Source organism: Peromyscus maniculatus, chromosome 19, assembly GCF_049852395.1.
Source record: "Peromyscus maniculatus bairdii isolate BWxNUB_F1_BW_parent chromosome 19, HU_Pman_BW_mat_3.1, whole genome shotgun sequence".
Taxonomy (NCBI): domain Eukaryota; kingdom Metazoa; phylum Chordata; class Mammalia; order Rodentia; family Cricetidae; genus Peromyscus; species Peromyscus maniculatus.
The window spans coordinates 44,433,043-44,577,221 of NC_134870.1; the positions used below are offsets into that span (position 1 = coordinate 44,433,043).

At 43.9% G+C, this 144,179-nt stretch overlaps 1 protein-coding gene across 2 annotated transcripts; it reads left to right on the top strand.

Moving 5' to 3' along the window:
- Positions 1–2,343: 2,343 nt before the first annotated feature.
- Prdm6 (PR/SET domain 6) lies at positions 2,344–107,479 on the top strand. Of its 2 annotated transcripts, XM_076555251.1 has the most exons (9): positions 2,344–2,484; positions 2,993–3,635; positions 12,155–12,462; positions 74,144–74,271; positions 77,706–77,830; positions 89,427–89,769; positions 98,977–99,153; positions 102,987–103,162; positions 105,779–107,479. In XM_076555251.1, the coding sequence occupies exons 2-8, from the start codon at positions 3,008–3,010 to the stop codon at positions 103,132–103,134; spliced, it is 1,857 nt and encodes a 618-aa protein (XP_076411366.1). In that variant the 5' UTR covers positions 2,344–2,484; positions 2,993–3,007; the 3' UTR covers positions 103,135–103,162; positions 105,779–107,479. The 2 variants fall into 2 exon arrangements, with proteins under 2 accessions (XP_076411366.1, XP_006987550.3); XM_006987488.4 differs by lacking the exon at positions 102,987–103,162 and having other exon boundaries at positions 105,779–107,474.
- The last annotated feature ends 36,700 nt before the right edge of the window (positions 107,480–144,179 follow it).

Here is a 144,179-nt window from a genome sequence, read left to right on the forward strand (position 1 = left end):
CCCCCCACCCTCTCTAGCCCCGGTGTGAGTAGCCTTCCAAGCACCTGCTGCAACTACCATCTCAAAAATCTTGTTATTTTCTAGGGAAGGAAGAGGCTTGTCATTCTTTGGCACTTCCATTTCTGAGCACCCAACTCTAGGAAACAGCTTGCTTTGGTCAGTGTCCCGGCAGTGTCCAGACTTCCATTCCCAGAGCTCCCTGCTCCTCACAGAGACCTGAGAAAGGTCCAGGTCTCTCCGCAGTGAACTAGGGGAATGTGAGAAAGAGAGTTTGCTCCGTCTCCCGGGGTCCTATCAGCCCCAGCCATTCTGGACGCAGATTAATAGAAAGGGGCCTGGAACTTCATCCTTTTCTCGGGAGAGCTGTCTGAAGTCTTCGAAGACTGCCTGGTTAGCCTCGGGGTCTACAACGCAGTGGGTTTTCCCTCGTGGTGCTTGCCTCAGACTTGGGTGCTATCAATCTATCCAAGAATGACGGATGACCTTGTCATAACGACGCCAGTCAAAACATTTTCGGTCCAACTCGGCTCCAACCAGAAGGGAGGCGTTCTGCCTGAGACCCGGACAAAGTCTAAACAGCGCGTTTCCCAGGCTCGGACAAAATGAGGGGTGGGAAGAGAAAACGAAAGGAGCAGAAATTAGGAAAGAATGGAGATTACTTGTTCGGGATGGAGACTGTTAGATAAATTGGGTTGTTTGCGGAAAGATAAATGCCATTCCCGCCCCCCTTTAAGGTGTGGACAGAAGCCTGGCCAGGAGAAAGCCCCGGAGTTGGCCAATTTCACACAGTCTGTCACTGTCCTCTGCCACTGAGTACTATGAATGCCAGAAAGCTAAGAGTTTGTGGCAAGTGCCTAAAGGGGTGGACGCCAGATCATGCGTGGTAGAGCTGCCGCGGCTCAAAGCTCTGGGAGATGGCGTGGTAGGATGGGCTGCGCTTGCATCCAGTACCACTAACGCTAGATTTGAATTAAAGAAGCTGGTATTTGACCTCCCAGGGCAGGCATAGGCAGATGTCGGGACAGCTGAAGCAGAGGGGTAACTCCATAGACACGGATAAGGCTCGAGGTGCCATCAAGGAGAGGTGGGAAATCCTGGAAGGCAAGCCTGGAATGGGGGTTCTTGGGCACTAGGTGCAGGCTCCGCTGCAGCTCCCTCTCTACTCCTGGCCAGGCTGGAGTCCTGCCGGGGCCGGATTGCCCTTTAGAGACCCTCGCTCCCAAGCCCTCCTGCTCAGGCTGCAGACAGAGGGCTTCAGGCCAGCGCACAGCGTGCCCCGTCTCACCCCCAACTTTTCTCTCCGGAGGATTTATGTTAGAGATTGCTTGGCGGGCGAGTCAACTCTGGCACCCAACAGAATTCCAGGAAAATCTGAACCGGGCTGAAAAGCAAACTCGTGCAGGAGACTGGGTCTAAAGCCCACCCCCCCCCCATCCCCTGCCGCTCCGGTGAGCGCTGCTTCCACAACAGACACCAGCCGACCCAGAGGTGCCTGTCTGGTTTGTGCGTTTCCAGCGCTTTCCGGCATCAGGGCACTGAGCCCGCACCTAGAAGATACATTGCGGACAGAAAAAGGACCACAAACAAGCCGGAGACCTCACGTCAAAAAAATAAATTTTAAAAAGTGTGTGTGTGTGTGTGTGTGTGTGTGTGTGTGTGTGTGTGTGTGTGTGTGTGTGTGTGTGTGTGTCAGAGCGGGCGTCGGTGCTGGAGAGGCGGAGACGCACCGGGGTGTCCGCGGGTCCAGCCCAGTTTGAACTTCCTTCTTCCCGCTCCGCTCCCCTCCATTCCCTTGGCCTGATCTCGCCTTCTCCTCTTCCTCCTGCCCTTCCCTCTCCCCTCCTCTCCTGCCTCTCCTTCCCTCTCCCTCCTCTCCTTTCCTCTCCCTCCTCTCCCCTCCTCTCCCTCCTCTCCTCTCCTTTCCTCTCCCTCCTCTCCTCTTCGCTCCTCTTCTTTCCTCACCCCTCTTCTCTGCTCTCCTCTTCCTTTCCTTTCTCTCTCTCCTCCCTCCCTCCCTCCCTCTCCCCCACTCCCTTCTTTCCTTCTGTCTCTCCATACACGCGCGCGGGTACACACACACACATAGACACACACACACACACGCACACGCACACGCACACACGAACGCACACACTTGTATTTGGTGCTGTCGTAAAACCCACGTGTCCAGCCAGGGGACTGCCAGAGCAGAGCCGAAGCGCCGAAGCGACCGAGCGCAGCTGCCCGAGGCGGCTCGGTCCCGAGTCCTCCAGCGCTCCCGCGCTCTCAGCGGAGCTGCTCTTGCGCCCTCCGCGGGCCTCGGCGGGCCTCGGCGTCTTTTGCTGGCATCCCGGGAGGGTTCCAGGCGGCGGGGTCTCTAAGACCCTCCACCTCCTCCGCCTTGGGGTCATGTAGCTCGCCCGGGGCTCCCACTCTCCGCTCGTGCATCGACACGGCCTCCGGAACGCAGGCACGCTAGCACTGGCCGCTGCTCTCGGTTCCCAGGTACGGCGGGGCTGGATTAGGGTGACGAGTCGTGGGCCCCTCGCACCGAAAGGTTGGAGGTCTGGGGCAGGGGGCGGGGGGCGAGACTGTCCCGCCTCCCGGCGCCTGGGGCCAGCGCGGCTCCAGCGCTGCGCCACTTCGCCTGGGGTTGGCTCCAAGGCGCTGGCTGAGGGCGGGGGCGACGTCCTGCCTTGGAGTTGTGCCGGAAAAGCGCCAGGTCTTGGGGGGTCCCAGTTTATCAGGGTAGGAGCCGGGTTCGCAGGCTGCGAGGCAGCGCCCGGTGCCCGCAGCCACCTCTGCGCCGCACCGCGGCTTGCGAGTAAACTTTGCGCCCGGGCGGAGTTGGGAAGCTGGGGCCGCGGCCGCGGGCGGTGCTGCCGGAGCCGTGTGGGACTCTCGTGCTCCACCCAGGTCCCCGCGGTCCTCCCGCACACCCCTCTAGTCCAGGCCAGGGTCTCTCTCGCTCACGCCGCGCTCCTCCCTGCTCTCCTCTGCTCCCCCTCCCCAGCTCGAGGCGTCGGACATGCTGAAGCCGGGGGACCCCGGTGGCTCGGCCTTCCTCAAAGTGGACCCAGCCTACCTGCAGCACTGGCAGCAACTCTTCCCGCACGGAGGCGGCGGCGGCCCGCTCAAAGGCAGCGGGACCGCGCTTCCCCTCGGCGCGCCCCAACCCCTGCAGCCGCCGCCGCCGCCGCCGCCTCCGCCTCCGCCGCCTCCCGAGCGCGCCGAGCCTCCTCCGGACGGCCTGCGGCCGCGGCCCGCCTCGCTCTCGTCCGTCTCGTCCACCCCGGCTCCCTCCTCCACCTCCGCCTCTTCTGCCTCCTCCTGTGCAGCCGCCGCCGCCGCCGCCGCTGCCGCCGCCGCGCTGGCGGGTCTCTCGGCCTTGCCGGTGGCGCAGATGCCGGTGTTCGCGCCCCTAGCTGCTGCTGCGGTGGCCGCGGAGCCGCTGCCCCCCAAGGACCTGTGCCTGGGCGCCTCCACGGGCCCTGGGCCCGCTAAGTGCGGTGGCGGCGGCGGTGGCGGCGGCGCGGGGGACAGCCGGGGCGTCCCGCGTTTCCGCTGCAGCGCCGAGGAGCTGGACTATTACCTGTACGGCCAGCAGCGCATGGAAATCATCCCGCTCAACCAGCACACCAGCGACCCCAACAACCGTACGTAGCCGCAGCCCAAGCTCGCCCGCTCTGCCCCGGCGAGGGCGACAGCAGGCAAGGGTGGAGGAGGCGGGTGGGGTCCCAGGAGAATGACACGGGTGAAGGGTGTGTGTGTGTGTGGGGGGGGGATCTTGGTCCAAGGCGCTGTCCCCCGCCACCCAGATCACTGTAGCAAAACTTTTCTGGCATCTGAGAAGGAACGGGTGCCCGGGTGTCACCTCGGGCTTCTGCCCCTCCGCTCTCTTCGGACCCTGCTTCACAGCCACAAGACTTTACCACCCCTGTGGCCCTCCGCCCTCCTGCCGCCCAGTGTTCCGGGACAGGCGGGTACTGGCCGCTGGCGGCCGGGATTGCAAGGGTGGACCCAGCCTGCCCTGATCGGGACGAGGGAGGGACTCTCCCGGTTTCCGAGGAAGCATGGACACCAGGGTTTGCTTCTCGGTCTTTATTCCAATCTTCGGAGTTAACGGTGGCAGTTCATTTTTGGGCCCCGTGAATGTCGAAGAGTTTTCTTTTCTTTTTCTTTTACTTTTCTGTTTTTTGTAGCAGTGGGTCAGTTTTTTTTCCTGCAGGTAGGTATTAAAAGTAAGCTACTATTTATTTAGAAGCTAAAGAAGGGGGGGGGCTCACTAAATGAGAAGAAAATTTCCGATGTCAGGACAGTGTCGTTCTTTGCGGATCCCGCCTTCTCCAGCAATCCTTGATCCTGCAAATGTTTGCAATCCATCTTGCTTTATTTGTTTAAACAGAAAAAAAAATTTAAGTTAATATTGATGGCAATTTCATTAAAAAAAAATTACCTCTTTTTTCAAGTAAGCGGTGGAGTGACTGGCTACATATCAGAACTTCCCAAGCTTTCTGTAGTCACAATTCCAAACGCTTGTCCTGAGCACAGTTGTATTCTGGTGTTTTGAAACAAAATCCTCGATGAAGGATCAAGAATGTGTTTTGATGTGCATCTGCACTCCTTGGTAATTTCAAAAGTTATGATAGATTAACTTCACCTAGGGTTTTGACATATGTGTTAACTTTCCGAAAACTTCCGACCGAACCGTAAAGCAACTGAGTGAGAGTCACATTGAGAGCAGCATATATCCATCGGTTTTCTTCAATCCATTCTTCATTTGGCTTCTGTATAAGAAAAGTAGATATTGACTATTTGCTTCTATTCTATTTTAATAAGTTGCCCCCTGCAGAATGCCTATCACACTATAAACTTCTTGACTTCTTACCAAAACAAAATAATATAATTAGAATAGTAATTTAAAGTTTCCTAGGCTGTTGTTTTTGATAAACAACAAACAAACAAACAAAACAATGGGTATTATTAGCCTCATAACTGGGGCTTATCACTCTTCTTGAAATAGTTATTGCGATGGAGACAGCAATTGCTAACCAAAGAAGCAATACTGTTTACCATTTCCTTTCTAGCGTCTCATGGTAAAATAGTGTTTTAAGACAGGAGATGCAATTCCATTTTTTTTTTTTTTTGGTGCTGCATTTAAAAAGACTCGTGTATTTTTGGGTTTCAGAACATTTTATAAAATTGCTTTGTCCTAATCGTGTTCAAAGATGTGTGTTTCCTCGTGAATTTCTTCCAGATGTTGTCTTACAACCAGTACTTTTTAAGTGTGAAATAGAAAACTTGGCAGTAGTTCTTACTGCTAAGCGAAATATAATCATTGTAGATTGGGAAGACCTTATCAAGCTTGCAGTTACTTCTCTATATGAAATCTGGGTTGGAAAAGATACTAACCCTGGCTTTGTGTTGTGCTATGTATGATTTTTACAACGCAGCAGTGAGATCTAACATGTTTTCACTAGAGAAAACACCCACCAATCAGAGAAAGGATCAGGACTGATTACTAATTGACATATGTGTATAAACCAGTTTGTTATCTAGATAGCTTCCCCCACCTTGTGTAAGAGAGAATGATTTGTGGTTTTATTTATTCCCATTTTGTTCATCGTCTGGTATCCTCTTTTGAGTCAAATGGAATTGATTCAGTGTTCAAAGTGTAGGAGACAAGACAGAAGCAAGTTAGACTGGTACACTTCACTTTGCTTGCTAATTAAAGGGACGGTTGGGAGAAAAACAGAAAGGGAACCGTAGCTCTGGGTAACGAGAAAACGGCCCCTGGTCGGGGGCAAGTAAACTTGGGACTCTTAAAGCCACACGCTGTGTGGTGTGTTTTAAAGATGAGCAGTGAATGGGTTTAATCTAACTAGGCGTTTCCAACAAACCCGAAATGCAAAGACTTAAAACTTGCCAGGGGCTTGGGGTGTTGGTATTTTGGTCCCTGAAAGGCTGAAAACAAAAGCTTCCTCTCATTTGTGTTCCGTGCAGGGAGGGGTGAGAAGAAGAGGCGGGGTGGGGGTGGGGGAGTGAAGGAAGTCATTTTAATTCCTCAGGTGTAGATTTCCTTAGCTTTCTTTCTTTTTTCTTCTGCCATTTCTCTCTAAAAATTTCGTGATCATTTAGCATAGCATCATTTTGTGACTTTGTGTTAAAAGAGTGTCAAGTCAGTTCTCGTTTTTTTCTTACTAGGCCAAAAAAAAAAAAATCTCTTCATTTCTTACCTTCCTTTTGCCTGTGATTAGTAACGCACACCACCACTGTTCAGCCACACCTTGAGACCCTGTTGGCATGTATGGCAGATGCCACAGCGAATAAACTTGTAGCTCTTTCCTGTCAGATTTTCAAACACACGGAACACAAATTAGCCCAAGTGAGCTCCTTCAGTAGGTTCCTATCATTGAACTGCCCGCAAGTGATTGAGGTACACTTTCCACCAAAGCTCTCAAGGCTCAGCCGCTGCCACTCCCTCCCTTAAAAGTCAAGGGCTGTGTCTTGCAATACACACACAGCCCTTTCTTGTTGCTGGGCTGCCTGATCCCTGGGGCTGCATCCCTGTGGCCTCTTCTCAAATTCTGGGTAGCTGATGTGTTTCCTGAGACCCCCGTCAGTACTCCTGGAGGATAGTGAGAGGTCGTTACTGGGCATGCCCGGAGTATGTGCACAGAGTCCTAGTCATCTCAGCAGAGTTAACTTTTCATAATCTTTTTTTTTGTGAAGACAGTTGGCTTCCTACTGAGAAGGAGGCTGGAAATGAACCTGTTCTGATGTCTAGGCATAGACTTGGGTCACCCTACACCTTCTCAGTGTTGGGGTGCTGCTCTCTGACCCTTCGAATTTAGAAAAGCACTGCCCGTGCAGGGAACCGTTTTGGGGGGACCATGGCCGTGGAAGCAGGGTTGCAGGCTTCATTGGTGGCAGTGCCACAATGAAGGGACTGAGAATTGGGAAGGATTGGTGTGTGGGGGGCTGCAGGAGGCTGTACGGTGTGTGTGTGTGTGTGTGTGTGTGTGTGTGTGTGTGTGTGTGTGTGTGTGTGTGTGTGTAGTGTGTGTGAAACTGGGGAGTGTCGTGGGTTCTGACTTTATCCTAATCTCTCCTCATTTCTTTGTTGGGGGGTACTTCTTGAGAACCTGCCAGCGGGATCTTAGTGCCAAGGAGACACACCCTCTGCTCCACTCCCGTCCAGCGAATCTGGTTGTTAACGACCAGCAAGCAATTTATTATAGATTTCAGACCTGGTCCCCAGGGGGGGAGGACTTCAGTGTTGGTGTGCCGGCTTTTTATATTGTTCTATTTTTCTTTTTCTCACGTGTTATGTGCAGGCCCAGCCCCACCTCGTAACACACATGATTTAGCTATTTTACATCATTCTTTATCCAGAGCCCTGAAACTGAACATAGAGCCATATATTAGATTGAGGTTAGAAGAGGTGGCGACTGTTTATTTAAGGTGATAAAATGGTCCATCAGCAGTAATCTCCATCGATATGTGCCACCAGGAGATGAAGGATGAGGGGACAAGCCACAATTAATTGCCCTATAGTTTTGTAGGAGAGAGTGGAGCCAGCCCAGACCCTCTTCGATCTCCTCTCGCAGCTCCTATTCATCATCTCCGCCTTGTATATGGCGGCCTCGCAGGGGCAGAGGGCGGCCAGGTTTATCTCTGTGCAATATTCTCTCACCCTCACACCCTGGCGCTCTCATTTAATTTATTAATACAGTCACCAGGAGACAAATAAAATCCACGTTTTCTCCCTCCCTCCCTCTTTCCCTCCCTCTTTGTCTCTTTCATTGGTCCCTGGGCCAAGGCGGCAGTCTAGGCTGAGAAAGCCCCGGGTTTCTGCGTGTTGCCGGCGGCCAGAATCCCCAGAGCATCCCTGTGAGCTGGGCTGCCACAATGGACTTTTCTTCCTGGTGGCTGCTTGGTTTCTGGTCCGCCTAGACTTGCTTTGGGGTGGGTGAGGATGACTGAGGCTAGGCGATTCTCTATTTTAAGGAGTCCATTGCAATGGGTGTCCATTACGGCTGGGTCTTCCGAATATATTGGCAGTCGCCACCCCTGGGAGCCCTTCGTAGCTAGAAGCTGGGTAAGGCTTTTAAACCGAATCCTTTGGAGGCAAAGACACCCAGTCTCGGCACACCGGAAAGCAGGGCGTGATGGAGCCCTGGGGAGCAACTCAGAGTGGCCCGCATGCCGGGCTGCCCTAGGACCCTCAGTTCACTTTACTCTCCCCTGGGAGCTTTGGACTCTGGGTTGCCAGAAGGTGGCACTCCCGGGACCGATCAATGCATCCCGGCCCCTCAGGGCTTGGCCTACTGGACTGAGGACTGCGACCCTGTCTGCTGCCGCCAAGAAGGATTTACAGCCTGAGCGAGACCTGCTCAGCAGGCTTCCAAGTTACTCTGTGGTTTGCTCAACAGAAGGCTGTGAGTGCAGGAGGGACTTTGCACAGTGAAAGCCTAGTGTGGAGGTACTCCTGGGCCAAGCTTTGTGGGTAGAGCCCTACCGGCACCCATACTTGTTTCTCAGATCTTCAGCAGACAGCAAAAAAAAAAAAAAAAAAAAAAAAAAAAAACAACAACAACCCTGAAGTGCTTTATATTTCACCGTTCCTAGAATTAGAAGTGAAATGTTAGAAAATAGATCCATTGCCTGTTTTGCTAGCAGGTTCATTTAAAGTGGTAAAAATAGTGCATGCACTTGAAAACAACAACAAAAACTGAGAGCATTCTCACCATAAGAAAGATGTGAAAAACAAGAGTGAAGGATCTCTCTCCACTCAAAAGGCCTGCTTTGGCCTTCTGAGGTCAGTAGGTGGGCAAGCCTGTAACCCACAGCCTCCCTCTTCCCTTGCTCATGGACCCTAGCCTAGGCAAATGGGCTCTAAGGGAGACCTAGATTGCTATAATTCTCTACTCTTGTGAATAATAATTGTAAACTTGTACAAAAATCCCTGGTTTTTAAAGGCCTGGAATGCGGTGTGGGGAGAGGTTTGAAGATCTAGCTGGCTTTTCCTTCAAACCTTTTTATGTGTGTGTTTGTGGCTCACTGGCTAGAAAATACTATGCGTGCCAACTTGTGACTATTTGTCAATCCTGAGAAAAAAGTTACTTGTTCAAAACTTCCCCAGGCTCCTCTGGGACTCTGAGACAGGTTAGATATAAATATTTTCAGTCCAAGAGAGATTTTGTGTGGTAAAAATGTTGGAGACTGTACATAACTTTATTTTGATGGCAATTGGTCAACTTTTCTGGGAGGAATATTTTTACATTTTTATTAAGACTCATATTAAGTGAACTAATTATCATGGACTTGACTTGGCTGCTTTTCAGTGAATTTAGGATATAGTCTTCTAGAATTGGGGGGGGGGGTGTCCCAGTTTTCCAATACTCTACAAAAAAATGCTACTTTTAAAGTATGCTGTAGAGAAAAATGAAACCTAACAAGTTGAAGTGGGATTGAGACATGAGTTATCTGCCATTCATTCCAAATACTATTGAAGTGTGCTTCTTGTCTGTGGGGTAGTGGCTGGAGTTAATTGCTTCTAATCTGTTTATTCACATAGATGACATGATGCTCCAGGTAGACAAGGGGGAAGTTGATAGAATTTTTGGCATAGGCTATTAAGCTGTGAGTAGTGAATTTTTTTTTTTTTTTTTTTTTTTTTTTTTTTTTTTTTTTTTTTTTTGGCTTCTCACTCTTAATTGAATGAACCAGAAAGGAATTATCAGTTAAGCATTTCCTGGGGGTGATTTATATTTATTTTCATGGGCACATTGCCTTTTTTATTGTCATTTTTTTAAAAGCTATTTTTTTTTGCTTAGGTGGTGAAAAGTCATTTTAACACGTCTGCCAAGTCAGACACATTAAAAATTATGGACAGTGGCTATGTATTTCCCTATTGTTATTATACTTTAGCTTCTTCAAGCTCAAGAGTGTGTGGAGAGAGAGAGAGAGAGAGAGAGAGAGAGAGAGAGAGAGAGAGAGAGAGAGAGACCTATCCCTGTAACTCTATAACTCAATCATGCCAGAGTTCTTTTCGTGGCCCCCAAATGGTTACATCAGTAAACTCTTTCAATTCTATTGATTGAGTCATGAGTTGGTATATAAAATTCTCCTGGCTTTCATTAGTCTTTCAGAATCTCTGCCTTTGAAGGCTTCAGGGTCAGGCTGACTGAGATGTGAATCTTTTTACTGTCTCTTTCTAGTTTCTTGGCCCTTCCTTGGTCCTATTTCTGTGCCCCTGAAATGTCTTGCTTTGTCTACAAAATGGGAATCGTGGTACTTAGATACTAGAGTGGCAGCTTGCTGCAAGGCAAAGGCAGGACACACAGAAGACATTCAGGGATGACATTTTTTTGTCATTTTTGTTTCTACAATATCTTGATTTTGTTGTTTGTTGTTCACAAGTGAAAGTTGGAGAGTCTGAGTGAAATACACGTGTTTCTGAATGGCTGACTTGTGAGTGAGTGGCAGTGTGCTCTCATCTGGGCCGTTGGGTCAAAAGTGGAGTCTTGAAGAGTCCTCACATTAGCCTGTGCTGCTGGCAGGGAGTGAGTGTCTTTGTGTTAAGGAAGGCATACCTGCAGAAACAAGATGTTGCTTCTTATAGAAGGCTTGAGGACAGCTGCTGAGAAGTTGCAGCCAGCAGGTCTCCTCACTCCTTGAGGAATCTTAGCTGGAGCAGAGTGGCCGCTTATTGAGGAGAGGACACAGCTGACTGGAACCACCTCCGGTGGGATAGGATGCTCACATATCCAACCACTGTTATCAAGCAGTTGGCATGCCAAGTGTTCTGGCTCCATTCTGGGTTGTGATTGAATGTTCCTTGTGGAAAATTCTTCACTGATTTGCTTTGTCACAAGTATCTGGGGGTGGTTGTGCAGTTTCAGCACAGATCTGGCACATTTGGAGTGATCTACAAGGGCTAGCTGCCATGAAGGCAAGGGGCAGATGCCAACAAGCCCCGAGGGCAATTTAGGTACCCTGATGCCTGGCTCTTACCATCTCCACCAGTACAGGAGTACCAAGTGCTTCGGGCAGTGCCACAGGGCTCAGCTGCAAGAGGACTCTGAGGGTCCCCCAGGGAGGCTGGACTCAGGAGGCAGAATTGCCCAGGCGGGGGTCCTCTGAGCAAGCTAGCCGCACCAGGGAGCAGACACAGCGGCTCCGCCAGGCCCATTAATAACCCTTAGGCTCTGCGATTCCGACAGCAGGATTGCTGAAAGCCTAGCTTCTTGTGTCTGCCTGGCCCTTTCCGCCCAGTTGGAATCAAACGACACTGGGTGCTCTGGAGAGGCACGCCTGGAGGGTAGGAATCCCCTTGCGAGCTGTCTGCCCTGGGCCAAGTTAGGAGCAGCTTCGGCAACAGCTTCACTTAATGAGACAATCACATTTAACTAGGGCCCAGTCTTCCAGCCTGCTCATTGAGTCATTATCCCGATCATTAAAGACCCTTTACCCTGATTCTTAAGCTTCCTATTTGGTTTGGCCTCTGGGGATAGCTTGCGCGTACAATCGCTACTGATACCCACACTCATGCCCCAGTTCCTACTTATCCTTGATGGCTGGAGTCCCTGGAGTGGGCGCTGGACAGAGACTGGGACCGTAACGGGGATTGGTGCTTGTGCTCAGGCGGTAGACTAGGAAGCTGCGGAGTCCAACGTTTGTACCTGTCACTCCCGCTTTGATAGCCCAAGAGCTGAACCAAACACTCAGGCGACTATCTGAGATAACCGGTTGGACAAGAGACAGACTTCTTGAGGATGCAAGGATAACCACACCCTGAAACGCTGGGGTAGGGAGAAGGCGCACGAGCCTGAGCCGGTGAGGGTTAGAGAGAGAAGCTGAAATGCAGGCAACCTGGGCCGGAAGCAAAAGGCGCGAGCGTTAGGAACCTGGAAAGCATACCCATCCAAACCCAACCCTGAAGCCTTGCGTTGAACCCAGCCGACAAAGTTGAGTGTTGCAAATTCCCAGGGTGTGGTGCGAGTTCGCTTCCGACCTCCTATGGTCTTAGAAGCCCTTCTGGTGTCCCCCTCCTCAACAGGTGGTTTACCTGCTGCAGTTTAGGGAGTTTACCCGAGGGTCGTCCTCCCACCCCTAGACAAAAGATCAGGTTAACACGCTCCTTTCCCTCCTTCTCCGGTGTCTCCCACAGGTTGCGACATGTGCGCGGACAACCGCAACGGGGAGTGTCCCATGCACGGGCCACTGCACTCGCTGCGCCGGCTTGTGGGCACCAGCAGCGCTGCGGCCGCGGCACCCCCGCCGGAGCTGCCCGAGTGGTTGCGGGACCTGCCGCGGGAGGTGTGCCTGTGCACGAGCACCGTGCCCGGCCTGGCGTACGGCATCTGTGCGGCGCAAAGGATCCAGCAGGGCACTTGGATTGGGCCCTTCCAGGGCGTGCTCCTGCCACCGGAGAAAGTGCAGACCGGCGCGGTGAGGAACACGCAGCACCTCTGGGAGGTAAGCTGACCTAAGCTGAACGCCTTGCCACGCAGCCTTGGCGGAAGCCCGCGGATGTATCGGGGGACTAAGTTCCCCTGTCCTGTGGAGGGCTGGCTTCTGAAGTTCTTGCAGTGGGGACGTTGGTAGAGCGTGGCTTGCCACAGGGCCTGGGGGCTGCAGAAGTCAGAGCCACCTTAACTCGCCTGAGAAGGATTAGCACCCCTCCCCCATCCCCATCTTGAAGATAAGAGGAAAACAGCCTAGGTGCAGGAAGAGTTACAATTGTAGCCAGGGGACCTTAATGCTAGGTTCCCCGCTCTTCTCACAGGTCTCTGTGCCTGGAGCAACAGAAGCCGAGGGGGGCAGTCAGGGTGATTTTCTCAGATGAAAACAAGTTTGTGGTGATAAGGTAAAGTGCTTGCCTGCCTCCTAAGACACCCCTGGGCTTGGTCCTCTGTGTCACTGTACTGGAAAGATGGTGAACACCTGTAATCCCAGCACTGGGGAGGTGCAGGTAAGAAAGTCAGAAGTTCAAGGTCACCCTAGCCTACACAGCAAGTTTGGGGCCAGTTCTAGGTCATCTAAAACTTTTTTTTTTTTTTTTTTTTTTTGGTAAATGTTGAATATGAGAGACCAAAAATACGTTCTAGAGCTTTGAAAGTACTCAAACCCCTTCATGAATTATATTATAAATCAAAACTTAAAAAAGTTTCTCTTCTGGAAAAGTAAAATTATACAACTTTCAACAAAGGAGATCATTAAAACATGAGAAAAGCACGTTTTGGTATAAGTTGATCCCAGCTATTATTTAGAAATACCATATCTGAAGAATTCTTATCAGAGCTTCCTGCTCGATTATTGAGGTCCACTCCTGAAAGAGGATTATAATTAGATCATCCTTTGACTGGTCTTAGCTTTCTCACCCCATGGAAAACTAGTTATGAAATACTAGATACTAGAGGCCATAACCGTAAAGGCTGTAAATCTGCAGCCAGGTGAACTGATGGAGGAGGAGCCACCAGAAAGGTAAGATTCTTAATTGTCAGGGCCTTATTGTTCATGTGGACTCTAGAGCTCCAGTATAGAGCTATTTCAGCAACGGCGTGCTTCCTGGTTACATATGGCTCAATGGCTTGCCAATGTGATCATTTTTTGTGGGGAGCTGTTCCAATTCACTACATAAAACTTACAACATTTAATAATCCACTTACATATTTACTGAGCTCCCTTTGGCCAGCTTCATATTGGGCCCTGGAGATAGGGCTGTGGCAAACAGAGTTACTGTCCAGAACCCTCACGTGACTACTGGGGTCAGGGGGCTGAGGCCTGTGTTTGCAAAGTCTCCCTTGATGGAGAATGACCACAGGAGCTTGCAGCCCAGCAGCCCAAGGTGAGGACAGGGCCGTCCATGAGCCGCCTGCGCTATAGTTATCCAGGGAGCTTCCAGTTCCCTTATCACTCACTCCTAAACAGTTGCTGGAAAGCAGTTGAACATGTCTGTCTCTCCGGATGGAATCCCTGAGCAAGGGGGGAAGGGTGGGCATATTTATGTCACCGAATGAGACTTTCCTTAAAAAGCAAAACAAAACAAAAGACACAAAAACAACAGTAAAAATTCAGAAATTCAACGTCTAAAAGAGGCAGGCGGAAGTGGCTTGGCAGGAAACCTTATGGAAGCAAAAGTTAGAGCCAGTGCTTAGCCGCTCTGACGGGCAGAGGGAATGAAAGCATCTGGTTCTTCCTAGTTGGTTTTTGTTGTTGTTCTTTTTGTTTCTCGATAATTCAGTTGTAACCTCCAGTGTGGTTTCAAGTTTAGAAAGTCCGTCCAGGAATCCACGCACTCTTCATGCTTCAGTGGCGTTATTAAGGCCTCTAATATCCCATTGTTAAAGGTCCACCGAAGCTTCCCAGGGAAACCCACAAAGTAGTTGTGTGTGTACAGATTTATTCTATCTGAAAATGTGAAAGCGATCTGATCCCGCCCTCTGAGGCTTGTCTATTTTTAGACTTTAGAGGACAAAGCCATAAATATGGAAAAAAGAATCCCATAGTTCATTTTTTTTTTTTCCTAGAAGGCTTTGAATGATTGCGATGTTGGCAAGAAGCCACTACACATACAGGCTTCAACAATACATAATAACATGAAAAACTACGGAACTTTTTTGTTACACTTTTGATTATTACATGATGAAGGAAAAACTCTGTCGTAATTATGACTGATTTTTTTTTGACACTTCCATAGATTTAAAGTGAGTTTCACCTTTTGTTTGGGGTATGTGAGTTGGATATATTAGGAAGATATATTAGTGCTTGGCATTAACCGACCTACTAGGTTTGTGCTTGAATGATCTATAGGCTCCTACTCCTAGTTCAGAACATAATTAATCTATTTTTTATCATCCCTCTCTAACAATAATTAGAATGACATACATTTGGGGGACTGGAGGGATATTGAAATTTCAACCATGTAAAACGTCTCCTGAGAGATGGTAAAAAATGTTTCTGACTGGGGTAATTTAGTGGCAGTGACTATTTGTGGTGACAGAACACTTTTTAAAATAGGGTATAGACTTTTATTAGTACGATTACTTTTAAGATATGAAGTATGAGTGGCTGGGAATGTAGGTCGGTTATCAGAGTGCTTATCCAGCATGTATCATAGCCTTGGTTTGATCCCCAGCACTGCGTAAAACTAGGCATTTTGTGGGAGATGGAGAAGGTTCAGGCATTCAAGGTCAGCCTCAGCTACATAGGAGTTTTGAGGACAGCCTAGGCTATTTGAGACCCTGTCTTAACAAAACAAAATAGTAAAAAAATGAATAAATTATGATTTAAAAATTTAAGCATCATGATTTATGAGACACAATTATTTGAATCAAATCACTTTCAATAATAGGAAATATTAAATTGCCCTTTAAATTTTAGACTCTAAATTTGCAATCTATCCCGAAAAAGTTTAATCATTGTTTATATCAGATAGAGTTCGTGATTGGGCTGCACTATAGATCTTCACAGGAAAGGCTTTGCAATAACATTTTAATGACTCACAAAATAGTTATTCCCTTAAATATTATTTTAGACATCTTCTTGGATATCTGGGTGACCTAAGTCAGATTTTGACATGAATCATGGTTCTTTCGTTTTAAAAGTCAGCTGTAATCATTATTCTTCTCAGTATTTTTTTGAGTCATTTGTTGAAGGAATGTTTTGGTATTCAGAGTTCAATTCTTAGGTCCTGCTAGCTCTTACCAGGCTTGCTTGTCTTCGTTTCAGTACAATAAATGGGTTGCTGATTTCCCTGTTACTGTTTCCAAGTGAATGGTGGGTTTTTGTTTCAGTTTACAGTTCATCGTATGGTTGGTTCTGCTTCCATACTTTATGGTGCACATGGAGGTTTATGATGCAAACAAATAGATTCACACTTAGTTGCTCCTTTTGATGATTCATAAAAAGCTTCATTCATAGAAGAACTTTCAGATGTATGATGTGCATTACCATGGAGAATTTGTAAGCATGCTGTCACTTTCTAGGTTAACCATTTTCATTATGTATATTTCCAATGATTCAAAATGCAGCAACTTAAAGACATTAAGCACCATTGCACACTTCAGCATGATTTGAGTCTTTAGGTATTTATGAGGAGAGATTTTCTTTTCTTCAGTTCTCCCCCACCCCCACTTCCCTCCGCTAATGATCTAAGGTTATTAACTTTTTTTTCCAGTTTAAAGAGATTAGCAATAAAAAAAAATAAAAACCCCAAATTACTCTTTTTTTTTCCAGTTGGCCAGTTTCTTTTAGGATTATAATTTTAATATGTTTTGAAAAATAACAACTTTAGATCCTTTAAAACAAAAACATTACAGCGAACACTAAGCAGCCCTTCAGTTACATACATTGATTCTCACAAGACCTGGACACAGGCTTTAGTTCTATTTAGATGTTCTGGGCAGAAATCTTTCTGACCATTCAGTGAAAACAGACTCTTTCTCAGCAGTGAGGGCTCAGAGATGGAAGTGAGATAACTTTATCCTAATGTGTTTTCTGATGAAGAAGTGAAAAGGCACATTTGATTCCAACATTTATGAAAACATTATCTTGGTTATTAATGTGTTCTCTTTTCCCTTGAGAGAAATTAATCTAGTTGTATATGGTTTCCTCTTTCTGCCTAACATCAGAATTTAATATGACTAGACCTGAGGAATGCACACAGTGTATACTTAAGATTCTGCTGGAATAAAATACAGAAGTTTAAAATAAAGTTACAATCTAAGATAAGCTAGAATTATACCTTTCAACTCAAGGTCTGTTTTGACAAGAAATCTTAGCAACAATGACAAAATAAATTGTACCCATTTTCAACTTAATTCCCCCCCCACCCTACCCCCCGCTAATTGAGATAATGTAGTGGTTCATTAGGATTACAGTCAAGGTGCTAGAGGGGAATTTAATTTTAAACAACCCGCCTCCCCCTTTGCTTGAGTAAGTCTGACGCTTTCATTTTCACTTCATGCTAGTGAAGGATTAGCTGTTTTTTCAGAAAACTCAAAAAAGATAGCGTAACCTGGGCTTTTTTGTGGTTTGATTTTGTGCCATAATATTTTAGACACAATAAGAGTTCTGCTTAAAGTAAACGGTCTAATTTTTAATCATTACCATTTAGCTTAAGTCAAAAAATATTAGTGAAAACCAATATTAAACATATATTTCATGCTGCTAAATGTTTATATTTCAAAACCATCATAGGTAATTGGTACCAGAAGGAAATGGATTGTTTTTATTTTTTTAACGTGCTGTGTATGTTTTTTATAAATGACTCTATCAGATATATACATATACACACATACATACATATATATTTAGGTGTGAAAAATAATTTTGAATCAATACTTTTATATTAAGTTAAAAATCACTTAAAATTGTTCAGTGATACTATTGTACCTGTAAATGCCATATTTTGTGTTACACACTGTCTCATATTGGCCCGATTCACAAGACACCATGGGAAGACAGGTTCTATAAATTTTGTGGCTGTCACGTTACAATGAAGTGAAAATCGTATTTTCAGCAATTTATCATTTAGTATACCACTCCACCTATCAATTTAGTTGTAAGTAAGTCAAGTTCACAAAATTCAACTAATTTCTTCCTTAAAAATAAACTACTGCTATGTCCTTGTTGTGTTTCCAATCATGCATCCTAACAGCTGGCATACCTCCCTGGTTTTGCCTCATTTGATTTGAAGATGTCTTTTATAGTGGTGCCCATTTGATAGAGTGAGAGAGTTTTGTAGTTTTACGTAAACTGTAAAACCATCTGCTGCCTCTTGGAATGGTTTCCAGCATTGTGTTAAGAAATCAAAGATGTAATACTTCATGTTGGCCCTGACAGAGTCTCTTTAAAGTCACAGCCCTTTAGGTTGAGGCCTCAGATTCTCCTTGATTTTCCAAATCCCTAAAAGACTGAGCTTAAAAAACAAAACTTTAAAAACCTATTTGGAAATCCTCGCATTGGCGAGGTTTCATCTAAACATGCATTTGACATGGTGTATGTGTTAGGAGTAAGTACCTTATAAAGCTGATGTATTCTGTGCATGCAGGACTATTTTTTTCATTTTATTTACTATTTGGAAATTGGCTTTTTTACTGACAGCATTTTGTCCATGGGAAGAAAAAATTCACAGGTATTTCTTGCCCCTAAACGGCATTATCTTCTTCTGTCACATATTATTTTTTATTTCTTTGCCTTAGTAGCAGAATGTAGAAAGTAAAATGGGAATCTTAGAGGTTGCTCTGAAGATGGAATCTGTCTTCCCCATCACACAGCATGCCAGCAGGTGATCTGATGGAAACATTCTCCTCAGAAACTGACAGGGATGCCAGCTCATTCCCCTGTGCAAATTACAGCAATTTTAATTGTTTGTGGAGAAGCAATGTTTCACCTTAGAGTCACAGACAGTGGTGGTGTGGTTTTGTGGGTTAGACACTTTCGATCCAGTGGGAAATCCTGCACCTTATTTAGCTGGGGAATTATTCTCGCAGTAGGGAGGTCCTCTTTTCTCCAGCAATGCCTGTGAGACGTTGGTGCCGTGCAGATGTTCCGAAGGCAGTTGTATATAAAATAGGAGCCTGCCTCTCTTTTGCTTTCTTTCTGTTTCAGAACCATATATGCTCCAAGATTTCATGCATTCAGACATTCCCTGTGTATTTACACAAGAAACACAGACTCTGGTGTAAGTACTTAGCAATAAAGCCGGAGAAGCCAGGTCCCCCGTATCCTTTTCCTGGTGAGCGTTTACCACCTCGCTCAGATAAGTTACAGAATTCCATTATCCAAATTGTTACACATGTGTGACAGAGGTTGACCTTTTGTCATGTCAGTCCTCTTTGTGCAGGCCCCAGGCTCCAGCCTAATGGCTCAAACCCTGATTTACTCACTGTAATAAGGGCAGGAGGTCAAGCTTGTCGGCTGCCTGTTCGTACTCTTCTCGGAGCCAGGCTGAAGGCTGTTAACACAAAGCTTTTCAAAGTGAATTTACAAGCAGCACCACTGACAGAGGCCAATCAGTGCACCATAAATGTCAGGTTAGTGAGACTGAGCAGTAAGTAAGGCACTGACAGTACACTATTGGCCGGAATCAATTGGCCAAGGATTAACCAAGACGAGTAATCTATGTGCGGAGGTCTTAGGGGAGAAGGGTGCTGAGTGTGCAGCCTGGCTTTCCAGGTGGACGCGGGAGATCCACCTGTTAGTGGGCGAGTGAGGATTGGGGCGGCAGACATTGACGTTAGCACAACCAGGAGCATCCTCACTGGCGGGATTCACTATTTGGGAGATTAGCGTGGGGTGGAGCCTCCAGACTCTGAGACTTGGTGGTTAAAAAAAAAAACAAAACCAAACTGACCCAGCCTTAGGCAGAAAGGAGAGAGAAACTGTCGTGATATGGGCTATCAGAGGTTCCCACTGTGTTACAGTTCCATTCGTTACAAGGTCATTCATTCAGATTCCAAAACTGTAATGGATTTCATAAATGCGCCGACATGAACACGCCCTGCTCATTTGCTCCTGGTGAGGCTCCTCCGGAGCCTGGAACTTTTGTGGAAGTCACTAATGAGTGATCACGGCTTGAGGGTCTGAATATCCATGAGATGTGGTTTCCCTACCAGACGGAATGTTTTTATCATTTTGTGTCCTGACAGCCCAGACAACAATTCATTGAGCTCTGAAGACATCAGCATTAAAATGGAGGAATCCATTAAAATGCCCTATGCAAGGATTTATAAATTAGGCGATTTCCTTGATTATTGCAATCATTTACAACATTGATTGTTCCAGTGTGGTATAGACAGATTTTAGCAATGATCATTGACAGCAAGCACATTGTCTGATATCTATAGCTGCTGATCACTAAAGTAGGTCACTGTGCCCCCCGCCCTGCTCTTCCTGCTCTCAAGGTCAGGCAGACTTGCTAGGAAGCTTCAATTATCTCCGGGAGAGACCCACCTAGGCTGCAAGAGGTAGAGCAGGTTGTTTTCAAGGTTACAGAGTTGTCCATTTATTAAATTATTTTCAAGACACCATCACAGTGTGTTGTTTAGCCTAACCTGACACTCACTCCTCCTACCTCAGCCTCCTGACTTCATACCATTAGTTTTAGATTTTAATCTGTTTTAGAGAGGGGATTGAAACCACCCATATGAATCAGATCAGCCGCCTGCGTCTTTGATATGATGCCCATTTCAAAGGAAATAATATTTGCAAATTGCAGCTGTAAAGTATTTGTTTGACTAAAGATCTGAACGTCAATAATGGGTTTTATTTGTTGGTCCTCAGACTTCTAATTATCCAATAGATATATCGTAGAGTTGCTGGGTTTTAGGTCAATTAATCCTGGAAGGTATAATAAAGATGTTGTTACAAAGTGTGAAATGCTCAAAATGCAGCAGATTTTTCTATACAAGCGTGCACACGAGTTCACTGGTGCTTAATCACTAACCACAAACCACAAGTTGCTTTTATTCGTGAAGTATCAGTGATGGGCAAGCCAAATGTGTCTATGGGGCTTCATCCAATGAAAGCTAGCTGTGTGGTTTCTGCTTAGTACGAAATAACCGACTTTAGGACATTTGCTTTTAATCATCATTTTTCTCTTTTGAAACATTAACACAAACCAAGGCTTGTAAAATAATAACTTCTGAAAAAAATATCTGACACTGCTGGACTTAGAAAAAAGGGAGGGAGGGGGGCTTGATTTTTTTTTTTGTCCTGATTGTGAATGCATAACATTTTTATGTCAGAGTAGTTCTTTATTTTAAAAGGAGCAATGTTACATTTCAAAGAGCTAAGGAAATTGGTGGCACTTTCTGTTTATTTGCCTGTTAAGTCAGAAGTTCATTTTCATTTCAGTCAGCTGGAAAACTCACTGCTTTTAACTTTGGTGAAAAGGCAACATTTTCACTGCAGTGCCTTGGCTTTATCTCCTTATTTTCACTTAAATAAAATTTCCCCCATAGCGTTTCTGGTTTCTGTCTAGTATTAAAAAAGCAATGTGACCTGCCCTGTCTCGGGTGAACTGTGAATGAGGCGCTCGGTGTTTTAAATGATTCTCTCAGGGCCCCCCATACTATTATTATTTAATAAACCATAATCTACAGTGTGCAACTGTGAAATGATGTCATGGGATTTAAGCTCATTTTATTAAAATGAACAGTGTTTTTTACTCTGTGATTATTTTAGATTAAAGCTGCCTCCAATAATGAAGTGTCTTCTTTAGAAACACCCAGTGTAATCTAATTCAGTAGAAACTTCTTAAGTGCTTCTTAATTGGAATCAAATTAAATGCAATCAAGGCAGGTTTTCAGCATCTTGTAAAGCACCAGAAGCTTTTTAGCCTGCTTGGGAACAGTAATGTTTATCACAAAGGGGCAGTGCTAAGTCTTCTGTCTATCCACAATGACAACAGAGGAGTAGGCAGCCCCCAAACCCTGTAGATTTTCATTTAGGATACAGTGTTTTTGGAACCTGGGATGTAAAATATATACACATAGATAGAAAGTGACCTAAAAACAATCACACTACTAAGGGAAGCATCAGCCCATTGTGATACAATGTTTCACTCCAGTGATCTACAAAAGGGAAAGGTCTCATTATTAAGTTTTAAGATAGTGTACATAGATTTTTCTATTAAAAGTAATTAATGCACATCATAAGAATTCAAATGATATAAAACCACAAACAGCAACGATGGCTTTCATCATGGCCTCTGAGGGAGGGCTAAGTATGAGAATACACATTTATTCTATGGAACCACTGTTTTAGAAAGGGATGTTTGCAGGATGGCCTTGATACCTCAAACAACGTTTTTACAGCAGCACACGAACAGGACTGTTCCCACCGGCTTCTCGGCAAATGGTTCAGTTGGGTTCTCAGTGAGCAGGTTTTGATTGTGGGTCTAGTCTCACGCTCCCATGGCTGTACCTTGTGAGAAAATTTAGTTAACAGTCTGCAGACCCGTTGATATTACAGAAATGCTTCTGAGGTTTAAATATGTTCTATAGCTCACGTCCTTAATAAAACCAGAGGCCCTTTCAAGGCGTCTGGGGAGACTGTAGTGGTCCTTCACGGAGGGGAGAGATCTATATCCAAAGGTATCAAGATGCTTTGAAATGCCTTTTTAAAATATGAGGAGTTGAATTTATACAGCTGTGTTAGGCCTGAGAGAGACCACTTAATCTCTCCCTGTGTGCTAATTAGAATAATAGCTTAGTGCTTTACAGAGAGGAGAAAATATGACTTTCATGCAACAATGCAGAATTTCTCTCACTTTCAGTTGTATTTTAGCAGTAAATTTCGTCTCTAGTACATTCTACATACATATAAAGTCGTTTGGGCCTGGTCAGGGAAAAAGGTCAGAGGATGGTACCTTTGAATAAAAATGGCTTTATGGAGCCATCACTTCATGTATTCATATACACCAATAAAGTTTTCTAAAGAATTTTATTATTTACCTGTGAAAACAAAAAAAAATCATATACACTAGACCACAATGTGCATCTTGGATTTAATTACTTATAACAAAATCAGGTTTAAATAATACTTCAATGCAATGTTCAAGCTTGCTCACAAGGTAAGCATTATGTACTGAAGAGATATAACACACAACGTAGACAATTTTTAAATTGCTAGATGGCGTTTGCTCTTTTTATTTCATATTTTTTACTTTTAAAATTAATGCATGTTATTATGCATATTTTGATGTGTCATGTGATGTTTTGATACATGTATACATTTGTCACGTTCAAATTAGGGTAGTATATCTATGACCTCCGACATTTATCATTTACTTCCAATGAAAATGCTCAATATGCTTCTAGTTGTTTTGGAGTATATAGTCCAATGAGATCATCTAAGCTATCCAGTTGTGAAACAGAACACTGGAACATATTGTTCCCACTTGTCTGTAAGTCAGTCCATCACGGACATCTCCCTATCCCACCCACCAAAGGAAAATGAGTTCATGTTTAGAACTCTGTTTCTACTAGAGGGTAATCAGGATGCAGATACTGGGAACATACAGAACACGTGTTCTGGACATACATAGTTTCAGGAACTCAGTGTCCTCCCAGCAATGAGCCAGCTTGAATATGAAATGCGGTGGGAACGGCTTAGTGACATCCGGATCACAAGGAAACCCCAAGGTGCAAAGGCTGCTTGGCCATGGACCTCAGGTCAGGGGCAATTCATTAGGTGGCTTGGCACTGGTATTGAGTTCTGAATACATCTCAATACCCAGCACACTGTTACTTGTCAATAAATATTAAATAACAGATCATCCCAGGGGCACATTGGCCACTGCCTATAAAAATATGCATGCCGCTGTGTATCAGTAAATACGGACCCAGCAGCAGCACATTGTACAGATCCCATCAGTGCTGACCATAGACAAAAACAATAACTCCAAGTGACAATCTGTAGCTAGAAATTTTGAATAAAAATTCTAAATGCCAAAGCACATTATAGAGAGCAAAAAGTTGGACTAAAATCAATATTTTTTCTAATATATATGTATCTCATAAATAATTTTGATTATAGTACTTGCAATCTTTACTTTGATGTGGTGATATATTGTGTACTCTAATAAAATTTACCTGAAGATCAGAGAAGCAGAGCAAGTCACAGCTACCTCCTGTTATCTCACCAACTCCTCAGCCTGAAAGAGCCTCTAGTTCCTGTCTCCACATGCCTTATATATCTTTCTCTGCCCAGCCATCACTTCCTGAGATTAAAGGCACGTGTGTTTCACAAGCAAAGACATGAGATCTCAAGTGCTGGGATTAAGGTGTGCGCTACCACTTCCTGACTCTGTTTCTCTCCTAGACTGTGAATCAATTCGCATGTAGTCCAGGGTGGCTTTGAACTCACAGAGATCCAGACAGATCTCTGCCTCCCGAGTGCTAAGATTCAAGGTGTGTGCCACCGCTTCTGGCCTCTATGTTTAATCTAATGGCTTGTTCTGTCCTCTGATCTTCAGGCAGCGTTTATTAAGGTACACAATAGATCACCAGACTTTGATGGTAAACCAAGCAGACAATCAAAGTATGTCTCAGCTGGGCCAGCAAGATGGCTCAGCAGTTTAAATCCCTTGCTACCAAGCCTGACCAGGCCATCTACGTTCTACCCCTGGGACCTACATGATGGAAGGAGAGAACCACCTCCTGGAAGTTTTCCTCTGACCACCATGCATGTGCCCCCCCCCCCCAGAGTCTAATTTAAAAACATCTCAAGTGGTCCAGCCTCCACCCTGACCCAGGAGCCCAGCTGCTTGCAGCACTATCTGTGTTCTGTGGGTTGGGTGTCCACTCCGAATCTCAGATCACTGGCTAACCTTTGGCAAAATTATTAGCAAACAAATACCAAGAAGAATAATCCAGCATACACTTGCCATCCTAGAACTTGGGAGGCAGAAGCAGGAGGATTGTCACAAATTCAACACCAGCCTGGTCTGCCTAGTAAATCCTGGGCCAGTCAGAGCTATGTAGCAAGATGCTGTCTCACGGGCGTCAATATAGGGGCTGGAGAGAGAACTCAGTCCACAGAGTGCTTGCTGCACAACTTGGGGGACCTCAGTTTGATTCTCCAGCACCCACGTAAAAAGCCGGATTTGGTGGTGCACACCTCTAATTCCAGTGCTGAGGAGGTGGATAGGAGGATTTGCGGGACAGGAGCTCACTGGCTGGCCAGCCTGGCCTCATCAGAGAGCCCCAGGTCTGTCTGAAAAGAATGAGACTTGAGCTTGACCTCTGGCCTTACACACACACACACCAAATAATAATAATAATAATAATAATAATAATAATAATAATAATAATAATGTGTGGAGCCAAGTGTGGTGACACACACCTATATTTCTAACACTCCCTGAGGCCGGAAGATTTTTTGAGTTCAAGACAAACCTGAGTTAGCTAGAAAGACCCTGTCTTTAAACCAATAAAAGAAACCACGTGTACTACGTATAGACTACTACACCATGCTTTTGAGCACTAGTTAAGGCGAGAAGTCTTATGTCAGGTGCATTTAAAACCTGGAGCTTCCAGTGACTTTAAGGTACGTCAGAACTTCTCAGACTCCTATCGCTAGAGCAGGGGTTCTCAAACTTCCCAATGCTGAGACTCTTTAACACAGCTCCCCATGGTTTTTGGTGACCCCCACCCCCCAACACAGACTTATCTTTGTTACTACTTCATAACGGCAATCTTGCTACGGCTATGAATTGTAATGTCAATATCTGATTTGCAGGAGGTCTGGTCATGTGCCTCCTGTGAAAGGGTCACTTAACCCCCAGAGAGGTCACGACCCCCAGATTGGGAACCAGTGCACTAGAGTCCAGCGACTCTAAGAATCTCCAGGAGCAGGGAGCCAAGCACCATTCAGTCTGGGGCACCAAACGTATGTGCCTCAGCAGCTCGGGATTAGGGGCCAGGGATTCGCTTTCCAAACAGGTGTTCTAGAACTGGGATTAAAAATCAAAATTCCAGGCTTGACCTTCCCATGCCTTGTGACTGCCGCCTTTCTTGCTTGCTTGCTCCTTGTCTCTGGTACTCTCACTCTCTCTCACCAGCCTTTTTTTCTCTGCTTTAATTTCATGTCTGGTCTGGTCCTATCCTGGGTACATTCTACACCCCCCCCTTCTTTATCCCTCCTACACTATGGCTACTCCACTTTGGATCATCTCATTCTCCCTCACCACCTGCTCCCACCCCCGATGTAGCAGGTAGGAGGAGAGTCAGAAGGAAAATGATAGATGGTAAAGATTACAGAACAATCTCATCGAAGCCAAATGACCTCCCTTGACCTGCATCTTTTCTGTGTTTTGAATCTCTCTATGGCTAGGCAGAAGGAAGCAGTGAGAAGGGTGGGTATCGTTACACCGTGCCGACTGCAGAGTGTAATTACCTCCTAAGTAATCCAGGTGTGCTGCGGGAGGAGGTGCCCACCAGAAGGCATTCAGTGTGTCCAGCTCTCTCTGGGTCTGATCTGTGTAGCATGTCCAGGACGCTGCCGTATACCCCCCAGTTCCCAGCAGTGGCCCATCCAGTTACACTGTCCTTTCTGCGTCTCCTGCCAGATTCTTCTAGGAAGTCCTGTATCATAGAGAGAGGCCATATGCTTCTTGCAATTTGCAGCCTGGAATTTTCTATATGCCAACTTTATCTACTGGTTGACTGTTGTTTCTCCCATCTTCCTCCTTGGCTTCCCATTGCTGCCCTGCTGAGAGGTATTCTAAGTCCACGGCCTGTTCTGACACCCAGAGAGCTCACTGGTCCTCATTATTTTGTTATTCATTCATTATGAAGGCTGTCTGACTCTATCCCCGCCCCCGCCTTTTTCTTTCCCTCTCCTCCCTTTCTTTCTTTTTTCTTTTTTGTTTGTTTTTTGAGAGAAGGTTTCTCTGTGTAGTTTTGGTGCCTGTCCTGGATCTCGCTCTGTAGACCAGGCTGGCCTCAGACTCACAGAGATCTGCCTGGCTCTGCTCCCGAGTGCTGGGATTAAAGGCGTGCGCCACCACCTCCCTTTCTTTGAAGCAGGGTCTCTCTATGTATTCCTGGCTGGCCTAGAACTCCATAGATAGACCATGCTGGCCTTGAACTCAGAGATCCCTCTGACTGTACCTCCCAGTGGTGGTATTAAAGCTGTGTTCCAGGATTGGAGAGATGGCTCAGGGGTTAGGAACACTGACTGCTCTTCCAGAGGACCCAGGTTCAATTCCCAGCACTCATATAGCAGCTCACAACTGTCTGTAACTCCAAGATCTGGCTCCCTCACATAGACAGACATGCAGGCAAAGCACCAATGCAAATAAAATAAAAATAAATGAATTACTAAAAAGAATGGAAAAGAAAGCCATGTTCTACCACACCTAGCCACTTATTCCACTTATATCCTTTATGCTCAAAAGCTTGTGGGACATCACCTCTTGTCCTGACGTTGTTTCAAATTGAGTTCACAAACTGCCCCTGCCTGAGAGCTTCTGAAATGCGCATCTCTTCATCTTTATTTTACAGTCCTTTCAGCCTATGAGTTCAAATTTCTGGAGTTAATGTAATGACTTTTTTTTTTTTTTGTCAGATATTTGTAACAGCAACAACAGAGTACTTAGCACTCAGCTCACTTAGTAACTGCTTTTGATCTGAAAGCAGTCCTGTGGGTTACCGTATTTGATCTAAAGCCATATGCCAGGCACTCTGCTAAGAGTCTCACAGGTATTCGTTTGTCATGCTAAGTTCAAACCCAAGGCTTTGTGCATGTTCATTAAGTTGTCCACTATGACGCTACATCCCCAGATCTACGAGGGTTGCCTTCATTGATCCTCAGAATAACCCAATGAGTTAAGGATGCCTGAGTCCTTTTTCAGATAATGAAATTTCCAGGCAAAGGCCAAGAAGTGAGATGCTTTGCTGAGGGTTAGATGGATCAAAGGGAGGATTTTTCCTTAGCCATAGCAGAGTCCTTGATATTGTTGCTTTTTGCTGCCTGCTGTCTATTCGCTGTCTGACTTAAACTCCCAAGAAGCTGTGGGGCCACCGTTTCTGCCACAGGCTTCACCATCTCACTGACCCTGATCTCTGGGTCTGAATATGATCTCTCCCTTCTTGGTAGAAAACTGCAGTGGTTTCTTAGATGCTGTCCATTCCAAATTTCATCGAGAACCCTCCCCTCACAAGGCCCATGGCATAGTTAGTAAACGTTGTGTTCCAGAATAATAGTCTCCAAATTATGTTCTCTGAATTACGTCTTATGAAGTGGTAGGAGAATGGGCAACTTCAGTAGGCAGTACGCAGGGGAGAACTTTCTGGGGCTCCCAGAGGAAGAAGAGCCAACTTCCTGCTACCATCGGCTGGGAAGGAGGGAGAGTATGATCTGGAGGTCACACGTGGGAAATCCAGGGAGAATGGGGACTGGGAGGAAGGAGGCTCCTGGACAGGGTTAGCTGTCAGTGGGCTCCATTGCCTTTGCAAAACTTACTCTGTTCCCTCACTTAGCTCTCTCATTTGAGCTAATTCAATAGCTCCTGCTCTTTCCCGGGGTCTTGCTGATTCCCACCGAATTGATCTTACCTAGTCATTCCTTCATGGAAAAAAATGTGGTCTCTTCTCGTTCTGGTCAGTTCATTTCACGTCTTTTACTTCTTAAGAGGCTCGCCTCTCAAGAATCTCACTCAGCATTCTTTTCTCCTCCACTATGGCCTTCACGATGTTGCGGTTCTGCTTTGTGGCCCTGCTAGTGCTTGTAGCCTCAGGTCCTTTGGTGAGCTCATGCTTGGCACAGACTTTTTACTTTCTAAATTTGCCTAGATTTAAAAGTAAGGTGGCAACCAAGGAGAGCTGTGATGTAAGAAGGAATACAGTCTTGTTGCTAGGCAGGACAACCAGTATGTTTAAAGCCAGGCGAGTTTGGAGGAGCACGGTGAGAGGTAAGGTTGAGGAAGCCAGGCTCTGAGCAGTTGGATGGCAAAGACTTTGCATTTCGTTTGGAGTGAAGTCGATTTTGAGTGGGGTGCTGACATGGGCTGACCTGTTTTCAAAAGACCACTTGGATGTGGGCTGGAGCATCTTTTTATTGGAGGGCCAGCATAGTTGCTGGTGGGAGACCTCAGCATAGCTTGTAGCTGGAGGAATAAATGAGGAGTTGCAAGTGTGTATGGCTGTTATTTACATCCACAAGACTCCTTGAGCTCCACAGAGGAGAGGGTCGGGGTAGAACTTTTATAAGCTGCAGAGGTTATGTCTAGTTCTGTAAGCCTTTGCGTGAGTCTGTAGGTTGAATGTGGGCCAATGGCTATGTAGGTAAGTGGATGCCTCCCAGGACAATCATGAAGTAGCTTTGCTTGTACCCCTGGCAGACCACGCACTGAGGCAGAGTGATCTCTGAATGATGCAGCCACTTCTAAATATGGTGGCACCTGAGGACCATAAAGTCATTATATGTTCTGGATGAGACCTATACCAAACCCTTTCCTAAAGGGAGGGAGACTTAATCTCTAACCTAAATGTTCTACCAAAAATCCCCCAATGAGCCAGCCTGGCCACACATGCATGTTCCAGTAGAGATGGACAGACACCTGCGCATGCTGGTCCCAGTTCTTACAATATTTCTTTTGTTATTTGTTTTTAATATTTATGTTAGTTATTTTATGATAATAAAGGTGAATCATTTATTAAAGGGAATTTGGAACATGTAGAAATGTACTTTAAAAAGAGAAATGAGCCATAATTAATCTGCTATAATTCTTTTTTATTGAAGTTAGTATTTTCTTTATAGATATAGATGAAAACATACTATTTATGTCTTAAAATCATAAAAAAATTTTCCTCATACTGAAAGTTCTTTGTGAACATAATTTTATTCTGCATATGCTAAATGTGGTTTACTTAATGTAATTCAACAAATAGTTGCACATTTACATCAGTCTCTCCCTTGTTCCCTATTTTCTCTCCTCTTATTAAAAAAAAAAATCCCTAATCATTTGACATAGTGAGTGTACTGAATCAGGCTTGCCAAAATATCTGCAGGAGAAAACACCCAGAGAAACCCCTTCACACTAATGGCATCAGGAACCACGGTGAACACTTATCCATCACCTTTCAGCTTACAAGGGATTTCACAACCGGCTCTGGGGGCTGGTTTGGGGGTGGTGCCCTCTGTTGCAGGGAGTGTTCTGACCTGCATGCGGGTGGGACTGAGATGGGGAAGCTGTGATCCAGAGAGGTTGTCTACTCAGCTTCTCCAGGCAGAGCAGTGTAGAGCTGGGCCGACTCTTTTGACCTGCATGCTGGGGTTGGGGGGAGCTTTCCATCTGTCCAAATGTTAGCCTGGAACTAAACGCCTCCACACAGTGATGAAATTCCTAACAAATGTTGTGACAACCCTGAACATACGGCCTTCATTTTTTTCAAATTGCTTGCATTTACAGTTAATTCAATTTGAATTGTAAGTCACCTCCATGTGAATGACTCATGTCCTTGTTATTATGTGCTCTGTTTTCCAAAATGCACATCATGGAAAGGCAAAATATGCACAGTCAAGGTAATACTGTACTGGTTTCAAGGCAAGACAGTGGTCCACATCTGGTGTTCTCGGGTCTGGAGGTATCAAAGAAAACAGAAATATCTTTATACAACACATTTGGATCACCGTTCACAGTGGTTATTGGAGAGGATAAATATACAACTCAAATTCAATTATGTACCACAAGTAAAAAAAATTATGATTTTTTTTCCTGTTACAGGACATTTGCTTTAGACTAGCTGAAAAATCCTACTCAAGTCCAGACCCTTTGGGTCCGGCAAGGACAGATAGGCTAACGGACAGATAGGCTAGGTTGTGCCGGTCACGGTAGAACTGAGGAAATGGTTTCACCAGCAAACAATTTTCACACTGTAAGAAAGTCTGGAGAGGAACAGTCAGGAAATGTCCAGACAACAGCCATATAAACAGATAATTGTTGAAATATTTGGATAATTTTGAGAATAAATGCAGGGTAAATTTTTGGACAGTTAAATCAGCTCTCCATAATAACTCTGTCTGCTAGCCAGTCATTTTCCCGGTTCTTCTTCATTTTTTTCACTTCTTTGGGGCTGGCGAATTCCTGTGTTCCGTCCCTCGAATAAATCAGCTCTTCAGCTACCAGGCTCTGCTGCAAACCTTGTCTTGCCGCCTGCCTTTATGCACACAACTGCGGACTGCCACCCTGCCTGCCAGGGAGCGCCGGAGCCCAGCAGAACTTGGGCTCTGATGTCTTTTCCCAGAAGGCTGCCATGGCCTCCCAGCAACCTAACAGTTCATTTAAATTTGGATCCCGGTCCAGAGCAACTCTCGAGTTATGCAATGGCAATTCTTAGAGCTCCTAGGAAGGGGCCTGGAGCCGGGGGTGGGGTGGGGGTGGGGGGGGAGTGGGGTGGAGAAGGCAAACACACCAGTATCCCAGCCGTCTCTGCTAGGGAGCACAGGGCTAATGTGGTCACAGCCAGGGCTGGCCTGCTGGAGAAAGGCGGTGGGTCATTTGAGGTACCTTTGGTATTTGGCCCTCCCCCCTCTCTCCCAGCTAAAGTGGGACAACCGTGGCTTCTGCATCTGAGGACTCTGTTTGGTGGCCTGGCCCTGATGGAAAATTTCATGTTTTTTAACTTAGGAGCACGGCAAGTGGGTGCCTGGAAAGTTAAAAGTGGCTGCTTTAGAAGCAGTAGATGGTAACCAGGAAGTAAGATGGACTTCTCTTCCACGACCCTCATTCCTCTCGTGGTTGGTCAGAGCCACAGATGGGCTTTTTCTGGCATTGGTATCCCTCTAGTGATGGGTATTCTACTTACTCCAGCTGAAGCTGAAGGAGTAAGGGGTTTCGTGAAAGACAGCTGTGCATCGCTTTGCAGAGGGATAAAGATGCCATCCCAGGCAGTGTTCCCTCTGCACGTGTGGTGACATCAGGCTGAGAGCCAGGTCAGAAAGGGTGGGGGTGTGTGAAGCGTTGATAGAGGCGGTTCCAGCTGCGGAGAGGCTCCTGGTGTGTGCTTTGATGGGCCATGAACTTAGTGATCCAACCTCTATTTGGCACATTTCTCTATGTGCCAGGTCTATGTGGGATGAAGGAAGAAGTCTGTATTAGAAAGATCTGGTCTGTGCCACGGAAATGCTTATACTTCGTGAAATTGTCAAATACTCAAAAGAGAGATTTATTATCTTAAATATGTCAAACATCTTCAGTGAGTATAATTGAATGCCTGAGGACGGGCGTGCAGGGATTAATAAGGAGGTGAATAAAGAGCCATTCGGGGGTAGAATCATTTCCAGCCTCTGGAAGTTAGTTTGCAATGTGGCGATTCCAGGTCAGTGAACATGACGGAGAAACCAACAGGAGAGATGGAATTCAAAGTCAGGTAAACAGCTAGTGCAAAAGGCAGAAGGATGACTGGGTAAATTGTCCTTAGAAGTTGACTAAGTTGGGGTTAGAGAGACAGCTCAGCAGGCAGAGGCACTGACCTTGCAAGCCAGGTGAGTTGAGTTCAGTCCCTGTAACCCATGACGGGAAGAGGGGACACAGATCTGTCCTCTGATCTCCATCGGTGTGAATCATGTACTAACTGCAAGGACTTGGAGAGCAAATGCCTTGGGCATGGGGTGTAGCCGTTTCCTGTGATGGTCTGAGCATAGCCAGGCTCTGAGTCTGAGTCTGACAGTGCTCCAAAGTGAAGCAGGCTGTATGAGGGACAGCATTTGTGCTGGAAGATATTCTGGGGCTTTTGTTTGCCCGCCCCCTCCCTTCCCCTTCCCCTCTCTTCCCTTTTTTTCCCTCCTTTATTTCTTCCTGTGGAGACTACAGTGGTACCATATAGTTAGTTATAAAGTCTTTCACGGGAGCAGAGAGGAACAGCATAGGTTTGTGCCAATACATACTTCTTGCTAGATTCAAGATCCAAGTTTCTCTCCCTTTATCTAGTCTAGCACTTCTCAACATGTGGGTTGCGATCCCCGAGGACCATCAGAAAACACAGATATTTACGTTACAATTCATAACAGTAGCAAAGATTACAAGTATGGAGCAGCAACGAAAATAATTTTGTGGTTGGGGGGGGTGGTCACCACCACATGAGGAACTGTATTAAAGGGTCACAGTACTCAGAAGGTTGAGAACGACTGCTCTAGTCCATCAGCAAAAGGCACTGGGCTGTGCACAGAGATAGAGGAAACAGAGACACTCAGAAGGATTCAACCTGTGTAGGAGCTCAGGATTGGATGATGGATGTTCACTCCAGAGAGAAGCCCTTGAGACAGAGAAAGAACTCAAGGGAAGGATGGAGGTACGAGCAGTGACGGCCAGGTGCCAGTCAAGACAGGTTTGGTCCTTCTTCCTGGAGACTGCCTTCAGCAGCATCATATACTACCGTGGTGACCAGAAGCTTCGGTACTGATGCCTGGCCCTGCCCCCTCTTGGAATTAGTGGAATGCATCTGCCCGTGGGGCTGGAGATTAGAGCCCAGGGCTTGGACTCCTAGGAAAGCTGTCTTTTTGGGTGGCCTCACAAGACATGCTTAAGACTCCAAGCTGATACTTCTAAACTTCCTTCTCTGATAATCTATAATTTTCTGTTTTTAGAACTATAATGTCAGCAATGTCAGACAGACCCATCTCAGAAGATCCACCCCTTTAAAACGAGCAGTAATGGTTCTTGTTTGGAAATTAAGCAACAGAAAGGAATTTGAGCAGGCAAGCTAAGAGGAGATATTGTAAATTCAAATACATCCATGGTTATGCTACCAAATTAAACCAAGTCAGTTTTTAAAATGGTTAAAAATTACATTTCAATTTATATCTCAGCATATTTTTTACTTAAAAAGTTTGAGTTTTCAAATGTCTTAAAATGTGTTCCCCGCCTCCTCACTATCTTTCAATGCTCTGCTATCCAGTAGATACTTTGTAGTTATTGGGCTGCTTTTTCATTTTATGATGTGTTTATTTATTTATCCCTAATTTGCTTTGTTCCAAAAAGATCTTGAGTATATCTTATAAAGTTGAAGTTTAGAGATGGGGAAATATTTTGAGAAGATGAAAATGGAAAACTTTAAAGAGAAACAAATGTGCATAATTTAAAACTATTCTTGATGCCGGAATGTGTTGCATCCAAATTGTGCTGTTTTGACCCAGTTACCTGCCAGGAAGGATGTCTGATGTTTGTTTGTACAATGGAACTGGAGTGACCATAATGGGATGTTTTGCCCCAACCTGTGGACCCCAGTCCCCACCCATGATATAGAGCCGACTAGTAGACAATGCTGAGTTTCTTTACTAAATTAAGGATTTATCCCCCCCCCAGCAAGTGATTAATGTTCTTTAACCACAGTTCAGAAAACACATAATTTTTTTTTTAATTTAACTTCTCTGTGTCAAATTTTTTTTTTAATCTTATTTATTTTTTATGTATACAACATTCTGTCACCATGTAACTTTGCTGGCCAGAAGAGGGCACCAGATCTCATTATAGATGGCTGTGAACCACCATGTGGGTGCTGGGAATTGAACTCAGGACCTCTGGAAGAACAGCCAGTGCTCTTAACCTCTGAGCCACCTCTCCAGCCCACATAATTTTTTTTTAATTCTCAAAGCTCACCACCTATAGAAAACCTCTCAAAGTCTGAATATTTTTCCTAAAAATTTTATGTATTTCTATTATGTTAAAATATTTTTTTCAGCCGGGCGTGGTGGCGCACGCCTTTAATCCCAGCACTCGGGAGGCAGAGCCAGGCGGATCTTTGTGAGTTCGAGGCCAGCCTGGACTACCAAGTGAGCTCCAGGAAAGGCGCAAAGCTACACAGAGAAACCCTGTCTCGAAAAAAAAAAAAAAAAAAAATATTTTTTTCTTAAAATTATTATCTATACTCATCCTGGTGTAATTAATAATTTTTTGCAGTCACCATATTTACTGTATTGTCTACCAAACATGTAAGTTGGAATTTGCTTACTATTTCCTTATTGCTAGACATTTAATAGCAAAGCTAGCAGTTATTAATTTTATGATTAGTGAGAGTTTTTGTACATGTTATTCAGCTTTTTGGAACTGTGGCTCAGACCTCTCTCTATTATGGATTATTTCCCTTACAGGGTTATTCAAAGTGTTTAGTTTATATAAATAGGTGTTTATTAGATATGGATTGTATTTTCCTTATGAAACTGTAGCATTTTTAAATTTCCACAGTAGTGGGTTTTGAAAAGCGGCTTTAGGGCCCTCCTGTTTTTCAAGCTAGAAACTGAATGTGTTGGGGTTGGGGTTCTGAGAATCAAGCCTTGGGTCTCACATAAGGGAAATATTCCTTCTGCCGCTGAGCTACCTTCGAGCTCTGAAAGCCGAGTTTCTTGGATTCACTGGGCAGTGGTCTCAAGTCACTGAAGATCTAACCCTCTTCTTTAAGGTTTTAAGAAATTTCAAACACCCCCAAAGCATGTAATCATGGCCACAGTATGCATGTGGAGGTCAGAGGACAACTTTTGGGAGTTGGTTCTATTGTTCCACCATGGGTTGCAGGGATTGAACTCAGGCTATTGGGCTTTTCGGGCAAGCACCCTTACCCAGTGAGTCACCTCACTTGCGTCCATGATTATTGGTTTTGGTGATAAGGTCTTGCTGTGTAGTGCATCCCAAGGATAGCTTGAAATTCAGGGTTGAGGCCAGGCTGGCCTCCACTCTCAACCCTTCCAAATGCTACAATTGCCGATATACACCACAATGTCCTGCCTTGTTGAAATATTTTGATGTAAATCCCAGTCAACATAATGATTTGCCTACAGGTATTTCAGTATTTATCTCTGATATGGATTTGAAAATATAAATAAAATCCCCCACATAATCACCTGAAAATATGAACAATCATTTATTAATACTCAATTTCAATGTGCCCTCATTTTTCCTCATATACTTTTTATAGTTTTTTTTTTTAAACCTTTTACAACTCTTTTAATGTGTGGCAGTTAATTGGGAGAATTTCCTTTTTCTTCCTTCTTTTTTTCTTTCTTTTTTTATAAGTACCCTTGATTCTCACCTGTTATCTATGGAAGCTGAGTCACCATGAATGTGGTTGGATGATGTACAGTTTAGAAAGCTTTACAGGGGATTCTGATGAGCAAAACAGCTTGGGAATTTCTACAGAGAGGAACAAAATTTGTGGCTGCTCATGTATCTGTAGTTCTAGGGCTCAAGTGGCAGAGGACTGAAGATTCTGAGTTTCAGGCCAGTTTGTGCTATGGTGTGAGATCCAGTCACAAACAAAATCAAACAGGCAAACTGAAAACACCTTTGGAATGATTTTTTTTAAGTCAATGAATAAACTTTTCTAAATATAATTATCTCTAGCTGTCTAATTACTCATTTTACAAGTGTGAGGCCTTTGTCCGTTGGGTTTTAGCGGTGTGTCTTTCCTCTTCTCTGGCTGACGGTGGAGATGAGCAGCTCCTGGCTTCGGGGTACCTTCACTTCCGTTCCTCATCCTTGGCTGCAGGCAATCTTCCTGCCTCCTGATGTGCCCTGTCTATTCCAGTCCCTCAGTTTGTTGTGTCATAGCTGTGACTCTTTGCAAACTTTTTTTCCCTGGTGACAGAAGATAATTGTTGTGGAAAACGAGAGCTATATGGAGAAGAAGAAAGAACCTGTAACGTCTGTTTTTCCCATATTCTTCTCCTATGGCAATACACTTTCTTAAAAACCAATTTAAAATCTTATAAGTTTTGTGACTTTTGAAAGGCAACATGCTGTAATTAAAAAAAAATGAATAAACACTTTAAGAGCTACCTGGTATCTTGAATATATATATATACAGTCTCATTTGGGGTATTTGACACACTTAAATATTTTCTATGCTATGAAATCCTTGCAGATTTTTTTTTACATATCCATAACTATTTCCTTGCTATATTTTTTATGACCCTGAGTTAAAGTACTTCACGTTTTAAAAGCTTTTAATTCAACCTCCTCAGCTTCAGCCTCTTTCTTGATGGCAGGACAAAGTGTTTGCTTCCCCGTCCCCTGTCTACACTGTGGTCTCCTTCTGTGGTAAACTGCTGGTGTGCTCTTCCTTTCTTACATTCGCTGTTTTTAGCAGAGTTCCTTATGTGGGCTTTGGAGGGCTATCATCCCTGGTGATTTCTTGTTTGTTCCTTTTGCCTCATGTTAGGGAAAAATGCCTTTGGAGGTCTACAAAGCTGCCTGTAGTCCATTTAGAACCCAGGGCTCTTATGAGAGGGATTAAAAATGCTCAGAATCATGTGACTGCCTGTTGAGGTATATATACACACATATATACCTCAACAGGCAGTTTTATATATATACCTCAACAGATACACACACACACACACACACACACATTTACTTTTAGATCATGCATTGTGGAAGAGGCAGCAAGGTATCCCGATCCTAGAAATGGCTGCATTCCACCAGAAGGTTTTACAATACATTCTAAACAAATTTGTCGGCTCTCTTTCAGATCTGTAGGGTCCAGGTGTGCACAAATGAGAGTTGTAGACTGACTGCTTCTTCTCGTCTGTGTTGTCGTCATCTCTTTCTGCATGTGTACCGCTCCTCCTGAACAGACATAGGAGTCTGTGCTCCTCCCCGCCAAGCTCCGGGAATGTTCGTAATGTGGGTCGCACTTGATGCAGAACCCTAGCTGTGCCCCCAGTGTCTTGCCTGGCTCTTGTGACTGCACTGGTGCAGCCTCATCTACCAGCTAGGAGTTGTGTGGCCTCTCATTCCAGGGAGACTAAACAAAGAATAATAACGGAGAAGCAAAGGACAGAGCTGAGATTGGAGCAGGAAAAAGGCACGCCGGAGTATTTGAACAGTTTTAGAAATATGAGAAATGCCTGGCTTGGAGTCGATTCTTTATTGCCTTTAAACAAGCTCAGGGCAAGAGGAGGAAGGCCAGAGAGGAGCAGATCTCTGCTTCATTTCCATCTGGTCCAGGGCAGGCTGGACCTTAGAGCAGTGGTTCGCAACCTGTGGGTTGCGACCCCCTTGAGGCAAATGATGCTTTTTATAGGGGTCACCTAAGACCATCCTGCATATCAGGCATTGACATTATGATTCATAACAGTGGCAACATTACAGTTATGAAGTAGCAATGAAGATAATTTTATGGTTGGGGGGTGGTCACCACAACATGAGGAACTGTATTAAAGGGTCGTGCGCGGCATTAGGAAGGGTGAGAACCACTGCCCTAGAGACTGCCTGCTAGGCTGAGCGGCTGGTCTTCCGTGGAAGGTGAGCTGAACATGTCTTTGCGTTTCGCTGTGGCTACCCTGCAGTAGAGCAACCACACCAGAAGTCAGTGTTTATGTCGCCGGACAGGAAAAGCCAATCTGGTGATTTTCTAAATAATTATTTCGGCATAGATGGCCAGCAGGATAACCCGGACTCCGATGGAAAGGATTTTCTCTTAAGCTGTTCACTTTAGCCGCTCACACGGGCAGAATGAACGTGGCCAAATTTCAGTTTACTCTTGTGCTGTTTAGACACACTTCATATGGTGCTTCGTTTTAAAAGACCTCCAAGTATTTTTATTGAACAGACACAGGAAGTTTGGTTCTCCAGGCCACAGCGAAAATCTCACTGCTCCATGGTTAACTGGTCTGATCCAAATTTGCTCTTTCAAACATCAGCCCAGCTTGGAGCTGGTGTTCGGCAGGGGGATTCTGGTCTTCCAGAGCTGTGGCATAACACTGCTCTCATTTTAGGGGCAGGGAATAAGGATTAACATGGTTCTTCCTGGGAGCAAAGTAGACAAGCTGGCCAGCAGTGAAAATCAAACATTGCTGCATCCAGAAATTTATGGTTAAGACCAGAAATACTTGGAAAGTAGGCTAATTCTGTCACTTGTTAATTTATTGGCCCGTGTAAGGTGTTTTACTTTAGAAGACTCAGCCACGGCCTGTGGAGAGCATGGTCTGCAAACCCTGCACTTTTCCTCTATATAAGATAAAGATGCATTGTAGAGTTTTCTGAAAGTGAGGAAGCAGAGCGAATAAAAACAGGTTCATGATGGTGCAACTAGGTTTGGGAAAATTTTATACTTACTCTCTATTTATGCTCTGTATACCCTAAAGCTTTGATGCCAGACAGTCTAAGGAAACTGGGTGTGGGTGACTTATAAAACTTAATACTGCATCTTGTTTACAACCTCCCAGTACCCTTTGGAAGCTGTATTCACACACACACACACACACACACACACACACACACACACACACACACAGGAACACGCACATTCCCTATAGGATAGTGGTTCAGCGACTCCTTAGCCATGAGTTCCTTTTCTGCAGTTAACCCACTTGGTCTCCTAGCACAGTTTAAGTCTTGGTGACTCAGAGTCTTATTTGTTTTGTTGCCTCATTTAAATTGCGATGTCATAAATCACTCCATTTTTTAATCATTTGAGTAGCAAACACCCCAAAGCATTAAAGTTAAACAATGTTAATGGGGATTTACTCTGGGTGCCATTGTTTTAATATGACAAATGGCCATGCATCAGGCTGCGTAGCACAGTTTATTTATGCAGACGTAATTAGGCCTTTGAAATGAAATATACAGTGAACCAGTTGCCAGAAATGCAAAGTTGGCTTGACACGGCCCCTCCTCCTTCCATCTTGACTCCCGTGGGCCTGATCAGTTAAAGGCGGGCTGCAAGCTAGGTGACTATTCTTAGTGTTTGGGGAAAAAGTTACCCAACACTTGGAATAATTTTTTTTGGCCTGTTTTGTGATTTCTCTGGGATAGATTTGAAAGGTAGGGAAAAAAAGAATCCCTGATGTCAGACATGTGAAGAAGATGTAGTTTCACAAAGTGGCCTCCCTAAAGAGAAAGACTTTGGTGTCCTGAAAGATGCTGAGTCCACTGTGTGGGCTCTGGAGAGGAAATGCATTGTGTCCTTTCTCAAAGATCTTGAAAAGAAGCCAGGACCCCTGGTCATGGCCAGTACTGTTTGGGACGAGCATTTTCTCTGCACTCAGCTAGCTATGAAAAATGATCTCCTGCTAGTTCAGTGGTTCTCAACCTTCCAAATGCTTCGACCTGTAATACAGTTCCTTGGGTTGTGGTAAACCCCAATCATAAAATCATTGCTGTTGCTACTTCATAACTATGATTTTGCTACTGTTATGAATTGTAATGTGAATATCTGATATGCAGATGGTCTTAGGTGACCCCTATGAAAGTGTCATTTGACCCCCAAGGGGTCCTGACCCACAGGTTGAGAACCACTGTGCTAGGTACTGCCACCTTATCCCTAAGCTCAGATGTAGTTTGTTTTCTGTGTGCACCTGTGCTTGTGTGCACGCATGCGCACAGAGGATAACCCCAGTGTCGTCTCTCAGGTGTTACCCATCACTTTTTTTTCCCTTTTACTAAAAACAGGTATTTTTCGTCCAACAGATTCCGATCCAGCTTCCCCTCCCTTTGCTCCGCTCAGCCTCTCCTCACCTCCCCTCCCTCCCGCATCCATCCCATTTTTTTGCCTCTCATTAAAAAACAAAAAGGCATCTAGGAGAAAATCATAAAATAAAATGTAATGAGATGAAACAAACACTGACGAGTCAGAACGGGACAGAATAAATGAAACAGGAGGAAAAGAGCCGAAGAACAGGTGCAAGAAACAGACAGACACAGAGGCCCACTTGCTCACACACTCATGAAGTCCACAAAAACACAAAACCGGAAGCCATTTTTAATATATATGTATATATATATGCAAAACGTGTAGGTAAAATAAATAAGGTAAAAGTTTAAAAAAAAGTTCTGATGTATTATAAGACGAAGAACATGCCAAGATGCCATTGAGTTTGTTTTCTGTTGGCATCTACCGATGTGCATGTGGCCTGCTCTTGAGAGTAGTTTATTTCCCCAGTGAGATTCCCTTGAGGAAACCTAAGTTTCCATTTGCAATGGTTATCAATTGGAGATCTCCACCATTTTTTCTTTGAGACAGGGTCTCTCACTGGCCTGAAGCTTGCCAAATAGGCTAGTCTAGTAGATGGCCAGCAAACCCCAAGGATTTTCCATCTCTTCTTCTCCAGGGCTGGGATTCTAGGTGTGTACTGCTATGCCCAGCTTTTTTTTTTCATTATTATTTATTATTTATCTATTTTTAACATGTGTTCTAGTGATTGAACTCAAGTCTTGATGTTTTCAAGGCAAGCACTTAACCAGCTGAGCCTTTTTAGTGCTCTTTAAGATGCCCCATTGGATTCTACCTTGATGAATTCTTTTATTCCTCTGTTTAAGCAAAATATAGCTTCCTGGCAACAGGTGACACATTCCTGTGTTTTCTTAGAATGTAAGAAATGAGAACAATCTTCAGAAGAATATTCTTACCCAATAGCAAGGACACCCAAAGATTTTATAACTGTTGTTATCTTTGTTTCCAAGGAGGAAACATAGACATTCTCTTGATCCTAGCTCCTGGAATTGTTAACATAAATAGAATGTGTTTTACATTGTGCTAACAACTCCTTAATAATTTGGGGGTTAGAAATAAGTTGTTAGTTAGTTAGATAATTAGTTAGATAGTTAGCTAGCTAGCTAGAGACAGGGTCTAATTATGTAGTCAGACTGGCCTGGAACTCATTATGTAGCTCAGGCTGGTTTGAAGCTACAGCAACCCTCCTGCCTCAGACTCACCAATGTTGGGATTACATGGTGATGGTTGGTAGGACTCACCCTGCTTCTGTAGGGTAAGGGTTTGTTGTCTCCATTGTTTGGGGGCAGATAAGTTAGCAGTAAATCCAATGGGGGACCCTGGCTTCAAAGTTTAGGCAGAGATAACCACCCCCTGCTCCCAACACTTTGTTTCTTAGGTCCCTGCTCACTGACAGGTGAGAAAGAGAAAGAAGGGGAACAGTAGGCCAAGGATAGTTCTCATTTCTTCTTGGAACTGTTCTTTGGGGAGGTAATGGACCAATTCTCCAAACGCTGGGGTCGGGCGTACAAAGGAAGAAAACGTTGATGTGCCTTGTCAAGCCACGTATGAATTCAGAACTAGCTACATAGGCTGTCGTTAGCAAGTACACACCTGAATTCCGGATTCAGTGATCATGTCCTGAAGTACCCATTACATCTGTAAGGCCATCCTCAAGCCAGTGAATGAAAGGGTAGGTGTGGCACCTTGCATTACACACAAGCAGAAGTTTGGGGACATCAGATGACAGTCACTATGTCGTTTTTCCAAGTATCCAGCGACCTGTCAGTCCTATACACAGAGAGCCTTCCTGGGGAAAAAGCTCTGTGGGGTGATGTGATGATGAGCAGAACTCTCTCAGTGACCACGTAGGCTGAGTTACAGCGACACCAATTCATGTGACCTGGAGCAGGTCACTTGGAACTTTCCTTAACTTCTTTTTCCCATTGAAGAATGGAGGACACCAAGGCTACTTCATTCTCTAACAATTAAGTGAAACCAAATTATAAACTCAATATCACACTGCCTGTCATATAATAGGACCTTGACTGTATTGAAAAAGCCCGAGAGCATGAAGTTCTATCCCACTTAGCAATAAGCAAGGGAAAACCAGAAAATCCAGTTCTTCGTCCCCAAATCCACTCTCCTCTCTTTGTCCCTCTCTCCACAGCGGTTATTTCTGACACATTAAAATTTTAACTAATCAATTAATCTATTTGTTTATTGTGTGTATGTGTGCGGGTGCCCGCATGCCAAGGCACATCTGTGGAAGTCAGAGGACAACTTCCACCAACGTGGAATCTGGGAAAACCAAACTCACACCACCAGGCGTGATGGCAATGCTTTTACCAGCTGAGCTGTTTTGCTGGCCAGTCCTGACCTATCTTGGAGAAGCAGGAAATTCTCAGGGATGGGGAATAGTTTTCTCCTCATGCTCCTTTTCTTCCTCTTTCCGCCTTCTCCTCCTTCTCTTCTTCTTCTTCATGTAGCCCTGGCTGGCCTGGAGCTTGCTGTGTTGACTAGCTTGGCCTCGAACTCACAGAGATCCACCTGCCTCTGCCTCCCAAGTGCTGAGATGAAAGGTGTGTGCCGCTCATGTCTGTCTCGTTCATTTATTTATGCATGCAAAAAAGCGTGTATTACTTTTGACTAAAACCAGGCAGAGAGGGATCTGTGTTTGTGATAACTTTATTTAAAGTCTATTCAATTAAAGATTTTTATAGTATTAAGAAATTTAAAGGTTATATTTGAGTCAAATAACAGCCCATCAGAGGTGTTAACTCTGAGGAGTTTGTCTAAGAAATTGACACGGGTACAGTTGTGCATTTATTCTAAATAGCACACGACATTGTCACCACCACACTGTTTTCATTATGGTAAACACTACTGTTATCACTTAACATTGGTGACTTTCACCACAGGTCAGGTGGGCTCTATGTACTCACCTTCGCCTAGAGCCGCCCTTTTGAGGGCAATTTGGTTATTCCTCTTAAATATGTTTTTAAAACTGGGTTCCCAACAGGATGTATTTGCTATGCAGCCATGATACACTATATTCATAAACTTGAGTATCTGTCTCGGTAAATTGAGTAAACTCAACTTGAGGTGCAAGGTTGTGATTAACTCGTATGAACTGTAGATGTAATTCTGAACGGTCTTACTAAATAAGAAACACAGAGCCAAATGCAGAGTTAAAAAGCCCAGAGATTGAGCAGCAGCCAAGAGCTAAGACCACCTTCTTACCCCTCACCGTCCATGTCGTCCTTCCCCTGAGAAAGAGATCTACATCCTGTGTGTCTGTATTTTTATTGACTTTCTGTTCTGCCTTCTCCTTGGTTGTAAACCCAACCACATGACCTCCTCATCACTGCCTGTCTATACAGACCTCCAGGTCTCTATGGTTGGTATTTGAGATTAAAGGCATGTGTCTCCAAGCTGGCTATGTGCTTGAACACATAGACTCTGCCTGCCATGTGATCAGATTAAGGGCGTGTGCTACCACTGCCAGACTTCTGCTAAATGGCTTGCTTTTAGCTCTGACCCCCCCCCAGGCAACTTTATTTATTAACATACAAATAAAATCACATTTCAGCACAAATAAAATATCACCATAATGAACATTCTCGCATTTGCTCAGTGTTTGCTGAATGCACAGTGTTGATAATAGTTATCTAGAATTGGCTGCTTGTTATGTGCCTAGTGCTATGCTGGATAATTTTGTAGCTAGGATTACTGAGGGTCACATTTCAATAGCTCTGTCCCCTATTAAAATCATGCCTTTGGGTTAGGTTGTTCACTTTCTGTGCCTCAAAGACAGAACAGAGGGACATGGAATAATTCCCATGAGGTATTGGGTGGGGGGTGGCATGGTGGGAATGAGTTAATGTATGTGACACACTCAATGCAGTGCCTGGTCCTTTGTGGGTAACAGCAAATGAGGAATGTATCAGCGTCTATCATTCTTCCCAACCTGGGTGTATCTTAGTCTGAATTATGTTCCCTTTTATTAGCAGTTCTCTTCATGACGATGTACTTTAAAATGTTCATAGAGAGAGATCCCAATTCCTTTTGTTCCCTGGAGGTGAATTTGTCCACTGTGGACTTTTCACAGTTAAAACTCTACGTTCAATGCACAGTGCACATGAATGTGAGGAAGCATCCCAAGACTTCCAAAATTAGAGATTTTGCTGGTTCATATTTTACATAGGACAAATTTGCCAGGGAGTGTTGGTGCACACCTTGAATCCTAGCACTCAGCAGAGGCAGGTAGAGCTCCATGAGTTCTAGGCTAGCTTGGATATGTTCCAGGACAGCCAGGGATACACAGAGAAAAACAAAAAACAGACAAATTCCTCTGTTTGGGTAACAGAAAGTCCTGTGAGTCATTTCTATATTTGTTTCCCATTCCTAAGTTGTCAAAGAGAAGTTTGTATATCTTGAGTTTTTTGTAAGTGCCTTTTAATGTTTTTCTCAAGAGCAGTGATAGTCTCTCAAGAGTGCATTGACAATTCAGGAAGCTATGCCTTTAAATGCAACCATTTTTTTTTCTGCTTAGTGGTTGTTCCATTTTGCTAAGTAAGGGGACAGTAGTAGGGTTATTCTATAGATCTTTCTTTTCTTCTCTCTCTTTCTCTTTCTTTCTTTTTTTTTTTTTTTTTGAGACAGGGTTTCTCTGTGTAGTTTTGGTGCCTGTCCTGGATCTTGCTCTGCAGACCAGGCTGGCCTTGAACTCACAGAGATTCACCTAGCTCTGTCTCCCAAGTGCTGGGATCAAAGGTGTGCGCCACCACCGCCCGGCCTATACATTTTTCTTTTGATTCTGGTGGTGTCACTTAGCAGAGCGGAATGCTTTCCTAGCATGTGTAAAACCCCAAGCATGATCCCAGCATATCAGAAAAAGAAATGAAAGATGGACAGGAGGGAGGGAGGGAGAGAGAGAGAGAGAGAGAGAGAGAGAGAGGGGGGGGGGAGAGAAGAAGAAGAAGAAGAAGAAGAAGAAGAAGAAGAAGAAGAAGAAGAAGAAGAAGAAGAAGAAGAAGAAGAAAAGAAGAGGAAGGAGAGTCCCGTGTGTTTGTCCCTGCACTGTTGTGTTAGTTCTAGCACTCTTACTTTGAAACAGAACCACAATCAAAGTTCTATCACATAGAGGAGCGTATGGTTCTAGTAGCTTCCTATGCTTTTCTGGAAAGAAATAGAGACAGAAGCACATATCACAACTCAAATATCCTTTTCAAATTAAAAGTCAGAATTAGCATTGCAAATACAAGGCAGAAATTCCGAGCTGTCACTCAGGGTGAACCTTTTGATAAATTGGATCTTGATATTTACACAATCTATTAAAATACAACCAATAGTGTGTTTGTTTATATGTTGACAAGATGATATACATCCTGAAGGTCAAGGGTGATGTGAATTGTTATGGTGTTCTTGTCAAAGAGGCTTAAGAAAGGGAGGGGGGGGCTAGTTACAGAGCGTTGATGAAATAATAGTTTGACCAAAATGTCATGACAGATGCAGGGATCACCTGGAGAAAGTTCAATGGATTTGAAACAAAAATCTGTGATATTTGTCAATCAGAGGGGGAGGAGAGACAGAGAGAGAGAGACAGAGAGAGACACACACACAGAGAGACATACATGCATGGGGGGGGGGGAGAGGGCCCTTCCTTCTGCAACTTGTTAGAAAGTTGGCAGCCCAAATGGAAAAACAAATAGTGAAATTAAACAGAGAAGCATTGATTTAACTTCTTGGGTGGTTTATCAAATGGCACGGTGAACTTTTCATTCTGTCTTGTCATTTATTAATTACCTTCTTTTAATCAAACCAGTGAAGAATCAGTTTACAAACCATTGGGCTACTTCTGCGTAAATAGTTCCAACCAACTCCAAGTCACTTTGTCCTTTTCCTAAATATCTTTCTCTAATTGTTAGCCAAGTTGTACTTTTTCCCCTTGTAAAAACTCAAAATGTATCTGAAATAAATGTGGGCTTTAACTAATATTCTTCCTGGCATGGCTTTACCACGCCATTTGGGTTCTCCTCTCTTTTTAAAAATGATTATCTTTTAAATGTGCTATTCTGTCCAAATTGTGTGTTACTCTGTTTGTGGTGCCGGAGATTGAACTCAGAGCCTTGTGCTTGCCAGACGTGTGCTCCAACATTGACTGTCACGAGCTGCTGTTCTCTGTTCCTTAACTGAGGTATTCTAATTACCGAAGGCTTTGAACCAGAGGTTCTCAGTCTCTGGATCGTGACCTCTTGGGGTGAACAGCCCTTTTACAGGGGTCACCTAAGACCATCAGAAACACAGATATTTTCATTACGATTCATAACGGGAGCAAAATTACAGCTATAAAGTAACAATGAAAATAATTTTATGGTTGGGGGCTCACCACAACATGAGGAACTGGATTAAAGGGCTGCAGCCTCAGGAAGGCTGAGAAGCACTGGTTTAAATGGTAACTGTTACACTAATAAAGAAGGTAAGTACTGTCCCAGCTAAGGCTGTTAGTGGAGAGCTTTATGTTAGTGCTTAGAAATGTGTAGAACACGGGCTGGAGAGATGACTCAGCCGTTAAAGGCTAGGCTCGCAACCAAAAATATAAAATATAAGAAATGTGTAGAACAGTGGTTCTCAGCCTGCCTAATACAGCTCCTCATGTTGTAGAGACCCCCAACCTTGTTGCTGTTTCATGACTGTGATTTTGCTACGGTTATGAATCGTGATGTAAATATCTGTGTTTTCCAATGTCGACCCCTGTGGAAGGGTTGTTCGACCACAAAGGGGTTTGTAACCCATGGGTTGAGAACCACTGGTGTAGAAGAAATAAAACCAGGCAGGCTCCTGCAATTTCAAGATAAAAGGGAAATGAAAAGTCGAGTGATGGTACAGTCTGTAATGAATTAGGAGTTGATATAAGCACATGGGTTTGGATGTCAAGGTTCCCGCCACGTATTCAGAAGCATGTAGACCTTCAAATTCCAGCGGCAGATACAGCTTATGAGCATATTTGAATGTACTTTTTCATATGTCTGCCATATAGTGGCTTCATTGAACAAAATTAAGCAAGAATAACAGTAAACAGAGAAAACACTTAACTTCACATAGCCACCTATGATTTCCTGATAGGAAGGATTCCTCCTGAGCCATTTGTGGTTTAGTCCTAGAAATTAACACTCATTTCAACAACGGATCATCTCAAGTTATTGCTCCACAGGCAGAGGTGTGTGATGGATGTCATGTAAGACGTCGGGGTTTAAGCAGCCAGTCACATCACAGTGCAAAGACACCTTGTAAGAATGGACACAGTCAGCCTCCACAGGCTTTAAGGGCAGTCAGATCTTATCAAATAATGCATGAAGCAAAGAAGAGAATCCTTTTAAGAAAATTTACGGATCCCTGTGCTCTTTAACTGGTTAAAATCTTTGGCTGAAACCAGATTATCTCTTTGCTTTCCTTTATTTTAAATGCCATGGCTATCTCAGCGCTAGCAATTCTTAGATGGTTGGCATGTACTGGAAAGCAGAGTATTTTGAAAACAACAAGAGTCTTACACAAATACAAACCGTTATCTTCCGAACCTGAACAAAGCTGCTTTTGCCTGTGTGCTTTGAAAACATTTAGTGTCCTCTCGGATGAAGGCGAAGAGATCAGCGGTTCAGACAAGTAGTAGGAAATCCTGACTGACGGCATCATGCAGCTCTTGAAATCTACCCTGCTGCCAAGGCTCTTCCCACAAATACACACACACACACACACACACACACACACACACACACACACACACACACACACACACACGCAGACAAGCATCACAGGCTGCAAGGGTGAACTGAGGCGTTCTCCCCAGGGTGACCCCACTCTGTGAATGGCTTCAGCTCAGCCAAAGACCCATTCATGGGTTAAAGAAAACATTAGGGCACGCCCCTCAGAAATCTCTAGCAATGGGATGCTGGTATTGAAACACACAATCTCCCTCCCCACCCGCCAGCTCCCTGGCCCAGGGCTTGGGGGACTGCATCCAAACCCCTCCACTATTACTAAAGCCGATAAATCAACCCTGACTGCTTTGAAATAAAACAAATGATTTAAGAATTAAAGTTTCTGTGTCCCATTATCAAACTCATTAAGTCATCTAAAACTGCTGAATTTTGGATGAATTTCTAAATTCCTAAGAATCTATTCATAGACACCCCTCACACACATATTTGTCCACGATACACAAATATTAAAATAACCAGACCAAGCCGCTTGGACAGCAAAAGATCAACATAATTGTTCTAACATTTCATTAGTTTGTTTTGTTAACTGTCACATTGCCTTGGGCTATTTTCAAAAATGATTAGTTTTTCACTCTTACTAAAGTAAAGGAAATTAAAGTATTAAAATTATGCTCACAGATGGTCTCAGACGCTAAGATCTCACCATAAAAATGAAACTTTCTTGTTAGGCCAACTCTCACTGCTGTGCTGGGCACGCACAGTTTCCCCGAGGCCTCTGTGAAGGGAGAGGGAATGCATTTCGCATGAGGGTTTGGAAGGAAGATTTCAATTACAAGGTTATAGTTTGTCCCTATCATGCTCTGGAGCCAGCCTTTTATCTTCATTTGGAAATCATTTTATTTGTGAGTTTTAAGACAATGATTGTAAGGCCACAGCGTGGGTTGTATTCTTTGGCACGTTCCATGATGACCCATACCACGGCTATTTTATTTCTGCCCTGGCCATTTAATGTGTTTATCGAGTTCATATTGACTTAGACCCCCAGGGAGATATACAGTATTATTCACCCAGTAGACTCTTTCACAAAATAGGTACCCAAGAGGCCAGGAAAAGTGGTCCTTATTGTTATTATTTTCTTTTCTTTTGTAGAAAGAATGAAAACAGCCATTCAGTCTGAGCGATCACACGTATTATTTTAGCATGTTTGACTTCATTTTGAAGCCTTTTGGCTACAGTTTCTTTTGTTAATGTTGCCCCCTCCTTTGAGGCCAGAATCTGCAGATATTATTTGGATTGTATGTTTTTCTAATCTGCCCTTAGTGTTAAGAAAAGGTTTAATGCTGATTTCATTCATGCTGAAAACCTGGAAGAACCTTTTGCTTGGTTTCCTTGATGTTTTCCAACTGGAATTCTTTCCCCACCGCTATTTTCTGTTTTTTTTTTTTTGTTTGTTTAGTTTTTGTTTGTTTGTTTGTTTGTTTGTTTGTTTTCTTCTCTCTCTCCACTGCTTCGTCCTGGCAATTTCAGGTATGTGTGCCTAGAAACCTCGGGAACTGAGAAGCCCCTCAAATTTGCTGTGTGTTTTAGTGGTAGAAGCCCACCCTCTGCTGGCAAGCCCCTGAGAGATTTAATTTCCAGACGTATCATTTCCTATCCCAATAATCATTTACAAGATACTTCTCCTCGTGCCTCAGTTTCCTGCCTGTGAGAGTCAGTGGTTGGTTGTAAGGAAGGGAGATGATGGTGTAGCCTTCTGACAAGAGACTAATAATCAGTAGAACTGTGCTTTCTGTCATTTCCATTGTATACCATTGCCAAGCTTGGGAGCAACAGTAGGCTGTGGGGTACTAAACTCAAGTACCAAACTGGGAGTTCAGAATTACAAGCTCTGAGTCTGATGATGCTTTGATTTACTGGATGGGGGTGCAGTTCTTGGAGCCTAGGATCATTGATTTTTTTTTTAGAATATAGAGACTTCTGCGATTATCCAAAATTTTGTTTAGGAACTAACAAAGCAAGAGACCTCTGGAACTTAGAATGACTCACTGAAGCACAGCAGGGCAAAGTCGGCTCAGAAAGCAGCCTAGTCCTCTTGCATCGTAGGCCAGCATTTCCCAAAGTGTGGCATCTTGTCATATTCTAATCACTTTTCAGTAGTCTGAAGAAAATTTTTTCTAAGTGTAGCTGGTATTACAGACTGGTGATTTTATAAATATTGTTGACTTTGTTGGGTCAAGGTAGCATGAACAGATCAATTTAAAGTCATGAAAAGAATAATATTAAACATGCAATGGTCTGGGTATTGTAAAGAGCAAAACTCACGAATGCTCATGCTGAGATGTGGGAAATCCTGCATACTATGTCTTTACCCACTCTCTTCAGACACTGTGACTTTACCCACTCCCATTCAGATACTGACAGAAACCAAGGTTATATAACAGCCCTCTTGATTTCTATGATGTAAGATGTTTTTCATTCATAGCTTTGTGACCTAAAATTTAAAAGGGACTTAGGCCTAAGGACTTTTTCTATTCCTTTTTTTTTTTTAGAAAGTGCTGGAGTAAGAATTGATTGACCCTATGACATACTGTGTTGGAATCCTAAGTGCAAAGGGAAGCAGTAGTTGTTGGCCATCGTGCTGAGGGAAGTGTGAAAGGTACTTTGGAAGAAAAAGGAGATATGAAAACCAAAATGTCAGGAGTAGTTCTGATAGTGTGCTATCTTATCACATGCATGTGAGCAGTCAGCCATTTGCTTTCAGCCGAGATTAAGTGCGTATCACTTCCCTTCCTTATCTGGGTTAGCACAGGTAAACTTTCTTTCACACAGTAGCAGTATTTTAAAAATGTAATTTGAATTTCTTTTCTCTGAGTCCTACAATAGGGTGTGTGTGTGTGTGTGTGTGTGTGTGTGTGTGTGTGTGTGTGTATGTGTGTGTGTGTGCACGTATGCGTATTTTCTTTAAAGAGAAACAAATGAAGGCTGTTTTCAAGCAAAATCACTTTTCTTTGATAAATTTGGATTTTCACATGTCACATTCTTAGTGTATCTTGTCATCAGAGAATGTTCCCTGTTTATGCAAAGTAGATAACAACTTTTGGTTGTGTTGTAGCTGGTTTTTTTCTGCTTCAGAAGGCACAGAAGGAAGCCACTATAATCTAGTCTAAAGGAGGGGAGTAACATACGGCCCCTCCTAATCACCCTGTTCCCCCAATCTTTCCTTTTAAATATACTAGGTCATTATTTTAAATAAATGAAAAGTTCAATGTTAATTCTCAGGGTTTTTTGTTTGTTTGTTTGTTTGTTTGTTTGTTTGTTTTGATAAAGAAAGCTAAGAGTAGATGTGTATCAGACTTCAAAACAGATCTCAGATGGCTGAAGTAAGCTTTAAATGAAAGTATAATACATAATTGCTTGGCGGGTTCTGTATTAGGAATAAGACCCATTCCCTTCAGCATCCCACTATGTAGCCCTGGCTGTCCTTGAACTCACTATGTAGAACCAGCTGACCTCAAACACACAGAGAGAGACCCATCTGCCTCTACCTCTCAAGTGCTGGGATTAAAGGCATGCACCACCATGCCTGGCCCTTTTTTATTTTATTTTATTTAAGATAGTCTATGATTTGAGCATATGAGAACATTCAGAAGGACATATTTCATAGTTTATGTGTGGTTTTGCATTCAATTTTCATAGTCTGTGCATGTGTATTTGTTTGTAGTTTGGAATGATGTGTTCCAGGAAGGAAGCTGTGTGTAGTGGGGTGCAGAGTCACCAGTCACTCCTGAAAGTCACTTTGGAGAGTCAGTCCTTGGGGATGCAGGCTACTCTACCTGGTGGCTATTTCTAGAGGGTCACTCTGCCCACTGTTTAGATTTCATTGACTGCTCTTATCATTGCCTGAAACCAAGTATTTGAGAGCTTTGAGTTGATTACCGATCAGAACTGAAAGAAGACGAAGTTTCTGGAACTAAAATGAAGTAGGGTGGACCAAGAGAGAGGAACATGCAGGATGGGCTGGGGTGTTTGCGGAACAATGACAAAAAAGAGGCTGCATGAGTGACTGCCATGCGATTTGTGCTAGACGACTTGATCCACACATTCAGTTACCTGTCGGCAAATGCAGATGATACTGAGCCCAGAAAGAGAGGGAAGGAGGAAGGGAGACAGACAGAGGTAGACAGACAGAGAGATTGGAATATGGAGAGAGACAGAGAGAAAGATGAACAGAAAGAGAGACACAGAGAGAGATAGAGGAGCAGAGAGAAGAGAGAGACAGAGAGACATGCAGAGACAGAAAGACATAGAGGACTGTGGTCATATAACTGAATTATTATACTATTGTAATTGTTCCATTTTATTATTTATCTCTTTCTTGTTTATCCTTTTCCCATGACTAGTTTATAGACTTTATTATAGGTATGTATGTATAGAAAAAACAGTGTGTATGTAGGGTTTAGCACTGTGTGTGGTTTGAGGTGCCCACACTTCGAACATGGGGTAAGGGTAGAGTCCTGTAAATGTTCCTTTTACAATTTCTTTGTGAAATGATGCTAACACAATTGTATCCTTTATTTCAAGCTATCGTCAACTTTGAATTTTATTTAAAAAAAAGAAACTGTAGTTGGTAGTCATAGTTTATACTAAACTATTAAGAAACATTATAAGCACTCTTGCAAGCCTGTAGACTTCCTAAATGATATCACACTTACTGTGGCTTATGAAAAAAATGGACTAAGTTTTAAGTTATAATAACACCTTTAATCTGAAAGTGTCTGTGCTTGGCCAAATCAGCTTGCCTATATTTTCTTTCATAAAACATTTGGTCTCAATTGTAGTTCTCTTTCTTCAAAAAAAAAAAGGTCAGGAAAAGTTCAAAATGACATGATGGAATATATATTTGTTTGGGAAAATGATCTGGTTATTGCCATAACAGTATATTAAATTTTTAGGGTTATGTGATATACTTTTTATATTAATACCATCTTTGAAATTTATTTACATGATGTAACAGCTCTCATGGTTGCATTACATCCTTGAAAGCAAAAATGTTCAAACTAGCCAAGATTTATGCAATGTCTCAGCAGGATGAAATGATTCAATTTTAAAGGGGAAAAAGTTGTTTATTGAGTTTTAATTATGTCATCTATATTTTGATGTGTATTTAATTTATTACAAAAGAAATTCAGAGATCAATCAGAGAAATTCTCATATCTTTCAAACTAAGGGCACTTATCTTAGTGGGGCTCTGCATCTTTGCTTTATGATGAAAATCTTACAAAAGTCTGAGCAGTGGTTGCGAGGGAGAATAAATTCTTTGTATTCAGTGAGTTGGCTCTGCAAAATGGCTTACAACTCAGGAGAAGCCAAGCTGTTAATTCTTGAATAGATTTTAATCATAGGCTCTAGCCTTCCTAACTTTGTGTATGGGCCTATTTTTCATCAGACATTCCACATTTAAACTGAAACTCAGATTTTAAGTTAAAAGTTTTTAAATGAAGTCAGTTTTTATTTTAGAGTGAAGATTGGTAATTGTTGCAATGGTGATTATAAAAATAAGCTGAGAAATATAAATGCTGTGAAGTTTATCATGACAAGTGAATTCTGAGTCTTTGTATCCCAATCTTAGAATTTTTCATTACGATGGATGTGTCCAATTCTGGTTGCTATGACAGTATAGCAGTGATATGATTTCTCCTTTAAGACTTTCACTTAAAAGGAAGTCAGTGAGATACATGTTTTTAAGTGTGAATGTGTTTTAGTTAATTTTAAAAATATTCAATTTTTAATGATTGAACATCTATCTATATATCTATATGGGTCATTCACACATGGATAGAGCACATTTTAAACATATCCACCCCATCGTCTTCACCTGTCTCCCTCTACCTCCCAATGATCTCTTTCTTCCCCCCAACAAGTCCCCTTCCACTTTCCTGTCTTCTTAGTGTGAGATAGACCGAGCTGAGAGCTGTTTGCTTAAGCACAGGTCAAGGTTTACTTACTGGCCCGTGGGCAGCTTACCAGTGGCTATACCACTGAATACGATGTCTCCCAGGCATTTACATTCTCGTTCATTATGTAACAAAACGATTATATGTGTCATGATTTGTGAAAAGTACTTTTAGTATTTATAGCAACAGGGTCATTGAACTAAAGGAAAGAGAGTTTTTAGGACCCCCCCATCTGTGGTTATATGTCAGACACCATTCTTAGCCTTTCTACATCACGTCTCTCTTCATCTGGTACACCCTGGGACTGCCAATATTCTTTTGGAGAAATCAAGTCACTTGTCTGATGTCACACAGCTGAGATTTGATTCCTGTTCTATGCAATTCTGCTTCACATAAGAGACCTGAGGGTCCAAACTTCTGTGCCATTTTCTTCTGTACAGTTTTATCTTTTTTTTTCAGAAATATTGAAGTAAAAGGAAAATAATGAAGTAGAAGTAGGAATATTGAAAAAGGAAAATCAGAATCCTCCAATCATAAACCATGGTAGTGTGCTGTTTACTGTGCACTGATCCTGCATTAGGTACTTACATGGATGACCTCATTTCATCCCATAGGAACCATTGAAGTTGGCAGTAAGAGTGGCCTCATCTTACAAATAAGTCTTTGGTACTGCTTACAACTGCTTAGACACAGGCTGTCTGGACCACTCTACTACCCCGTTAATTTAAATGACAGTGTAGAGATCACAGGTCCATATAATTGAATTCACTTTCAGTCACATGGGATTAAAAAAAATACAACTTTTTGAAGAGTTTGTGTTTGAGCTACTCAAACTATACAGAAGGTCTAACTTCTAATTGCATTTGCGCAGATCTAATAAATGATTGCATTGCTTTATGCCATGTTACATCTCCCGGGATGAGCATTGGAATCTTTTGATGGATTTGAAATGGTTGTATTATGAGCTTTATCTTTCGGGGTTCAACAGCAAAGCACTTACGTTTCACACCCATGTGCACAGTCGGCCAGTCATAGGGTCATGGAATCTAGGCGGCAGAATGAGAATCACTGCAGGACGTGGAGACTCAGGTGGAGCGACTTAGCAAAGCCCCAGGTCAGTGCTGCCAGAGGCACGTTAGTGCTCAGAATTATCTGTGTGGAGTGGGGTGGGGGTGGGGGTGAGGGGAAGGTCTCATTTTAGCCCAGGCTTGTCTCCTAGTTCAGCCTTCTAAACGCAAGCATTATAGGTATGGCTCACCATGCCCAACTCCAGTATTCTTCCTTTGTCTTTTAGGCTCAGACTTTTAAAGCTTTTTATTTCTTCTCCTTTTTATTCTTTCTTTGGGAATGTCACATGATGCATTTTTATCACATGCACCCCTCTTCCATTTTTTCTTGATGCACCCCCTTACCCACCCAACTGTGTGTCCTCCTTTCTTTTTTTCTTCTTTCGCCACCAGTATCGTTTCTGCAGCCTATATACTCTTGGCTGGCTGGCTGGCTGGTCTTCACTGGAGGGCAGTCAGCCCATTAGGGCTGCATCTTTGAAAAACCTAATGCTCCCTCTCCCAGCAGCAGCTATCAGTCCCCAATAGCTCCTTAACTAAGAGTGGGACTTCATCCCCACTCCCTCTCTTCATGTTGGACTTTGGTCTGTTCTGAGTCTGTGCAAGTCTTGGGAAATGCTGTTTCGGCTTCAGTGAATTCATATATGCAGCTGTCCGGCTGTGTCCAGGAAACACTGTTTCATTATAGCCACCCACTTCCTGTGGGTCTGACACTTGTTCTGCTCCCTCCTCTGCAGTGATTTCTGAACCCTGGAAGGAGGGAGAATGATATAAATGTCCTGTTTAGGGATGGACATTCTGCAGACTCTTCTTGTCTGTACCTTAATGAATTGTGTGTCTCTGTGTTAGTCGCTGTCTACCGCAAAAAGAAGCTTCTTGAGTGAGGGTGGAGAGAAGCATTAAACTATGGATATAGCAACAAGGCAGTATATCAGTTTAATCCTCTATCTATTTATCAGAGTAATAGCAGTCTGTTTTCCTCTAGGGCCTATGATCTGTTTAGCCACAGATACTTGGCTCAGGTAATATTGCTAGGTATGAAGTGGACCTTAAATCCTAGCACAAGCTGGCTGGTTACTCTTATGATGTTCACGCTACTATTATACCAGTGAGCATGTCTTGCCAGGCCACTCATTGTAGATGCCTGGGCTCAGAGCTGGGTAAGAACGGTGATTCTTTTTTTTCCTCCAGTAGTGTGTGTAGCACCTTCCAGCACTATCAAAACTAGCCAATAGGGATGAAGCCTCCACCTGAGTACCTACTTGATTTCTCCTTGTTCTGTGATTCAAACATATGATGTCTTTAGCAATAGATTATTATTTTGTTTGTTTGTTTTGTTTTTTGAGAGAGGTTTTCTCTGTGTAGTTTTGGTGCCTGTCCTGGATTTTGCTCTGTAGTCCAGGCTGGCCACGAACTCACAAAGATCTGCCTGGCTCTGCCTCCCGAGTGCTGGGATTAAAGGAGTGCACCACCACTGCCCGGCTTAGTAGTAGATTCTTACTGTGAAGTTCTGGAGGGTAACCAAGAGCATTGGCTGTATCCTGTAATGTTTGGTGGGGTCTATGCAACATCACTTGCCAATAACTCCAAAACATATAGCCCATTCCTGGCACTCAGCTTTTTATGTGTTACGCTATGGTGTCTAGTGGGGGCATTGTTGGCCCATTATAGGTTAACTACATTTAAACTATTTATGTGTATGTATTGTATAATCATTAATTTGTAGGTATTCTAACTAATTTATTATGAAATATAAGGGCATAAGCCAGAAATAATAAAGAATCTTAATTTATAAATAACAAATTATTTAAAAGTATTTATTTGCGCGCATGTCTGTGTGTCTGTGTGTCTGTGTGTGTGCCTAAGTATGTATATATGTACCATGTGCATGAAGGATCCATAGAAGGTCAGAAGAGGGCATCAGATCCCCTGGAACTAGAGGTATAGGCTATTGTGAGCTGCCAAGTGGGTGCTAGGAACTCAACCTAGATCTGCAAGAACAGTAAGTGCTCTCAACTGCCGTCATCTCTTCAGTCCCCAATAACAAATGATTTTAAAGATTGCTAAAAGCAATTCTATTGCATTGACTAATTGCTCAAATTATGTGTTTCCATTTCAGTTGGAAAAAATGGTGGCACCAGGGTTTTTCTCAAGGCTGAAAGGGACTGCTGGAGCGTATTAATAACCATTGACTCACTAAATCCAGCAACAGATGGTGCTAAATAAAGCTCAAACCTTGAGCCACCCAGTGTAATCTGGGCTCACATGACTTCTACCCTAAATATATCTGCCTTATAAAATAACCAACCTGAAGATTCTGTTTCCGTTTGCATCTTCAGTGGTCCTGAAAATGTAGTCAGAGACCTAGGCAGGAACAGCACATCAAAACATCTTTGATTGCAATCAAATATGAAATTAAAGTACAGGGGGAAAAACCTACAGGAAGCCCAGGGTCTCTGATCCCATGGAGGGGGGGGATGGAGGGAGGAAAGTAGAGAGGGGGAGAGAGACAGACAGAGACAGACAGAGAGAGACAGAGAGAAAGAGAGAGACAGAGATATTTCAGAGATCAAAAACACCATCCACTGTTGAGAAGAATGTCCTCAAAAATACCCTGAGAATTCTAGCTCCTCTCCAGACAGTCTCTTCTCTATTTCTCTGTTCACTGCTCTCCTTCTATTTGGAAGTGTGGGCTTTGGCAACCCTTTTTAACTCCTGTGTGTGTGTGTGTGTGTGCACACGCCCCCTTTGAGATGCTAATAAAAACTGTCACCCTTCTTCCCAGAAGATTACTCATGAACATCCATCATTTTCTCAGGGTTTCAAGGTGTTTGCAGCCTTGCCCAGAGCCTCTCCGTGGACCTAGTGTAAGAGATTCCATTCCATTCTTCCCTTTCAGCCCACAGATGTTTCCTGTGGAAAGAGGGAGTCCTCAGTCAGGCCTAAAGATTAGGAAACTGATTTTATAGACACATGCTAATTAGGTGGTCGCTTTTCTTTGGGGTTGACATTAGTCATAACCTCTGCTAACCAGACAACTGGCAAACCTTGAACCATAGCTATTGAGGTTTACAGGATCTCCTGGTTCAGTTCCCAGGGAATCACACCATGTGGACTCAAATGGCTGTCCAGAAACACAGGGTGGACCTCTGTAGAGAGCACAGTACACTTGCCAGGCCTCTGGCCCGACTCTGTGAAAGGAGCTTTATTACCAAGCCCAAACCAGGGCTGTTTAGAGGCCTGGGCCACTTCCATTTTTCAAGGCTCTTGATATATTGAGAGATGAAGAGATGCCAAAACAGGGTTACGAAAACAGTGGTATACTTTAAATGTTTACCTTTAACAACTTAATGCCTTTAATACTAGAAATGTAGAATTGTGCCATTCATAAGTTAATTACAGGATTTATAAAAATGTTAATTTATGGTTCATGACAGGCAGTGTGGTCCAGTCATAGAGCCCGAGTTCAGAGTTGTTCAGAGTGAGGCTCCTTCTTTGAATCCTGTCTTCTATGATTGTATGGGTAACCCCATTTGGAAATAGCTTCAAAGCTCTTTATTTAAGAGTCTTTATGAAAGTGGTGCTAAAAGGCCCCACTGCCTCCCTCGAGAGTTGCCGTAGAAAGCTTGGAGGATGAGCTGGGCTTGTCTCTTCTCCAGAAGTCCCTGCCTTCTCCTTTCGCTCCTTCCATCTGAGGGAACCCATGCTCTTCTTCTGTACCTTCAGCAGCACAGCTAACCATTGTCCCCTGGTCCTCCACAAAGATCTAACCAGCATTGCCCAATAGGAAGGGCGCCACAACGGTCCCCGTCTTCTCTTAAGGATGGGTGGTATCAGCACTTTGAATCTTTTAAAAATTCATTGCTCCTTCTCAAGCTTCACTTCAAGTTCTGAGTGAGGATTTTTGTTTCGTGAGTAGTTCTTGGATCTACATTCACTGTTGGAGTCAATCCTCCCTACCAGGGTCCTCATGAGTGGGAGCTTGGGGCTCAGAAGAGGGATAGAAGGCTGGAGAGCCTTCCAAAGGGAAGACTAGGCAGGGTAACAGCAACCCTTAGCAAGGAACAGTTGGGGGCCTGGAGGCAAGGAAGAACAGATGTTGGGAGAGGGGCAGGCGTCCACTTTACTCTGAGCAGTCTTTGGACTCCGTGAATTAAAATCAACATCTTGACGCTTCGCTCAGCTCAACTTTGCACAAACTCCTGCAAGCTTTTGAAGGACCGGTTAATGTTAGCCAGTGAGATGAGGCACATTTTGAAAGAGGAACTATTGTTTCCTTCGACATTGTTCTGAGTGGATATTCATCTTAAACATATTGGTCCACTCAAAGATCAGAAAGAACTGGTTTAGTGTTCAGCACTTGAATCATTACAGGGCATTCTATCCTTTTGTTTGCGCTCACCTGACTGTCTGCCATCTACCCACCTACCCATCAAGACCTGCATCCATTTACCCATCCATCCACCCACCAACCCACCCACCTACCTATCCATACATCAACCAACCAACCAACCAAACAGCATTTTCTGAACACCAGGCATCCCATTGTTCTGAACGCTACAAGTCACAGGCAGATTTTATTTTTTTCACATTGATGTGATATTCTGGTGGATTTCAATCAAATGTTTGTTTCATGCTACCTTCATGGTTTAGATGGGTTTAAATAACTAGCATTCCCTCTCTCTCTCTCTCTCTCTCTCTCTCTCTCTCTCTCTCTCTCTCTCTCTCTCTAAGTACTGGTATCCTTTTTTCAAAATTACCTATGAACCCATTCTAAATAGGATGCAAAGAAAGACTGGATGGGAACATCTATGGATTTGGGTACCATAAGAAATGTCTTGATTTGTATCACTCACATCTCTTTCCTATGATACTGTAAGTTACTTGAGGGTAGAAGTTGAACCTGTGTTTTTAATGTCTTACCTCAAACACAGCAGTTGGCACATGGTGCCTGCTAACCAAATGTCTGTCCCAAGAATTCTAACCAGGAGGTAAAAGGTCAAGATCTGAGACCCACCGTTAGTACCATCTCCTTCTGTCTTTGCTACCTGGTCTTCTGGGTCTTGATGAATCAAGACGAGTGGCCTCAGCCCTTACTATAGCACTGGCCTCCTAAGTCGGAGACTGGTGGCCTCTGATGTGTTTGCTCAGATCCTCTACACACCTTCAAGGACAAGGGCTGGTACATGCTGAAGCCACCCATGCAACTCACAAGTCTCCTCCTGTCCTCCTCTGGGGATAACTTGGAATCCCATTAAGTTTTACCTCAAAGTAGATATCTCAGAATGGCAGTCACCTTAGGGGACATTCCTTGGGGACCATGGCTGCTTTAGAGCACCCCAGGGCTCTCTTAACTTTCTTGAGTGCACTGAATCCAAGAGCCACCTTAATGTCTGCCGTTGTCCTCTGATCCAGAGCAGGATGGTGTCCAGTGAGAACTGGGGGTATACTGGGCACTGGCTCAACTCCATGTAAGTAATTTCTCTTCATTTACTTAAGGTCTGGAAATATTTTTTTTTGTCCTCCACAGACAACCCCCTTCCCCTAATAAAGTGTGTCTGACAATTAGACTTTATTGGTATGGTTATGAAAAGAATGTTGTAGACTTAGAAAAACATAATAACTTAAAGAATGACACATTTCAGCAAAGAAATAAAGTAGTGAGCTGCTTTGAAAAGAAGTGAAACCATAGGAAACCAGTATTTCACTGGGATAAACACTGAGTCCTCACTGAATTCTTATAAAAAAAAAAAAAAGAGAGAGTTGAGCTCTAGGGCAAGGTGTGTGTGTGCATGTGCGTGTGCGTGTGCGTGTGCGTGTGCGTGTGTGTGTGTGTGTGTGTGTGTGTGTCTACAGATAGAAAGGTGGTGTCTCTCTGACTCTTTTCTGTTGTTGTTGTTGTTGTTGTTTGAGACAGGATCCCTCTATGAGTCCTGACTATCCTGGAACTTGCTATGTAGACCAGGTTGGCCTTGAACTCACACAAATCAGCCTGCCTTTGCCTCCTGAGTGCTGGGATTAAGGGCATGCACCACCACGTCCAGCCTTTCTCTGACTTTTGATATGCAGTCCCTTTACAAATTTCCTTCCTCAGGGCTTTGTACGCACTTATGATGGTTCCCACGGAATGCAGCCATTTGCACTACATGTTGGCCCAAGATACTCCTTGGAAACCTTATTCCTCAGTCCTTAGATAAGATACCTATTCGTCAGTAACCACTGTGCTAAGGTTGTAAAATCAGTAACAGTTTCACCAAGCTCTATCTAGTGTGTTCCTACTAGAACACTGGAGTCAAATGTTTCTGCTACAGTGAAAGGTTCAGTAGTACTCCATGAGACACATTGTAGAGACCTCCAGGGATTTCAGTGGGGCTTTGTAATTGCTGCATTAGCTCAATGTGTTACCTTACGACAGTGGTTCTCCAGCTCCTCACTCTTGTGCTGACCCCCCAACCATATTATTTTCATTGCCACTGCATAACGGTGATTTTTTTCTACTCTTCCAAATCATAATGTAAACATCTGTGTTTTCTGATGGTCTTAGGCGACTGCTGTGAAAATGTAGCCCCACCCACGAAGGGGTCGAGACCCACAGGTTGAGAACCACTGCCTTATGGTCTTAAGGGCAGAACTGTTTGGTACATTGGTAGGTGTAGTGTGAAAAATCTCATCAATTTACACTGGTATCCACTGTGGGATTGCTGTAACAAAATAATAATCCCCTTTCCTGTTTGGTGAAGACCTGGCCTTTGTTTTTTGCCAAATGTGAGATAATGTAGAATCAAATTTCCTCCATGGTTTAGTTTCCTAAATTCATACTTTCTCACATATAACACGTTTTTGTTGTTTCTTTTTTTATTGTTTCAAAATTTGCCCCCCCCCCTCTCTCACACACACACACACACCCCACAAGCAGTGATTCCTGCCTGCTAGTCACAGGCTGAGATCAGCCACAAGCTGGAATTCCCTGGTATGGAGTGCTGTAGTGTTGTTTACCAGATCCCTTCCCATCTCAGCCACGGGGCAAAGGAGAGACAGGAGACAGCCAGACTAGAAGGGGCGAGAGGGTGGGACCTGGGGTGTGTGACTCTGCGCTTTGAACAGCAGAGTTCTGGGATGAGATGGCAGTGGTGGATGGCATGCTCCTGGATGCTACGCAGTAAACTGACGGTGAAGAGTTCCTTGGTGGCTTCTGGCTAAGTGTTCACTCCAGCTTCCGGGAAACTTTCCATCTATACAGAGGTCTCACTACTGAATGGGTGTCACTTAAAACCTTGGACTCAGTCTATGGATCCGATTCTTATAGGACCCAAGTTAATTTCATTTGCAAATATATTTAGCAGAGAGCAAGACTGACTGGCTGTTTTGATTAAAACTGGGTTTAAAATAAATACTGGATTTAGGCAAGTTTTAGATGAGTGCATCATTGCAGAGAATTTTACATTTGTGATTTTACATTTATTTAACCCTGATACTAGGAGACAGAGGAAAGAGGAGAAGAGAGGAGAGAAGAGGAGAGGAGAGGAGAGGAGAGGAGAGGAGAGGAGAGGAGAGGAGAGGAGAGGAGAGGAGAAAGGAGAAGAGAGAGAAAGGAAGGAAGGAAGGGAAATTGCTGCATGCAAATATTTCCAAGGTGCTTCTTAGCAGTGTGTGATTACCGGCATTTTCCTTTCTAGAGCTGGTGTGGTGTGGACACTGGAGACCGCTGTGCACTGTTCGTACTGTTGTCGTGAGGAGCAGGGAAAAGATAGGTTTGCAGTAGAGCTTGAGGATGGCACCAAGCCAGTGCCCTGAAAAATGGCAAACATGTCAGAGCTAACAGCTGGATGCAGAAATATCCCTCTTTAATTTGGATGGATAAAATTTTCTTTCTCAGCGGGGCGCTCTCGCGAGAATGGAACATCAAAGAGGGAGGGTCTCCCCAGTCAGACATCGGCTGGCTCCAGGATGGAGCAGAATGAATGAACTGCCAGGACTTTTCCAGCCCATATGCTTCTGCCCAATCGAGAAGTTAAAGGTCCGGTGGCTTGTTCACATGACAAAGTCCTGATAACGGCAGCCTGATTCCCTTAAGTCCTGCTCTGATCGGCGGACGGGGGATGTCTGAGGAAGACTGCCGATTGATGGGTGGCAGGCTACCGCTGTCCTCGGAGATAAGTGGGAGTCACCAAACGCTGGAGGTTCTCAGGCCATCCCTGGCGTCCTGTCCTAATCCTGAGCATCACCATCTCCTCTGCTAAGTGACACTTAGCAGCCACTGACCCATGTTGTGACCAAAATACCCACTTCCATCTCCTCTCCCAGCCGGGTGGCTCTCTGATGAAGAAGGCTGTGCCAGTGCCACCACCACCGGCATTTTACAGTCCATTGACACTTTTCAACTGTCTTTCTGATTTCCATATTTCAGTCTTGACTTATATGTTAGTATTATCTGCAAACTCAACATAAACCTGTAATGATTTTCTAATATTTCTGGGGCGTGATGAATGTGGATTGACAAAGTACAGTATATAGCCCTCGCCCAGCATTACTGAAAATCCAGCCACGGTGTGTAGAATCATTACTCATTTACTTTATGGGGGCATTTATTACTTGACCTTTGAAGTCTTGTCTCAAAATCGTGGCATTCCAGACATTCCAGGATATTCCAAAACAAAGCAGGGCGTGTGTTACCCGTTAGAAACAACAGCCGTAGAAGTTAATTGTAATGGAAGACGTGGGGAGAAAGTGTCATAATAAGGACACTAACAGAATTACAGATTTGAGAAAACAGCACAAAAAATATGAGCACACTCGCTGGTATTTGATGTAGAAGCTAGTGTTGCAGACTAGGCGACCTCATTCTTCTGCCTTTTTTTTTTTTTCTTCTAATGTCGCTGGCCATTCTGGCACCCTGCCAATGGAAGGAGAGTGGTTTTACCCAGGCCTGGGGATTTATGTCTTCATCTATTGCACGGTTTCTGGGTGTGTAAATTTTACTAACAGATTAAGTAATTTTCACTAAATTGACATTTGCTCTGAAAATAGGGATTTGTTTGATGAATGGCATTATTAATCATGGTGAACATAGTTATGACCCTCATTTGGAAAACTTTAGATGCTTTTAAAGAAAAAGCCCCACCATTTCCCCCTGATAGGACAAGTGGGATATGATTTAAAAAAAATAAAAGAAAAAGAAAAAAGCAACAACAATAGTGACCTTTTATCAACCAGAAGGCTGTGGGTGAGTCATGCACCTTTCTTATCACAAGATTTTTTTTTAACTTTTAAAAAATGTCATTATGTGTGTGTGTGTGTACATGTGTACACTTGCATGTGTGTGCACATTCACAATTGTGTGTTTGCAGATGCGTGCATATCACAGAACATGTGAAGGCTAGAGGACAACTTCCATGATTTCTTATCCGTAAGACTGACTAATGTCTCAGCCCTCCTCATAGGTGAGATGTGAGGATCAAGTCAGTGTGGTAGAGGAGGTAGAGACAAAGATGCTATGAGATTTATGACTTGGTAAGTGACTGCATTCTTCTTCCTCCGAATGGAGGTGAAGGTGTCTTCATACATTTCAGAGGAGTGAGTGGACTTTCCTTACCTGAAATGTGTGGAAGCAGAAGTTGCTGAGATCTCAGGCTCTTTTGGATTTGGGAATCTTTACATAGGTTTCCTCTCAGAGCATCCCTAATCCAGCATCCACGATTTAAAATGCTCTGAAATCTGAAACATTTTGAAGTGTTTCCATATTAACTATATTAACAAGTTTCAAACTTTGGAACAGTTTTGGATTTTTAATTTTCAGGTGATGGGTACTCAATCTGTATGACTTTGTAACTTCTCTCCTTACGCTTCGAGGTAGCTTCATTGGAGAGATGGCTCAGTAGTTAGCACCTCTTAATACATAAACATGAGGGCCAGAGTTTGAATTCCAGCACCCATGTTACAAGCTGAGACTAGGCTCAGTGGTTCTGCAGTTACCTGGAACCCCAGAATTAATGGGCAGAGACCAGACTCACTTGGAATTTCTGACTTCCTGTCTAGCCAAAACAGTATGAGTTGCAGGTTCAGGGAGAGACCCTGTCTCAACAATAAGGCAGAGAGTGGTGGAGGAGGGCACCTAATAACTTCCTTTGGCCTATAGTTTACACACTCTGCCACACTTGTGTGCATATACCTCCCCCACATACACACGTGAGAGGGGTTGGGAAGGAAGAGAGCATGAACAAAAACACAGGAGATTAGGAGTCACACTTGTGGGGATCTGGATGTCTTCCTTAGAGTGGAGAACTATGCCAATTCCTTGTGCATTTGGGGCTCTGAGCTGAAACTTCCACATGTCCCTGCTCCCAGGTATATTTGATCATACAGACTGCTGCTTTCCTTGAATAGGATGAATTCATGGAAAAATAAAATACTGCTCTGGGGCTTCCTGTGATCAATATATCAGTGATCAGTTATCCTGCCTTGTAGCTGATGTACAGGGAGGGAGATATTGGACTCCCAAAGCCACCACTAATTAAAACATTTGTGATCAATACCTGTTAGTTTCAAATATGTCCCAGGAATGTTCTTAAAGATGTGGGTGTGGGTGTGAATAACAAGCTTAAAATAATTAAATTTAGGAATACAAACTACAGGCCTGAAGACAAATTTGTGTACTGTTTTCTAGACAGTAGTTAAATTAGTGAAACATTTTTCTGTTGTCATATGTACTTTTTTTTTTATAATTTATTTATTTTTATTTTATGTGCATTGGTGTTTTGCCTGCATGTCTGTCTGTCTGAGGGTCCCCTGGAACTGGAGTTACAGACAGTTGTGAGCTGCCATGTGGGTGCTGGGAATTGAACCCAGTTCCTCTGGAAGAGCAGTCAGTGCTCTTAACCGCTAAGCTACCTCTCCAGCCCCGTCATAGGTACTTTTATTTTTTATGTTGAATGTTATACATTTACAAGTATATCTGTGCACCATATGCATGCAATGCCCTCAGAGACCAGAAGAGGGCATCAGATTCCCTGGGCCTAGAGTTAAAGACAGTTATGAACTACCACGAGGATGCTGGGAATGGAGCCTGTGTCCTGCAAAATAAGCCAGTGCTCTTAACTACTGAGCCATCTTTCCAGCCTCCTATACTTTTACTTTTAAATGATCTCACCTGAATGATAAAATATAAACAACGGATTGACTTTTATACCCTATTTGACATCCTAAATCATTTCCTCATTCTTTTCGTGTGTGAAAAAATGTGAATGGTTAAATTTTTAAAACGATGAAATGCATTTCTGCCTTCGATGAGTGTATGGTCTGGTCATCTTAGGAGTAATGCATTTGTATATGCCAACATAGGTATTGTCTTAATTTTTTTTTAACCCAAATCCTCACACATGCTAGATAAATGTTCTATCACCAAGGTAGACACTAGCCTGCTCCACCTGTATCATGACTGCTGCTCACTGGCAGGCCACTACATTTTGCCTGGGTAGACGTCAATTATAATGTTGGTCTAAGGATGACTAATGTTCTCTGGGCAGTCCCTGGGTGCTGAGCCTTTACACACACTTACATGCTTATTTGATTTTCATCTCGGTTCTTAGAGTAGGGACCTTATTTGCACCCTCCCTCCACCCCAGTTCTCAGCTTTGTTGAGGTTGGACGACTGCCCAATGTCTCAGGACCACTCTTGATGGAGCCATGACTGTAACTCACACTTGTTGGGCCTGACCCCCGTGGGTGTGCCCCCCCGTGATCGCCACTAACTAGACCCGCTCATAGAATACATTCTTACCTGTGATATGTAAGAGCTCCTCTGCCAACTCCAGGTTGAGAGTAAAGTCTACTTTTCAGTAAAGATGTTCTGATGACTAACTTCACGGTCAAAATAATCAAGTCTGTTGTCCTTTTGACACACGGTGGAATCTCAGAGCACACATTTTTACCTATCATGGCAAATCGTATGCTTAACTTTTTAACTTAAAACTCCAATTTTTGATCTTACAGAAAGATGGGTAACTGTAAAAACATGGTGTGAGAATGGACAGAGGAAATCTTAGGGACTTTCCCCCCAACACACACACACACACACACACACACACACACACACACACACACACACACACTTTTTGTTCTCTGGATTCTCCATCAGCTGTGAAGAAATTGGAAACGCAGGCCGCACCCGACTTCTCCTGACTTCGTTCAACCACCATAGGAAGCTCACCTACATTTCGGAGAGTCACAGGAGGGCTCTTCGAGGAGATAACCATTTGCTTCTGAGCTTGAGTTGTTAGTACTTTTTCAGTCCGTTTCTTTGCATTTGGGAATAATTTCTCCTGAGCCCTCGAGGAAGAGCCAAGATCTTCACGAAGCTGTACTTCTCATGAGTGTGGCGGCCCTGGGGCCTATGTTGGATGCTTGGGTCTAAAATATGTTCTCTCCTCTCAGCTGCTTGGTGAAAATCTGAAAGAAACTCAAGGGAAAAACCAAATGCCAGGGTCCAGGGCCTTCTGTGCCGGGCTAGAACAAGGTTGGGGACAAGGAGATGGAATCAAGAATGTCTCTGTGAAAACTGACTAGTCCTACTGTCCAACCCAGGGACTACCTTTATTCCTTACGCGGACAAAACACGGGCACTGGGGGATGAGAGGAATGAATTGGAGTCTAAGTTGTAGTTCAGGCTTCTTTAGTTCAAAGCTACTGGGCCTCTTCAGGGCCCTCACAGAATTAAAAAAGAAGAGGCAGCCTCCAAACACTCTGGGAGAGGTGGGGAGGTGGAGAACTGTCAGGTGGCCTGCCCAGCCCTCATGTGGTGCTAAGTCACTCGCTTTGGGAGACCTCCCTCCCTTCCTTTTGTGCAGCTGACTGGATTGACAGAGGGATGCTGAGTTCCCTGGGCTCTAGATTTAGCACTCTAAGTACCTTTTCAAGCAGTCTAGCAGAACCGCTTCATCTTCCTGGAGGCCTTATCTTCCACAGGAAATGCTCTCCCTGTGGTTTTCCATACAGGGCTCTCCTCCCCCCAGTCAATACAAGATTCCTACAGATGCCCCAGGAATGGTATCCCTGGGACAATGCCATTGCGTCCTTCAGCCAGGGCAATGCTACTGGTATTAACCTTTATCTGACCTAGTTTGATCCTCCCTCCCTCCCTCCCTCCCTCCCTCCCTCCCTCCCTCCCTCCCTCCCTCCCTCCCTTTTTTCCTTTTTAAAGACAGGGTCTCACTGTGTAGCTCAGCTGACCTTGCAGTATTCTGCCTCAACCTCCCAGGTGCTGTGATCACAGGCATGCACTACTGTGTGTGTGTGTGTGTGTGTGTGTGTGTGTGTGTGTGTGTGTGTAGGCATGTTCTCCTTTGTTCTGGAAGGATGAAGGTTTCTGAGGAGCGCAGGAGTGACGGATGTTTGCAGGGGTTTTAGGTTGTTACCTCAAGGTCTTGTCAAAGTGATAGCGCTGATTCCCCTGTAGCTGTGGTTGCCAGTAAGTGCTGAAGGAGGCTGGCCAAGCACTAAGAAGATTCCTGGAAGCATTTGTGAAGTCAGTGTCCCACCAGCCAGTAAGAGGCCCTGGGAATTAGGAAGACCGGAGGCGGACACTTTTCCTCAGCAAGATGGGGGGCCTGCTTTGCGATCTTTCAAGAGAAGTTGAAAATCAAATTTTAAAAAAGAAAATTTAAACACTTGGCAAGCAAAACGAAGTTGTGAGTGACTCATTCACAGATCTTGCTTTACACTGTTCATTCAGATTCCTATGATTCAGAAGGTGGTGTCTTCCTATCCGTGATAAGATGGATCCGTGGCTGGCTTGGCTGCCCCTTATGTTCCTCATTGTAGGTAATACAAGCTGGCAACCTTCACAAGTGGCTAAGCGGTCTGTACTCAAGCTACTCTTACCACCAATCATTACCGTCCCACACTGGTGTACATCTTACTCCCTCTCTTTTCATTTGGAGTTCTGTTCTAGGAAAATATAAACATGGAAGAGAATGGCACTTCAGATGCCAGGGAGGTGCTTCAATTCCTTTCTCGTGGAGGTTTTCAGTCAATGCCACCATGTGGTTTGAAGTGAGAGAACTTGTGTGGTCTTTATACACAGCGATTACAGCTGGTATTGTGGATCGAAAACTTAAAATCCCCTTTAAAAGTAACAGTTAGCTCTCCCGTTACTCATCTTGCTAGTCCTGTTGATGTAAGATAGAAGAGATGCACAGGCCAGAGGCAGTCGTTTTAAAATAGCGGTGACAATCCCAGAGAAAAATCAGAGGCTGATCATTTAGAGAGACATATTACAAGCATCTTCCCAGGAGGGTGCACTGAGGCACTCCTGACCTCCAGCAACAGGCAGCCTCTTTGTCTTCACAATACACACACACACACACACACACACACACAGACACACACACACACAGACACACAGACACACACACACACAGACACACACACACATACACACACACACACACACACACACACACACACACACACACACACACACACCGAAAACACCAAGAAATAAAGACCCAGGTTTCTATGTTCTGTTTATATTTTTCTTTCTTTGATCAGAAAGCAAAAGTAGAGAGAGTCTAGGGTTGGAGCTGAGTCCTTGGGTTTAAGGTCTAGTGTGAAAACAGAAAAGAAAAACAGGTGGGGGGGGCGTGGAGAGAAAGAGTCACTGCACAGATCCCCATTTATACACCAAAAGCACTGACCAGTGATCGGCACCTTGCTGGATTTGTGTCAGGTTTCCATTTAAAGCAATGAAGCCTTTCTAAAGTGGAATCCTGCTGTTTCCTCGATGGTCTTTGCTTCTGAAGACCCCCTCTCTAAGGAGCAGGTCAGGGATCCTTCTCATGCAGCACCTCAGAGTTCGGCTGCGTATATTTACATATGCTTTCTGGACATTGCAATGGCTACTGCCATCACATGCACTACTTAGAGTATTATTTTGTGTATTTTAACAACTGGTAGCATAATGGCTTGCAACTTGCTTTTTCTCAGTCAACATTATGTTTTTAGTATTGATCTCCTAATACAAACAGATCTAATTCACTAATTTTAAATGTGCTAAACAAATGTTTTTGAGTGGCTAAGACAACTTATTCTTCCAATGATGAGGTGTTCCCGTTATTTCTAGTTCTTTGCCATTCCAAGCAGCCCCTCCGTGAATGGATGGCCTTTGAAACCGTCTCCTGAATTCAGCAGAATTTCACTGGGGTAATTTCCTAGATGTGAAACCGCTAAACCAAAGGAGATAACCATTCCCAAATTGATTGAGATATTGTCAAAGTGTCCTCCAATGTGGCTGTGCCGTAGCACACTTCACTTTGGCAACAGGCGAAATGGCTTTTACGTAACAAACACTAAATGATCCATTCTCCAGTTCAGAGTCTCCATTACAGAATTTACCCCACCCACCCCTGGCCAGGTGTCCTGTGTGTTTCTTCTCAGGCAGTTCTCCCACCTTGAGAGTTACTGGCTTCACTTTGGAAAAGAATAGAGAAAATATTAAAACGCTGTTCATTTTCATCCAGAATCAAGGACACCATTTCTGCCAAAAATGTGCTGTGTTAGGTGTTATCGCAGAATGAATCTTTTCCTTAATCGAAAGTTAACACGCATGCCTTTATGCTCCCCACTTGAATGAATAAACAACTTCTGACTTTTCCAACACTTTCACAGGTCCTCGGGGAGTTGTCCAAACACTTTGAGCATTTAAAAAATGTTTCCTGCTTATTTAAAAATCTTTTGAAAGGTAGATAATAAGAACCAGTAATTCCAGGTCTTGGCATAACTCATCTCCAAAATTCCTTGAGTCTGGTGGTGGTGGGGGCGGCTATCAGGTATCCATCTTAAAACTTCATGTTAATGTCCCACAAATATGGGTGTCAGTTCCACCTCTAGAACAACTTCCTATACTTGTAACTGTAGTTGCTACTCTGGGGGATCGCAGTTGATGAATCTCATTTGCAGTTCCTTTTACCTTCTTTCTGCCTAGAAGAGAATGGCTGCTGTCTGGGAGATAAGCTACATACAGATTTCTTAACCGAGCTCTTCAATGTTGACAAAGCCAACTGACCATAGTGAATAGCAAAGCACACCCTTTGTAGCTACATCTCTTGGGGATGCCTTTAGTCTCTGTTTAGCACTCCACATTTGCACCCCCCCCCCCGCCCCGCCCGTTCTATGCTTTTTGTACTGAGGAAAGAACATAGGCTTCCACATTTTCTGGCTCATTTTGGTTCTTGCAAGAAAGGCTGCATTTAAATGTTGGCTCTTAACAGCACAGACTACAAAGAGCTCAGGACTGTCTTGAGGCCAAGTGCAAAATACTGGGTTCTGGGCTCTCGGTAACTACCAAGGAGATGCTGGTCATATCTGTGCAGTAAGCTCCCTTGAGGAACCCTACATGTGTAGTCTGACCTGAAATGCATAACATTTGTGAAGGTTTTTTTTTTTCTCCCAGAGGTATTGTGCCTACAGGTATAGTTAGATCTATGTTTTAAGGATTACAAAGGCTAACGTTTAGATACTATCTTAGAGATCCTGTAAGGAAGATGGGTTAAGCGGATCCTTGTCCCATGTCCAGTGCTAACAGTGGAGAGAGAGAGAGTTGAATGCACCTGAAAGCCATTAGGAAGGAGATTTGTGTATGGTAGTAGCTGTGCTTCCAAGACTGAGGGCAGAGTCAAGGCCAGATGAGTTTCTTCAACCCTAGACATGCCGCTATGAGATTGAAGAAAGCATACAGGACCATCACAGCTTTCTGTGAAATACTGCAATCAGTACTGGCCAAAGCCTGGAAGGCCTGGCCTCATGCCACATGCTGCTTGAGAAGATACTTCCTGACACATGATGATCTACTTTTTCTTCAAGGCAAGTCGGAGACACAAATTGGGGGTTTCTTGGTGGGCATATCTATTTAGAGCAGGAAATCCTCTCCCACTCATTTCAGGTTGGACTCGTGAGCACATGGTGTTCGGCTGAGCTCACACGCAGGCTGGCCCTTTGGTCTACAGTGTTACAGTCGCTTGCTGCTGAGGATCCGGGCTGGGAGCAGTCATGTGGACTGCTGTGCTCACATCTTAGGGTGTTTGTGGTAATTATTACCAGCAGCCTTTATGCAAAATGTCTTTGTATGGAAAGGGAAAAGGGATTTCATCCAAAAATGTTATCCCACTAATTATCACTAGTGGTGTTGAGGGGACAGGATAGTTTTGTTCAGTCTCTCTGGCTGGTGACCGCAGTCTCATGGGGTGAGATTCTTGAGTGTTATTTGACTGTTTTTGAAAAAAAAGAAAACAAAACAAAACCCAAAAAAAGATACAATGACAAAATCAGTGTAATGTCACCTAAACATGCTGTCTGCCTTTCGCTTGCTGCTGATCAGGGGGAGCTACCATGTAATATGCTTCCTTTTTCTGCTGTTAACCCAGAGCAAGGAACTGGAAGAAGCATTTAGCCTCAACTGTAACACAGTCCAGGGAGCTTTTCCTTCCTTTCGGGCTGAGTTGAGAATCAGCTGTGATGGTCCTGGTGTGGCTATCAAGTGTTAACTTCTCAGATGATTTCCTTTATTGGGTTGATGTTTGCCTTTTCCTGGGGGGCAGTGGAGAGGTTGGAGGAGGCCGATCAAGGGAGAGTATTCACTTGCTTTAAAATAATGGGTGGAAGTAAAAGAGAAACTCACAGGAAGCCCAGGGTCCTCCGGAATCGAGACACTGATCTGAATTAGTATGAACGGCCACACAATGAGGGTTTCTCTGGAAGATTTATTCTGAGGGTTTACTTGGAGAGAAAAAATGGGAGGGCTCAGAAAAAGAGGCGTGGTTTCTCAGGATGCCCTGGGGAACTCCTCAGCAGCTCCCAGGAGGCTGTACTGACTTTATTCAAAATATACTTAGTTCTCCTAGTGTCCTTGTAAGGTCTGTACTCCTAAGAAACTAGTTGTGTGTATGTACATGTGCATGTACGTATATGTTCAGGTGTGTGTGTGTGTGTGTGTGTGTGTCCACCTGTCTGTGAGTACACGTGCATGTGGAAGCCAGAGGTTAACTTCAGGTGTTGGTCCTCAGGAGCCATCTACCTTGTTTGGTGATACTGGGTCTCTTATGGGAACCTGGAACTCATCATCATGGCAGGCTCATAGGCCATCAAGGCCCAGGGATCTGCTTGCCCCCCCCCCCCTCCCCGCAGTAAGATTCCAAGCTTGTGCTACCATGCCCAGCTTTTTTTTTTTTTGGAGACAGGGTTTCTCCTTGTAGTTTTGGTTCCTGTACTGGCTCTCACTCTGTAGATCAGGCTGGCTTCGAACTCACAAGAGAACCGCCTGGCTCTGCCTCCTGAGTGCTGGCTGGGATAAAAGGTGTGCGCCACCCCTGCCCAGCAGCCATGTCCAGCTCTTTATATGGGTGCTGGGGATTTAGCTCAGGGCCTCACGTGTCTGCAGGAAGTACATTGCCAACTCAACTATCTGCCCAGACCTCCGAGGAACTATTGAACTGCCTTGTGCTTCCTGGCTGCCTCGATGTCTGGGGAAACCTTAGAAAATTACTGTTTAGTGGATGTGTAACGGCCTTATCTCCTGCTCCTGGACACCATGTCACAGGAAGTTCCTGGAACCAAAGTGGTTTCTGGAGGGGCACTAGTGACTACTTTCAGCCCTCACCCTGTGTCTAGCCAAGTTGCTGGAATAAGGATTCTTTTGGTGGTGGTGGTGGTGGGGGCAGCGGGGATCGGGGCGTGTCCTGTGATATTGACTGGCTTGAAGTGGGTTTTCTTTTTCTTTTTCCTATCTTGAGGAATCTGCTAGGGCTGACCTCAGGCAACGATGATGAAAGTGACCTTGGTTGAGAAATGTAAACTCCGGAGGAGACAGCTGTTTTCCTCTTCCCCTTTCTGGGGATGTTTTGGGATGATCCCTCCCTTAAGGGCTTCAGAGACCTACATCTCCTGTGGGGGGACAGTCCCTTTCTCTCATCCCAGAGTCCGTTTTTTTACCAGTCCTCTACAGTTCTACAACTTCCCAGCTGCCTTCTGCTGGGGATCACCCAGCTCGGGCGGATGGACAGTGGCTGCCTCCTCGAAGGCTTTCGAATGGCTGCATGCTGGAGACTGAGGCCTTTTTACGTGCCGGTTCCAACCATGTCAGTGCGGCCTCTTCTTTCAGCTTGCTTTGTTTATCCGGCAGCTCATTATTTAAGACTAGCCTGTCAAAATAGGTTAAATATTCTTTGGGAAATCTGGTCACATCCTTGAGACACCACAACTATGTTTAATACAGGGAAGATTGGCTTGATAAGAGAAACGTGATCGACTTGCCCCACCAAAAAATATTTTCCTGTTACCCTGGCTGAGTTTCCACGGCCATCAATAGGCACTAGCGAACCCAAGGACCGTAAATCCCCGTGGCTGACGTGGAAAGACATCAAGGGAAACAGGGAGAAGGATTGCTGATGATTCGTTCTAACTACTTGACCTTCTGACCTCTTCTCTAGATATATGATCAAGATGGGACACTTCAGCACTTTATTGATGGTGGGGAGCCCAGCAAGTCGAGCTGGATGAGGTATATCCGATGTGCAAGGCACTGTGGAGAGCAGAATCTAACAGTAGTTCAGTACAGGTAAAGTATGACTTGGTTTACTGCTGGAACCCCTTGGCTTGCAAATACAAACCCAGGCTTGCTGAGAAGTGGTTGAAAACATCCTGCCGAACTCTGCATAGATCTGTTTGTCTTTTCTGGGTCTCTGAAATGCCCTAGTTCATGGACATTCAGGCGCTAGCAGAGATCCTCTCTGACTCCACACACAGGCTGACGTTACTCTGCGTGGTCACTTGAATGTCCATACGGACCCGAATGAGCTTGACAGCCCCACCGAATCGGGGTGAACTCCCCCAGCAGGTGTGAACACACACATACATATAAATGGAAGCTTGCAGACTCAGCTCCAGACCTGTTCCTTTCAGTCTCCATCAGTCTGTCTCTCAGAGACAGAATTGGGTTCATTTGCTCAAAGGTCTGGAAAACCAAGAACTCAGTCTTTCCAAACCGGCCATGCTGGGCAGCGGGACTGAGCCACGGCGACCTCTCCCGCTCTCTCAAAAGGTTCCAGAGCAGCTGGGTCTGGCCTTTTGATGATCTCAGCTGTGTCCCAGGTGATGTGGTTGTTTCAAATTAGAGAAAGGGAGCCCCCACCCCCACGACTGTCTCCTAAGATGGATGGGCAGAGTCCAAAGAGTGACAGGTCCGAGGAGAGGGATCCTCACTTCCCAGAGTCACACAGGGATGGGGCACTGAGTCACCCCTTCCCATTGCACCTGCTGCCCCCACCCCTGTTCCCAGGGAAGGCTGGAATCAAGATGAGAAGGCAGGAAACAATTCGAACAGAAAAACAGCCCGCCCCCACTTCGTCCCTCAGAATCCCTCGAAAACATGTGCCTTATAAATATATGAGCTCAGTTATAAACAGCCATGTTCCCTTCAGAGGCAGAAGCAACTGTTTAGCTTTATTGGGCACCACAGACACATCAAAGCCCAGAGCCTTGTGCTAGGCAACTTGGAGTTCTGCCTGGGGCTATTTATTTTCTCTCTTTTTTTTTAGTGAAGTCTTTTTTTAAAAAAATTTTCTTTATAGCTTAGAGGGTTCACAAATCTGGCTTGCTTGTTCTCCGAAGGTCTCCAGTTCTAAAAAGAACATAGTTGGTCAGTGTCTGACTCATTGCCTGGGTTTCCCATGCAGTTTTATTAAGTAATGGTTTAAACGTGAAAAAGCGCAGGAGGCCGTTGGGTAACATCGGTGCAAACCTGGCCGAGTGCATTTGCTATCAGGAATTTTCTAGGCAACCCCGAGCTCCACAATTAGCAAAGGTTGTGCTTGTCGGGTCAGCAAGAGATAGTTTGGCCACTTCTGTAATAAATACCAAGGGAGCTCTTAAGGCAAATTCTAAATTTGGGACAAGAAACCCCTTAGGGGAGAGGGGCATGAGTAAGCCATTACCTACCTGTCAATAGTGAGTGGATTTTACAACTCTCCCTTCTTGAGGGCGCTGAAGCTACGGGCTCACTCTCGGCCGATCTGTTTTGGATTACTGCAGATCTTTATACAAAGAGCTACAAAAACAGAATTAAAAAAAAAACTGGCATCCATCACAAGTGACCACGTCCAAAAGTAAGAAAAGAGAAAAGTTGGACCCCGAAGAGCCAGCCTAATTTTTATTGTACATGAATGTCCTCTTCACAAAAAGTCAGCTGGTTTAAATTCATTCTGTTATGATTTGTAATATCTAAATGGAATTTTCTTCAAAGCGCCCTTGATTGATTGACCCTTAGCTGAACGTTTTGTTTTTATTTTGAGGCTGACAATAATGTTTGTTGGCATGTGTTCTGCCTCAACTGCGTTGGGACGCCATGAGGCTATCCTTATGAGTCATCCAACCACAATACTAAATACATGTCAGCAAAGGAAATATTATCTGAAAAGGGAAAAATCCCTTTGATGTGCTCCAACATGCCGGGATTTCTGCAAGCTTTGGAAGCTCTGGGTGCTTGTAAGGAATGGTGTACGCTTACACATTCCCCCCCTCCCCTCTTTCGGCCTACTCTGCGCCTCAGAAGACCACCCATCGCTCGAAAACAGTCCTGGTCTTTCAGCAGCGAAGTGTGTCGCTGGGTTTCGGCACACTCATTTGCCGGGCGCTGTGTTTATACTAAGGGAAGGCAAACCCAGAGATGAAATGTTACAAGGGGGAGGTACAAAGTAGACTCCATTTTTCTCAAGTTAGGAGATGTCAGTGATTTATAACTCGGTTCCAATTTTGATTTTTTTTTTTTTTATGTAGCAGTGGAAAAAATTAATAAAATGCGCAGCTCCTGGAGGTGCCAAGGCAGGAAGGGCAGCGAGGGCTGGACAAGTGGCTGCAGTTTTTGTCAGATATTCATAGAATGTTGGGGGGAAAAAACCCCATCCTGCTTAGCTAGCAGTGCCCTCGTGAGACAGACCGGCAGTAAGCTAGGAAAATAACAAGATAAATGAAATTTTTGCAGCTGTAAGTAAAATATTGAGAATCTGCACTTTTTTATTGATCTTTATGATCCTGTTGCCAAGAGCCACTTTGTGGTGACAAAATATGTTGACAAGTGCATATCTCACTGCCGTGAAAAATGTGGAGAAAGATTCCCCTTATGTCGGCAGTGTTCTACACAGGACAAATTACGCTGCTGCAGCCAATTCCTCCCAGAAAGGCAAAATTTAAGGCCCACCAACCCTAAACACTTTTATCTGGAACTTGAGGCTAATATTTGTAACAATCCCTCATTGAGGAAACCAGTCTCGACACCCTCATTCTTTTCAAAAATCTGTAGATTTTTCTTAATGGCACCAAAGATGCTGTTATAAAAAATGTTTATTTCTTGGGACCCTCACTCCATCATCCAGGGTGTAATCTTTCAGCCCGAGTAAAGTGCTCCTCTTGTATTTATTGAATTTCCATCCATTTCACACAAGAGGACTTTTCTCTTCTCCTACATCAAACTTTAGGGCTGGAAAGGGAAGCAGATAGGAAGGCTTTTCATTCTCTTAGTCCTTCTATCATTAAGTTGCTTTATTTTATTATGAATTTGGGGGACTCCCAACACCAAGGTGCCAGAATATACCGAGTGCTTGTTCTTAAAATAAGAAGTAAATAATGTTAATTTACATATGAGTTTGGGGCAGCGCTCAATTGCCTATGTAGTTTGCCACCAGAAAGAATTTTCTCATTAGTGTGAGATGGAATTTTTATTTTTTTAAAATGAACTCTTCTTTTCCTGCTCTCCCCTGGGCCACATATCTGTCTCTTCAAGACCCTCTCTGGAGGGGTACTGTGGAAATAAACTATACGTTGTTTATCATACTGAGTTACAGGCTCTCCTCAATTGCCTGGGATAATAAAGTGGGTGTAGATTTATTATAAACTGTTTAGGTGGAGCTGGGAAGAATGTTTTGGGGGCAATAAAAATGCGGCAGGACATTCGAGCATTACGTCTTACTAAGCTGGGTTTTCTTTTGTTTTAAATAGGTCGAATATATTCTACCGAGCCTGTATAGATATCCCCAGGGGCACCGAGCTTCTGGTGTGGTACAACGACAGCTACACGTCTTTCTTTGGGATCCCCTTACAATGCATTGCCCAGGATGAAAACTGTAAGAATCTCCTTTAGTTCTGAATTCACACGAAAAAAACTTAACCTGTTTCAAAGCTCACTTTCGAAGAATGCTTTTGGAAACTTCTAAAATGTGGTTCACTGTGATACATAAAGCGAATATGCGTGGGTCCTTCTACCACCGTTTTTCCTTTCCTGGCCAGCTCTTTGCCTGTTCATAGTTTCAAAGCCTTTGCCAGAGTTTTAAAGAATGGCTGACAAAAACCGAGTGTGGAGTCTGCAGGTCTCTACGGAGCACCCACTGTGTGTCTGCTCTAATGCTAGCCACCCTTAGAGGGAAAATGCCAGTTCCTGCTCTTGTTGGGGCCACACTCCAAACAAAAATAACAGAGAAACATTGCTCAGTCAAGACTATGCAGCCATTTGACTGTGAATTAGGATAGTCGTTTCAATGATGGGAGTGAAAGCTATAGGTAGAAGACTGTGGAATTCGTGTCTTTCTATATTTTCTTCTTTAAAACCATGTCTAGAACCACAAAAATTTCTCGATACCCTTGTTATCCTGCCAAACATGACCTTGAAAACAATAACAGACTATTTAGGCTGATGTGACCTTGCAGCAACTTTGACTTGAACTTACTTCAAGTTCAAGTGTGATCCTTGGGAAAAGTCCAGGTGCTATCCATATTTGGAAAAGATTAAGGCAAATCCCAGTGGGCATCAGGGAGAGCACTAGCTTCAATGATGTTGTATTTTTCCTGTCACTAAGCTGTCTCATCTGTGAAATGATAATTTGATATGCTACACGAAAGGAACAGAGACAACAGATGGGTTTGTTGATGGGTGGAGAGCTTCGTCTTGGAAGAAGCGGTCTTTTCCTATTTCCGTCTCCATTCTCTTTTTCTCACGCACCCATCCCGCAAAAGCTTTCCGCACCACTCATCACAGTGCTGGTCTTGTCCCTGTTGTCTTTAATTCCTTTGGGTGGGGGGAAAAAAGAAAATCTTTAAAGAGTACACTACTATCAACTTTTCTGTTTTACCCTAATTCAAACCGAGCTCCAATGAAGACATGGATCATGGCGTTCTCCCGACTCGCGGAGTTTCCCCCAGAAATTTCTGCTGTGATACCCTTGTTGGAGGGAGTGTCTGTTTTCAGTGGAGGCAATCTCCACTTTTGGCGGCATGGTTGTGTGGTTGGCATTAGAGCAGACAGAAGCATCGCGGCCTCTATGTTTTCCCTTCCCCAGCATGACACCCTGTCTGCCTTCCTCATGAATAGAACTAGAAGCTGGTGCTGTGGGTTTTCTCTGTGCTGGAACCCTGACTCAAACTCAGCTCCTAACGGGTGGAGGGTGAGCCGAGAGAAGTTTGGGAGTTCTGTGATGGTCTTCATTCCTCCTTGACTACAACCTGCTACACGCTCTGAAGATGCCGTGTTGTGCGCTGAGGAATGTGTGGATGTAAGCACAGGAAGGCCCAGAGTTCTGAAGTACAGCTCATCGTTCAGTCAGTCATTAATTCCTATTTTGATTGATCACCTACCATGGGCCAGTCTTCGCTAGGCACCACACATGCAGAAAGAAGAAAACAGTCAGGGAACCCTACCCTCATGGAGCTTATGTCTAGGGACAGGGCGCCGTAAATATGTAATTAGATGTTTACATATTTACACAGACAGTAGTGTGTTGTGAAGGTACTAAAGCAGAAAAAGGATGTGTGCTAGGCGTTTGGGGCTGCAGATTTAGGGAATGACTTGAAGTGGTCCCCAGTGGCAAGCTAGCCTTTGATGGAAGACTTAAGGAGGGGAGGGACTGAGTTACATGCTACTCTAGAGAAGAGTATTACAGGCTGTTGGACAAAACCCCTAAGAGCCTCTTGATGGAAATGTCCCTTGCATGTGGAAGAGCATCCCAGAAGTTGGCCCCGGGTATGGTGGAGTGAGCGACAGGCAGAGGATAAGTCAGGTATGGGTGAAATGGGGGCGGGGCGTGTATCTGGTTCCCTGTGAAGACCCTGCCTTTTGCTCTGTGAGCCTGGTGATGGGTCTGGAATGGAGTTTTGTGCAGTAGTGAGATGGTCTGATTGAAGTTGTAGTTGGATTCCTCTGTCTTTTGCATGCAGATGGCAGCATGAACAGTGAGGTAGAACTCAGAGGCTCTTGTAGAAACCAGGGGAAAAGTGATGGAGGTGTGGACCAACGTGGGAGTGATGGAGGTGGTGAGAAGTAATTGGACACGAGGCATATTTTGAAAGTAAGGCCAACAGCATCTTCTGACACTTTAGGTACCCAGTAAAAGGTGTCCAGGATAACTGAGTCTTCTAGTCTATCTAAATAGAAAGTGTGGGATGGTCACATAGGGATTGCCATGCCTGCTTGGGTCTCTGGAGTAGAAGTCGTATGTTCGTACATTGTTGTCACCACATGCATGGGGGTGACTGGGGTTGCAGGTAGGGAGGGCATTTTGCTGTCTGTTTGCCATTGACCACCACCTGGCAGCGATCTGAGTGTACCAAATGGTGTTCCGATTCAGGGCCATAGTGCCGTTAGAAATGTGCTCTTTGGAACAGCACACTGTTCGTTTTCAGGCCTTTCTCCTGCAGCTGTACCTGTGTGAAGCATTCTTGAGGATTCTGACTAGAGTGTAAAGTGAACTCTGCCAGGGCGTGTTATGCCATTTTCACTCCTGAAATCACCACGGTGTACAGTTTGTGGCTTCAGTAGGAAAGCCAGGTTGCCCCTTTCAGGAATCAGTTCCGAGTTCTCAGTAAGGATTGAGGGAAGTTTAAAGAGAATTAAGTCATCGTCTAAAAGGCTTAATGGTGACAATGTCTCTTTCCCCTAAGGGTGTTATGGGAATTTTTATTTCACTTCCTGTCTCAAAGCCATATATCTGTCATGGGATTGGCCACCCAAGAAACTAGCAGAAGGCTTCATCAGATAGTGAGGGGGTAAATATGACTTCACTTGTAATTCTGAGGTAGAGTCTCATTCCATCTGATCACAGAGAGGCCGGGGAGTGCTTTGTGATGAGGGTTCCTTCTTCCATGCTAAGAAAATAGTCATGAGACTTAGACATGCAGATGTATGAAGAGGCACAGCAGGGAATCTAACAGATAGGCTTCCTCACCCCGGGTCATTCAAGTCGTCTCAACAGATCAGCAAGTCGAAGATGATTTTTACCACACCTTGCTGGTGAAAAACTGAATTAGGTTTCAAAAAGGAGCTCCTTGAGATCAAAGCCTCTCTCGTCAAACACACTTCTTTAGTGTCGTGTGCAAAGCATGCGATTACATGTGTTGGGCTGGGGAGACGCCGCAGCAGGTTAGGGCACCACCAAGCCTGGTGGATCTCTGCATTTCATCCCAGGTCCCACATGGTGGAAGTGGAGAAGCAGATGCCTGAAAGTTGTCCTCTGACACTTGTGCCTCTCTCTCTCTCTCTCTCTCTCTCTCTCTCTCTCTCTCTCTCTCACACACACACACACACACACACACACACACATGCACGCACGCGCACACACACACATGCACACATACACACACATGCACACACACATGCACACATAAACACACGCACGCACGCGCACATGCACGCGCACACACAGACACACACAGAGTTAAAGTAAAGGTACACTGGATAAAGATGAGACCTTCTATCACAATTATAAGAGGAGGTTAGAAATTATTTCAGACAGATCTCCCTTTGTTAATGAAACGGACACTGAGCTAAGATATCCAAGGAAAATGTGATTTTAGTTAGTGAATAGTACTTATTAAGCACTTTCAGTTATAAAAGTGTCATTTTCTTCCCAGGGTTCTTTCAACATGCAGCACACACACTTCCCATTGATCATGTGCAGTGGGACCTGGGGCTCAGTAAGTGCCCGCCTCTGTCAGCGGCGTGTAGCTGTGGGGCCACTGGGTACATGAACCGCCCGGCAAAAGCCGCCTGCCCTCAAAGAGGAGACAGTACGCCACACTGGCATCCGGGCTCTGGAAGCAATTCCTGTGTTGTTTTCTTTTTAAAAAACTATAGTTCAAAAATGTAAGAGAGCCCCAGAGGAGAGAGCCTCTCCCTCCACCGTGGGCCTTTCAAGGAGCCTGAAGGAAGGCTTGTGTCGACAGATCACATCCTCAAGCAGGAGCGAGGTCGCCCCAAGCTTCCAGTGGGGGATTAGCTCCTGCAGAGTGTAAAGACCCGAGTGGTTCGTATTCTTTTCAGAGGAAATTAAAAGAGAGAAAGAAAAAAAAAAAAGGCCTGGGAATAAACGTTAAACAAGTCTTCCCAGTGCTTGTTCTGTCTCGGCGTATGAAGCCGAGGTGGCCGAATGTGAGACTTGATGGCCATGAGGGAGCTGCCCTGGATTAGACCCTGCCTGGGGGAGGCCTGTTCCTCTTGATTTGCAAAGAGCAGCCAATCAAAAGGGCCACCTCTGCACAGGGCCTCTCATCCCCTCTGTCCTTACGGACAGTAGGAAGGCAGCCTAAGGAGAGCCCTGCGCGATCCTTTATTTGTGTGACCTTTAGGATACTGTGATACCACTTAATCCAACAGGGGTATCTGTATCTGCGTGTGCAAGGCCTGAAAGGAAGCGTTGTGATGGTGTGCAGAAACGCTAGTCCCTGCCAGCTTTGGAGGCTAGAAACAGGTTCATGAGCATACAACTTAAGCACAAAAGTCATTGAAGGCGCCTCTTGGGGGAGCTACGGTAGAGCCCCCGAGCTGAGGATGTTAGGTTGAATATGGTCAAGAGGAGCCAGAGCATCTACCCCTCCCTACACATAGAGAGACACTGGAATTGGGCTCCTTACACAAGTCTGAATATAGCAGGGAACTATCCTTTCTCTGAATGGAGACTAGAAGAATGTGGACTCCAAGCCAAGAGGCCAAGAAACTGTCCATCTTGAGACACTGTGACACCAGTACATACATTGCTATAGCCATAAAATGGTGTAGGCCTTGATTTTTATTACTACCTGCCAGAAATAAAATCTCCAGGTCCATCCTAACACAAAAATGGGCCGAGGGCTGGCGAGGTGGATCAGGGCCTTGCAAGCATGAGGACCTGAGCGAGGTCCCTGGACCCCACTTGAAGCTGGGCAAGATGGTACACACTTGTCACCTCAGAGCCGGAGAGGCAGAGACAAGGTGGGCCACGGGACCTGCTGGCCAGCCAGTCTAGCAAGCTTCAGGGTGATGGAAAAAAAAAAAGGTGGATCGCACCTGAGAAATGATAGACAAGTTTGTCCTCTAGCTTCCATGTGCGTGTGCGTACGTGTGTAAACACACACACACACACACACACACACACACACACACACACACTTAAGAAACCTATAGAATTCTAGAAAACACACGAAATGCACACAGGGTTTCCTGTTCATCTTTAACCAAGGCAGCCGCCACCCACCGGAAGGGAGACAACAAAACCCCTGAGAAGGAAGAAGGAGGAAGGGACATATCGGAGACAGGTGGTTTTATTGGCGCCCAGGAGTGGTCTGTGCCCGGCTAGCACAGCTTGCTGTGTAACATCATCACCCACTCTCCTTGTTCTTGGACCTGTGGGAGGGGCCATCTCTCCGATGGGTTCCTCTGCAGCACCTACAGCAGCCTAGGAGAACTCCTGCACCCTTGACTGTAGCGCACTCTGAACTGGACGGGGGTCCACGTGCAAGGGCTGCTCAGCGCCGAGGCATGAAGGACTGGCCGTTTACCCGGAGAGGACGGCTCTGAAAGCATTCCAGCCCCAGAGCTCCTCCGTCTTTAGCTGCCCCTATCATACGTCATTCACTCTCTAATGCATGTTGATCCCCCAAAGACTCCCCAGAAACACTCTCCCCCACAGAACTCCACACTCAAGCTCAGCCTAAAGGCTAAGAGGTCTCCACACAGATCCCCCCAAATCTCCCTTCCAGACTCTGTTTCCCAGGTCCTTTGGGTCTGTATTTTCTTTTGTGTGTGTGTGTGTGGGGGGGGTCCTATATTTTCAACCTAGACTTGGGTGACTCCCAGCTTCGCTAAGCAATGGTCTTCTCAACACGCTTCACGTCCACCCCGCACAGGACGCTCCCCCTCAGTGTGTTGTGACTGAAGCTGTTGTGCTCATTCCCATAATCTGTCTCTCTCCCCCCAGTTTAACAGGGCTCACTTCGAGCCATCCGACTGTGCTAGAAAGAAACCTTGACACATCACCCTCACACTCTATCACCAGGTCCTGTGTGTGTTCCTCATGTGTCCTCATCTCTGTCGCCACCTTCCTGACCAGAGTTACACAGTCCACTCAGGGCTGCACTGTGAAGTAACCTCTTTGGTGTCCTCACGGCCACAGTGAAATCTCACTTATTTGCTTTTTTTAAAATTCCAGTTTATCCACTTGTTTTATCAACAGATAGTTTGGGCTTGTAGATCAAAGTCCAAAAAGTATTATAGGCATACAAATCTCTAGCCAAGAGATAATGAGGGATGTTGACAAATTCTTAGCTATTCTTCCAGGAATATAGTTGTATTCTCTTCAGGCTTCTAAGCACATTCTCTCCTTTTTTTTTTCTCTCTGATTTTCGTCTGTTCCTCACCCAACCTTCTCCCCTCTGTCTCCACTTCTCCAAGGAAGCCTTTGTTGGCCTTAGGTTACTGATCTTCTTGCCTCACCTTCCCAAGTAACTGGCATTATAGGTGTACACCACCATGTTTGGCTCCCTGTCTTCTCTTTGCTAATGTACTATCAGCGTATGGTACACACTGGTCAACGTGGATTGATGATACCCTGAAAGCAAACATCTGGTCCCTTCCAGCTCTGGTTCAAAGCTCTTTTAGACTTACAAGGGCCTTTCCGTTAAATAAGTAGTTCTTTAGTATGGAATGCTAGGAGCCCCACATAGTCTCCAACTCACATACTGATCAATTTATTTTCAGATAGGGTCTCATGTAGTCCTAGTGGTCTAAACTTGCTATGTAGTCAAGGATGACCTTGAACTTCTGACCCTCCTGCATTCACCTCCCAGGGCTGGGCATATAGACATGTGCTGCCATTCCCAGTTTTAGGGGGTTGGGAATTGAACCTAGGGATTTGATTATGCTAGGCAAACACTCTACCAACTGAGCGACATCTGCACACCTGGTGTTTTCCTTAAAATCCAGCTGGGTGTGGTGGCACATGTCTGTAATCCCCACACTCAGGAGGCAGAGGCAGGATGGTCACAAGTTCCAGGCCAGCCAGGACTGTCTAACGAGACCCAGCTTCAAACCCAAAACCAAACTAAACTAAGAGATTAGTCTCCCCAAGACCCCAAGAGCTTAGCCTTGCTAAGCTGTCCTTAGTGGGCTGGAGACCCCTGGCCGCCCAGTAGCCCAGCCCATTTCCAGTTCCCACAGGGGCAGGCAGTACCCGTCTTTCTCTCCAGCCTCAGGTGCAGCCTCACATCTGTCCCCTCTTTTGCCATGTTGACACATTTTCGGTTCCTGTAGCGCTCGGTTCCTTCCCTGTCACACAACACGGACTGCGGCTGCTGCTGTACCAGCTCCTTCGCTGTCCCTTCCTCCCCTCCACACCCTCGAATGTGTCCCTTCAGGGCTCAGGGACCCAACTTCCTGGCATCCCTTCTTTCTTTCTTGCAGCTCTGTGCCTTCTCACTCCTAGAATGAACATATTTTCTTGCTCTAACTCTGGATGTCAGTGCCTTACAACTCTAACGACCCAATTAGTAGAACTTAAGAATTGAAACCAAGTAAATGCCTGTAAAAATACCACCTTCCTATCTGTCAAAATGTCACAGCAGGAGGGACAATGAGCTTGCCTGTCCCCCCCTGCATGCCCACCAGTCAGTGTGTAGTAGATGCTCAGTGTTTTACAGGTGGGGTGAAGTAAGACTTGATTTTATGGGTCCTGAATCCCCCCCCCAAGTGTTTTAGCTATCCAGATGGGATGGGTTGACGTCTTCGCTTGGCTCCATCTTTCCAGGCACCCCCTCTCTGCATCTGTGTCTTCATAGACTGAGGGGACTCTCTAGCTCAGTGTCCTCGAAAGCAGAAACCACTTATGTTTCTTGTTAGGTTACTTAGCTGCTGTCTTCAGGCCTCATCTAAATCGCCTCTCTTGGATTGCCATGAGATAGTGTTTCCGATTTACCCCTCTCCCCTGCTGATAGGTTTTCTTGTTAGTGTTTTTCATTGGTGTGGCCGGTGAGGCTGGCATTCGGGAGGATGTTCTAAAACGTTCTCTTTTCAAGACAAATTGTATACATCGAGGGTTCTGTGAAAGTGTGTAGGACTCCACGGAACGGCCAGACTTCAAATACGATCGCTTTTGTGAAAAAATTTGATTCCCCCTCTCTTGTAAATCATCTGCTCAGTTTCATTTAGTAAGACTGAATTATTTTATAAACACAATGGAGGACCACCCTTAGGACAGAATAGGGAGTGTGTTTACCACCTACATACAGCCAGGAAGTGTTTCAGATTTGTGTTATGATATCTCAAAAAATAAAGTAACAAGTGGAGAATAATCTCATTCCAGTTATCTTCCTTTTTACTACCAAGTGTTGTTTATTATACTGTATTCACCCAGATACATATATCTCTGATTATTATGCAAACTTTTAGAGATCTAGATTTGATTTTTTCCCTTGACCTTGAGTATCAAATATAAAGATTCATTGGCCTATGAATCTGTTTCTTTCTCTATAAAGCTTGGGCCAGTTTCGCGGCTCTTCTACATGTCTACAGCCCCTTCATGCTATCATCCTTCCTCTTTGCATTCCTTCTGAGTATCCTGGCCAGCGGGAGCACTCTCTTACCAGAGACTCATGGCTTCTCTGTGCTCTGCCCTTCCTGCGTTAGTGATGAAAATACCAAACGAGTGGGCCCCACCTGACCTCTGACAGTGCTCCTGTTCTTACTTTTTATTTAAAATTGGCAGCGCATTTCCCCTTATCTTTTAGAGTCTGCTTAAGATGTAACACAAAGAAAGAATTTTTTACGTCTTAAAAAACGTCTACGAACTCCATATTGATTTTTGCCTCAGAAGGTCAAATGATACATGACTTTTACATATGAAATAGACTACGTATAATTTGAATACAGGCATACACATATATGTAACGTGTATAGTTTGATGTATATGAAACACATACAAAGCACTGTACTACCCATAAGGTGCCCTTTCTCTGTTTGAAACACAGTTAGTGAGCAGAGAGGTTATAGCTATGAAGCAAAAGTGAAATTCTCTGGAACTCAGAAAGCTAGAGCTTGTGGCTTAGGCCCGCCCTTAACAGGTACATCATGCCAAGCAAGCTGCTGGGTCCTGTTGGGCTACCGTTTTGCCACCTGTAATGAGGGAGGGTCAGCTTAGTTCAGTGAGTCTCAGCCCTGACCACACCTCAGGCCCGTCTGAGAGATTTGTGTGATCTTTAAAAATCCTCTGTGAAGCTACTGCTGAGGAGCCAGTGAATGACGCTCCAGGGTCTTTCCAGGACTCCAAGCGCCGTGTCTTTCCTCCCTGGGATGAGATGAGGTACGCTTCAGTTACTGAGGACAGGACTGTTCACTGTGCTAGATTTGTTGGTCATGTGATTCTGTGGAAGAAGCTCAGTGACACAGTTGTACCCACACGTGTGATGCACCTGTCTCCTTCCAGAACTCCCTGGTTCCCACACCTCTACCGCTGTCTTTGAGAGCTGAGGATGCTCATGTTGTGAGGGAAGCCTAGCTATGGCTGTGCTGAGGACAAGCGAGCTCCCAGGGTGTTTCCCGCCACAGTTCTGAGCCAGTGGTCGATACTCCTATCAATAACTATAGCATGCATAGCTTTGTTTCTTGCCTTCACCAATCTTTTTGCCAATCATCTTCAAAATTTGGCCTATTTTTTTTTGACAAGGTCTTTCCCTGTGTTTCCCAGGCTGGCCTGGAACTCACAGAGATCCACCTGGCCACCCCCTCCCCACCCCCAGGTGCTGGGATATATATCAGAGAGCATCTACCACCACTCATCTTAATCTCCTGATTACTACATAATTGTTAATCTCGTTGACTCCTGAAATGAGCAATAATGATATATTCTTGACTTAGTAGTTACTTTTTTAAAAAGTTTAAGCCTTTCGCATAGATTCTAATCACCTTTAGACCCGTGGAATGACCAGTTAATACTGGATAAATATTGTTAACACTGTAAGGTATTGAAAAGAGAAACCAGGAATGGTGGCTTACACCTGGAATCCTAGTACCTTAGAGGCCAAGGCAAGCAGATCACTGTGAGTTCGAGGCCAGCCTAAGCTACTGAATGATACCCTGTCAAAAATAAAATAGAACAACAATTTTTTAAAAGAACAATAAGCTTCAAGGATTTAGATTTCTCCCGTAAAGAAGCCTTTGATTTGACATGTCTTCCTTCTCTTCCACTCTACTACCTGGCAAGGACCGCCTCCCTCATTCTAACCTTGTCTCTTCCTACAACCTAAAGAATGGTGACAGCTCTTCACAGCAGGTCCTGTGATGAACTCTTCGACATCACACCTTAGCCTCCCGAAAGGAGACTGAAAGATGAGAACCCCAGGCCCCCAGAGCAACATTGCTATGGGATATTGGCCTCTTTCCTAAGGTCATCGATGCGTGATCTCACGCAATCCTCAGAGCGACCACTTCATGCGTTCCCCAGGACCGCATCATGGGCTTGGATGTTGCAGTTTTCCCACAGTCACAGTGCTCGGAAATAGTGGAGTTCAAATCTAAGCCATCTCAATCACCAAGCCGTGTGCCTATTATTTTTAGAAGTGTTGCTACCACTGTCCTTATTTTACCTCTGGGGAAAGAGGGCACAGAGGGTCGATAAGATCACCATCTTTAATAAAAGCCAGAGTCCAGACAGGAGACGAGGCCTTCCTGATTTCAAGGCTTCAGCCTCAAGCACCACAGCTGTTGGCACCCCTTCTTCTTCCAGCCATCTATCCATGCTTCTCTCAAGCCCTCCCTGAAACCTGAGTAGACTTATCCTCCTCTGTTCAAAACCAGCCTCTGTCTATTATCTGGGCCTTAAATAATTTTAAAAGCAAATTTAAGGAACTCTGAGATCTGTCATTTCTCCCCTTGCCCAACACTAGTGGCCAGAGTCCCCCACCTGCTGGGGCAGCCTATCTCTTTCTATGCCCTCAGCTGCCAGGCTCTCCTGTATCCAGGTCGCTAGCTCTCCTCCTCTTAGCCCTTCAGTCAGCCCTCCATGGCTAATACCTGTCTTGTTCTGGAAAGGCCTGGAGGGAGGCCTTGGCATTCTGTACCTAATGCAGTGGGATCCACCATTTCTGGGCACTCCCAGCTCACCCTCTGTCTCTGACATCTGAAGGTCTCTAAGCAGGGTGCGGTGTGGAGTCTCATATATCTCAAGTCACAACTGTGCGAATGTTGGAGGCGAAGGTCATGCAAGAACAGCACTGAGCATAGACGAGCTGCTTAATAAACTGGCATTGGCTGAGTTATTAACGTTTGATAAGCCTGATTCTCCCCTCGAATGATCTTATTATACCAATTTGGGGGCCAGGAAAACGCGCTTTCACATGTTTGTTTGCTAGGGATGTGTTTGAAGTATGTGTGACTGCGTTTATTTAAGGGCTGGCGAAACTGACCTTCTTGAACTCTCACTGTTCTAGTGAACGTCCCTTCCACAGTCATGGAAGCCATGTGCCGACAAGACGCCTTGCAGCCTTTCAACAAAAGCAGTAAGCTTTCTCCCTCCGGCCAGCAGCGCTCCGTGGTTTTCCCACAGACTCCCTGCAGCAGGAATTTCACCCTCTTGGATAAATCTGGGCCCATTGAGGCAGGATTTAGCCAAATCAACGTGAAGAACCAGCGGGTCCTGGCCAGCCCAACCTCCACCAGCCAGCTGCATTCGGAGTTCAGCGACTGGCACCTTTGGAAGTGCGGCCAGTGCTTTAAGACTTTCACACAGCGAATCCTCCTGCAGATGCACGTCTGCACACAGAACCCGGACAGGTGAGGCCCAGGGCTTGCCTTCCTGCAGCACCTTGGGGGAAAGCCGCTGCTTAGAGACGCCTGCCTGCAGGCTGCAAGGTCTCAGAGTTGTGTCAGGCCTCAGCGGTACCTCCATCATTTTCGAAGGCTGCACAAGACAGGTTGGTGGCCTCGGAGAGGCATCTGCGCTCACTATCCCAACAGTGACGTCCAAGTTTCAGAGGGAGCAAAAGAGAAGGAACGTTTATGAATATCAGGGGTGGAAAATGAGGTCAGGATAATCAGAATCCCCTCTGTCTTCCAAAGATAATATAGCTGGCTGCCGGACGGCTGTCACAGCCATTTCAGAGTTCACCTCCAGTGTGCCGTGAGTATGATCTTAATTAAGTACTAAGAGGTAATGAATTGGAATTTTTTGCTTAGTACTATTTTTCTTCAGAGCATGCAAACCCATAAATCCTGCAGACCTGTCAAAAGGAAATACCCACTCGGCTAGTGATACGGAGGAAAACAGATGCCACTTATTCAATAAACTAATATCCACACAGAAGAAAAATGTTGACTAGATACCTCAGAGTCAAAGTTGGCTTGAAAGTTTGTCAATACGGAATTTTATGGCCATGAACTGAGGATGAAATTTAGCTGAACAAGTGAATTAAAATTTCAGGTACTCTGACGAGTGGCCCAGTAGATATAATGGAACTATTATTTATGAATCAAAACTGGTTTATTTGACAGTCTCGATAGTGGGGAGCGTAAAAGACAAAGATCAAATTAATTCAATAAGAAGGCAGCCTGCGTTTTATCTCTCCTTCACATCCTATGAGAACTTAATTAAAACCAAAATATCCAAGAATAGCCTAGAAAAAAATTCACCTTGAATATAAAAGCCAAAAATAAATTTTAAGGGCAAGGATTGGACCTTTGGAAGCAGGATTCCCGAATTCTTTTCTCCTGAATTATTTTCTTAATTTTGCCACTCAAGAACCTTAATAAAGCAAGGCACACGACTGTTCGCCTCATGATACATACACTCAACTCTCCCTCTTAGCTTGCAGCACACAGCATCATGCCTGGGAGATCCGAGGAAAGGACAAGGGGGCGGAAGTGTGGTAGAAAGGGTGGGCATATTCTAATCTTAGCTGCCGGGTATTTGTACACATTTACATCTATAAACATTTTTATTTGTGCCATTCTAGGGACTCGTTGCTTAGCCACAAGCATTACCGTAATTAATCAATATGGAAACATTGACTGTAGGGCTAAGACATCTGTGTCTAGGTGCTCAGCAACACACTTGTGCTGTGGAGGTAAAATATAAAAACGGGAACATTTTCTATTTCTCTCCCATGCAGAAAGGCTTTTCTTAAAAGTTTGCAGGCATACATATAGCCCCAATATGTGTCTTTCTCAGCTTATACATCATTTCAAGAGCAAAGATGCATTTAAAGTCTTCTCATAAAAAGTAAGTTCAGGTGTTTGGGTGTATTATTTGCAAAGGACTATTGTAATCATAACTAATTGAGCACAGTAAGATTAAAAAAATAGGTCAAAGTTTCTGGATCTTTGTGTGTGCAATATCACAAAAGCAATGAAGATATTTTATGGTAAATAGACACTAACAACAGCCTGTATTGTGTAACCCAAGTTATACCCAGAAAATCATGTGTATGGTTTAAGTCTCTTTAAAGTTTGTCCTGTAAAATACTAGCACTATAATTTAATACATCTATGAAAACTATCTAAACAATTACTTGCACAAAATACCTCCCTGAGAGATTGTTAAGGCCGGTGATGATTGTAAGCAAATTCAGTGTGGCTGGTAAATCCCTAGGTGGTATGAGCCCCCTTCTGTGCTAGATCCTGATGGGTTCATGTGACTTATGAAGTGGTGGGGGAAAGTCTCAGATGAGGTGACATAATAGTTGTTTATGATCAAAGCTAATGATCAGAGTGACCATATTACTTAGGAAGTGGATTCTTGATTAGTCCCTGTGCTTTGTTGGTGAAAACATGAGAGGTAGTTGACATCATTAATTAATAAGTTATAGTTAAGAGCCATGACTCGAAGAAAGGGAGACTTTTTAAGGACAGCGTAATACAGTGCAATGTTTCTTAGTAACCATGGGGCGGGGGTTGAATTACATCATCAACTGAGATGATTTTTGAAGATGAAATAGAAGGAAATGCCTAGTCATTTTATCTACTAATTTCATGCAAGATGAATAATTTATTTTTACCCTTAGACTTTGGAGACAGGGAGATGCTCTCAAATAATCTCTAACCACACAAGGAAAAGCTAAATAGGAGAAATGTCCAGAACTCCATAAATGTGATGTGGATATCACGTTTGTTCCTGATGGTTGCTGACTTTGGAAACTTACCTGCTATGTGTGTGGAGGCACAGCTCTGCTAAATAGGCATATATTCTTTGGTGACTAGCTTCACAGCTGGGCACTTGTCTTGGGCAGGTTGTGCCCACTCATCCATAGCCAGATGGCCCCCATACCTGTGCAGAACCCCTACAAATATAAAAATCTATGCTCAAGTTCCTTACATTAAAAGATGTGGAATTTGCAGATGACCTATGCAGATGCTCCTGTATAAGTTAAATTATCTTTAAATCAATCATAATAATATCCCAAACAGTTTGTAAATGCCATGTAAATGATTTGTATTCTGTATTGTTTAGGACTACTTTCAAGAAAAGTCTACATGTATTCCATGTAGACACATTATGATTTTGGAGTAGTTTTCTATCTCTGTTGATTAGAGACCCACATATAGGGAGGGCCGACTGAACAGTAAAATAGTTTAACAGAAACAATTTTCCCACTCCTCGAAAACTCAATGGAAAACTCTAAGGAAAAAATTTCACTAGGAACAGAGGCCAGACAACAAAGTCAGAAGATAAACAGGTCCAAATTTGGAGCAGGTCTCTGCATCCATGGTCCAAATGATTTTTCAATCTGCAGAGTATTTGGCCTTGAAATGTCAGACATTTGAATCTTCATCAAAGAGAATGTATGCTCTATATCTGTGATCGTTTTCACGTGGGGTACCATCCAAAAGTGTAAAGAGGAGGTCTGTGGCTACCCAGTGGTATTGGCATCATTTTTCATCTCTGACTTACACATAGTGAATGCAGGAGAAAAATTAGTTTGATCTGGCAAAATAAGAGTCAGAGCAAAGGATAAAAAAGATCCATGAAGGTCCAGGAGCCATGGATTGCTCACTCTCTCGATTTCATTCTGTTGATATGAAGCCAACAGATCCCCACATCTTCTTCTTTTTCTCAGGCTACCAACTCCTCCCCACGTCCGTGGGTGATCCACAGGTAAGCAGTTGTTGCAATGTCAACCAACCTAGATTCTATTTACACAGTTTGTAAGCATTTGAGTTTCCATATAAACATATTGCCCGAGCCAGGGCAACTTGGCTTACTGTTGCCGGGACCAGGAGGTTCTCATCCCCTTTCTCTTCTGATTTTTTTTTTTCTGCTACAGAAACTCTCAATAAGGTTGGGAGGGAGGGGACTCCAGGAATGGGTGAGCAAAGCCTTTGATCACAGTTGATTATTTCCTGAACGTTCTTGTTTTCAGAGAAAATGCATTTATAGTGTGTATCTTTATTTTATACCACTCTTGCTTTTTGCTGTCTCTCTTTTCTCTTCACCTTTGTTTTTCTCTTTTGATTGTTGGTACCCCAGGGGAGAAAGGCTGCCTTTATCTGCTGGGTATACCATCAGCTGTTCGCAATTGTGTTCAAGCACCATTGGCTATAATGGAAAAGGATGGTACTGGATGGGAAAATGAGTTTCAAAGGCTGTGCCTTGTGGGAGGAGCCTGGACGTCACCACCACAGTATCTCTGAGGGTGTCATGTTCTTGCATTCTGCCCCTTGCCATGCAAGTGCTAAGGTCATCTTTCTCCCCTCCAGTGTTCTGTGGACTCTTTGGTTGTACACTTCTAACACTTTCCCGACTGTTCTCTCTGCCTCCACATGGCTGGCAGTGACTTAAGCAGGGCCCCTCTCAAGTCTTGTGAGAGTTGAACTTAGATTGCCTGTCATGGAGCAAGGAGAGGATGTAGCCCCGAGTGAACAACTTTTATCCTAGAGGTTTCTCATGCTATAAAAGGAAAATCAAAGGAGGATTAATAATTTTAAACCAAACCACGCTTAATTTTGTTAAATGTTTCATCCTTTCCCTATGTACACCAAACCAATTACAGACTCAAAGCAAATGAATTGCACATTTTACTGGCGTAATCTTTGGCAGAGGAGCTACCAGTGACAGAGAGAACGTCAGGAGATGAACGGAATGGTCTCACTGCTTTCTTTCTGCTTAAAAGTCCACCAGTGTTGATTTATGCTAAGTAAATCCACCCACACGTTGTCCTTTTCAGTTATTTTATAAATGTGTATGTAGCACTTTCTAGTTTTTCACAAAGCTCGAGTTTTCCTGTGTTGGAATTAGCCACATGAAGCTATTTCAATCTCCGTTAATGGAAATGAAGCAAAATAATGCACTAGTCACCATGCTCAGCTGCTCCTCATAGCTATCGGCCCTGTATTAGTTCATGCAGCTTTAGGCAGTCTCCACTCTTGACCTCCCGGCTTTAGATCCCACACAGCCCCCCAGCCTCACAGAGCTGTGCACTGTGAGATGCTATCCCTCTGGGTTTGCTTTGAAAATGACGGGAGGCTGTATGTGCACGATGAGTTGGGAGAACCAAGTGCTTTTGAAATATGCTTCCCAAATGCAATGATGTCAGATCCTGGACCCAGTGGCGTACAACACCCATGGATGTCTATCCACATGTGCTTTTCTGGTATGATCCATCCAACGGAGATGCAATTTTAGAGTTAAAATGGAGTCTATCCAAAAGCTTGATAACTTTAACTTTGCCAGGCTTTGGCTGGGGTTCAGGAAGTAAAGTGCTCGCCATGTAAGTGTGGGGACCTGAGCTCCATCATCAGCACCCACCAAAAAGCTGGGCCTTGTGGCCCACGCCATTGTCTCAGTGTTAGGGAGGCAAAGACTGAAACCTTGCCTAATCAGGGAGGCTTGGGTACCAGTGGCGGGCTGCCTCAAAGAAGATAAGATGGATGACTCCTGAGAACAGCACCTGTGGTTGAGCTCAGGCTGCCACATGCACACACACGACATAACCCCCTTCCAAAGATTTAAGGCAAATGTTGGTAATGGCAACTTACTCTGTTCTGAAGTTCCTCTGGGATAACTTAAATATGGCTTTAGAAATATACACCCACATTCTAATCTCCTGTGGCCAGTTGTTCCAAAAGAAATTGTAATGTCCTGAGATTCTTTCCTTAGAAAGTATGTTTCTATTTGTAATTTATTCCTATATCGATATTTAAATCTTAACTACGATCACTTTTAAAATTACTTTTTGATCATTTCCCCCCTCCTTCATGAGTATTGGGGATTGAACAAGAGCCTGTCTGATATTCCTGGCCATTTTACTGTTTTTTAAGACAGCATCTTAGTAAGTTGACCAGGCTGGTCTTGAACTTGCTCTGTAGCACAGGCAGATCTTGAACTTATGATCCTCCTGTGTCAGTCTGACAAGAAGCAGTGTTTACAGGCCTGTAATGCCAGGTCTGTCCTCATTTAGTCATTTTTTTAAAAGGAAAATCTGAAAATAGAAGAACACAAGGCTTCAACAACAAGACCATCAACCACTAACTATGTACCTTCTGTGGGTTTTTTGTTTTCTTTGGATATCTTGGAACTTGCCATGTAGAACAGATTGGCCTGGACCTCACAGAGATTGGCCTTCTTCTGTCTCTCTAGTGAAGGTGTGTGCCACCACTCCCAACTTCTTTGGTATTGCTTGTTTATTTTTATGTGAGACAAGGTCTTCCTGTGTAGCCCAGGCCCAACTTTTATCCTTATGACTCCTACACTTTCTATACATTTCTAGACTGTTAGAGACTGTTACAGTAGCAAGAGCTCACTTAAGATCCAAATCTTCATATTAATAGAATTAGGGTCTGCCAAGATGAATGTCAGTAAATGCTCTGAAGTCACTGTATGGTACCTACAAATAAAAGGATATAATTTTGCTTTGTGAAACGTATTAAATCAGAGTTTGTGCCTACATTTTGATACAAGATTTTCTTGTTATTCAAAAATTCTCAAGTTTTTAACCAAAGCATTAAGATTGTCCATGTTTTAGAGTATATACACACACAGAGAGGGAGAGGGACAGGGAGGAAGAGTGGGAATCTTCCATGTGCAGGGAGCTAGCTGCAACCCTCATGCAAGGAGGCATCACATAGCTGATGATGCGATTGACAAGCATCTTTGGGGGACGTCGGTCATTTTCCCTAAAGTAGCAGGAAAATATGATGGTATGTGAAAGAGCACCCAGGTGAATTTATCCCCTTTTTCTAAGTGAATGTGAGGAGAGAGACCAGTGAAGTTGAGGGACTTGTCAGCATCTCATAGCTGACTAGAACCAGAGCTTGAAGTTGGACTCACCTTTCCTATTCCAGGCACTTCCATTCGGCCACAGTGTGCTCCATGCAGTTTTTCAAACTGAGTCACAGTGGCTGGGGAAATGACCCAGGGGGTGAGAGTGGTTGCTCCTCCAGAGGACCCCGAGTTTGGTTCCCAGCACCCATATTGGATAGCTCACAAATGACTGTCACTCACCCAGCTCCAGGGAATTTGATGGCAGCCACAGATGCTTGTCCAGACTCATTCTCTCTCTCTCTCTCTCTCTCTCTCTCTCTCTCTCTCTCTCTCTCTCTCTCTCTCTCTCTCTCTCTCTCTCTCTCACACACACACACACACACACACACACACACACACACACACACACACGTCTCAAGTGATAACTTTTAAAGACAGTTCACACAAGTCACTGGATCCCTAGCAAATACTTTCCGGCTGGTCCTGGGCAGAAATGTTGCTCTTTGATTCCACCATCTTCCCTTGATGACAGAACTCGACATCAGCATTTCAAATCTGCTCTGTGAATCTCTGCCACAGCATAAAAAGGACGGGTTGACTTCTGACTGCAGGAAATAAATCACCCCAACTTTTGACAGAAAGGTTAGAAAAAAAAAGGAAAAGATTAATTGGTTTTATTTAGTGGCTTATTGTTTATAGTGATAGCTATTAAAAATAGATAACCAGGAGCTAATAAATGTTAATGGTCCCTTCACTATTAGAAAAATCAATTGTCAGTGAATATAGCATATATTAATATATTATTTTGTTTATGGTCCTCAATAGCATACAAAAAACTTCATCCCCAGAGAACTATTTTTTGAGAACTCTTTTTAAGGTCAACATTTACTGCCAAGAATAGATTTGCCAGGAGGATATTTTCCTCTGCAGGCAGTTTTAATGGCCTTCAAAGCATTATTTTATAATTATAATAAAATGCATGTGCAATTTGTCAAGCTTGATAAACTCCTTTCCAAGGGCTCTTATGTATTTCTTTGAAACCTGTTTGAGAGCAGTTAGATAGATTTCTAAATGTAAGTAATTAAAATTGTATAGTATTGAGTTATTGACCAATGCTGGACTATTAATCAAGCTAAAAAATTCTACAATCAGTGCTCAGCGTGCTGAAGCCTGGTAAAATAATAGTATTTGTGTTCAGTGAGGCAAGTAGCCGCAATTAAGCACTTCAGTTGACAAATGAGAGGGTACACTTTATTTTGCACTTAATTGAATTGTTGTACATGCTCGGTCACCATTGTCTCCCAACCCTTCAGTTGGGTGTCTGGACATTGGAGTTTCTGTATTTGCTAATGGCAGAGCAATTAAGTCTGTCTTTGCCACTGGCTTCCTAAATGCGGCCAACAACATCTACGCGGCACACCAGGGCTTACTTCGTGAGTGCAGTGGAGATCCTTCAAGGCAGATTATTAATTTCCTGAAAAAAAAAATTGAGACACAAATTAGAACCCTGTCAGGAGATGATGTGAAGCAGCTTTGAATAGGGACAACTCCTCATGTTTCCTACCACTCACTGGATTCTGCTTAAGTAGGCAGAAGAACTTCTGACGGAAATTTAATCTATTTTATGAAAACCCGCGACTGATTTACTTCTCATGAGCTGAGAAGTGTGTGCGCTGATAATCTTGCTAATGACCAGGTATTTGTCCCAGCTTCCTCCCATTGGCTTTTGCGTCACAGTCACCTCCCTGCAAGCACAGTGACGGCTGTCATTCCTTGCTGCCGTCAATCACTCCTTGCAACTAGGTTCAGCAGAGGAGGTAAGACTCAAGAACAAGACTCACAGGGCTGGAGAGATGGTTCAGTGGTTAAGAGCATTGGCTGTTCTTGCAGAGGACCTGGGGTTGGTTCTCAGAACCCACATGGCAGCTCACAACCATCTGTAATTCCAGTTCCAGGAGATCTGACACCCTCTTCTGAACTCCATGAGCATCAGATGCACATGTGGCTACATCCATGCAGACACTCAACATACACATTAAAACAACATCATCAATAACAACAACAACAACAATAAAACAGAAAAACAGGACTCTGTGGATAAATGGGATAGGTGAGAAGTCAGGATTTCTTTTTCAAAGAGACCCATCTGGTAGGTCTGGGTTCATCTTAGGTAGACTCCAAGGCAGTTTAGCATTTATTAAAGTGTGCATGCAACTTGGCCATATGCCCATATTTCCCTAACACTTGGAATAAGGTTCAAACACCCTATGATGACCTTGGCATCAACGTCTCGGATCCTTTAAGGACAGTTTGTCCTCAGTTGTCTGTGCCAAAACCATGAAAATAGCAACGGCTTTCCATGCCCCACTCAGAGGATTACTGTAAAGATTAAACTAGATAATTGATTTTAAAGCACTTTGAAAAGGAAAGGATACTATGGAACCATAAAAGACAATTATGTATTTTCTTTTATACTGTTTGCCTTAATTAATCCCATGCTTATGTCTATAAAGCTTACAAAAATACGCCAGTATTTGCTGGTGAGGAGATCTAGACAAGCAAATGGCCGTTCTTGAAACAGGATGATTAACACAGGAAGGGAATGCTCGTTTGTGATGTGTCTCATCAGCTCTGTGAATTTTGTCCCCATGGCGACAAGGAGTAGAACTCAGAAGCCGGCGCTCTAAACTCAGTCCTTGCTTGAATGTCGCTAAAGTCCCGTCCCCTTCCCCCACAGTGCTGACCGACACAGGACACCATGACCAGTCACTCTCTGTTTGTTGCAGACCCTACCAGTGTGGCCACTGCTCCCAGTCCTTTTCCCAGCCGTCAGAACTGAGGAACCACGTGGTCACCCACTCCAGCGACAGACCTTTCAAGTGTGGCTACTGTGGCCGCGCCTTCGCTGGGGCCACCACTCTCAACAACCACATCCGGACCCACACTGGAGAAAAGCCCTTCAAGTAAGTCGTGGCCAGCTGTCCACTCTCTTTTTCTTATCTTTCTTGGGTGCTGGCCGATACATGGGCACACCTTTCCCAGCTCAGCCCAGCTGGTGGAGAAGGCTACTTATAAGGTTGGTGTTCACGCTGTAAGAGACTCTCTTGGGTTTCGTGACAATGAAGTCAGGAAAGCTATACACTGGTCCTGGCCCAAGGTTTGCAATCTCAGACATGAGATGATCTTCTGGGGCCTGTTTTCTCATCAGTAAAGAAAGAAGGTATAATGAACTAATTTTAGTAGTGTACCTGTGGATCTGTAAACCTGAACTCTGTTTAGGAGTCATGCCGAGATCTCATGGCTATCAGCAAGCTCCCATAACCATGAGAAAGGTGGTCATAGTTTAGGATGCTTGAGTAATCCTTTTGGAGAGTATGAACCCTTCAGAATTCTAATGAATGTTACTTCTTATTTCATCAGGTTAATGAAAATTAAAACAAAAACAAAGGGCATATTGACTTTTGCAGTATACAGAGACTGTGGGTAAGGGCATTTGAGCAAGATTTTGTTTCAACATATAGTCCATTCATCAAAGCAGCAGATATTTGAACTATGCAAAATGGCCCATCCATCCATCCATCCATCCATCCATCCATCCATCCATCCATCCATATGTGTTCATTCAATAAGAATAAATGCCTGCTTTTCCATTGGTCATCCTGCTAGGCACAAAGAGATACAAAGGTGAATGAGACTCAGCCTCTTCCCATCTTGACTCTGAAGACCTCACACTCTAAGGGGAAGTCCAATCAATCAGTATTATAACAAAGGATGAAAAGTATGACAAGACATGTATGTACATTGTTGAGGAGTATCAGAGAAATGTTACCATCAGATCTGTGGGGGATACAATGTTTAACATGTATAGGAAAGGATCAGCAGGAGTTTGCCAGACATACAAGGGAGAAGAGGCTGTTTCCAGTAGTTCAAACGGCAGGGAGAGACCTGGAACCTGCACACATCAGGCTGCTGGTCTCAGAACAGTTGACCCGATGAACTCTCTTCCCCCTGTGCCTTTACATTTCTATTCATTTGCTGTGCTAGCTTTCCCTACTTGGGAAAGAAAATTAAAAAACACGGATGTCTAGCCTTATTCACCTAAAGCAGGGCAGGAAATCATTCTGTCGGTAGGAGAATAAACTACTTGCTCAGACTCAGCCAAGTAGTTTCCCATTCTGTGCCCATCCTAAGGCTGGGTACAGCTCATGGTAACAGTGACCTGTTGGTCTGGGTCCTGCCTGCCTCAATGGCCTGTCAAACAAGGAAGGGACTCATAAAAGGTTGCCATCTTTACCTCTACCTACCATTCCTTTAAAAATTATTAATTAATTAATTAATTAATTAGTTAGTTAGTTATGTGTGTGTGTGTCTGGATGGCATATGTGTAGAGATCAGAAGACAGCTTGGAAGAGTTGGTTCCCTCCTTCTGCCAGGTGGGTCCTGAGGCTCAAATTCAGGTTCTTAGGCTAGGTGGCAAGCACCTTTACCTGCTGGGCCATCTTTCTAGCCACTTTATCATTGTTAACTATGCTCCTTAATGGTTTGATTGGTTATATTAATAGTAAAAACAGTGATTATTCTTGTCTGTGTGCGTGTTTACCACATAAAGTCTTTGGCCTAAGTGGGACAGGATGGTCCTAAAATCAACTTTACGATATACCAACCAAGCTCTATCCTTGTAGGCTGCAATAGTCCGAAGAGGCTATCTTTCTGAGGGGCCAGTTGGCTTGTCCCTATCTACAAAATTTCCTGTCTTGGGTGTTTGTGACCTGCCTGGTGGATGTTGTCACCACACTCGGGTCTGACAACATCCGATTCCCAGGGGCTCACAGATTCTGTCTTTGTCACTGTTCTGGAAGTAGAAGGTAAACTATGCCTTTTTGAGAGTTTGGGAGGATCGGGGAGCCCATTGGTCCCTCATATTAGAGAGGGCAGCCAAATGGATTCAGTGGCAGCAATCAGATTGATTTTTATCCTGTTGCAGTGTAAATAGATTTTAGTAATTAATTGAAGCGGTTTCAGGGTCAAGATGGGAAATAGATTTCTATTAATGTTAAGGTGTTACTTATGTGTAACCTCGTTGATTCCACTCAATTTTTTCTTTAACATTCTGTTTTTGTCATGTTTCCAATAGAGTTGCCATCTTAACTTAACTTTAATTCATCAGATTAATATTTGAAATGTTTTAGTGGTCATGTTTTCCCTCCTTTCCAGCAGTATTGTTTCTTCCATGCCTGCTTTCATTTGGAAAAAACAACTGAACAAAAGATCATAAAGCAACCAGGTTGTTGGATAACATTCTATCTGGCTGTTTTCATCTGTTTTCTTCTTACTTTTAGCAAAATAGCCATATGTTCTCATATTTGAGGCATTTAAAATGATCAAATATATATGTCCAGAGGAGAGATGAGTGTATGCTTATTTTGAAACTGCAAGATTTAAACATCTTCTAGGAAATGGAAAGCTAAATCCTTTAGTGTACACAAGGTCTTTCGGGATTCTATTATTGCAAGGAAGTTTGAGAATCTTCTAACCCAGCCCATGGATATCCAACCCATGGACATTTGTAAATATTATGAAGATATCCTTTTACAAGCTTATAAAACAAACATTAAAAAACTCTCTGTTGCAGATTAGTCAATAAAAATGGTTTCCCCACTACAGTTAATTTTACTACTTCAACTAATGGGCATTGGCTTAAACAACGTTGCAGAGGCTGAAAAGAATCTTGTAAAGATGCGCAAACCTAAACTGAGCGCCCAATGCAACTTCCAAGAAGATGACCCAAGTGTCTCCATCAAAAATTGTCTCCTTGACCCAGGGATTTTGACTCTTCTCAAAATCTCCAGGTGTTGGGTCAGGGAAAGCTCTTTTATCATCCTTACCTCTGCTGTTCAGAACTTGGCTGGAAGGACACAAAGAGTATTGGCCTCCCACGGCGGCCAGATAAGCAGTGGTATTGTGGAGCTAGACTGCCTGCGGGCTTTGCCTTATATCTGATTAGCTGAAACCTCCCTAGAAGAACCTATGTCCTAAGTTCTAGGTAGACCCTGAGCCTGTCAACAGCTAATGGAGACTGAAGAAGTGGGATTTCTAAGGTACAGCAACCCACAAGAAAACAAACAAAATCAGACTGCACCAAAGGCTTTGGAGTTGGGTTTGCTCTATGAGACTGATGTCATGGGAAACAAGGAGCAGACGCAAGAGATCATGTCTTTTAATAGCAATGGCTAGGCACTGTACTGCAGAAAAGGTAGCTGGTAGGGATGTTGGAGGGCTAGCAATGAGGACTCATTTCTCCTTGGCTTATGCTAAATGAGATCTCATAAGGTTTGAGGGAGGGGATCTATTCGACCTGAGAAGCTGTGTGGGCAGGCCAGGACACTCACCATAGGAGATCCCCTCTACTGTTTTTTTTTTTTAGAAGCCAGGGAAAATATTCATCACAATGTTTTTGCCTTCAGTAAAGGGAATTTGGCTCAGAATAAAGAAACAAAAGAAAATCTCAAAGTAGTCCAATATTTAAGCAAGACATAGACAATACTCAAAGTAAATCTGAAAAGACACACCAAGCATTTACCATGTACGAAGCCCTAGACAGTTTGGTCCAGTTCAAGTATTTTATGGCACATGGCAGAGGCACAGAAATATTCTTGCAGGTTTTTTGTGTAGTAGAATTTTTACATCATTTTGTGATGTTCCAGTTCGCACTGTTCAATCAGCCCCTACAGTTACAGAAGAAGGATGTCGAACTAAAAAGGGAAACCAAGGCTAATTCAGACTCTCATACCTGTAGGAAGTTGGGGACTTGGTGTGTGCTGAAGCATTTGGAAGACTTTCCACATGCCTGTGTCCGTGATGTCCCCTTCAAGGCTGTGACATCAGTGCCCATGCCAAGGGAAGGCACAAGATTGCAATTCAGGGTTAAATGCCAGCTCAGATGAAGCCCCGCTCTGACCTCCCAGAACCAAGGTACATGATGGAGTAGGTCTTTCTGATGAGTTCCACAAAACGGTGAAAATATTTTGTAGAGATTTCTCATCTGGAGTTTAAGATGATAGATATAAAACTGAAACCCTAGTCTTATTATTTTTTTTTAAAAAGATAGTCTTCTATCTACATGTATTTACTTCCTCAAATATGCAAATCCTTATCATTCCCAAACATCATAGTTAATATATCTAACAATCCATGTTTCCCAAGAGGAGACAATTCCTGGGAATAGGATCTAAATTCAAGTGATTTCCCCACATCTGCCTGTTATTTTTCCTTCTATTTGGAGAGAAGATGGTACTAGACACAATCTTTGCAGGAGTGGTCTTCTTAGGCATCATAGATGGGGAGAATTTTCTGACAATTATAACAGAGTGCTCTAGGTATATGAATCTCACTGAGACATTCAAGCAAACACTTGAGAAGAATGTGATTCTTCTCTTGCTGTGGTCATCCAGCATGGACATATGAGTATCACATAGAGATGTAGACTTCAGCCTTATGGAAAGCACCAGGCTTCCTGCACGTGAATCCTTCACATTTTAATATACAGGATGAGGAGGGCAAAGGGAGAGCCAGGTAAATTTTCATCCCTCACAATTGTTCAACCTTTTCTCTCTCTTTGAAATTGATCCTACAGCTTCAAAATTAAAAAAAGAAATATAATAATTTGGAAGTTTGTCAAGTAGTGAAAGGTAGTATATTTGAACACACTAATCCAGTAACTAATCAGTTTTCTAATAAACAATCAGCAGTTTGAGCCGTGTCATCAGCACGCCAGTAGCTCTGGAGAGGGGATGAGCTGCTCATGGACGTTAATGAATACACCAAAAATCATTAGGTGATCAATACTTCTGAGTTATTTTCATTGAGCTGATGGGTCTGATACATTAAAGCTGACATTATACATTTGTCAAGATCACTGTGCAGTTTTTAACAGTGGGGCAGGCTGCTAAAAATATTCCTTGAAAGACAATCAAAGAAACACAACTTCTTCATCCTGACACACTCAGTTGGCACAGGAGCCTGGAAACTTGGAAGCGGCGGTTCTCAACCTGTGGGTTGCGACCCTTTTGGGCAAAGCTCTATCTCCAAAAGTATTTACATTATGATTCGTAGCAGTAGCAAAATGCCAGTTATGGAGTATCAATGAAAATAGTTTTATGGTTGGGGGCCACCACAACATGAGGAGCTGTATGAAAGGATCACAGCATTAGGAAGGTTTGAGAACCACTGCTTTAAAGCAAGCCGCCAAACTCCAGCTTCCCAACATTCCCAGGCATGTGAGAATCTCCAAACTGGATGGCTGTGTTCTATTTCTCTAGCTAATTCCGTACACAGTTTCCTGAAGAGAAGGGAAAGAATATGCTCATCAGATCATGGGGTGTGCGGCTTCCTCATCTGTGGCAGGACAGGAGCCTTCTCTCCAGGGTGATTGTGCTTCTGCTCCAACAGCATAGGGTTCCGAGAGCTGGGGACTTCCGAAGACGGCCATTGACACTCCTCTTGAATGCCTTTTCCTTCAAAGGTTTGAGGAGGTTGTAATAAAAGGATGGCCAGTGTGGCTGCCCAGTCTGATCATGCTTGAGGTAGCCCAGGTTGCTGCCGTGTGTGTGTGTGTGTGTGTGTGTGTGTGTGTGTGTGTGTGTGTGTGTGTGTGTGTGTGTGTGTGTCTGTGTGACATTTTTAGCAGATTAAGTAACCATGAAACTGATGTGTGGTTTCTGTGGGAGATAGGGACTGGCCCAGGTTCTCTGGGTTACAGCTTTTCTTTTAAGTAAAAGTGAGATCCTTGTTTTCTTCTCTCAGATACCCTGGCCCACAGGTTTAAGAGGCTCCCTCTATAGCCTCTTAAACCACCCCAGCACCCCAGCTCCCAGTTTTTTTATGAGTCATCCCATTTCCACCTTGGCAAACACTAATTTTAGAAATTATTTTAACCTTAAATTTGCTTTGACTGTGACGTTGTAATTAGCGGTTGCAAAAAAACCCAGCCACCTATACCTACCTGATCCTCCCCCCCCAATCCTCCCTGCTCCCCCGACTCCCACCCCCTACCTCCATCCCCTACCCCTATCCTGACCCCCCTACCTATAGTCCCTGGAAACTAAGGCATTGCTTCCATGTGTTTCCAAATTCTGAGATGATCGGCTTCCTGGCTGTGGTTGCTGAGGGGAGTAGAATTCCGGGGTTTAAATTAGCAGCGGGTGAAATTCTATTTGTCATCAATTTCTCTTTGGGGTTACAGAGCAGAAAACTGCGGCAGAGCTCCTGCTCTGATGGCTCACTCCTAAAAATCTCTTTTTGTTCTTTATCTATGTGAACTGACAGTGATCAGAGCTGGAGCAGAACAAGGCTCTCTGGAGAAATCACCTTCCCCCTGCCTATTGACAGGTCCCTCTGTTCTGCATCAGACGGGCTTTGTCCCATCCCAGGCATCCAGGCCTTGGAAGGGGCCACCAATTAAACCTCTTGAGCAGTCAAATCTGAAGCCACTTTGGAGTGTCGGTTCTGATTAGTCAGGATGAGAGGAAGCCCATCACCCCGAAGGGCCCCCCGCTCCCTGGTCTCAATTTTCTCTCTTGCCTCCGCCAGGTGTGAGCGGTGTGAAAGAAGCTTCACACAGGCCACGCAGCTGAGTCGACACCAGCGAATGCCCAACGAGTGCAAGCCAATAACCGAGAGCCCGGAATCAATCGAAGTGGATTAACTGATTGACTGGCTGGAATTAAACTGCAAGGAAAGTCATGATTAAATGTCACGGACACTTAAGCAAAACCAAAGATTTCCTCGGAGCAACTTTCAATCAGTCCCAGAAAACCAAAAGCAGTAATAAAATAAGTAAGATGTTAAGAGATATTGATCCTGGCATGGAAGTCAGACCAGGAAAGAGATTATTTATTTATGACTAGGGATGAGACTGATTTCCGTGGACAACTCACCTGGGATGGCTAGCATTTCCAGTCCAACCATGAGTTTGCTTTATTTCTAAAAAAGCTTTTTTTAAATAAATAAAAAAAAAAAACTGTTATTTAATACCAAAGGGAGGATTCCTCTGCCCACAGTTGTGAGAAAGAACGCACAGGGACTTGGTTCTCATTGCACCTTTTTTTTTTTCTTTCTTTTTTTTTTGGTAGTAGCATGTTTCAAGGGGACCCATTGTACGGCCTTCCTCCTTCTGTCAAGGCCTGGCCCACCCGGTGTGGGTGACCCCAGCGAGGATGGCTGAGGCAGAAGTGAGAACCTGGCTGGCTAGCCCGGCGCCACCTGCAGCCTCCTCGGAGGCGGCCCGTGTCTGTAGTTTTCATGTTTCATGCACTTTCTTGTGGCTCCTTTCCACCCGCCAGCCTGGAACTGATGCTGGAGAAAGGAAGAAAAACGGCTTCAGATGGCCAAGTCGAAGGACGAACGTGGAGGGCTTGCTTTGTCCTGTCCGGATGTCAGAAACCTTTGCCGTGTACGGCGCTTCACAGTACAATATATCGTCCTGAAGCAGCTAGTGGAGGAAATGTTGTTTCCGGTAACGTTTTTTAGCTTAAGAAAAATGAAAACAGAAATAAAGTTCTTTGGTCTGAGGCTGAACCGAAGGTGTTAGTCTTCAAGTGATTTTTGTTGTCATTGTTTCTGGGCAGGAGTTGGGTGGATCAGCCATTGTGCTCAGCCTCACTGACAGGGACAGATTCAGTTTGGAACACAGGGAGGCCCTGGAGGCTCCTCCACTCCCTGCTGAGTGTGGCAAAATCACTGCCACTGAAATAGGAAGGAAAAGCAGCCAGACAGGCAAACATCTGGGAGACGGTAGCATAGTAAGGCCGCCAGGAATTGCTGCTGTTATCAATAGGGATTACTTTTTCCTCTCTCCTGATCGATTCATCAAAAGAAAAAGAATCGTGTACACACTCGCGCTGTGCTCTGAGTGCTTGGAATAGTGTCACTTTCCATGGCCTTGTGGTGGCTCAGTGATGGTGCTCAACATAATTGGATCAAGGTCTATGCACCCACCTGGCGTTGGGAAAATATGCTAGTGTGTGTGGCTTCTGGTCCATTAGCTCCCAGTGGAAACCCAGAGCCTGAGTGTACCCTGCAGCCCATTTTCATAAGCAGCCCGAGGGAATGCGTCATAGTAATTCTGTGGCAGGTTTCTGGTGTCTAAGCACAGTCTTTGAAGGAGCGCCTCATTTTCCAAGCTTGCTCATTGTCCTCTGGAAAACGTGTTCGGGGTGCACACACACACACACATACACACACACACACACACACACACACACACACACACACACTCACGACATGGAGTAACTTCAGAAAGTTTCTCTACAAGAGCAACTGGTGACCTTTTCTGCTGAGCTGTCTCTCTGGCCCGCTTTCTCCTCTCTTCAAGTTCACTCTTTCTCTATCCCTTACCACTCAGCTGCTTCATCTAGAGGGGAATAAGATAGAATAGCATAAGGTAAGTGTATTGTGTTTCTAGTTATGATAATGGCTTGGATTGTGGCCACAAAGATAAACTTGGTTTTTTCTGGCCTTGGCTTCCCAGCTCAAGTCACTCACCCAGAATCTTCTCCCAGTTTTTGTTGTATCCTTGTCATGGAGGTCAGATGTTCTCTCTGGTATGTGGGAGTGCCTTCTGCTTTACACAGTTCCCTCCTGTAAGGCGGGGAGGCATCTGCCAATGTGTATCCCTGGGAAAGGTAAACAGACTGCGCATCCATATAGACCTAAGACCTTTGAGAAACTGACAGGTCTGCCCCATAAAGGAGCAAATGTTCATGCATCCAAGTTGAAATATCTGACTGAGCTTTCTGAATATAATGATGAACTCATTTGTAGGTTCCTTACTTTTTTTTTCCCAGTGAGAAAAATCAGCTTGATGATTTGCCTCCTTTCCCAGTTGAATACCAGGCAATACACCAGCTTTTGATGAGCGCTCTTCCCTTCATGTGTGGCATGGGGCACCTTCCAGAACAATGCTCTCTGCTGCTGCTCTGATGGCCTTGCCAGCTGATCCCCAGCTCCCACTGCATGTGGCAGCGAGCCATACCAAAACTCCCTTCTAGGGTTCTTCAGTGACTCCATTATCACTTTTGTTATTATGGATTTGTTTCGTGTATCTTCACCTGAATTTGGTCAGAAAATATCTTCTGCTTAAAAAAAATAGAAAATTGGATAGTCTAAATTTCCAGGCGCTTTGATACCCACAATTCTCATGTTGTGGAGCCATTTCCAGCTTCCTACAGGGCAGCCTGAGCCACTGGTCTAGCTAGGGACAGGCCTGCTCCTGCACGCCGACTTGGCACCCAAAGCAAGTCCTGCAGTCATGTGGACTTGACAAATGCTTCTCATCAATGTGTGTGCAGGGGAAGGTATTCCTTGAAACCTCTCAACAGAGATACTTCAGGAATTTTTAACATTTAAAGTATGCAAGCAATCCTTTGGGACATGGTGAATGGTTGATGGACACTATAATCCTTACTAGTAATGTTATGAGTAAAGATTCTCTCTAAGATGAAAAGGTGGATGATCAGAACTGAATCATGTCTTCAGTATTCTCTGTTAAGGGAGACAGATGAAGTTCCTCTCACCATAAGGCTTTTTAGGCCAGCATGATGGTGCCGTGGGTAAAGGCACTTGCTGGAACCCATATGGTGAAAACTGACTCCAAGCTGTGCACTGACCTCCACACATACACCACGGTGTGCATGCATGCACACTTACAATTATAAATACATATATTTTTTAAAAGACTTACCATTCTACCATATGCTCATGCATTTAGCTAAGTGTCTGGTCCAAAGGGTGAAGCCTATGAAAGTCGCAGAGCAGAAAGGAAAAGGGTAGGAACGCAGACCGTCACATTTCTGTAAGAAAAACTCAGTAAACGACGGAAAGCTAAGTATTTTCCTTAGGAAATATGTATTGATGTTTTTTTCATTCTTCATTTTGTTTTGTCCTTGTCTTTAAAAATATTAACTTTTTTCCAGGGGAGACATGTTTCACAACATGATTGTATAATTAAAGTTATAGAGCTTAATCCTGCATAATTTATATGATTTAGTTCATTAGTAACTTTTTATTACATTTCCATTAAATATATTTTTGTTGGAAACTTGCACACAGCAGAAAAAGATGATGATGTCTCTCCTCTATCTTCCCAGGGATCACATTATGTTTAGTCTTGACCTCAGAAGATATCATTCATTTACCAATTCATTAGCTTTCTCCTGGGTTGATTGGTTCAGTGTTAAATTCACACATTCAGCACATAATGAACTCTTGTGGCAAGACTTCATTGTAGGTGTTCACTATAAGCAAAATTAACTGTTGATGAGAAAATAATATTTTCCTCCTAAGTGACTGACTAGAGTAGATATTCACCCATGGCTTGAAAATAACAATGGTTTCAGTATTTTAATCTTGCTGTCAAATTTCTTATGCATTAAAATTGGAAGATGTTCAGTGACTCCATATTTGGATTTCCAACGCTCTGGTGTATCACTGCAAAACTGATTACCATGACTGGTTAGTATGGCTAATATTCTATTTGTTTTTCATAAAATAGCATCATTGCTTGCTTTACATTATTGCACAAATGTAAAGTTAATCAAGTGTAAGTAGCTGTGATTGCGTAACTGGGAACACGACACATCTCACAGTGTGGGGCAGTTCCAGAGTGGTGTGGGTCCAGGGGCCACTCTGTCCATCCAGCAGCCTTGTGTTTAGTAACAGATTCTTTGCTGTCCATTAGGGTTACACAGGCCCGCAGAAACCAGGCCAGGAATAACAAATAAACTCTTTGATGTGTATTTAATTTGATTTTCCACAGTCATCTCTAGTCCCTGACATCAAATCCTCAAGAATTCTAAGAGATCTGCATCTGTAAGTGATAGCAGTAGGTTCTAGAAATGCCACTGCTGTGCCAGGACCTTTGTGTTTGTTTGTTGGGGTGATACAGGGGTTTGAACTCAGGGCCTTACATAGGCTGGACAAGTACTCTACCACTGAGCCATAGCCCTGGCCCATAAAGGGCTTTTTTTCTTTAAAGTAGAGAGTCAGATGGTTCATTGGATTAATTTACAAAATGGCAAAAAAAAAAATAGGTTAGAAAATAGAGCAAAGATGTGAAACTATTGCACTGTCTTCCCCAAGTGATAAAGCAACTACCCTGGTACTTAGGAAAGAGACTCCTGAGTGTGGGTTCATGGGAAAATAAAGCTGTTCTGAACTGCTTCCCTCAGACATTGAGGAAGATGATGATGATGATGACGACGACGACGATGGTCATGGCTCACATTGTATAACCATACCAGGCACTGTTCTGAGGGCTTAGCATGGACTGTACAAGGTTATCCTCACTCTCTGACAAAAATGTTCACCATCCTTTTCTTGTACATACTTAACAATATTATCTCAGCAGCTTCACCAGCCTCCACTCCAAAACCCATGTGATTTTTTAAGAGGGAAGGGGGCTTCCATGGGCAAAGCTTCTTTTGAGAACAAGAACTGTTTAAAGTTAACAAATATAAATATTGTTTGTTGATAAAATGTGTTTTTGAGAACAATGCTAAAATATTCTTCAAATACGAATCTTTGCAGTGGGTGATTTTTTTTTTTTTTGAGTCAATAGTTGTTCTCTCTGCACTTACTTTTTTTTTTCCAACATATTTTTTTTAATTGATTCTTTGGGAATTTCACACCATACACCCCAATCCCACTCCTTTCCCAGTCTTTCCATGTCTGCCTTCCACACTTATAAACACCCCCCCCCCCCAAACAAAACAAAACCACCTCGCAGACCCCTCTGGGCAACGACCTGATCTTTCATCACCCGAGGCGTTCTCTTACATGTCATGGCTGTCTTTCTCCAGTTCCACTGTGCAGGTATCATTCCGCCTCTCCCTCTCTGTCACACATCCTTTTGTTGTAGTATCATTGGAAGCTGCAGTCTGTCACACACACAGTACACCCTTTTGCCCACACAGCTTTCCCTGCAAATGTTCATTGCCATGAGTTATTGGACTGGTTCCAGGCCTCTGGCTTCTGCTACACTATCAATACTGGACCTTCACCATGATTCCTCTCAGATATCCTGTTCTTGCCCAGAGTCATGGCGATCCTGCTGCTTTGGTTCCAAAGGACCAGTCCCTTCACACGCTCCAGCAGGTCATAGATGGAGTAGATGTTGGGGTGGGCCAGTTCACACAGTCACCGCCAGCTCTGCAGTGCGGTGGCTGATGAGGGGCCAGGTCAGCTCAGCACAGCCCTCAGACGTCAACATAGCCTCAGGCAGCAGCCCAGACCATGGACATCCACGTGGCTCTTGGTGGCAACACAGGCCATGAACATCAACACAGACCCCACCTGCACTAAGGCCACAGACCCAGACAAGGTGGCATCATGGGCTGGGATTTCACGTGGCCTCAGGAGGCAGTGCAGGCTACTCACATTCACCTGCTCTTCACCACGGTCAAATCTCCAGTTCCGCCTCTCTCCACGACACATGAACCACTCCATCTTCTCTCCCATCTCTTCACCACATACTTGCTCATAGTGATGGCTCCTGCTCACCCTTGCCGCCAGGTCTCCCTGCCACCACAGTGGGTGAGAGCATAATCTCCAAACACCTCATGGCTGGCAGACACTAATTTTTCTAAACATGCAACTGAAATTCCACAGTAAAAGAAAAAAAAATAATAAGTGGTCAGGTGTGACGGCACAGGCCTTCAGTCCTAGCACTTGGGAAGATCTTGTGAGTTCGAGGCTGGCCTGATCTACATAGGGAGTACAGGGCTAGCCAGGGCTACATAGTGAGGCCCTGTCTCAGAAAGAAAACAACATCAACAAACATAGGGGGGAAAACAGCCCTCTCAAGTGTGGGACTCGCACAGGACAATTGTCAACAGGCAAGGTGGGGGTGTGATGGGTCAGAGATTGGCCCAAAGAGGAAGGCTTGAGCACCGTTGACAAGTGAAAAACATCCTGAATGAAGTTAGGTGGAAGCAGGGCTTTCTTTGTTCTTTCTGGATGCTAACCAAATTACTTTTTGGGTACCCATGGAGCAATGGCGCAGCTCTGTCCATGAAGAATATAGGCTTATGACTTATATGCGGTTAACCTGTTGGCTTTAGAGCAATGCGTCATTACAGATTTGTCACAGGTACAAATACTCTAGTTCTAGGCAGGAGGTACTCCGGGGTCCGGATCAGTTTCCTGGTGTAATCTAGATGAAGCTGTGTGTCAAGTTGGTTCCAAAAGCAAGTTTACAAGAGTCTTCACGAGCTGGCTTTATTACCAGGCAATTCTTGACTGAAAGCAGTGCGTGCCGTGTTAACCGACATTCTGATCCTAACAGGGACATTTGTTAAAAGCAACGAACGTGTCTCCAAGCCAGTTGAACATGGCAGACTCCTAGTTGGTATTTCCTGTTTCCTGCCTCGCAAAAAACATCTCTGTTACTGCCTTCCTTCCCAAAAGCTTGGCACGTAACTCCCAACAAAAAACAATCCTGATATAAACTTAACAAGCTGGAGATACATTTCCACAGCAGAACTCTTTGCTTTTAAGAAAAAAGGAAAAGAAATCCTGCCACAGCAGGTGATTGCCATATGTTGGCAAGGACGGCCATTCCAGACCAAACACCCAAATTGAAGTCCTGGCTAGTCCACATGCGAACACAGTCAAATGCTAACACAGTCAACACCTGTAGCTTTACTCTCCCTGAAGAATCTCGTCTACATTCTCTTATTTGTCCCAACTCAGAGAGAATGAAATAGGAAAAGACCTGAGGCAAATTCTTCTTGGACGTCTCAGTTCTGGTATGAGAGAGAATCCCCTGGTGCAAGTGTGAAGGTTTGAGGAAAAGTAGCTCAGATTAGGTGAAAATTCCTGGGGGCCTAAGGTCCCTGAGTTGGTTTAGTTTGTCGTATCAAGGGAAGGCTTTCAGTTTTCCAGTGTGCTGGTAGAAGGAGGGCGTTCAGATCCCATCAGAGCGCCACAGCAATTTAAACTTCCTACTAATGTCTAGAATGGAGCAGAAATAGGATCGTCTTCAACTTCCCATCGAATACAAATGGCTTGAGTCAGCTATGTGGTTTATGTCTTATCACTTTGGAGAGCAAAGTTCTCCTTGACTGAGAAGTATGTGAGCCTCCAGGGTGGAGTAGATGGTAGGGAGGTAAAGCAGGGTGACCATGCAGAGCTTTGGAAAGGCATCATGAGAATGCAGTGTTTCCTCTCGGGAAGGTGGGACAGGCTGGTTTTGAGTAGATGCAGGGCATGTTCTGCTCGAAAGCAATCCTCTGGCTGCTTTTCTGAAAACCTACAGAAAGCGACATTATATGAATCCAGCGGGTTATATTTAGGAACATAGATGTATATACAAATACACATATGTTTGCCATGACAATTAGTGAGAAAAGAGGTCACGAATTTGAAGGAGAGTGGGAAGGGGAATATGGGAGGGTTTGCAGGGAGAGAGGGAAGGGAGAAATGCAATCATTAAATTCCAGTCTCAGAAACAAACGATAACAAAGAAAAGGAAGAAAGGGAGAGAGAATAGACCGTAGAAGAACATGGGCTGGTGACAGATGACCAGGGAGGATCTCCAAGCAGGCAAGAGATGACAGTACCATCTGTACAAGGATACTGGCAAAGGTAGCAGAAAGTGGTTAGATTGTGTCTGGATTTTGATAGACAGTAGTGAATTTGCCGATGGGCTATATGTTGGATGTTAGGTTAAAAGAGGAGCGGATAATGATTCTCGGGCTTCTTGGTCTAATCAATGGGAAAAAATGGTGTCATTGGGTTTTCATGCTTACATTTAATTTAGAGATTATTTATCCAGAGTACCAGGACAATCTCAGTGTAATGAATATGTGACTGAGCATGCACCACTGGCAGCTAGCTGTCTAGCCTGCTGTTCCTCCCAGTGTGGCGAAGCTCAGTTACTAAGACCACCTTCACCCAGCTTGACTCAGCCTACTTCTTCCGGTACAGCACATGGATAGCCCACTGCCCAGGAACAACATGCAAATGTTTCTTGGTACCTGAGTTTCCATTCCAGATAATCCTTTAGGGAAAGGGGCTCTGGGATTAGGCATGGGCTCTTCTTATGTGACTTGTTTCTTGATCAGGCTATAGATTCAGTCAGCGTCTCTTGAGTTCGGTAAATCAGGCAAAACATTGGATGGTGGGTATTTTTCAGCCTTCTGGTATTCTGAGGACTTTCAATGAAGCGTGAAGTCTACAGACCCATAGCATTTGTCCTTCATCTGTTTATTCACACATGCTTATATAAAAATGAATGGGACATGGTAGAAATAAGAAATGGGAAGGAAAGAAGGACATGTAGTCAATTAAAATATAGAGGCTATAGAAGCCCACACTGGACTCAGTCCTTACCCGAGAAGCCCAGGTAAGTCAGAAGCTGCTTTCTGAGATGTGAGTTAAATAAACAGACACACATACAAAACCTCCACCACCAGGAGCCGCCCACTGGGGCTCACGTGGAGATGGGCCCCTGCACTGAGGACTTCTGGGAAGCCTTCTCTGGGACATTTGTTTCATATTTAAATTAATTTTTTCCTGTTATTGATTTTGTTAAAGAATTTCTCAAAGAAAAATTGTTTTTTGGGAATGTGCTAAAAAAAATAGACCATTCTATAGAAAAATTCTCAACAAAATTCACATTGAATTTTAGGAAAAAGGACCTGAATTCCACTTTAAGATCTCTGACTCTTAGATCTTGTGACTGGAAAACTACCTTTTGATATCAACTCTATCTTCGGGAGATAAGGTGGAGATAAAAATAACGAAGTCCCAGTGGATAATAAAATCAGATATTTATTTATCATCTTACAAGAAAATTCTAAGTAATGAGGGAAACAAAGGGGGTAATGGACTCATATTCATGTAGCAAGAGGAACAGGGGCTGGGGAACCAGGAGCTTTATTTTTCTTAATTAGGAGGCTTGTAGAGACCCAGAAGAAAAGGCAGCCCAGGTTAGAACATTAGAACATTTGTCTTCACATAAGTGGGTGTCTCTCAGCAAGGCAGCTGACAGCAAGCTCAGATCTTCCCTACTTGGTCATCATCGTCTTTCCCATCCCCTAGTTAAAAAAAATCGGTGTATGGAAATTATGCAAGCCTCTACCCAACTGTAAGAGAATACTCGTTATCTAGGATCCCCAGCACAAGCAAAATAGATTATGGCATCTACCAGACAGAACAAAACTTACTATATAACAAAACAGGAAGAGCTCTTATGGGGTCTTTCTATCAGCTTTCCCTCCTGTCAGGGAGCTAGGGCTGGTACACACAGAGACACATACACTCACACATGATGGTTCACATGTGCGCTTTAGAAAAGATAATGACATCTTTTACATTTCACGTCCTGAACACAAAGATTTGAACCTTCCATTGTTTGGATTCTCTTCTGAGTTTTTAGCCTTTTTGTTTTGTTTTGTTTTTGTTTTTCAGTTTCAGAGGGTTGAATGGTCCCTGGCCCATCAAAATTACAAAAGATATTCACTCCGAATCTGTAAATGTGATTGTGCTTTGAAAAGGGGTCTTTACAGACACAAGTAAGTTAGTGATCCTGGGAGCCTTCTGGACTGTGCAAGAAAGTTCTAAATCCAGTCCGTGGGGTCCTCTGAGGAGACACAGGGGTGAGGGAGTGGGGTGGCGAAAAGTCCATGTGGAGGTAGTGCCAAGGGTGGTCTGGAACCACCAGAGACAAGCGGGCAATGGCAAATTCTCCTGTAGAGCCTTTGAGGAAGCATGGCTTGCTGACATCTGGATTTCAGACCCACAGAGCCTCCACCAGTATGAGAATGATTGCTGTTATAAGACCAATCTCTGGTCATTTGTTCCAGCAGTCCTAGAAAACTAATGCACCATTGTAATTCATAATTCAAAAGCTTGCAATCAGCAGGAGGGCAATAGTTCATTTAAATAATTTCCCTTTTTAGGAGCATTCTCCCCATTGAGATAAGTTCACCTCTGCTCACTCTCATTCATCAGTAAGGGTGGCCATGCTCCTTTTCTAATGCAGAATGACCACATTCCCTATTGAGAAATCTGGTCCTAAATGTGACCAACAAGGGTCTCGTCCAGATGAACTTGTCCCGCTGACTCTCAGGAAAAAGCTGTTTTCACAGGATCCTTTTCATGCACTTGAGACTCCTTGAATTTTCTTGAGCTGCTCTAACAAAGTGGCAGCCTGGCAGATTAAAAAGCGTGTCTTGGTTTCTCACAGTTCAGAAAGCTAGCAAGTCTGAGATCAAGGCACCCACAGAAGCAGCTCCAACTTTATGATCTCATCTCAGTCTAATTACTCCCTAATGCCCCTGCCTCAAAACTGAAGCTTAAGACATCAACATAGGACTTTGGGGGACAATATACCATCTAGCCCAAATGCTGACCTTTACGTGTTCTGAAAATTATCATTGTCTATAGAGCATATGCTAGCAAGGAACACACATGTAGCCTGCTAGTCATAGGTATAGATAAGTCATAATAAGTTTATAAATAAGAAATAGTATATTTAACCCCAATTCTATTTTTTGTATGAACTATAGGAGTGGTAGTATTGGCATTCTCTTCTGAGTTGTCTTCCTGAAAGTCATCTTGTCACCTGACTCCATGATTGACACCTTGGACTGTAAATCTGTTTCCTCATCTCCTCAAGTTCCTACTGTTTTCCTTCTTTCCTTTTCAACTCCATTTCTAATTTTTTCAAATTTATTATTTTATGTTTATAAGTGCTTTGTCTGAGTGCACTATGTGCATGCCTGATGTCCGAGCAGACCAGAAGAGGGCTTGGAATCTCCCTGGAGTGGAGTTACAGATGGCTGGGAGCCACCATGTAGGTGCTGGGAATCAAACCGGGGTCCTCTGCAAGAGCAGCAGGTGCTCTTAACCACTGAGCCATCTCTCCAGCCCCCCATTTCTAGTTTTAAGTTGTTGCTATTGGGTGTTGTGTTTCATGGTTCAGCTCATGTCATCAAGATTCAGACTAGATAGAAACCCCGAAGTTACAAGGGATACTTTTAGCATTCTGTCGGATACTAGCCCAAAGAACACACAGCATTTCCAAGTTAGGAAGTTGTCCTTTTATTTCTGGAGTTAAGAACTCAGTATTTCCTAATCTATTCTTGTTGTACCTGACTGTGGAAGGCATTTCTTCCAGGTCCATCATAGTGTATTCTTATAGTTTCAAAATGTATTTGACAGTACACCATTGCCTTTATTCTCAAGTGAATCATAAAGAAATAGTCAAATACCAGAAAAGTCTAATAGCTAACTCTCTGCATTCTGGGTGGGTCTTATAAACAACTACATTGTCTCATGGGCCAGCGAGATTGTTCAGTGGGTAAAAGTACTTGTTGTACAAGCCTGACGACCCGAGTTCGGCCCCTGGAGCCCGTGTAAAGGTGCATGGAGAGAACTGACTCTACCAAGCTGTTCGGCTGCCATGCCATGTGCTACAGCACACGTGTGCCCCACCCCAATGACAACAACGTAAATTGAAAAATGTTTTTTATCTTAAAATCCATGTCCTCCTTAGTGCTGATTATGGAATTAGCTTCTCAAACCTTTAAGCAAACATAGAGCCTATTTATGAGTGATTTATACAAAATACAACTCACTGGGTTTAGGGGTATTATTTATTTATTTAAAAATATCTTTATTTCTAATTGTGTATGTGAGTGTGTGTATGTGGTGTGTGTATGTGTGTGTGTGTGTGTGCATGTGCGTGTGCGTGTGTGTGTGTGTGTGTGTGTGTGTGTGTGTGTGTGTGTACATGTGAGTGCAGGTGCCCACAGAGGCCAGAAGAGGGCATTAGATCTCCTGGAACTGAAGTTGCAGATGGTTGTGAACCATCTGATAAAGATTCTGGAAATTGAACCCGTGTCCTCTGGAGGAGCAGCAAGTGCTCTAACTGCTGAGCCATCTCTCAAGACCCTTAGATGTATTTTTTAAATGCATAACTATAAAAGAAAACCTTGGGCAAGTGTTTTGGATTATGGACTTAGTCTTTGGTTTTTGCCTCTGTGGCCCTTCCCTATAAAAGAAAACCTTGGGCAAGTGTTTTGGATTATGGGCTTAGTCTTTGGTTTTGCCTCTGTGGCCCTTTCCCTTTGCCGTGTGAATTTAAAGTCCAGGCCGTTAAACTGGTAGAGTCCATGTTTCCTCACCTTCAATACCAGCTGCCATCTGACTGGTTTGGCTAATTGTGCTGGCAGTGACAGTACCCTGCTTCTCCGCCACAGCCAGGAGAAGTTTTGTGCATCTCTGCTTTCTCTCTTGCCACTGTTTCACAGCCATAAGGAGCTGCCTAACCCTGCAGTAATCCCAGCTCTGTGAGCCTTACATGCATTGAGGCACACCCCCAAGATTTTGTGACTCTTGGCTACAGGAGTGATTATAACCATAGGCAATCAGAACCACACCAGACAGAGCTCAGTGCAGAAAGTCATACAGTGAGTGCATCAACTCTTTTTTTTTTTTTTTTTTTTTTGGTTTTTCGAGACAGGGTTTCTCTGTGTAGCTTTGCGCCTTTCCTGGGACTCACTTGGTAGCCCAGGCTGGCCTCGAACTCACAGAGATCCGCCTGCCTCTGCCTCCCGAGTGCTGGGATTAAAGGCGTGCGCCACCACCGCCCGGCTAAGTGCATCAACTCTTAAGCACCATTATCTGACTCTTTTATTCTTGCTACATGCACAGCTAAGCACCTGCTCCACCCCCGAGGTAAAGCTCAAGTGAACTCACTTTTTCCATTCATATCATAGCTCACAAAATAACCTGAAAATAGCTGGACGGTAGTGGCACACACCTTTAATCCCAGCACTCGGGAGGCAGAGGCAGGCAGATCTCTGTGAGTTCGAGGTCAGCCTGGTCTATACAGAGCAAGATCCAGGAGAGGCACCAAAACTACACAGAGAAACCCTGTCTCGAAAAAAAACAAACAACAACAACAATAATAACTTAAAAATATCTCATCTGTAGTATTAGCTCCCAACATCAGCATAAAAATCCTTCCACGTTTCCTCTGACGTATACGTTTCTCGCATTCTGCATTTGTGTACTATACACCGGTGGCTGTGTATGACCGCAGGATGAAATATCTGTTGGTAACACATTTCATTTACTTATTGGATAAATGTTTATACAGCCGGTTCCCTGTGCCAGGCACTGTCCTAAGTGCTTCATAACGCTGATTTACCGAGTTCCCTCCACAGCTCTATGGTGAGCTCTGTTAGTGCCCTTACTTTACACAGGAGGGAACGGAGGCCTTGAGAGGCTGAGGACCTTGCTGAAGGTCACCTTGCTAGCGAGTGGCAGAGCTGGGATGTGGATGTTGGCCTTCTGGCTCCAGGGTCCACATTCTTAATCATGACACAGGATAGTAATTACTCATCTACACGTCATGCCACGGTGGTTAGGCGGCACCGACAGGGCCATTTGGAAAAGGAGATTCTCAAATGGCTTCAAGGGCTTTCTTGCCAATAAGCAAACACGTAACTGGCTTCCAAAGCCAACTGGCAATGGTGTGGCTGCCTTGCTGTAGAGAACAACACTTCAAGTCACATCTCCAACACTTTTGGTCTTAGCTACACGACTTGTCAGTGCTTTAATTGGAAAGTATTGTTTTGTACTTGGTCTAGAGAAAGTCTGCCGATTTATCAGGAGTGTGGTTATGCTGCGTTTAAAAATAAGAGGAAGGCTTAAGTTGCTTTTTGACCCAATGTGACAGTTTCATAACATAATCTGTAAGAGATGGGGTGATGGGTAAATAATCTTACCACATCTACTTTTCAGATGTTATATACTAAGTCACTTATCCTAGCCCACAGAGGCTCATATTCTATATTCGTATGTGATTTCTGGTTAATACTTAAAACATTAATTATTTTATTGTTATCATTACTTTTGCTCCTTTCATGCTGCAGTGTACCATTTGTGTGTGTGAAAGAAAATCGAGAAATGAGGTAAAATGTTGCAAAGTGGAGAGGCAGTAGAGGGTCAAGGTGGACGGATTTGCATCAGGTTGTTTGTAGTCAATCCCAAATCCAACACCTGTAATTATGATGACCTGTATACACGTATGTATACATATTATATTCACTCTTACTACGTATTCATTGACATTTCAATTTGTACTTAACTTTCTCACTCAGTTTCCTTATCTACAAAATGAGATTAGCAGTGATAACACCTATCCTGTATAATCGATGTGAAGATTAAATGTGTTCACTTAAAATAATAGCATATAATAGGTGCTTAGTCAATGTTTTCCACATAAGATTTGAAAATATGTGTAGGAAAATAAAAAGTGAAATTTAACTATTGTAAATAGTAACAATCAAACATAATGAAGACTGCTCTTTGATGGCTAACCAGGACTACCCGGAATCCTAGTAACACATGAGTAATTTTTAAGAACATAATAGCATGGCTTGAGAGATAGCTCTGCAGTTAAGAGTACTGGCTGTTCTTCCAGAGGACCTAGGTTCAAATCCCAGCACCCACATGGTGGTTTACAGCCATCTCTAACTCCATTTCCTTGGGTTCTAATGCCACCCTCTCTAGCCTCTCAGGCACTATATGCACCTACATACATGATTTTTAAGTAAATCTTTAAAAAACAGTTTTTAAAGAACATAATAGCTCTCAAGGACAGAATGGGAATTTTGAAAAGCCATAACCAAGCTCAACTTGCAAATCCAGTTTGTAACATGCATATAAAGTTTTCTCCTGACCCTTTCTTTGGAAACCACAAACTACAACAGACCACATGGGTTGCTATTGCAGTATGACCAATTATTCCCCAAATTAACAGCTTAAAACAATCTCCGTGTTCTCTTCAAAATGTGAAGATAAGGAATTTGGAAAGAGCTCATCTGGATGGTTCTTGTTCAGAATCTGTCAAGCAGATGCCAGAGCAGTTGGTTGGAGCCAGATCATCTGAAAGCTCAGTGGGGCTGGGTGTCCAAGGTAACCCCCCGACCCCTGCCTCAGTCTTCCACAGGGACCTATGCATTGTAATATTCCTGCAGAAGGAAAGAACAGCATAAAACATAAGAGGATCAGCAGACCTTAAAATCAACATTCAAAGGAAGAGAAAATGGGCCAGAGATTGTTCAATAGTTGCTAGAAGGCGTAATTGGAAACCAATATAAAACTTCAGTATGTATTATGCATTCAATATAATGAAGATCCTCTCTCTCTCCCTGGACCCTTCTCCCCTCCGTTTCCCTCACTCCCTCTTCGTCAACAACAGCAATTACAATAACTAGCCCTCTTGTGTAGCTGGCATTTGATCCTCTTCTAGCTGAGAGCTGAGCTTGGCCTGTTGACCAGAGTGTTCAGCCATGGCTGCTCCAACATGGCAACCCTAGGGGAATCTCTAACAACCCTCCCACCATACCTTCTCTGTTGAAGCCACCACAAACCTGTCTAGAGAAGAAAGACCAAGAATTCTGGGCTAAATGTTTAAAGGATCATAGATCACTCAGTAGAATTCCCAGCACCACCGGAGACCTGCAGACACATTCCTCTGTGATGTGTGTATTGAAATTATTCTTCCTCAGTCTCTTGAATGGTTTCTTAAAGATCTCCTATGCTAACCTCTGCGACATCCATGAATGCTTATCTTAAGCCTTTTGTAAGAGAAACAATACAGTGTCAGAACCAAGAGAGCTCACAAATAAGTCGAAGGAAAGTGGAGAGCTGGTTGAAGTTTGTTGAAAGCTAAGGACAGCCATGCTGGTTTCCCTTAAGACTGTGCACTCTCCCTGCTCTGAAGCCACAGAATATTTGAACAGCTCTTCTCTGGCAGCCTCAGGTCCACTCAGCCTTTCCTGAGGCTTAGAAAATTAATTGCTAGTTTTGTTTTGTTTTTAACGGCCCTGCTACTTGTTCAAGAAAACTTTGTACGTGAACCTGGAAAAACCGTTCCCTCTTCACTCTGCCTTCCTGCCAGTTCCCCTTCAGAGACCTGTCATGGGAAGACTTGGCCTGGCCCTGCACTTGAAGCATCCTTTGCCTGGGCCTTCCTTTCTTATCAGCAGGGAAGGAGCCAATGCAGAGTGTCCAATGTGAGAGCACACCACCCACAGAAAACAGACCACAAGAAACTAGTCTAAGAGAGATTGTTCTTAAATGAATCCATATGGAAATGGGCCAGAATCCACAGCTGGAGGAGATCTGTTTCCAGGTTTGCAAGCCATTTGCTTTCTAAAAGTTGACACTATCCATGAGGCAAGTACATTTGGTATCTCCCATTGCTACTGATTAGGGTCACCTTTGTTGACTCTGCGTTGGGCCAAATAAGAAGAGAAGGGCACTGAAACCCTCAGATGAGGCCAGAAGACTGAATCTAGGGTGGAGGTACTTTGAATCTCTCAGAATAAGGTTAGAAGAAGCAGGACAGACTTGGCTCGGCTTCTGTTCAAACCCTGTCTCCCATGGCTAAGAGCATCTTCTTACATCCTGGTCTTCCTCCAACTTGAAGCTGCTTTTTCCATCTGAGTCAGCTTTCCTGGAAGGCATGTTCACACGCACCTGGGGGGGCTGAGCCTGGTGAGACATGTCACTCTTCTGTAAGTTGTGTCTCTGAGAGCATGAGCCACATAGCCATAAGGCCCCTCCTGGATCCCAGCCTTCCTGCCTCCTCCTGCTTTTGTTGGAAGGATCCCTAAGGAATCAGAGTTGTGTGTCGCAGTTCACGTTCTAGGTAACTGGCACTGTACAGAGCTCATTCTGAAGCGTTTCCATACAGCCCCCTTCCTCTGAGCCATGTTTTGGATGGGCTTCAGCTCCACAGGCCAGAGCCTTAGATACAAAGCCTGCTCTCACTGGCTGTGTGAACTCTTGGCCAGTCTTGAAGCCATTTTGACTAAAAATGAAGGGATGGACAAAGGTTCTTCAAAGCAACCTTTTTAAACATACTAATCTCTAAGCCCAGATGGTCGCCATTTTTCCAAAAAACGGTGGCCAAAGAAAAGGAAGTAAATTCTGCTTGAAAGAACTTTCAGCTAAATAAACATAGCCAAGCAGGCCAGAGTCTTTCCCCAGCTTCAAACACGACCCAGCACCCTACCTTCTCGCCTGTTCCCTCTCCTGGTAATGTTGCCGCTCTTCAGCCTTGCAGAGAACCCCAACTGAATTGGGAAAGAACACCTCAGACTTCAGTCCTGCAGTGAGAGCCGTGGACTGTTCATTACCAACTGGCTTCTGTCCAGAATGATTCTCTTCTTTTTGTAATTGCGGGAAACATAGAAAGAACATAAAATTACCATCGTAGCTGCACATACGGTTCAGTGGTACTAAATGCATGGTTATGCAGCCACCCACCAACCCATCCCTAGAAGATTCTTTTTAATCTTCCCCAACTGACACTTTTGTGTAGTGACCCCAGTTTTCACTCCACCAGTCCAGGCCAATACCATTCTACTTTCTGATTTAGTTGGTATTGCTTCTCCAGGGACCCTAGTATATGAAATCATTTGGTATTTTTCCTTTTGTCACTCAGCATGATGTATTTGAGTCAGGTACATGTTGAAATGTATTAGACTTCCCTCCTCTGTTTGAGAGCTACTGAAATCCTGTTGTATGAGTCCGCTATATTTTATTTATCCACCCATTTCCTCGTGGCTTCCTCCTGTTGGATGTTGTAAACGCGTCGGGCATGAACACAGCTGCGCACATTTGGCTTCAAGATTCTACTTTGACATCTTTGGGTAGGTTCTCAGGTGTGATCTTTCTACATCATGAGATAATGCTAATTTTAATTCTTTGAGGAATATTCATAATTTTCCACAGTATTCACTTTTATATTACTGCCAACATTGCGTAAGCATCCTGATTTTTCTATGGCCTTATTTCCTATCATCTACTTTGTTTCTTTTCTTCTTCTTCTTCTTCTTCTTCTTCTTCTTCTTCTTCTTCTTCTTCTTCTTCCTCTTCCTCTTCCTCTTCCTCTTCCTCTTCCTCTTCCTCTTCTTCTTCTTCTTCTTCTTCTTCTTTTTAAATGATAGCCACTGTCTTACTTAGGGTTTCTATTGTCATGATGAAATATCATAACCAAAAGCAAGTTGGAGAGGAAAGAATTTATTTGATTTATACTTCCAGATCACTGTTCATCATGGAAAGAAGTCAGGGCAGGAACCTAAAGACAGGACCTGATGTAGAGGCCATGGTGGGGTGCTACTTACTGGCTTGCTCAACCTGCTTTCTTTCTTTTTCTTCTCTGAACATATTTTTTAATTGATTCTTTGGGAATTTTACTTCATGCATCCCAACCCCACACATTTCCCAGTCCTTCTATATCTGCCCTCTACTCTTGTAACCCCCAGAAAATTAAAAAAAAAAATTAAGATACTAAAAAAAAGCACATCTCACCGACCCTCTGGGCAATGATCCGCTCCTCCGTCAGCTGTAGCTTCTCTCACACCAGTCACGGCTGTTGCCATACATGTACCACTCTGCTCCTGTCTTTCCTGCCTCTCCATCATATATATGTCTGTCATAATGGCTTGGGTGCTGTAGTGTGTCACGCAGAATACCCTTTTGCCCAAACAGCTTTGCATGGCATTGGTCTGGTTCAGGGCCTCCGGCTTCTGCTACACCACCGGTACTGAACCCTCCCTAAGACCCCTCTCAGATATCCTGCTACTGCCCGGACCCATGGAGATCCTGTGGCTATAGTTCTTCACAGCCTGCTTTCTTAGAGAACCCAGGACCACTAGCCCGGGGATGGTACCACCTAAAATGAGTTGGGCCCTCCCCCATCAATCACTAATTAAGAAAATGCCCCCTAGCCAGATCTCAGTTGAGGTTCCCTCCTTTCAGAGGACTCTAGCTTGTGCCAAGTTGACATAAAACGAAGCCACCTTAGCAGCGTGACGTACTATCTTACTGTGGCTTTCATTTTCATGTGTTTCCTTAATTTTTTCGTGAATCCTTTGGACATTGGTTAAGGCTTCCATGGAGAAACATCTGTCCAAGTTCTTGGCTCATTTTTAAATTGGGTTCTTTTAGTTTTGTTGACGTTGAATTGCACTTCTTTATATCTTATGGATATTAAGTTCATATCAGTTGTACAATTTGCAGGTCTTCTCCTAGTCCACGGGTTGCCTTTTCACTCTGCTAACAGTGCTCTTTGATGTGCAAGAGTTTTTAATTTTGATGTCGTTTGATTTATCTATTTTCTTTTGTTACCATTGCCTTTGGTGTCAGATCCAAGAAGTTATTGCCAAGTCCAATATCATGAGGGTTTTCCCATATGTGTTGGTAAGAGTTTTATAGATTTAGTTCTTATATGTGTCTTTGATCCATTTTGAGGTAATTTGTGTATATGATGGAAGGTCAAGTCCAATATCAGTCTTGTGTATGTGGGTCTCCAGATTTCCCTGCAACAGTGGTTTGAATGACTATCTTTTCCACCCTTGAATGGGTTTGGAATCCTTACTGAAAATTATTGGACTGTATATTATAGAATTAATTCTCTCTCTCTCTCTCTCTCTCTCTCTCTCTCTCTCTCTCTCTCGTGTGTGTGTGTGGGGGGTGTGTGTGTGGGGGTGTTTGGGAGGATGAACTCATGGCTTTGTGTATGCTAAACATGTATTTTTCCATTGAATTAAACCCCAGATGTACGTCTAAGCTCTAGGCTCTTTAACCCATTGCATTGTGTTAACGACCATGCAATCACTTCTGGCTCCTGCCATCCACAGTTTAGACAAGAGACCTCCAGAGCATCCTACAATACTTAACCTACCTCTTGGAATTAGTTCACTGGACCACGAGAAGCTTTGGGGACACATCTGTTCTTCCTATGCTAAATGTGTGAACTGTATATTCAAAGAGAATGAAGTCATGGAACTCTGAAAACACTAGCAGGCTGAGATAAGAGGCAATATGATGACCTAAGCCCACATATATGTATATCACCCTGAGATTTGAGGAAGCTGCCTTGGCAAGTGTCTTCTGAAAGCTGAAGGGTGAAGAGAACTGGATCCCATGGAGAATTGGAGGAGGATACATCAGGCTGGGAATACCATGTCACCAAGCCTTACTTAGTCTCTTTAGTGTGCTTTGACCATGGTAGGAACCACACAGGAAGAAACCGAAGTGTTTTCCCTCCCTAGACTACCTTGAGAGCAAGATTCTATGATTCTTACCTCTGTATCTTCCGGGCCTAGGCCTGCATGGTGAGAATGTAGCAAATGCTTTTGTTATCAGACCCTGTGAAGGCTGAACTAGCATCCTTGGGTTTTGCCAGCTTCTAATCCACACAGCACTATCAAATGTTTCCTTGTAGGTCTCTGATGTTGACTCCATAGCTACTGTGTGAGCTAGGCCTTGCCAGGGAAGAGAACAACAAGGCTTAGAAAAACTCTTTGGCTAAAGTCACAGAGACAATGCTAAGCAAGTATTTGCACCCAAATCTAATGACATTAAAAGTCATGTTCTTATGGGCATTTCATTACTGTTTCATTTTGAACATACTATCTGATCCACAATTGCAAACAGGGAGACCAGCTTCTGTGATGGGTCTAGACATGTGAGGGATTGACAACAGTTATGATCTGAGCCTATACCATACAGCATACTATTCTACAAGATCCTTGTGTGCCTTTCATCACTAAATTGTCATAACAGCGCTATAAAGTAGTCCTACAATTATTATCGTTTTATAAACAAGGGAAATGGAGTCTGAAAGAGTGGGATCTCACTATAGCAAACTGAGTAGCAAGACAAGACAGCCACTATGCTGGGCCTGGGTGCCCTGTCCCCTGGGTCCTGTCACAGATACCAGGAAGTGGTTATCTCTACTGTAAGGGAGGGGACTGGGCAAGAGATGGATGATAGTCACTGTCTTTGATCTTTGCTTCAAACCATTGGTGTTAATTGCGGTGATCTCTGCTGTCTCCCGACAGTCTCTCGCTCAAAGACATTCTTAGCCTGCAGACGTGGGCTCATTTGTCCCGTCCTTCCTGCTCAGGGGTCTTGGTTGTTTAATGTTCTTTCTGCCTTGGGACGGTTGATTGAGAGTCCTGCAAAGAGAGAGGCTTCAAGGCTTCTTAACCCTGAAAGGGTTCCTTGACCCCAACCGCCCTAGCAGCTGGGTCAGACATGGCTACTATGATTTATAGATCAATAAACAGAGCTTTCCCAAACCACAGTTTCCCTTACTCACGGGAGTGAGTTATCAGCTCTCTGGGTGTGAAAAGTACTTTTAATTAAATATTTCTGCTTTTTTTTTTTTTTTTTTAAGCCTTAGCATTAGGGGTCAAAGTGTGAACTAGGAATGGTGGGCAGAAATAGAGAGAGAGAGAGAGAGAGAGAGAGAGAGAGAGAGAGAGAGAGAGAGAGAGAGAGAGAGAGAGTTGAGTACAATTCTCCTGGGATCAACACTATACATCGTGGCTTAAGAGGTTGTCCCCAGTTACATGCTCTCTATTTATGTCTGTTCTGTTCTCCTCTAAACCACGCTAGCAGACATTGCCTCTTGGCTCTTGTGTTCCCTTAAGGAGAAAAATGACACATGTGGGAATAAGATCCACCCCCCCATCCCCCACCCCCCACCAATTATCTCCCCCACAAACACCCCAGCTTTTTTGAGCTACAGGATGCAATGTGATTTTTTTTCCCCTGGACAGAGGAGAAGCAGTTGTTTCTTTCTCAACTAATTTTTGTTCCAAGACCTCACAAGGCGGGAGGAGGATAACTTCCTGAGTAAAGAAAGCATTTGAGTGTCTGCATCGAAAGATACACAAATCCCAGAACTTAATGGGAGAAGGGTGGAGCCTGGGGGGGGGGGGGGCAAAACCAGTGATTCCCGGTGCAGGGGTGCAGGGAAAGTGGGAAGTGGGACCTTCCTTTCCAGTCTCTTCCTCCCTCCGCTCTCTTTCCCTCATCATTCACAGTGTCTATAAAGAGCCCTAGAGACTCGAAGTAAATTCAACTCCTTCACTCCTTCAGCTTAAGGACAACGTCAAGCATCCTTCCTTCTAAAGACCCAGGTTACTGGTTGTGAAAGTTGGGATATGGAGGGTTCTTAGGAGATGTTATTCAAAAAAAAAATTCTAGTCTGAATTATTAGCTTGTTAAATTATAAATTGTCTTAAGCCGTGTTTCTCTCCAGTTCCAGTTTCAGCCAGATTTTCCTGTCTAAGGACTCGGATTACACACACGCATAAGCACTAAAGTGGAGGTGGTGGGCAGGGGGGAGGTAACCGTAGGCATCACCTCCGGAAAATTCCCGTAGCCACACAAGGCAGAGGGGCGGCTCTAGCAGCTCCCCAGAAGGCTATCCATCACGTCCAGGAGTGCACATTAAAATGTCTTTTCACTTGAGTCATCTGTTAGTCCGTTACTACTGCACATATCAGATTGCTTTTCATCTTAAATTAGATCAAAGTGCCCTGGAGAGGAAAACTCGGCTCCCTCTTCTCCTTCTCGGCTCTCCCCAGGAGGGGAGATTCCTACAGTATTCTGTCTCACCCGCCTCCACAGAATCATAACACTTCGCAAGAACCTGGTGTCATGATTGATCAGATCCCACACCCTCCCACAAGCACGTGATTGGCAAATGAAGTCTGGGCCCCATGCTAAATGCTGATTTTTCTCTTCAGGGTTCGACTCATTCTCCTCCGGCTACAGTCCTAAAAGGGCCAGAATTTGTATGACTCCTGCTGTGAATCCTGCAGTCCTCAGAGACAGAAAAGGCACGAGAGAGGAACCAGAAATAATTTCAGAGGACCAAAGGAAGCCTGCATGGGAAAATCCACTACTTTCTTGTATTTGGGAGCCAACTGGATTGTCCTTACATGATGGCTCTCTCTCTCTCTCTCTCTCTCTCTCTCTCTCTCTCTCTCTCTCTCTCTCTCTCTCTCTCAGCATCATGCCCTTTCACATGGGTTAATGGTCAAGGAAAACTGAGCCTCCATATAACTCACTGTTTATTACATGAAGGTACCCTGTGGTTCTTATGTCACCAGGGGTACAAATGGCTACAACATTGGAGTGAAATCCTGCCCTCCACAGGCCAGGACCACATGTGACACATCAATTATGTCCCTAATGCCCTTCCCTGGTACCCTGTGTTTCCAAACGCTTAATGCTCCTAGGAGTAAATGATTTCTTTCCACTCTTACTTAAAGTGCCAGGAGGCAAGAGAAATTTAAACAGACCTAAGATCAACATTGTGAGTTTACTTGGCCTCCCCGTCTAGCAACGCTGTCATGAATTTCTTCGGCTTCTTAGTTGGGAATTTAAAAGGCCTATAGTCTTGGCAAGGTTTATATAACAATGTTTCTTCTGTGTGGATTATAAACTTCCAAAAATCCCGAGCTGTGTGGGTATCGTCTTTGGTCAGTGGATCAACACGGGAAGACAACAGGAAAACTCAACACCACGTCCAGCCAAACGCTGTTTCTGGGTTTGGACTGGTGGGTGGAAAGAACTTGGATGGTTCTGTCTCTGATAAGGCCAGAAGCCTGGCTTTTGGAGGGTGGTGGGCCAGCCTCCTCTCAGTGTTGTTTTTTTTTTTTTTTTTTTTTTTTTTTTTTTTTTTTTTTTAACCATATCTGAAGCTCGTCATCTGTGGTCCTTGTAGAGCCTCAGGTGCTGATCATCTTGGTAACTAGCAGGGCACTGGGGGTGTTACATTTCTGGTTTCGTGGGGTCTCTCTGCCCAGGCCCTCTTAGACAGTTAGGAGACCTGGTTTGGGCTGGGTTTGGCCCTGAAAGGCTTGGGGTTCATCAACAAGGCAAATGTACTTGACTGCACCCAAGGGGCCTTTGTGATAGGTATCCCTCCTCAACTGCCCCACCACATTTTTAGTTTCCTTATGACCTGCTGTGGACAGTCCATTGGTTTATCTTCCTACGGTAGTTGGCATAAAACCTTCTTGAAGAGGACTCAGGGCATGGGTCTTCTAAGTGACTTAGTTCCAAGCAAAGTCCAAATGACCCTCACGAACACTAGAAAGCATTTCCTTTATAAGACTCTGAATCCCTGAGATGAAGCTCTCCTCTAAGGGCAAGTTTTCTGGCTTTCGTTAGGTCCCTCAGCCAAACGATGAGACTCAACAATAAATATGACGCATCACAGGCAGTGAACGTGTTAGGAACTAAAGGCTAACAGTGGGTCAAAACTTGGCCCACAACTGATTGGCGTCAACGTCAAACACCAGAATGACATTGCATGCACAAAGCCCCACACGGTTCCCTTCTTGCTCTAATTCTCCATCCAGAATGGATAAAAAAGGAGGCTCCAGACAGCAAGGCCAACCAGCAAGAAGAGGTATTCCAAAAAGCCTACCTTTTTGTCTTATACAAGAGGGACACAAAATGATGTAGACAGCAAAAGGATACAGAAGATGGGTGAGAGGAAATTGGTGAACAGTGTTTAATCAGGTAAGGCATGTCAGAGAGCGACAGGTGCTGAAAGACACACAGTAGTGCAGGTGTTTCTGATTTGTTTTCATGATTCGAGTCCAGACAGTGATCAATTAAATCAAAAACATTGATTCACACCTATTACTATTCATGGGTCATTAACCTCATCCCCCGGAAATATTATTTAGCTCCGAATATACATGGAAAGAATTATATTGACTGCAGTCTGTGCTTTTAACTACCTAATTGTAACAAGATCACACTATGTTGGCCAAGTTGGCCTTGAACTTGCAGTGAGCCTCCTGCCTCAGCCTCCTAAGTACTGGAATTAAAAGTGTCTACCACCTCACCTAACTGGGGACTGCAGTTTATTTAAATCAGAACTTTTCAAATTTTCTTCTAATGGTGGAAATGAAAATAAACATAATCATAAGATTGTAATACACAAAACAATTTCAAGAAGGAATGTTTCAGTCCAGGGCTCTCCCCTACCCCACCGGAATTCACCCCATGAAGTAACCATGGCTTCAGAGGTCAGAGGATGAAAATGCGCGTTCTAGGAAATTATTCAAAAAACTAATCACCGTTGAAACACTGGACTAGGCATCCTCGGCAAGCATTGCTAAGAAGCTAACAGAGCTCCAAGCAGGGATGGAGACGGAGACTCGAGGCCTGGCTTGGCTGTGAATGATATTATCAATAGGAGTATCTCTACAGCTACTATCATCTCCTACAACTTCCCTTCCAGTTCAGTGGTCACTTTAAACAGCACTGTCACAAGCCTATGATGACAACACTCTTTGACAATCTCTCCTGTGTTGGAATACCTACTGTTTATCATTCTCATTTCCGGGTCTGCTGATGTTTTGAGGTACCCAGTCCGAAAGGAATAGGAAAAGAGGATTTTATCATAATTTTGAATATTGAAGAAGCCAGTCATAATTTGATAAGGTTGCATTCATGGGATTATTCCGAACACAAATTCATGTGTCTCCAGAAACTGTTAATGAAAGCAGATGGGAACACTGAAAGAGTCTTTCCTTGTTTCTTGCATGCCTGTTATGAGGACTGCATGTCTAGATTTGTAAGTTTGGATGTGATTCAAATAGATTCGCTTTCAAATCAGATACTTCTGCCCCTTGTTGGGTCTTGGTTGAGTGTGTGATGGATTAGTCACCTGGTGTCCCGTGTCTAAAGCCAGGACCTCTTAAAGCCAAGTTCCTATGGAGTTTAGAAATACAGTGGTAGTTACTCTTGGAATTGGTTAGCTGTGGGTAAAATAAACAGATTAGCCAAAGAGGTACAAATCTTATCTTCAGGTTTATACATCCAGTGTGGGTGTTTACTTCCAAATCAATTTGGAGTGAAATTTATTTGTTGGTGTCTATCCCCAAAGGTTGGTAGCTATGGATGGGATGACTCTGTCTTAGGGCTGCGCATGATTCTTTCATAGTAAAACCATTTGTTTAACTTAGTGAGAAATGGTTACTAAGATATGTAATGAAGTGCCATTGTTTGTAAAGATCTGATTTCAGGATCAGTATTTATAGAAATAAGTGCATATAATGCAACTATTTTTGATAAACCCTCACAGCACACAGTACAGAAATATAATATATATATATACAAAAATCTCAATTATGTAGAAAAGGCAATGTATAATAAATATTACATATGCAAGAAACAATTTATAATATTTCTAATTGCATGACATGATGAGTAGACTCCATCTGAATATCTGTAGCTAAGCTGATGTTGTGAGTTAAGTGTATACGTGTATGGTTGGTCTCCTCTCACCGGAGAGGGACTGCATGGCCACACAGGCACCAGGCCAGTGCTGAATAATGCCTTTGTATTCACATACCTTCACCCCCAGAGTCTGTTTATCTACCCACTGGGGCCCGTTCTTAATGTTCTTATTGCTTTGCTGGATCTTGTAGCTTCTTGGCCTCTGATTTACTTTCCTAGAGATGAAACCTAAGAAAATCGACAGTTTTAATTAGAGTCGTCATCATGTATCTAGTAACTCCTCTGGAGTAAAGGATCAGTATTATAGACTCAGAAACAAGCCTCGTAAAATAAAAGTGAACATAAAGTTTGGATCAAAAGCAAGTAAGTTTGTATCAAACTCTGATTGTTTCTTTTCTCCACGTGTGCCCACCACACTTCCTGGATTCAGACATGGTTAAAATCGTCTTTCAGATGTGTCTGAACATACGTTTCCAGCCATGTCCTTCTATACCCATTAAGAAGAATTATTTTCATAGCTCAGGTCTTGAGGGCAGTTGCTTTGTCTGCTGGAGGTTGTTTCTTAGAGCTGACCTCTGTTTCTGTCACCAGAAAGAAATGGTCAAGATACTTCGCATTTCTGCAGCGCTTTGCCATCTAAGAAGCATGTCCACGTATTCGGCTTACTTGACTTTTACCATGACCTTGTGTGAGTCACAGCAGAGCAATGCTATCTCCATTTTTGACATAAGATAACAAGCTCAGAAAGAGCAATGACATATGTAAATTTGCTCGCTAAGGTTCTGAATGGCTTGACTGGGACTGATCCTTCTGGTGACTCTTTATGCTCTAAGCAAACTTTAGCTGATGACCTGACCTTACTAACCCAGTGTTTATTTTGCCTCCTGACTGTAGGGTATATTATTTATGTTTGGGCAGACAATAAGGAAAGTGCTTTACTCTACACCAAGAATGTTCATTTGTCAAGTCACAAACTGGGAAGAATCATGGCTTCATCCTTGGATTTAATTTCTCTCTTTGTCAAACATGACCTGATTAATTCTAACATTGTATTCTTGGTTTAAAAGTTTTAATGTATTCATGTGCACACGCACACACATGCACACGTACTTGCGCACAGCAGACTTGTGAGTGTCAGAGGACAACTTGTGGGAGGAGCCAGTTCTCTCCTTCTACTGCGTGGGTCTTGAGGATTGAACGCAGATCACAAGGTTTGGCCATGTAACACCTCTGCCCACTGAACCACCTCACCAAATTTTCAATCTGTAATTTGGATATTAAGGGCGCTCACCTGAGCATTTCTTTTTTTATCTCTTTCCTTTGTGAGGGCTTATAGATTTCAGCTGGACATCTTTTCTGACAAAGTACGTGGTACACATCTAGGTACCCTCTTTATCAACAAAGCAGCTAGAATGAGCATCGAGGGTGGACAACTCGGGGGTCAGGAAGCACAGGGCCTCTCTCCGTCCATATCTGCTGGCTTTTGTGGGATGTGCCATCTATTTGAATCTTGGCCACTCTGCCAAAGTTGGCTTGTACTGTGAGAAAGAGTGCCATGTTAGACCCCTGGCTGGACACCCTAAATGACGCCCCCTGCCTTCAGTGAATAGTTACCCTTGCCTTAAGACATCCTAAAACTTTCTTTTTTCCTTCCTCTTCCATATTTGTGATGGCTGCACCTCATCTAGCTTGCTTTCCTCAGGCACAGTGAAAGAAGGAATCCTGTGGGGGTTGGTCATCTCTCAGCACCCCTAAAGGAAAACAAACTCCATCCATTTCCCAACCTGGGCAAAGGATCTACCTCAGTTTTTGACTGTTAGTAAATCCTTAGTAATCTTTCATTTGCCAGCTCTGAGGACCACTGGAATAGGTTAGGGTTGGAACCCCAGGGACACTGGTTCCTTACTCTTCTGTCACACTCCAGGGAAATCAGCTTTTGAATTTAAAAATACACAATGTGTCTTTTGTTCACCTGTCTTCTCTGAAATAGCCTTCCCATGGAAGCTGTATGTCTGACAGTCCTAAGGGGAGAGGCTTAGACTCACAAGGCAAGAGAAAAGAACCTCACATGACTAATATACCAAATTATTATCCCATATTGCTAATAACTGTGCAGATATTTGACACGTGGCTATGAAATAGAAAACATAAATGATCCTGTAACTTTAGCTCCCTTAAAGCCAAAGGCAACGGCCCATAGAAAGATCTGTAAAATTATGACTAAAACAGTCTTACAAATTATACGTGTCCAAGGAACCATTAAAACATGCAGCATTTTAAAGGACAGGGTAAGCTTGAACCCCAGAAGTGCATTTCATATTTGTGGAAACAGATAGGACCTCAGTGGTAATTATTCATGGTAACTCTGTTTAAAAATTCTTAGCTACTTGTCAACCATGAGAGTGCATTTTAAATGTTCTTTCATAACACTTAGAGGAGAAATTTATAAGGATTACTAAATTTAAAGAAATGCAGACTGTCACCTTTGAGGCATGTTGATTGATGCAAAATTGACCCAAATAAATGCAGTGAGTGGCTGTCTTCCAGCCGGTGCTTTCCATGCTGGACAGTTCCATACAATAGGTCTACATTTTCAAAATCACATTTATCTTAATGGAAAGAAGGTACAGCGACTTCCAGTGAGCTGCCTGGATAAATCTGAGGTTATGTTTCCATGTAGTTGTAGATGGTTGACCAATTGTAGCAGGATCCCATGGCTTCCGTGTCTGATTTGGTAACTGCTCCTTCCAGCAATACCAAGGACTGTGCCATCCATCAGGTGCTGCAGGATAAAGGAAAGGGAAACAAACACCCAGAACTTTCCCTGGAGTTTGGAGTCACATCATTTGGAAGAGGGAGGTAGGTCTTGGGCCAGGCTCCCTTCCATGACTACATATTTGGCACAGGAAGCATCTCTGTGGCTGAAGAATGGATTGATTGCTTGATATTTATTGAGCACTCATGGAGGGTTTGGTTCTCAATATTCATGAATACATCAATATTTTTTCTCCCCAACCAGAAACACGATGCTTCCTAAAGTAGTTTATAAAATGCTTCTTACCTGAAATCGATCCTATAGCCTTTCAAGATGTGTGCATGCACACAGAGTAAGGAAATGTAATTGAGCAGGAGTCCCTTGTCCAAGGTAGCCTAAGTACTTCCCATTATCCAGTCTACCCTCTGATTAAAATGAGAGTACCCCATGTCATTAGTGAATCTGTATCAGTCCTGCCCTGACTCCCCAGCAGCCATTGGGAGATTTCAGAGCAAAGGTCTTGTGGCATTGGGCAGGATCCTATTATTTGTACCAGGGGCACACTTGGCAAACCTAATGAATGGGCTACATTTGCAAACGACTGCCCAGGAGGATTGCGCTCCTCTAGGCTAGATGATTTCATTAGTTGGTGTCTAACTCATAAGTCTGAGTTATTTATTGTAAAACCAAATAGGGACCATATGACTTTGAAGATCTGATCAGACCAGGCTGTGTGGGCCAGATACTGAGCAGACGATGTCTCCCAGCATTCATCTGTCACAGTCCATTTTTCACTTGCTAAATCAGCTTTATGCAAATCTTACCATGGCAGGGCTCACCTATTTCAGAACCCTGCTCCCTTACCTCCAACATCTGTGAATTTTTTTTTTAAGATGTGGGTAAATAAACACAACTAATAAACTTTAGAGGTACACTGACAGTTATAAAATGGAATGAAATATTAAGTCATCTTGTTTAAGCCTCAGTTTAACATATGGTGAAATGATGTTTCCAAGACCACTGAGCCAAAATGATACCCACAGGGAAAAAACTACTATGATGTAAGTTACGCATAAGCGGGTCTAGAAGGAGCCTTCTCCAGTCTCTGGCAACCATCTCTCCTTCCTCCAAGCTTGCTGGATTTCCCTCTTAACTTACTTTCCTAGATTATAAAAGCAAAGCATAAGATAAGCAAACATAAGTGCAAAAAAAAAGTAATATATGCTTTGGAATATATCATCTGTTTGAACAGAACCAAAGCATTGTTGATATTTCATGGCATATACTCGTTTCTTTCTCACTTCCTTTTAACTTTGGCATAGAACACACACAACTTGGTACAAAACTGCAAAAACTAGCGTTTTGGTTTTTTTTTTTTTTTTTGGTTTTGTTTTTTTAATAGCATTAGTCACGCAATTTCTTCTTTCAACAAACACAAATTAAGATTTCATACTAACTATACTTGGAGCCATAGGGTTGTGGAAGACACAGCCCTCTCTCTGGCATACGCAAGCCTGGAGTTCTCACTGCGTCCCGGCTCTTTCCTTGGAAACCCAGGTCACTGAGGAGCAAATCTTGTCTTGGGGATATCTGCTGCCCTGCTGTAATGACACCTGACCCCACAGGGCACAACCCTCCACAAGACTTCCTCACTTTAGGCAAGAGCTTGAAGCCCAGGAGTCCCAGAACTTGCACATTTATGACCAACTGGCTTTAAACCTGCAGGTTCCCAATGTCCCCTCACATTTGATATTTTTCCAAATTACAACTCAGGGAAGTGCTATTCATATATTCTAAAGGTTTTGGGTTTTTGTGGGGGAGGGGCCCTGGGAATTTAACTTAGGGCTTTATATATGCTAGGCAAGTACTCTGTTATCCCTGAGTTGTATTCCCAGCTCCAAGTACAATTTTAGATAGCAAAAGAATGGAAAAATAGAATCGGCTAGAACAGTTCATGCGCAAGAAAAGATCTGAGAGGATCCCAAATGCAAAATCTGGGCATGTGTCACCATCTCAGCACATCAATGTGTGACAATACGCAGAATAATGCCAATTAGACCAGCGTGCCACAACCTCAAAATCCAGACATTTACTGCATTTTGACCATGTAAGCATAACTGATTGACTCATTGTCCACATGCTTTCCATCTTGTGATTCACAGCTCCAGCCCACTAACCACGTGGTTGGTCTTTCTGTATGATTGTCCCACGCTGAGCCATCTCATTGGCATAAATTCTAAGTGGTTCCAAGGACCCACCAAGAATAACAAAGACACTCCTATCCCCCTGTCAATTTCAAACATTTAGAGGTCATCTCCCAGGTAGGACTCAAAGGTCTGCCTATTCCCGAGATACCATTATGTCTTCCTTTCTCCACACCTTACTATCAACACGTACTAACCTTGGGTGAAGAAATGTGTTTAATTAACAGAACATGTGCATGGATACAGTTCTCAAACACTGTGTCTTTGGACTACAAGGGGACTCAGAGGTTTCAGAATTTAAATAATTATCCGCCTTATTCACCATCTGCTGGATGGGGAGTCTTTCTGTCCACGGTTCCTATTTAAGAGCTCTGGAGTTTGGGTCTGCAAGTCTCTCGATTTTTCCAAATTGCCTCAAGTGTCTGATGTTACCATGACGATCTCCTCTAAGTCTGCACTTGTCTCTAGACAGCACGAAAGGTTTAATTCCCTAAATTGGCTATTAGGCATGCAAGCCTGTGCACGCAGTTGGAAGAGAACTCAGGTTTAGGTTCCTGGGCTGTTGCTGCGTTTTCCTCCTTCCAGTCCAAATGAACATTTCCTCTCCTTTCAAGCCAATAATAGATTTAAAAAAAAAGTTTGTGTTTTAGGAAAAGAATAGATGGTGGTGGTGGCGGGGGGGGGGGGGGGGGGCAAGTTGGAAGCAGCAAGAAACTCTAGGGAAACCAGAATTCCCTCAGGTCACAACTGGGATACACAGTTGGTTTAAAGAGGCAGCCTGATGGAGAGGGAGATCCATTTGGACACTATGACCCAGGACTTGAAGGATGACTCGTAGAAGATCGGTGGGAAACTGGAAAGATCATCCTAACTGCTATCCAGAAACAAAGGCAGGCGAACTAAGAGCGGGCTGCAGGGAAGTCTTGAGCTCACGGGAGATGCAGAAAAGGGTAAATCCGAAAAGATTCTAAATTTCAGAGTCCAAGGAACGTCAGCCGTGGAGGTCAGAGATCTGTGTCCTTCTATGCAGTGGTAGTTCTTGTCCATTCCCTGAGAAGCAATGCGTGCGTTGTCCTAGTCAGCGGGATCTCTCCGCTCTTTAGGAAGAATATTCCGTTTGATTGTGTGCTGCGGCTGAATCCATGCTTTGGATGGGTTTCTGGAACTCTTTCATTGGTGTGTGAGAAAAAGTTGTATAAAATAGGGCGCTGATAACATTTAGCTATGCCAAAAACTGACTTGAACATTTAAAAAAAAAAAAAAGGCTTCACAGAATGCCTCTCAAGTCTCTGCAGAGAAAAAGCAGCCAACTTAATTCTGTTTTGATTTTCCCTGATGTGTGACCTGATTTGTGGGCTGGATTTCCAGAGCCACAGTCGTCCCAACCCCTATTCATGTCTAAGGCTTGCTCATGCCCAAATATGGATCTCTCGTATTTTGTGTTGACCATGTGCCTGGGTCCAACTGTCCAATCCAAGCCAGAGTCCTCGCCAAAGCCCTAACAGACACAACATAGACTAACATTATGTGATGGATAAACAATCCTGCCTGGAGTGACAGCATGTGAACAGCGTGGCTGGTAGGCTTGTGAGCAGGAAATGGGGTGGAGTCTGTGAATGGCTGTTCCTACAGTCGCTGTTTCCTGCCAGCTCTGCCGTCAGCTTCTAAAGCAAGGACCAGGAAGTGCTTAACTCCTCTTTAGGGCTTCCAAATTCCACTGTCCTCCAGAGAGAGAGAGACCTATAGATCACAGTGTCATAGAAAAGAGAATATAGACTCAAACGGAAGATGCCTGGGACCCACAGGATGGAAGGAGAGTACTGACTCCCTCTGACTTCTTAAGACACATACTAAGTTGCGTGTGTGCACACACATGTACACACACACATAATAAATTCATTTTTTAAAAAAGAGATAGAGAAGAAATAAAGAAAAGAAGTACCGGAGGGACAGCTATAGGGAGGAAATAGTCAAAAGAGAGACTGACACAGAAAGAAGCAGTTGTGGAAGAGACAGGGGCAGAGGAGTAAGGAATGACTTAGGCAGTGGTAAACCTGAGGGAAAGTCCTAAGGACAAATGTCAACCACTGAGGGAGAGACTGCCAGGGCTCATCACCTGCTTTACATGGCATCCTTTATCATCTGTTTCACTGGAAATTATGAAGGGCCCACATCTGTGACCTTCACCTGCTACCATGATATTTATTCAATGTTGATGTACAAAGGTCAATACCCACCACTGTGTTAGAGCCAGGTATTTGTACTGGGTTTCAACTCAAGCCTTCTCAACCTATAGGCACCATATCTTCTCTATGATAACGCTCCATTCTTTGGTTATGGGCAGTCGGCATGGATATCTTCATGGTGTGGATCTGTGTTGATTCCTTTTTCTCCTCGTGAAACCATGGGTTCCCAAATCTCCCTAGTGCACTTCTTGTATGAACCAAGTTTTGTCTCCTGAAGAGTTTTACATCTGTCAAAGATGGGCCATCACTCTCCACTCTTCCCTAGTTCCAAAGGATTTTATTTTTCTAACCAGACCCTCTGCCCACCTTCTCTCTACATCCCCTTTCTGCTTTTGTAAATTTCTGTGCTCCCTTAAGAACTTTGGAAATCAAGGCCCAATTTTTTTTCACAATGTACATCTTCTTACCGTATGCCTTCTTCCTTGACACATACTGCTTTTGAAGTAATAAAAACTAAAGTCACATATCTGTTGGCAGAGCAAAATGATGAAGGAAAAATACAGAGGGGGGGTGAGTGGAGGGGGTGGGGGGGAGAAAGGCTGAAAGATTCCAAAAGACTCATAGCTCCCAGGTCCTGGCCCCCGACTTATTATTGTTTTTATGATCAAGTCAAAATGTCTCTTGTCATCTTGGGGGCACCACTATGATCTCTGCTCACTCAGAGTCTTCAAATACATAGGTCCTGGAAAACTCTTCCCCATCCATTTCTCCACCTGCCTACCTGCTATATATACTCTTACTAGAGTTAAAACACGTCCCTGGACAGTTGGATCTCCTGTTCTGTGATCTCATATGATACCCTTACTTCTCCTCCCATCCCCTGTGTTTATTCAAAACTATATATGTGCTGGGTAAGTCGTAAGTTCCACAGAACCATAGTGGTGGTATGTCTTTTTTGGCAACCTGTTACAGGTACACAGCATGGGTCTTGGTGGCCTCATAAGGACTTTCTTGGCATCTTAGATAAAATTCTAGCATAACATCTTACTGCTGGGTAATTTGGGATATTTGTGTGTGTGTGTGTGTGTGTGAGAGAGAGAGAGAGAGAGAGACAGACAGACAGACAGACAGACAGACAGACAGACAGACAGAGACAGAGATTGTAGTGGGCAGCCATTCTGGATTTTTTTAACGCTCCTTCCTTCCCTATGTCAGGATAAACAAGGATTGCATTTAACCAAGCACACTCACGAAGCTCTCTACAGACACCATTTGATTCCTCCTTGCTAGAAACTTGCTTTTCATTCAGAACATTCTCAGGATTGTTTTTGGAACTCTCCCTACAAATGTCTCCACATCCCAAGTTCCCTGGGATCCTTGGGGTGGGGGTGCCGTGTGTGAGACTTCAGTGGACCCTGTAACAGCAGGACTCTAGGAGCAGCCGAGACATTGACATTACACTACTCTTAGGGAATGTACATTTGTTCTGAGCATATTTGGAACTTGTCTCCAAGGCCTCACTGTATGCAAAAAAAAAAGAAAGAAACAGGAAATGAAAAAGTCAGCAGAAAGAAGCTTAGACACAGCTCCAAAGGCCTCCAATGTCAATATTTTTTTCCAAGGGGGAGAACCGCCAACTATTTTTCAATGAGAAGAAAACTTTATTTTATTAACTGCTGATAGCTTTATGACAGTGGGGTGATCTGGTCTATAATTTCTAAGCCATTCTTGAGCATGCCCCCTCTGGAACCTTCCTTACAGTTACTGAGGCGCTAATTCTCTTCACCATGATTTCTGTGAAGGACAGCAACATCGAGACTCCTAGTGTGGTCACGTTCACATGGCCAGGCAGATGTGAAATCTGTGCGCTCACATTCCCACACCCTGGTGTCATGTTCCTGGTCCTGTATAACACAATGGTGCAAAAGCAAAGTGAAATCACTCAGCTCTTGCCACATAAATAATGCTAACTGCCCCCACCCCAGGGGCTTTCTCTGCCTCTTTTTCTCTTAGGTTTTTAATGAGTTCCTCTTTCTCCACTAAACACCAGATCAAGCCCTAGTGTTCTCAAAGCGGAACATGGAAATCCTGAACTTGGGAAAGAACAGGGTAATAATACGATGTGATTTACCTACAAGTAGTGACATTTCAAAAAAGGAATCCTCTGAAAGGCTGGAATTATCCACCCTCTTCCTGGAAGCATTTCTTTTTTTCTTTTTCTTTTTTTTTCTCTAGCAACTGAGTGAATGCTCCCCAGGGCAGGGGTAAAGAGTCTACTTAAACACAATTATGGACTTTAAATAGTCGTATAAATAATAGGAGCAACATGCCAGCATATTACTCTCGGTCAGAAATGTATTTGGTGAAGATTAATCCTGAAGATGGGAAAACTTTCGTTCGAAGCCTCCAGTGCAATTTTATCTAAAAGAGCAAAACATTCTAATGCCTTTAAGTATGTCATTTGCTTAATGTGATTTTATGTAACCACTTAAGTAAGGCCTCCAAAGAACTAACGAAAGCACGGGAAGTTGTCATTAATATTAAATACAGTATGCCCACAAACATTTGCAAACCAGGAACATGAATTCAAAAAAGAGCAGGGCCAACATCCCCAGCCTGGAAACTGCTGCCCTGGGTGTTTGTATTGTGGATGCCTTCCACTCTGCCTTGCATTGGAGTGTGTGCAAGGTTTTCATAATGCTAAAAGTCTTTCCTTATGAACAAAGTACCACCTTAGCCTGCTCTTTTCTCCCGCCCATCCATCATGAGTACTTGACAGTTATAGCAAATTAGATAAACGAGTTGGACTATTTGTGTGCTATCCTTGTTATTTAATTATAAAATTAAACAATAAAGCATTAACAATATAAAAATAATGGGAACCTCCTTCTAGTCCTATCCTGAATGAAGAATGCATGCCCATTTATATTTCAACAGGAGACAAAATCTCATTGGTAGTTTAAATCTGGAGTGACAGATATGAATCACACATTTACTGGTAGAAAATCTATCTGGACTACTTTGTTTAATGGCTTGGAGATTGAAGAAAACAAATTCAGCTGGGATAATTACAACAAAGATCTTAAAGATGAGAAAAAACATGAACAGAACCTTCAATGCTTCTTGTTAATCAGAAAACTTCCAACTAATTTCTATACAACTCAATGTTTAAAAATATTTAGAATTGTTTCCATTTTTTTTTCTACAGAAAGATATAACCATTAGACTTCAGGGAGTTCCATTTACAAAACAGATCAGTCTCCAAATAAGACGCACAGGTATAATGTGCACATTTGCTATTCCTATGCTACAGTGGCAGAGTGAATTTGGCTTTCAGTGGTGACCAAGTTAAAAAAAGAAGAATTTAGATTCAAATTGATTAAGATGTATTGCAAACCCTCTCTGAAATCAGAGAGAATTTTGAATAACTCGTCCGTGCAAGGAATGAGTCCCTTCCGAACTTGTCCATCACATATCAGAGGTCTGAAACGTTTTCCTTCAGACTTGGCTGGCTTTGTTAGTGACTGTGAAATCATTTGGTCTAGGGACATCATTTGCTTTTTGTTTCAAAAAAACAGAGCAGGTAACACTTGCCTACTCTGACAGTGTGATCACGTACTGTCATGTGAGATCTCCACGAGCAGAGGAAATGGGAAAAAAAAATTCTAGGAATTTGGTGATGGGTGAATGCTTTCCCCTCCAAGGTCATGGCCCTTGGTTAAGGTGATCCTTGGCTGTGGTCACAAAGGCAAGACCTCTGGAATGTGCAACCTCAAGTCAACAGGAAGAACACAGACATTGTTTGTGGAAAGGGAAGTTCAAGAGGGAAGGCTTCAGCATCGGGTCAGACAGGTCAGTTTTAGGTGTGTCCTCACAAGAAACTCTCAGGGGAGAAAAGACCACCTCGGCTTTATAGCTGTGTGTTTTGTAGACTTGGGAATGATGGACCACATGACCTGTGGCAGTCAGGGTGACCTCTAAATTTTGTGAGGTTGATGTGGGCTTTTTTTGTCAGTTAATATTTCCAGAGGCCTTTTCATCAACTCCCAGGATGAGAGAAAGGGATCCCATCACTGGACCGTGTATAAGACTGTCTTGCTTCCATTTGACTATGACTTAGCCTTTCAGGGAGGCTTGGACTGTTGAATACTTCATCAGTTTCTGTGAATTCAGAATCCAGCCATTCTCTCCCCTTGTCATTCTTCAGTTCGGGATGGGAGCATCCCCTGCAATGAAGCCAGGATGGGCCACAGCAGAGGGAGCAGAGAGGAAACACACCACATGGAGAGGAATTATTTTAAAAGCTTGGCAGATAAACTCATCTCCCTCGACTCTTCTAGGACCCCTCCAAAAGTCTGGCAGGCCTGGGACAGCTTTTTTCCTCTGTCAAAAATTCATTTGGCTTTTATAACTGATTTGAGGCACTCTTGTCCTTGAAGCCTTCCCATGCCCACATATCAGAATGAGCAGAGAACTCCATGAGTTCCTTTCCTGAGGGTCGGGACGTGTGTCACCGAGGCTCTGTTATATCTGCTATAACTATGTCTGCCCCTGTGTGACACCAAAGGCTTCTGGGATAGAAAAGATAACATGGCATTTGACCTTTATAACTTGCGTGTGCTCAGTGGATCCTGGGGAAGGGAGGTGACTGGGTTTGTGTAAGTTCTGGCATAGGTTCTGTTTTAGCACGGGGAGTT

Coding starts and splice junctions, on each gene's coding strand:
- Prdm6 (XM_076555251.1), top strand. CDS start 3,008: ATGCTGAAGCCGGGGGACCCCGGTGGCTCGGCCTTCCTCAAAGTGGAC. Junction 3,636..12,154: donor CACCAGCGACCCCAACAACC/GTACGTAGCCGC, acceptor TGTCTCCCACAG/GTTGCGACATGTGCGCGGAC. Junction 77,831..89,426: donor CATTGCCCAGGATGAAAACT/GTAAGAATCTCC, acceptor TCACTGTTCTAG/TGAACGTCCCTTCCACAGTC.